General features: G+C 44.4%; 1 protein-coding gene and 1 pseudogene across 2 annotated transcripts; both read left to right on the forward strand.

Moving 5' to 3' along the window:
* Window positions 1–21,025: 21,025 nt before the first annotated feature.
* LOC147453576 (2,3-bisphosphoglycerate-independent phosphoglycerate mutase-like) lies at window positions 21,026–22,309 on the forward strand (annotated as a pseudogene).
* A 2,508-nt stretch (window positions 22,310–24,817) lies between these two features.
* ABCI17 (non-intrinsic ABC protein 3) lies at window positions 24,818–106,923 on the forward strand. Of its 2 annotated transcripts, none has more exons than XM_086515738.1 (4): window positions 24,818–25,039; window positions 25,832–26,228; window positions 73,223–73,398; window positions 106,591–106,923. In XM_086515738.1, exons 1-4 carry the CDS (start codon window positions 25,028–25,030, stop codon window positions 106,840–106,842), a joined length of 837 nt encoding a protein of 278 aa, XP_086371864.1. In that variant the 5' UTR covers window positions 24,818–25,027; the 3' UTR covers window positions 106,843–106,923. The 2 variants fall into 2 exon arrangements, with proteins under 2 accessions (XP_086371864.1, XP_086371863.1); XM_086515737.1 differs by having other exon boundaries at window positions 24,821–25,039; window positions 73,211–73,398.
* Window positions 106,924–123,683: the final 16,760 nt, after the last annotated feature.

The raw sequence follows: 123,683 nt of genomic DNA on the forward strand, positions 1-123,683 counted from the left end.
CAAAAACATGTGTTTCTTATCCATTAGCATTGCCTCTTATCTTTTTTTCATCCATGCTTGTCTGCTTTAATTGTGATTAGTAGCAAATATTTATCGCATTTGCTTAGTATCAAACATTAAATTCAATGTAATTTTTTGTCATAATCATTGTCTAGGTTCAAAAATCAAGCAGTCTGACTAAGCTAGTTTGACCAAGCTAGGCGTTAAAGATCTTCTCTTAATACCATGGGGAATGCCTACCTAATAATCAATGGCTACTTAGGTTCTTAATCCGATTTAGGTAGCATTGTGTGTAATGTACTAGGGCTTTTTGGTGGGCTTAGTCCCTATCGACCTTTAGCTTAAGTATTATAAAGGGAGTTTACTAATGTGATGAGACTGGGGAGGGTAAGAGTGTTATATGACCCCCCAAAGTTACAAAATTAAAATGTTGAAAACGAACAAAAAAATTAAAAAAAAACCAAAGTGCCACAGTGTAAAATCTTAAGCGGGAAGAGAAATCTCAGCTTGATTTGGTACTTCACTCATATGTATCGCCTATGGTACTAGAGCCCTAGAGCTTCACTCATACTTCACTCATATGTATCGCCTATGGTACTAGAGCCCTAGAGCTTCCCAGTGTGGGCGCTTTTCCTTGAAAAGCAAAAAACCCAAGGCATACAAAATAAGCACACACATAAAAAATAAATCAATGAGAAAAGACTTTGGGGGTCAAAGAAAAGGGAATCAGTTAGGCGATGATTTCATGAGCAATTCTTTTTATTGTAGCTTAACTACAAGGTCTTCTATAGTCTCTAGTCAGCCCTCGAACATGAAATACTTGGCTCTCGCTATTAAATAGCTTAATTGACCAGAGAAAATTGAGAAGCTTGTCCATGGTATTAATAGTTGACCTCTAGTGCCTGTAGACCGTTAAATTAGGAACCCCAGACTTGTTTAGTTTTTGACCTTTGCAACTGTTTATGTGTTGATTATATTACAATTTAATGTTTATTGTTAACAAATTGTTTACTATTCTGTTACCAATCAATTTGTCTGCTTACAACTGCATATGATTTTTTAATTGTATATAAGAATGCAATTATTGTGCCAATTTTGTTTGATTTTGTAGTGACTGAGGAAGGCTAAGGACATTCATCTCAAATGCTCTTCCACCTTGACGAACGAGCTTCAACACAATAGATTCTGAGGACGAAATCTATATCAGGAAGGGGGGCATGTTAACCAACAAGTCAGACAATGGAGTTAGCACTGGGCAAATAGGAGGCTCTGGGACTGCCCAACGCCCCCTATCGCTTGGTGTTGACCTTGGTGTTAAAGTCATTACAAGAAGCAGTTGAGTCAATACTGGGCGAATAGGAGGCTTGGGGACTGTTGCCCAACACCCCCCTATCGCTTGGTGTTGACCTTGGTGTTAAAGACATGACATGCGACAGTGAAGTCAACACCGGGCGATTATGAGGCTTGGGGACTGCCCAACGCCACCTATCGTTTGGTACACTGACCTTGGCAAATGGGTGTTGGCCTAGTAAACATCCACGAATATCACATTGTTTTGAGTCATGGACCGGGCTTGCGGTCCGATAGAAAAAGGGTAAGAGTGATCGCCGATGAGAGGCGCACTCTAGGTGGAACATTCAAGGGTTAGTTTGCTAAGCATGGGCGCCCAAGTGTGAATGAGCAAGCTCATATAAGAGTCACCTAAACCTAAAAATCGGGGATTCTCTCATTTGTGCAATTGAAGAGTGCTCTTGCTCTGTTAACCCTCGTGGCTCACGGACACCCTATCGCCTACGACGGACACCGTAACCGTATTACTTATTTAAGTAGAGTCAGGCACCGGGCTTGTCGGTCCAATAGGGAAAGGTAGAGTGATCGCCGATGAGAGGCGCACTCTAACACGAACATGCTAGGGTTAGTTGGCTAAGCATGGGCGCCCAAGTGTGAATGGGGTGAGCTCACATAAAAGCCAATTAAACCTAAAATTGAGTCATTCTCTCATTGTGCAATAGAAGCTGCTCTTGCTCCATCTCCACCTTCTCCTTCACCATCTCCTTGTGTGTGTGCGTGTGAGTGAGAGAGAGAGAGAGAGAGAGAGAGAGAGAGAGAGAGAGAGAGAGAGAGAGAGAGAGAGAGTGTGCGATCGAGCGTTGCGGCGGCACGACGGCGGCGAGGCGGTTGAGCGCGGCGTAGCGGCGTCTCCCTCTTCTTCGCGGCGCGGGAATCCTTCATTCGCAACTACGCAGGAAGGTGAGTGACACACCGTTCTTCCTTGTGAGCTTGTCTGTTGTATGACTGTGTGCTAGGAGCCTTTGTGGCTCGCACACGGCGCGTAGCAAGTCCCTAGCCTTGACATTTTTGGCGCCGCTGCCGGGGAGCTGCTACGCGTGAAGCTCCAATGGCGACCTGTAAATTGTATTGAAGCTATTTTTTATGTAGGAAAGGCGTGTTGACTGCATTCAAGTTTTCTGTGTTCTGTTAAGCTCTGTTTTGTTAGTTCTATTAAGCTCCGATTTCAGCTTACACAGTTAGCATTTCTTGCGTTTCTGCGTTTTTTTTGCATTTTCTGGTTTGCACTGCACAGTTCTGTCAAGTTTCAATTTCTGCATTTTCTGTGTTTTCTAGTTTGTGCACAGTTAGTTAATTAAGCAGGTTAGTAATTAGGTGAACCACTAATTAGCAGGTAAGTAGGTAGGTGGGACAGTAAATAGTTAGGTGAGGTCAACGCGCACCAAAACGCGTACCAAATAATATCCCAAAATAAAAATAAAAATAAATAAATAAATAAAATTTATTTAAAAAAAAATCTTTTTCGAGAAAAAAAAAACCAAAAAATAAAAACGTGAGCGAGGGGGAGGTTTTTTTCGAAAATAAAAAACGTGAGTTATAAAAACGGACGGGTTGGTTTGTATAAAAGTTAGATCGGGATCATTTCCCCAAGCCCAAGCCCAAGCCCAGGCCCAGGCCTCAGTCCTCAGTCTTATGATATATACTAGACTCACTCTTATATATATACCCTACCCCCTCAAGAGGGAATGAGAGCATGTGGGACAAGTCCTCCACTCTCCTCCCTTCTCTTCCCACTTGCACCCTTAGACTTGCTATTTGGAGCCTAGTTCCCCAGCTAGGAAAAGACTGTTTCGGGCTTTTCTGGAGCAAAATAGAACCAAACGGTGGGCTGTAAAGCACAACGCGTCCCTCCTAGCGATACGCTTGTTTCGAGCTATCACATGGCCCATTCCACGACACGCTCTAAAAAATCTAGCAAAAAAACAAACAAAAAACACGCAAAAAACTAGTCACAAGGCCTCCTAGAGCAGCTTTTTGACACCTTAGGGTATCAAAAGCACATGCACTTACGCTCTGGGCGGGTGCTAGAACACGAGCATATTGAGGGTGCCTCTGTTCATACGGACACCCATTACCCATCCACGATAGGCTCTAGACCCTCAGCGGGGACACAAGGTAGCACCACCCAAGACCCTAAAATAGCCGCTAGTGATTCCTCCTCCGACTCAGAAATCATGGAAGCATACCCTACCCAAAACATTGAGAGAGAAGGCCATGCACCTCCCGAAGCTCCACAGCCTAGTACTAGTATGTTTAGCCGTTTCATGGAAACATTAGGTAGAGCTACTCGCTCGAAACCTGATGCAAATGAAGCACACGAAGGGGGTGGGGAAGTGGACTCTCCTTTCACATCGCACGTGGACCCCACACCCCCAAAGAGTGTCCATGTGGATATCCTGCCAACTTCTTACCAAGAAGGCCCTGTTGAGCTACCTCCTGCAGAAGTTCCCTCTAGAGTACCGTTGCTGACAAGTAAAACCACGGGGAGCAACATTGCTTCTACCTCACAAGAAACCGTTAACACGTTGACTCTAGAAGGATTGTTCATTAATGATCATTGGACATACGACCTCCACACTGAGGTGTTGACGGATCTACACTCTGGCCACGCCTACCATGTAGGATGGATAGAGATTGTACGATCCACCTCTAGTGCCACGAGCTTCGAAGATCAACAGAAAATGATCTGTAATGTTATCCATGGCATTATTCAATCAGAAAGGCAAAACCGAGGGGTAAATATACTCTCAAGTGGCCCCATGAGATTTTTGGATATGAGCAAGGCTCAACAGCCTACTCTATCACAAATGGAGACTCCGCTAATGAGTCCCATGGACCCATCTTACGTCATTTCACCTGGGGTCTCTATGCAATCTGAGCCTCCGAGCGACAACTTTAGCTTCCCTAACTTGGCTCAACCCTCTATTAAGGAAAACACAGTGCTCACTCCAGGGATAAGCCTGACAGAGAATGTACCGATGACATCTACGGTTAGCGCAGTGCCACTACCTAGTGTCGTAGTACCTAATATGGGGCCTCGACCGTATGTGCCTCTAGCCCCTTATGCACACATGGCCCCCACACCTCCAATTGTACCACTTGTTTATGCTCCTCGAGTGCCGCTCCCTAGCCCTTATCCGAGTGGACCCATGCCCGGTTATGTTCCATATCCTGCATCATCCACACATATGCCAAGACCGGTACCCGTCCCTCTCCCACATATGATTCCAAGAGTACCTCCACCGGCCCTGCCTCCTCACATAGGTGACTTGGCAGCATTTGCTCAAACCATAGGTCGATCTATCGCGGAAAATATGCGTCATGCATCTGATAGAGAGCCTAGAAGTAAGGCAGTACAAATTGCCAAACTCACGCAAAAATTCAATGGGGACGAAGATGCTAGAAAACACATTGAAGTGTTTGAACAAGTATGTGATTCCTTAGGGGAACGCAACGAACTACATAAGTGCAATGCCTTAAGCTTGACATTAAGTGGGAAGGCTGGAGATTGGTATAGAACCCTAAGGGTGGACGAGAAAACAATCTACCCTACCCTTCGAAGGTTGTTTCTAAAGGAGTACATACGAGAAGGTGTGCTTTGGGGTGTAGCATCTCAGATACAGAAGGCCGAACGTAAGGAAGGAGAGTCAGTAAGGGACTTCATTAGTCGTCTAAAGCACTTAAACTCTCGCTGCCCTGTAAATGAGCGCTTCAACAATAACCAACTGCTTGATCGATTCATTCGAGGGTTGAGGAATGAAGAAATCTATAATGGACTAGTGATTAGAGGTATCACAACCTGGGAAGATGTCACTGCCAATGCAATCCAATTAGAGGACAACTTGATGATAGCAGGCATGAGGGTGTCTACTGACACGAGATCCACTAGCTCACAAGCCATTGAGTATGAACCCATGACTGCAAAGCCCATTGCCAATGAGCCAAAGGTATTTGAGACATTCTTGACAGACCTCACCAAGGCAATCCAAGAGTCTCTTAAGGATAATCGACCCCCTCAAAATAGTCACATGTATCCAAGAAGGGAGCAACAATGGTGTTCCATTTGCTTAGGTCCACATAGCACTAGTGAGTGCCCTACGTTTAGAGTAAAATTTAATGGAACTTGCAACGCATGTGGTAGGTATGGTCACCAAGCTAAGGATTGTTTAATGATCAAACGTATGATGGCAAATAGACCACCTGTAGCCTGGACGGATGCGCCTCGAGCTCCTGTATTGATGCCTGCTCCACCTGTTGAGCAACTACCGCAACACATGGTCCCTAGATCTCAAAATGTTGTACAAGCTACACCGCTACCACCTCCTGTGCTAGGACCGCAGTCCCCGCATCCAAGAGTCGCCCCTATGAACCAAGTGGGTTGCGAGCCATCAAATGCTTATGCAGATGGCTGTGAGGAGGAAATAGACACTAGTATTGCCTACGGACTTGATACATTGGAAGAGTGTCCTATATACTACATGGAAGATTGTTGGGGGCAAGTCAAGCCGGTTTATCAAGCTGCTGCTCTCGCATCCAGAGGTCAAAATATCAACACCCAGGCTAGGAGGCCACCTCTTCAATGCTACGAGTGTGGTGGACCACATCGGGCAGCGGAGTGCCCTATTAGGCTGCAAAAGAATGCTGCACAGATGCAAATGAATCAAGGGAGCACGTCTGCAATGCCAATACTCACATGTAATCGTTGTGGCATAGATCACTTGATTGCCCAATGCCCCTATAACCCAAATGCGCCTAAAATCACACCCCTAAATTTGGTCGAAATTGCTAGTGTGACATCGCCAATACCACCCGTCGCACCCGCTTATGCGATTACACGGTCCATGTTTCAAGGGCCAGGCCATATCCTCGAAGAGAGAGATACCGCGTCAGTTATCCAAGCAAAGAAAAAGAAGACACGAAGGAAGAGGTCGCAAAATACGAGAAATTCAAAGCCAAGTTCCAAAACAAACATAGGAACAGGAGATGACCCCGTGTATATGAATGACCTCGAGGATGATTCAGATTCAATCGAGACAATGGAGACTAGAACCAATACCACAAAGGGAAAGACCGACAAAGAAAACCGTAACATGGAACCAAATGAAAACCGAATAAGAGAAAACCATAAAGAGCCTCTGAAAACACCACAAGTGTTTCCAAATCCAATCCAAGACCCCCAAGATAAAACGCAGGGGCAAAAAGGGAAGAATCGTAAAAAGAAGATTGGGATATACCCAAACCCAGTAGACGAGATTGAGCAGGTGAAACATCTAAGAGGTTTAGTGGAGGAGACTCAAAGGAAACTAGAACCAGAACCCATGCATGTCAAAATTCATGACGAAGTGTTTCCCACGCAAGTTCATCCACCCCACATGAACCATAGACCGTTAGCCATATCTAGTATCATCCAAGAAGGGAGTGAGGACGGGACATCAGAAAGTGAGCATACACCCTTCTTGTTGGAAAGGATGTTTAACGAAGGAATACCTGATCCCATTGAGGAATATGAGATTCCATCCTCACCAGTTCCTAGTCAAGGACCTACACCCTGCAAAATGCCAATGAATGTTGCCAAACCAGTGGACTTCATGTCTTCTGAGGTCCGAACCACGATCATAGCAAAGCTGTATGGAGATCCTGAGTTATTCCTTGCACTTCGAGCATTCCTTAACAGAGAGCTACGAACGGGATTACCGCAGTTTGCGCAACCAAATAGACCTGACTCGATTATGATTGATGAGGAAAATCATGTGCAATCACTTGACTTAGATGGACACGAGTCCGTGATCGAGGTACCCATTAACGAATTAGGGCAGTATTTTGAAGGCGACGAGTCTAATGCGACCCTACCCATCACTACCAAGGGATTAACTATAAAGGGAATTCTTGATGGTGGTGCGGGAGTTAGCATCGTTACAAAAGATTGTTGGGAATCCATGGGAAAACCCCGCTTCAGTGTTACTAACATTGTGGTAAAGATGGCAAATGGTACCATAGCCAAACCTATGGGGATGCTCAAGGATCTTAAGATCAAAGTTCTAGGACACAAGGTACGACATACGTTCATTGCAATGGATTTCTCTAAACACCTTATGTCATATGAAATGATTTTAGGACGACCATTCATGAGGGAAGCACAAATGGTTTACGATTGGTCTAAAAATCATGTCTATTTGCAATTCCAAGACTCTGTCCTTAGAGTGGATTTGGTGACTGGTAAGGTACACCCCTTAGGGAGTAAAACCATTATTGATCATCGCTCTGACACCACAGTTCACTCGGCCCCACTACAATATTGTTACACTTGTAAGAAGGATACAGACATTGGCCAAGATTCTCCTTACATGGATGTGTTACCGGGTATGACGGAATCAGACAACGTAGACTGGGTACACCTAGCTGCAACCATAGATACCTGGGGAAATAGAGGAACCATCTGGGTCACACCAGAGGGGGAAGAGGTACCACAAATTGCACCTCTGAACATGATAAGTGCCATACATGCATCTTCTAAGGGAAAGGCAATTGTGGACCAATCTGACAGTGACACCGATAGCTCAATAGAAGACTTTGACCAACACGACTCAGACACTGACTTCCAGAGTGAACGGATTCTGAATCTCATGAATTAGAGAGTGGAGCAAGTTCAGAGTCAAAACATTCGGAAGGACCGAGCACATGAACCCATGATAGCTCCTCCGAGAGTGAAGAGGACACCAACGAGGACTCCTTTAGTGAGCCAGATCTAAATGCAAATCAAAAGCAGGTCTCAAATAAGAAAAAGAAAAACGTTAAGAGGCGTCGATATCGAGCCAATGTACGTGCTAGGATAAAAAAGAAGAGATCCTCAGCAGAATGGCTCAGTTATATAGGAGCATGTGATGCTCATCGAAAATTGGTAGAGGATTGGGGTGAATATCTCCAAAATGTTATGTGGTGTAGACCACGAACCCATGACATAGCCCAATTAGAGATCATAGACAAGCCAAAGTTGAGCCGCACTGCAAGGAGGCGTCAAAACCAAGAGTTAGCTCGACAACACAAGAAAGCAGAAATAGAAGCACAGACCAAAGCACAACCAGAATCCACAGACTTGCATCCTGCACCAGAACATTTCAAATCTTACACCACGGGGGAAGCAAAGGTTGTGTACACAAAAGCCCAAAGAATACCTATCGATGGGAATAATGGAATCTATGATGGTCCGGCAATAGTTAAAGAAATAGAATTAGCTGACCCCGGTGAAGAATCAAAACCTGTTTTTATTGCCCAAGACCTCACAGGAGTTGAAGAGGCGGTCCTCAAAGAGCTTCTCAAGGAATTCAAGGACGTATTCGCTTGGACATACCATGATATGAAAGGTGTTCCACCTTCTGTGGTCCAACATACAATCCCTATGATTAGCACTGTGAAGCCCGTACAACAAAGACCCTACCCGATGAATCCTAAGTACGCAAAGATCATTCAAGAAGAACTAGAAAAGCTTATCAAATGTGGGTTCATATATCCTATTGAACACTCTGAATGGGTGTCTCCAATAGTTATCGTGCCAAAAAAGAATGGGAAACTCAGGGTGTGCGTGGACCTCAAAAAAGTTAATGCAGCTACTAGAAGAGACCATTACCCCCTACCATATTCCGAACATGTACTCGAAAGAGTTGCAAGCAAGGAAGCTTATAGCTTTCTAGATGGGTACTCAGGCTACAACCAAATCACGATAGCGCTAGAGGACCAAGCTAAAACTGCCTTCATCACAGCATTTGACGTGTTTGCATTTCGTGTGATGGCTTTTGGCTTAACAAATGCCCCTGCTACATTCCAACGGTTAATAAACACTGCTTTTAAAGAATATTTGAGAGAGTTTTGTGAAGCTTTCTTAGACGACCTTTGTGTTTACTCTTCTTGGAAAGAACATCTATCATGTTTGCGGAAGGTGTTTGAAAAGTGTAGGTTATATCGTATCTCATTGAACCCGTTCAAATGCCAATTTTGGGTCAAGCATGGAGTTATTTTAGGGCATATAGTATCTAAGAATGGTATCTCAACCGATGAGAGCAAAATTAAAGTGATTCTAGAGTTACCACCACCAACCAATTACAAGGGAGTTCAAAGGTTCATGGGACACGTGGGTTATTATCGACGGTTTATTTTATTTTTCGCTGAGATAGCACGTCCTTTGTACAAGCTTCTCATTGAATTTAAATGGACTGAAGAGAGTGACCAGGCCTATGAACAATTGAAGAAAACACTAGCAAGTGCTCCGATTTTAAGGACACCTAACTGGGATGTCATTTTCCATGTGCATATTGATGCATCAAACTTTGCTATTGGGTGTGTTCTCACTCAACCAGGAGAACATAAATTGGACTATCCCATTAGCTTTGCAAGCCGTCAATTGAACGATGCTAAAAGGAACTACACCACTACAAAGCGAGAAGGTTTGGCAATGGTTTATGCAGTAAAGAAATTTCGCTACTACCTTCTGGCAAACAAGTTTGTATTTTATGTGGATCATCAAGCGTTGTTGTATCTGGTGAACAAGCCATGCTCCACAGGAAGAATCACACGATGGTTGTTAATTCTTCTGGAGTTTGATTTCACGATTGTAGTGAGACCCGGTAAAAGGCACGTCATGGCTGATCATTTGTCTCGCATACCCAATGGTGAAGCCCCTACAGGAGTTGATGATGAATTACCCGATACTTCCCTATTCATAGTTGAGACTATGCCTGAATGGAGTGAGAACATTGTTAACTTTTTAGTTAATGGTTTTCCACCCAAGGAACTTCGTAAGGATATCGCTCGAAGGCTAGTAAAAGAATGTGAACCCTATTTTTTGATTGCCGGAACTCTGTATAGACTAGGCAAGGACGATATTCTTAGGCGTTGTGCCCGCGAGGATGAATATTTGTATATCTTGCAAGAAGCACATATGGGCATAGCAGGAGGACATTTTTCAGGAGACCTGACTGCTAGAAAGGTGCTGCAATCAGGCTATTGGTGGCCAACTTTATTTAAGGATGCATCACTTTTTACAAAAGGGTGTGATGAGTGCCAACGTTACAAGACCACACAGCACAAAGACAGAATGCCCTTACATCCTATTAAAGTAACCCAACCATTTGAAAAATGGGGCTTAGACTTTGTAGGTCCAATTAGTCCCGCAGCTCGCAACACTCAACCTCGATATATTCTAGTTGCTACGGACTATGTAACAAAGTGGGCTGAAGCTAAGGCTTCACAAAAAGCTGACGCGAGGACAACAGCTAAGTTTCTTTTTGAGAACATTATCACAAGATTTGGTTGCCCTTTTGAAATTGTTAGTGATAATGGTACCCATTTTATAAATGAGGTAATAAGAGAGCTTACCACGACCTTTATGATATCCCACCATAAGTCTACACCTTATTACCCGCAAGCTAATGGACAAGCCGAGAGCACCAACAAGACTCTAATCTCTATTTTAACTAAGACGGTAGAAGCTCATCGCACTGATTGGGATTTGAAGTTGACATCTGCTCTATGGGCTTATCGTACTGCTTATAAAGTGGCTATTAATTGTACGCCATTTAAAATGGTATACGGCCAAGAAGCGGTTATGCCTTGGGAGTTTGTCATTCCTAGTCTTAGGGTAGCTTCACAGGAAGGATGGAATGGTAACCCCTTAACCGAGCGTTTGTATATCTTAGAAAAACTAGACGAAGAGAGACAGTTGGCTGTGCAAAATGCTGTTGTGGAAAAGGATAGGAGAAAGAAGTGGTTTGATCGCCATGTGAAGGATAAGGACATCAAAGTTGGTGATAAAGTCCTTATGTATGGAGTACGTAAAGAGAAGAAAAAGTTGAAATATGCTGGTAAAGGACCATATAGAGTATGTGAAATTACCCCACAAGGTACCCTTCGTGTGGAAACTCTTGATGGAGTTGAAACCATTGGATTCCTCAATGGGAGTAAATTCAAAAGATATTATGATCCTTTAAGCCAAGAAGAACTACGGGCCATTCATCAAAAGAAGGCCGCCAAAGCACAAACCGAGTTAAACAAGATACAAGCTCAAGCTGAGGCTAAGGAGCGACAACAACGTATAAGACAAAAACGAGAGGTTAACCTTGGAGTCACAAATCCATCCCACGTGGAAATCGAAGAGGATTGGTTGGACTCTGACATACCTCTACGATACCCTATTGAGTTAAATAGTGCCTATGGAAAAGTGCTATATAACGCCTTATTGGACACGGGTGCTAAATATAATCTGCTATCCTATGGGGTGTGGTGTCAGTTAGGGAAGCCACCTCTATCTGAGAGTATTATCCAAGTCAAGGGTGTCAACAAGAAAAAAACTACGGTTTTTGGAATCTGGCACACTTCTGTCAGTTATGACAATGGAATTGTAGCTCAAGACTTTTTGGTCATGCCTACTGGAACTATGGAGGGTAATATAAACCTAGGCCGCACGTGGATGATAGCCACCAAATGCACTATTGATTGGGGGACTGGGGGTGTTACAACGCAAAAACCAACTCTTAGCCCTACCACTCAAGCCATAGTCCCTGAGATATTGCCTAAGGAAATAAAACCCAAGACATTGCATGTCCAGGAGGTTGAACCATACGTCCCCATAGCCCAACTCTCTAGAGCTTCAACTGATGTAGTTGAAAGAAAGCTTGAGACACACAAGAACCATCCTAATATAACAGAGAAAACATACAAGTGGGTCCCTAAAGCTTCTGTAGTGAGCATGGTTGATGCAAAAAAACGGAAACCTCGTAAGAACCGTCCCACTCACTCCAAGAAATGTAAAGAAACGTTGCGTTGGATTCCTAAACGACTATTGGAAGCCCAAGGATACTATGAAGGAAATGATCAAATCTGGGTGCCCAAACGTAAAGTGTACTCTTACCTGTCACCTGGCCCATGTAAACCCAATCCTGTGGCTCCAAAACAAATTGAAAATCGCGGAAAGGAAAAAATCATGGAATGTTACACACCCGCTCTAGAGCTAGTTTGGGTACCAAAGAAAGAACGATTTGTTCCACCTAGCTCAGGAACAGGGAAATCAAATGAAGCTTCTTGCTCTTCATGTAGTTCCTATACGCAAATAGAAGCTTCGACACAACCTCCACCTACCACTGTACATATCCTACAACAATGTTGCAAATAAAATCATGGGAGAGTGCCTTACCACCCTTGCAACTAGATGAAACGCATAGGGCGGTCAAAAACTATTGGTTAAAACTTCCACCCATAACAACTTGGAACAATTGGTTTCAAAAGGTGACGACCTCATTCCAAAAGGTATGATCTACCCAAGGAAGGGGGGAGTGTTTGCTAACATCAATCATTCACTCGCTCCCCTCTCAACTTTCCTCCCTGACCTCTCAATTCCAATCTTAGGGAATGTATATCTATAGTCTTATACTCACAAAAAACAAAAATAGTAAAGAGCAAGAGCGACTAGCAACGAGAGAGCACCCTATCAGATCTTACATATAAGTCCAAATTCACCGTGTCAATTCAAGCAACACACAAAAAAAACTCTTATGTTTTAAAGGCCTAACCAAATCTATCTGTATTGTCAGAAATGGCTACTTCACCAGAGACATGCACTTCTATTTTTGATGAAAGGTACCCTTTGTCTTTTCCTCAAGTGTTCTACGTATGCTACCCTATACTTTCTTGCAAATGGGATTTGATAGAGAGCCTTGCATGTGAGAGAAATTTTGAGGAGTTAGAATGGCTGATACGTCTATGGCTAACTAGTGATCCCTACCCAGTAGCGAATGTGTCTCCAGTGGCACATGCTTATGCTTTTGCACAAGATGAGTATCCACGCATCGCGAGGTTCTTGATTAGCATGCTTGCACAAGAGGATGATGAAGAGGAACTAATAGAGACCGAGGAAGACTATGGCCTCACGGACAACGATTTTATTTATCTAGATGATGAGGATAGAGGCCTAGCCTTAGGGTGACCACCCGGTTTATATAATATCCTCTTTCCTTGATTCTAAAAAGGGTGACAAATAGGTAGGTTAGGGGTCTAGATTGTGTTTTGAGTTTGTTTTTTAGGAGTTTTAATTTTTCACACTGACATGCCTCCTAGAGGTATAGTGCCTGTTTCTGGATGTGTTAGGTAGGACTTATATGGATCTCCATCCACATGGCTGAGGACATCTGCTTCAACGAAATGAGCCACTCCATACCTCCAGGTGTATTACTTTCCATGATTCATGTTGGTGGATATGTGTAATTGCTAATAATGATTTTTCATGCTTTGTTTGAGTGCAATAGTTATGATTGTTATCTGCCATTATAGATGTATAAATTTGTCTTTGCTTAAGTTGATTGAACTCCAGTTTAATCTTATGGATGAGCCTGGAGATTAGGAGACCGTGACTTTAGGTTAACTCATTTACTTGACCACTAGGCCTAGCTAATAAAATTATCCGAGTATTTGAGACCTTAGGAATGTTTTAGGCAGAGAAAGGCTTGCTCACTTAAACAACAAAAAACACTAGTGCGAATACCAAGGAAATGGAAGCAAAAAAAAAAAAAACATAAGTGCCACAAATGAAAAATCTTACGCTGGAAGAGAAATCCTGGCTTGAATTGGTACTTCACTCACATGTATTGTCTATGGTACTAGAGCCCTAGAGGTTCCCAGTGTGGGCGCTTTTCCTTGAGAAGCAAAAAACCCCGGACATACAAAATAAGCACACACGTCACATGATTGTGACCCAAAGTAAAAAAGTATTAAAAAAAAAGAAAAAAAAAATAAAAGACTTCCATTGAGCTTACAGTTAACATTTCAAGCTTTTGTTTGCAGTTGTGAGAGCGAGTTGGCTAATCAAAGCTGAAAAGCATAATTAGGGAATCTTGCATTTAGATAATCTTCTTAGCTTAGCTAGTACTAGAGTAGTTGTTTTAACCTTAGTCATAGCTAACTAATTGATAGACTCACCCATAAGCTCAAAACTCTTGATTAATTAATTTACTCAAAGTGCAATTTATTTGTCCTTAATGGCAGTCTAACATTTCATAAATCTTGCATTTACTCATTTCCACATGTACTTTACATTCCCCTCATGATTTATGGCAATATAATTCCGCTTGCTAAAACAGTGACTTTGCCTTGCAGATTCAAATCTAGATGCTCTACAACATGGACATACCAAGCTTCAACTCAATAGCTTCCGAGGACGGAATCTACATCAGGAAGGGGGGCAATGTTAACCCTCGTGGCTCACGGACACGCTATCGCCTACGACGGACACCGTAACCGTATTATTTATTTAAGTAGAGTCACGCACCGGGCTTGTCGGTCCAATAGGGAAAGGTAGAGTGATCGCCGATGAGAGGCGCACTCTAACACGAACATGCTAGGGTTAGTTGGCTAAGCATGGGCGCCCAAGTGTGAATGGGGTGAGCTCACATAAAAGCCAATTAAACCTAAAATTGAGTCATTCTCTCATTATGCAATAGAAGCTGCTCTTGCTCCATCTCCACCTTCTCCTTCACCATCTCCTTGTGTGTGTGCGTGAGAGAGAGAGAGAGAGAGAGAGAGAGAGAGAGAGAGAGAGAGAGAGAGAGAGAGAGAGAGTGAGAGTGTGTGTGCGATCGAGCGTTGCGGCGGCACGACGGCGACAAGGCGGTTGAGCGCGGCGTAGCGGCGTCTTCCTCTTCTTTGCGACGCGGGAATCCTTCATTCGCAACTACGCAGGAAGGTGAGTGACACACCGTTCTTCCTTGTGAGCTTGTCTGTTGTATGACTGTGTGCTAGGAGCCTTTGTGGCTCGCACACGGCGCGTAGCAAGTCCCTAGCCTTGACATGCTCCATCTCCATCTTCTTCTTCATCTCCTTGTGTGTGTGTGTGTATACGCGAGAGAGAGAGAGAGAGAGAGAGAGAGAGAGAGAGAGAGAGAGAGAGAGAGAGAGAGAGAGAGAGAGAGAGAGAGAGAGGCGGCAGCGAGGCGGTTGAGCGCGGCATGGCGGTAGCTCCCTCTTCTTCGCAACGAGGAATCCTCCACGAAGGCGAGCATAGAGCGGTGAGTGATACAACCTGGCTCTCTTGAGCTTGCTGGATTAGTCTGATTGTGTGCTTGCAGCCATTTGTGGCTCGCACACAGTGTACGGCAAGTCCCTTGCTTTGACACGTGCGACAGACGCGCACATCTGGGTAGTCAAGGTTAACATAAACATGACCATTGGTGTACTTTTCAAGGTCGTGAAAGTTAAACAATCTTGATACTTTTTTAGGATAGCCTTGAAAATATTAGGAAATTTCATTTTTCCGATCAAAGCAAGAATTATATTAAACCGAGGGAGAGGAGGGGTACAAAAGTCCTCTATAAAAGCGAGGATAGAGCCAAAGAAGAAAAAAGAGGGATGAGAGGGAATTCAAAGTACATTCATAACGAGATGAAGGGAGATCAAACTTTTGGAAGAGTTGAGAGTTGACTTGAGACAACAAATCCAACCGTTTTTGCCATAAAAGGATTAGGTTTCCCCAATCTCAAAAGAATGAAAAGCCTTTCAAACATCTTAAGTGCATAAGTGAAGGGTGAGAACTTAAAAGACCAAAAAAATGGAAAGTCAAAAGACCTTTTGTGTCCATATAAAGAGATGGTCGAGTGCACATTGATACATATCTGTTTTTCCTTTAGCGTTTTCTTCTCTTTATAGTGTCCTTGCACTATATACATAGTGATTTTTTTTCTTTTTGAAGCCATTAGGAGAATATATGCCAATGATTTCAAAAAAAGAAAAGGAATGGGGAATTAATGGGAGATGCTTCAATTGACAAAGTTAAAATGTGTAAAAGGCGGAGCGTGCATCGGATGAGCAAGGTTAGAAAATGGAGCTCGCGCAAAATGCAGCCGAGGTGGATGGTAATCCAAGGGGGGATCAAGAAGGTGCACAAGGGCTGAGCAATGGGTGCGGGAGGCCAACTGCATTCTTTTTTGAAAAATAACTAAAGTCTCACACTCAAATCACGCATGCTTGCGCAATGAATTGGTGTAGATGAGCTAACTGTTTCTGAACCTGTCAAGAAGGCTATCCTCTCTTGCGTACCTATATCTAGAGTTTTGGAATCTTCAGGTAGAGCAAGGATGATGAGGAATCTATGAAGATTCCAGGCAATATAATTAGCAACCTACTAGAATGCTTAGTTACTTCGTTAGCGTAGTGGGTAATTCCAAATATCTAGCATGTCATTAGCCCACGTGGCTCCTCTTTTTTTTAAAAAAACCCAGCGCTGAATTCTTCTCCACAAGCAGTTCACAGGTTACAGAGCTTGTTGGCCAGTATGTTACAGAGATTGTTCGCAGGTTACAGAGATTGTTAGTCAGAGGTTGTTGGAGAAGAATGTGGTTCTGCCCGACTTGTTGCTGCAAGGGCGAACTGCACAGAAAAGACATAATCCCGACCTCCTCATGGCCCTCAGCCCCTGCTGCATCGCGTTTCCCTGCACGTCTGAGGAGATGTCATCTCTTGGAATGCATTAATTGCAAGATATGCCCAACAAGGCCAGGGCCACGAAGCTTTGAATTGTTTCCATTGTATGCAAAGTGAGGGTTTCTCTCCAGATGCAGTCCGGTGAAAACACGTTAACCTGTCATGCTTTTTCATGTCCCGGACAATGCTAACTAGCACAATTTTGACATATGCTAACTAGTACAATAACTTGAGCTACATCTCCAAGATCTATGACATATGATATATCAATAGAAAGCACTTGAAACAAGGAATCCAAATGTACAACCTCCGACAAATTTTGATATTATTTGTAAAAAATTTACCGGACGCCCAACTTTTTGAAGATGTGCTAACTTGAAACTGCTAACTAGCACAAAAAGCGCGACAGGTTAACATGCTTTCACCCAGTCACATATGCTTGCATTTTGAAGGCATGTGGAATTATGCAAGACGTTGATATGGGCAAACAAATTCACGATGAGATTGTCAATCAAGGGTTGTTGAAAAGAACTTTCATGCTTGGCAATGCTTTGGTTTACATGTATGCCAAGTGTGGTGTAATTTTGAAAGCTCAACAAGTTCTTGACAGCTTCCTGATCGAGATGCGGTCTCTTGGAATGCATTGATTGCAGGTTATGCCCAACAAGGGCAGGGCCAAGAAGCATTGGGATGTTTCTAGCGGATATGAAGCGAGGGCTTCTCTCTAGATGCAGTCACCTATGCTTGCATTTTGAAGGCATGTGGCACTTTGAAAGACGTCGACACAGGAAAACAAATTCATGATGAGCTTGTAGTCGGGGGCTGTTGCAAAAAACTGTCGTGCTTGGTAATGCTTTGGTTGACATGTATGCCAAGTGTAGTGTACTTGTACTTTCCAAAGCACAACAAGTTCTTGACGAGCTTTATGTCCGGGATGCAGTCTCTTGGAATGCATTGATTGCAAGATATTCCCAACAAGATCAGGGCCAGGAAGTGCTTGGCTGTTTTCATCGGATGCAAAGTGAGGGCTTCTTTCCAGATGCGGTCACCTATGCTTGTGTTTTGAAGGCATGTGGCATTATGCAAAACGCTATCATGGGCAAGCAGAGTCATGATGAGATTGTTAGGCAGGGGCTGTTACAATAAGATGTCGTGCTTGGCAATGCTTTGCTTGACATGTATGCCAAGTGTGGTGTACTTTTGAAAGCACAACAAGTTCTTGATCAGCTTTTTGTCCGGAATGAAGTCTCTTGGAATGCATTGATTACAGGATATGCCCGACAGGGGCAGGGCCAGGAAGCTAAGGGGTGTTTTCAATGAATGCGGAGGGAGGGTTTCTCCCCAAATGTAGTTTCTTGGACTGCGGAGGATATGCCCAGCAAGGGCGGGCCAACAAAGCTTTGGAATGTTTTCAATGCATGCAGCAAGATGGCATTTCCCCCAATGCAATCACTTATGTCAATGTGCTCTATGCATGTAGCCACTCAGGTTTAGTTGATGAGGGTCAGATGCATTTTGATAACATGAGGGAAAAATATGACATTGCACCAAACAAAGAACACTATACTTGCATGGTTGATCTCTTTGACCCCAGCGCTGAAAAGCTCTAAAAAACTGTGCCATCAAAAGCTACCAAGTGAATAAAATAACGTAGTAAAAAAAGCATTTTGCGTTGCTCTCAGGATCAATTCAATCTTGTCCACAAGCAGTTTGCAGGCTATGAGCTTGTTGGCCAGTATGTATGTTAAGTGCAGTGCACTTGTCAGGGCACAACAAGTTGTTGATGAGCTTCCAGTCCATGATGTTGTCGGTTGGACTGCACTTATTGCAGAGGTTTAGTCGATGGGGGTCATATGCATTTTGATAACATGAGTGAAAAACATGACATTGCACTGACATGTAGCCAAGTGTGGTGTACTTTTGAAAGCACAACAAGTTCTTGACCAGTTTTCTGTCAATGAAGTCTCTTGGAATGCAATGATTATAGGATATGCCCAACAGGGGCAGGGCCAGGAAGCTAAGGGGTGTTTTCAACGAATGCGGAGGGAGGGTTTCTCCCCAAATGTAGTTTCTTGGACTGTACTTACAGGAGGATATGCCCAGCACGTGCGGGCCAACGAAGCTCTAGACTGATATCAATGCATGCAACAAGATGGCATTTCCCCCAATGCAATCACTTATGTCAATGTGCTCTATGCATGTAGCCAGTCAGGTTTAGTCGATGGGGGTCAGATGCATTTTGATAACATGAGTGAAAAACATGACATTGCACCAAACAAGGAACACTATACTTGCATGGTTGATTTCTTCGACCCCAACGTTGAAAAGCTCTAATAAAAACTACGCCGTCAAAAGCTACCAAGTGAATAAAACAACGAAGTCAAAAAAGCATTCTGCGTCGCTCTCAGGAGCAATTCGATCTTCTCCACAAGCAGTTCGCAGGCTACATAGCTTGTTGGCCAGTATGTATGTTAAGTGCGGTGCACTTGTCAAGGCAACAAGTTGTTGATGAGCTTCCAGTCCGGGATGTCGTTGGTTGGATTGCACTTATTGCAGGATATGCCCGACATGGGCAGGGTCACGAAGCTCTCGGCTGATTTCATCGCTTGCGAAGTGAGGCCCTCTCTCCGGATGCGGTCACCTATGCTTGTGCCTTGAAGGCATGCGGTATTATTCAACTTGACGTTGATCTCGACAAACACATTCATGACGAGATTGTTAGTCAGAGGTTGTTGGAGAAGAAGTCGTGCTTGACAATGCGTTGGTATACATGTATGCTAATTGTGGTGTACTTTGGAAAGCACAACAAGTTCTAGACGAGCTTCCCAATCGAGAAGTCATCTCTTGGACTGCATTAATTGCAGGATATGCCCAACAAGGCCAGGGCCAGGAAGCTTTGAATTGTTTCCATTGTATGCGAAGTGAGGGTTTCCCTCCAGATGCAGTCACCTATGCTTGCATTTTGAAGGCATGTGGCATTATGTGAGACATTGTATGGGAAAAAAAATTCACGATGAGATTGTCAATCAGGGGCTGTTGAAAAGAACTGTCATGCTTGGCAATGATTTGGTTGACATGTATGCCAAGTGTGGTGTACTTTTGAAAGCTCAACAAGTTCTTGACGAGCTTCCTGATCGAGATGCGGTCTCTTCGAATGCATTGATTGCAGGTTATGCCCAACAGGGGCAGGGCCAAGAAGCATTGGGATGTTTCCAGCGGATGCGAAGCGAGGGCTTCTCTCCAGATGCAGTCACCTAAGCTTGCATTTTGAAGGCATGTGGCACTTTGAAAGACTTCGACACAGGAAAACAAATTCATGATGAGCTTGTTAGTTGGGGGCTGTTGGAAAAAACTGTCGTGCTTGGTTATGATTTGGTTGACATATATGCCAAGTGTAGTGTACTTTCCGAAGCACAACAAGTTCTTGACGATCTTTATGTCTGGGATGCAGTCTCTTGGAATTCATTGACTGCAGGATATGCCCAACAAGCTCAGGGCTAGGAAGTGCTTAGCTGTTTTCATCGAATGCAAAGTGTCTTTTACAATTGAGCACCATCCTTCTTGCTTCCACCAGGTTTGGATGTATGAAGCGACGAGTGAGTTTTGATAGGCTCTTAATTGACACAAGATGAAATATAGAAATTCCCGCTTCTTCCTAAAGTTCCTCCACCCAAATAGTCACAAGCCCATCTCCTTCATCCTCCATTGTCGTCTCTTGCAGCGGGTTAAGAGTAGGAGATGCCCACCATTGTTGATGCAAGGTGCATCGACGACAGACATTCAATCGCGCGGTGAGTAAGCATTATCATTCTTTGATTTTTGACATTGCGAACGCAACTAATGAACACATTGAGAATTGCACGCTGCCGTGGAAACGCACGTTCCCTAGTATGATAAAAATTGGGGAGGACTGTGCAAACTCCCCCGTGCAAGGAAACTTGCATGTTTTTTTTAAAAAAAAAAACATAAAAATGGAGCAACAACCAATTATACCATTGACATCTTGTATGATTATGAACATTGAGATTGACAAACCTCTAACCCTCCTCGTGGTTTTCTGCAAGGTACCCCTCTGAAGCACTACAATCAGTATCTCATTCTTTCGAGGTCCACCTCTGAACCACAGCGATCGGTGACCTCTCTCTCTCTCTCTCTCTCTCTCTCTCTCTCTCTCTCTCTCTCATCCTTTCATAAATTTTTTCACTTGAGCAGTATTGAAATGGCATATATAGTTTCCAATATTTTGCTCGAGAAATATTTCGAAGAGTTACGGCAACAAGGAGTGGATGCCTCACTGGCACCTGGAGGGGGACGTATGCATTTAACTATGGATCGCTACGAGGTACCTTGTGATTACCAGATACCGACAGTTGTGTTTTGGTCTGAAAGAGCTTGCTAAGATTTCAATATGGGTCTTAATGCATCCATGCAAACACCTTAAGAGCCAAGATAGGATTAATAGGAATTGTCGTTGTTGATTGTTTCACTTTGATTTGGGTCTGCAATGCAGATCTTGAAGAGTTAGTTTTGTTGGGACATTGTGAAATAGAATGACTGGAATGTGGCAAAAAGAGGCTGGGATGCACAAGTTCTGGGAGAGGCTCCTCACAAGTTCAAGAGTGGTATAGAAGCTCTTATGCATTGAAGGCAGATAATCCAAAATTCAATGACCAAGACTGTCCTCCATTTGTGATTGTGGACAAAAATGGCAAATCTGTTGGTCCAATTGTTGATGGAGGTTGTAACCTTCAACTTTAGAGCAGACAGAATGATCATGTTGGCAAAAGCTCTTGAGTATGCAAACTTTGATAGGGTGCGTGTGACCAAAATTCACTATGCGGGTATGCTTCAATATGATGGTGAGTTGAAGCTCCCTAGCAAGTACTTGGTGAGCCCTCCTAAAATTGACCGGACATTAGGTGAATACTTCGCAAAGAAAGGACTCCGAACCTTTGCATGCAGGTACAGTTGGAAGATGCCTGACAAGTCAGCTTTCTGTTGTTAATCCTCATGCCAAGGAGGGATATGCAGTAAATTTAGAAATTAATTGTTCTGGGCACGTGAGACAGCAAGACAGTGAAGTTTGGACCTGTTACATTCTTCTGGAATGGGAATCGGTCAAGCTTAGTTGATAGCAAGCTGGAGACCTATGTGGAGATACAAAGTGACCAAGGTATTACTTTTAATGAAAAGCCTGGCAAATTGGTGAGAGAGCCAGGGACGCAATTTTAAGTGGCAAGTATGATCAGGTAGACTTCAATAACATTTACAAGTTCATGGTTAAGAATTTTCTTCTCGATTGATGTGGCATCAGGCTATTTGTGCTTGTAGGTGCGGGTGAATCTTCCCAAATGGAGACATGGTGGGTCATACATGTGACATGAAGGCCACAATTGTGGGATGTGAAGCTGTTGATAATGCTGTTAAGGTCTCTTCTTTCTTTATCACCCAAGTGGTAGCTTCGTATCTTGGTTTCCTCTTTGTAACATGTCTCAAGTCCTAGGCTTGTCATATAGTTCTTTGGCACACAAAACTACATGTTCAAGAGCATAGTTCAAAATATTACAATATCCAAAAGGACGGTACACTCCTAAGCTACATAGTTGATGTCCTAAGAGAGGCATACAAAAATAGCTGTTCTCAAATTGGATTAGAAACACCTCAAGGCAAGGCTTGAATGACATCCTCAATTTGAGAATTAAGTCTCTCAGCGTTGGCAATTGTCCAACCATCTTGGCATCTACAACTCTACTGTCGATTATCATTCGTTTGACTCTATCGTGCTAGTTGTTGATATTGTAGAGTCGACACTTCTTGAGCTTCAACTTGTCTGCAAGTTCAAACCAGAAAAAAGTACTCTCATACATGGACTTTGGTAACCTTGATCAAACAATCTGTTGCATCTCTCCCTCCAAAAGCTGATTTATGGAATTCCCTAAGACTAACCGACTCCAAGAGGGAGCAAAGCCCAAAGAGGGAATAAAGCCCAAACCTTTGAACAGATGAGAAATGTCATCTTCCTGCCATTGACACAGAGGGTATTTTCCGTTTGAGACACCGATACTCTCAGCTTTTTGACCTCTTCAAATGGCTTTTGATCTCTCTCTCTTAATACAAATTCTGATGGCTTTTTTGACCTCTTCAAATGGCTTTTGATCTCTCTCTTAATACAAATTCTGATGCTTTTACTGGGGAAAAAAAAGAGCATAGTGAGTCATACTAAACTTCAAGAATTGCAAGCTTGATGGTTTGTAGTACTTGGTAGACTTTTTATTGAGCATCATGAACACATTCATATTTGTGATGAATTAGATTGGAAATAATTCACCTTCGAATTTTGAAACTGCTTCTCACATTTTCAGCCATGACCTATACCTACATACATTCCGCTCTAGCCATAGCGTGGGCTCTCCACTATGTCTCATCACATAATCGTTGAGCATTGAGAGTCACTTATCCATATAGTTCATCACATGTATCTTTTGGTCCCATACATCATATTTGACCACCCAAAACGATAATAATCGTTGAGCATTGAGAGTCACTTATCCATATAGTTCATCACATGTATCTTTTGGTCCCATACATCATATTTGACCACCCAAAACGATAATAAAAAATCACATGTACCTTTGGTCCTACACGTCATATTTGTCCATCCAGGACGATAATAAAAAATATACATCTCTCTCTCTCTCTCTCTCTCTCTCTCTCCCCAGCCCCACATTTTTGTCTTCTGGGGGTTCTTGTTTTCTCTTACCCTTGGACTCTGCAGCTAACGAAGCACTCTAGTAGAATGCTTAGTTCTCTCTTTTTTTGGCCTGCCCAAAGGGTAAAGGCTATAGAGATCACTTCTCTTTTTGCTGACTAAAATAGGAAAAAGGTTGACTTGTATTTTTAAGCATTTTTTGACATGTCAAAAATGTTGATTGGTTGAATAAAATAGTGGGTACTCATTGAAATGAATTGTGTAAATCTAATGATGGACATGTCTTGAGTTTTGAAATATGAAATGAACTCTCATATATCAAGGAAAAGATTTTGGGTTGCTCAATGCTTTTGGAAGCATGAAACGTTGACAGCCTTACATGTTAAATGATAAAGCCTTAGAGTCACCTTTTCATTTTGAAATTTGTGTTACCCACCTTTTCATTTTGAGAATTTTGAGAAACTTGAGGTAATAGACTAAAGTTGTCATTTTTGTTAGTTAAAACTTTATGGAAGGAATTTATCATTTGGGGCTTAAACCTTTAAAGATTTTTTATTTTTATTTTTAAAGATTTTAAAGCTAAGTTTAGAACTTAAAAGATGTAGAACTTTTAAAGTAAGGTCTCCAATGATCCAATGAGGACCTAGAGTTTTTTTTATTATTAGAAGGTAAAACTTTGAATTAAAGAAAGTGAAAATGTTACATAGATCCACAAGTAGGGGGAGGGTCACCCTGAGACGCTAGAGTCTTAGGACTTAGAACTTTAAAGCTTTTAAAGTGGGATTTACAACTTAGAGATCTACAAACTTAGAGATCTACAGTTTTAAATTTGTAAAAAAGGCTCTAGAGCTTAAAATGTAGAGTTTTTAAAGTGGGGTGTAGAGCATAGGGATCTAAAGCTTAGGGTGTAGAGCTTAAGGGTGCTCTTTTAATTTAATTCTATGTAGACGCTTATGTTTTTTTTTTTCAAAAGCTTAGAGATGTAGTGATTTTAAAGTGGGATCTACCCTCAGATCAAGGCCTAAAATTGACGCTTACTTTTTTTGTCAAGGGCTATTTTGCCTATCAAAACAATCTTAAAATTGCCTATCATTTTTTGTATTTATATCTTTAACTTAACGTTATATGGTCAATTATATAAGTTGATTGCATTACACAAAGCATATGAAAAGGGGCTTGAAAAATTGGATGTCGAAAAGAAATGTTTATCATGCCTCCTGGCAGGCCTTGTGATTTTATCACTTGTTTTTAATGCGTTGACAAATTGACAATGATTTGTACTTCAAGGAATATAACTGAAAATGCCTCAACCTCGAGCGATGTACAAGCCTTGATTGGAAATGCTGGACCCAAAGAGAAGCGAGAGAGAGGGAGGTGACTACTGGCGCACAAGTTTTCATCGCTGCCGCGAGTGGTCCCCCAGCATTCGTGGCTTTGTTCCTGCATTCTCTTTGCAGCTGTAGCATCGCCTTCTTCCTCTGCTTGTTTGACCTCCCAATTGGCTCTCTCTCCATGAAGCAACAGGTCTCTCTATCTCTCTCCCTCTCTCTGCATTTGCATGCATATCCGGACACAGCTCTTCGGATATCGTTGGGACCCAATTGGTTATTCTGGAAACCTCTAGAGAGGAATGCTTCAAATAGATAGGAAAAGAAGGCCTTCTTTAAGGACTGAGGAGATAAAAACATTTCTGAGAGTACCATACAATTAACAAGATACAAGAATTGGGTTGTTGCAGTCGCTGCAATGATGCTTGATTGTTTGCTTAATGCTGAAACTCTGATTAGCATGCAAATTTTATCGCATTATATCTTCTATTCATATTCAAGTACAGGGAAAGGCAGAAGCTTTACTTAATGGAATTTGCTATTGTTAAGCACATTGGCTAGTCATACTCTAGCTGGAGAGTTCCGTGTTTGGCTTGGTCTGATGGTTAAGCCAATTCAGAAGTTCTTCATAACGAGGTCTGATGGTTAAACCAATTCAGATGTTTGTCATAATTGAGGTTTGATGGTTTAACCAATTCATAATTTTTTCATAATTTTCAACACATAACACTCGTAAATTAATAATTATTACACAACGTTTATATGGCATATCTTATTCCTACATAAATGCATACAAGCACTTATACAGTCTCTTGACCAGCCAAGGATATTTTACCAGGTATGTGTAGGTTGAAGTTTGTACTTATGTAGAATCAATACTTATTACGAGCATGCTTCTGGGTGTTGAAGATAATGAAATTTTCTGGGCTTTTTGCAAAAAAAATTGGGCTTCATTTTGTCTTACGCTTTGTCTGTTTTGTTTTACCAGATACAGCTTTCAAGAGGCCAATACCAGCGTGTAGATAAACAGGTTGAACAAGAGTTCGAAGAAGTTTTAGAGGATGAACACCTTGTTCACATTCCTGAAGGTGGTCCACTCACTGGGAATAAGGCTCCCAAAATCAGCATTAAAGACCTCAATAGATTTACAGATGCTGGAGACCTCATCTTGTCATTAGCTTCACTTGACATCTATGCAGGGACTGTAGTAGGCATTATTGGCCCTAGTGGTAGTGGAAAATCAACCCTATTAAGAGCCTTGAACAGGCTATGGGAGCCACCACCTGACACTGTGTTCTTGGATGCTCAAGACATAACCAAGCTTGATGTTATCTCAGTCCGTCGCAGAGTGGGAATGCTTTTCCAACTCCCTGCCCTTTTTGATGGTAAGCTTAACCCAATTGTTTTGATCTGTGCAATTGTTAAGAGTTTCGAGTATGTTCAACAAAAATGACAATAATAGTGATTCCTTTTGAAACTAACAAATCTCGGTTAGCACGCTGCTTGTAAATCCCTCTTGAATGAACACACCCGTGTGCAGCTACACACACATTTTCGTTTAAGTATTGATTTGTTTCAATCCACAAGTGACCACATGGCAAAGCAGTGTGTCTAAGCCTTCTCCTTGATTCTCTGTACTTGCTAGAAGTAGGTGTATGGTGTCATACAAATTAAGGACTCTTTGATTGTTGAGGCTTCCGCTTCAATGAGGTGTCGCTTTCCTTTCTCTTGCTCTGTATTTCCTTGCACATCAGGGATTGAATTAGAGCTTGGAGAAACTGAGGCTTTCTTCGGAGAGGACAATCGGGTTACTTGTGACTTTGGTTTCCATGTAGAAAATCCCCTTTCTTGTGAAGAATCCTCCTCGATGTATCTCTCTCCCTACTATCCATGGAGGTGACATGCAATAGAGTATGTCATTGGTTTACTAGGACACTATTTTGTATGTGGTAGAGCAATCATATGGCTGCTGAATGCACTAGGAGCACATGGCGTTCTGAGCAGAGACAATAGATAGTGCTGCAGAAGGGATAGGAGCTAGGAGGGTAGAGGTTAAGAGAAGCAAAGAAGAGGAGAAGACGGCGGCAGGACAAAGGCATCTCCTGTTAGATAGGTCTATAGATGCAGGATCCCACCTCTATAGGCTTCACCTTCTTCGGCAAAGATACCATCTGCATCTCCTTAACACATTAGGGTTCCTGGGGATTCTACTGTGCCTCCATGCTGTCACAAAGATGATGACATGGCAGCTACAAAAGAAGAGGAGAGAGAAAGGATCGCTAGTAATGAATTGTCATTTGTTGCATGGAATTCTGTGATTTGCGCCAAAAATTTCAAACGATGATGTGGCAATTTTTCGGCCAAATTGGAAGAGGTTTTGAGCATCCAGTTTTTACCGGTTGACTTTTGAAGGGCTTTTAAATATCAAAAGATATCAAAAGGTAAGTTGGCTTTTAATGGTGAAAAGAAAGTGCCTAAAAAAGAATGCCCAGTGAAAGCTATTCTCAGTCTTGCAGTTGCAGATTTGAGCTTGCTCTTCCCGACAATCGTGAGACAATCGTACACTCTGTTGAAGATCAATATAAAAGAAATACTGAAAGGGTTGCCAAGATTTGGGACCAATACTTCTGGAAGTGAAACTCCATTGTGTCTACAGTGTGATCTCTGATCTTTGAGTTCAGTTGTGTTTTAGTGCTAAAGTCTGATCGAGTTGTTCTTTTGTTTGGCATGTGGTGCCCTTTGTGGTTATAGTGGTATCAAAGCATCAATCGTTTGCTTTTCGGTGAGCAGACCAATCCTAAATCAATCGACAACTGGAAGCTATGGAGTTGGAAGAATAAGAATGACAATAGAAAGAGGGGATGAAGAAGTAGAGTTCATTTTTTCCTCAAACAACCCAAAAAACATGCTTCTTGATGCTTTTCAGGGTCTTAGAGACCTCTAAAATTCTCTTCAATGGACAATAATTTGGATATGTAGTAGAAGTCAAAGTTGATCCTCTTGACGAGCCGTACACATTCACGCAGATAGATTTTGATTCTGACAATCTAAAAAAATTTAGGGTTTCCATCAGCAAATTAGGGTTTCTGCAAAAATTTCAGCATGTGTATAATTAATGCTTTTGGATTCTCTTGTTATATATTTCAGGTAGGAGGATGGAGGAAGATGGATGTAGAGGCATTTGGGTGCATGCGGGAGGAGATCCACTCTTATGTGACGAGAATAACCGTTTGTTTGAGATTTGTTTCAAATTTTGAGAATAATATTTGGGTAGGGGAATCGATTAGCTGTACTTGAAACTTTGTGGTCTGGGCATTGTTTAGTTGTATTAAGAATCCTCTAAATGGCCCATGCTAGTCTAGGGATCGTTTGGTTGTAACCGGAATATAATTGTGTTCCGTGTTCTGAGCATCGTCTAGATGGGCCAAGGTTATGTCTATGTTTTGGACTACATCTGTGATGTGAGCATCTATGTCATTCACATAGAGCATTTGTGAAGCATTTGAATCTAGTGCATCAAGGGTTCCAACTTGGATGAAATAGACTGGGCACGTGGTCTTAGTGCATCAAGACATCTGTAAAAGATCAATGCAATCTGGATGTGATGATTGACATCACTACGTTGGGATATCGCTAGATGTGACAAAGATGAGATGGCTGGATATAATCTGATTGATAAACTAGATTTTATGTGATGATCGTAGAGAATGTGCTGTCTTGTATTGATGATCATGGGCATGTATGCATGAGGACATTGTCTGCTCAAGAATTGGATTGACTATTTGTAGGTGTAATCGAGGGTGATTGCTCTTCTCTTAAGGAGGGGTATTTCACAAAAGTGATCACGTAGTAGCCTCAATAGAAGAGGAGAGAGAAAGGATCACTAGTGATGACATGGCATGTGTTGTATGGAATTCTGCGATTTGTGTTGGAAATTTCGGGTGCTGACATGGCAGTTTTTACGCCAAACAGGAAGAGCCTTTGAGCATCTAGTTTTTAGCAGTTCACTTTTGAAGGGCTTATTAAAAGCCAATTTGTCTTTTAATGATCAAAAGCAAGTGCTTATAAAAGAATGCCCAGGGGAAGCTATTCTCAGTCTTGCAATTGGAGATATGAGAGTGCTCCTCCACTGGCCCCAAAGATTGGCGCCCCTTTCGGTATTTCTTTATTATTATGAGTCGCAACAGTACAACTCCCAAGGGTCCTCTGCTCTCAGACTCTGCGTTCAAATAGGGAGGCCTTGGGGTCCTTTTAAACTTACAAGGGATGCCTAGAACAAGAGCCTCAAAAGCATCAAATTCAAAAGCACTTCTTCCCAAAAGCATCTGCCAGAAAAAGCCCACGCAAAAATTTCCATGTCAGCATATCAGCATGATTCACAGAAATCTCTCTCATAGTTCAAGTTTCTGTCTGTTAGGGTTTTGGGCCCCTCGGTCGGTGCTCCATAAAGTTCTTCAAGTTGGTTGGTTTAGTTTCTCTTGTCCACTCGGCCATTTCTCTTCGAATTGGTCATGCCACGTCATCACTTTGTGACATGTGCCCCAGTGGAAGAGAAATGACCGAGTGGACAAGAGAAATTGAACCCAGAAAGTGTGGTAGTGGTGTCTAAACATCAGGGGTTAGGGTTTTTAGTAAAAACGTAACTTATGGAGCACTAACGGAGGGGTCTAAAACCTTAAAACCATCAAAAGTTTGACCTTTGGCTGATTCCCGTAAATTGCATTGGTAGTGTTGACGCGGCAGTTGTATGGAGTTCCGTAATTGGTGTTGCTGGCTTTTGGCAATTCTACGTGAGCTTTTGGATGCAAGTGCTTCTGGATCCGATGCTTTTGGGGCTCTACTTTTGGGCATCCCTTGTAAGTTTAAAAGAGCCTAGAGGGCCACTCTTCAGGGAGCATCTGGACGCAGAGTCTCGGAGAGTTGGATCTTGAGGAGTTGTACTTTGCGAAGAGCAATAATAAAGAAATACCGAAAGGGGCGCCAATCTTTGGGGCCAGTGCGTCTTGGCTTGAAACTCCGTCGTGCCGTGTCGATTCTCCTTCTTCTCTCTCTCTCTCTCTCTCTCTCTCTCTCTCTCTCTCTATTTAAGTTCAGTGATTTTTGCAATTTCTATTTGCGTGTTGCTATTGATTTCTCGCTTGGAGTGTCCAAGCTTGTAATAGTGGTATTAGAGCTTAGAAAGATTCTTCTTCTACGGAGGATTTCATCCCTTCTGCAGCACACCTTGGTTCTCGCGGAGAATCTGACAAAGACAACACCCCCTATGACTGTTGGTCGCCTGGGAGATGAAGAAAAGCAGAGTCCCAATGCGGGAACAAAAGAAACCAATGCTTTAGGCAAATTTTTGGAGGCAAATCTTGACAAAGTGGAGTACAACATCAACTACAGGTTGACACACGTATGAAAAGATTGATGTACTCCCATGACCCGAAATATGTGATTCACCTGAAGATTGATCCGATTGATGAGATTCACTCGAGATGGCGAGATGTAACAGACTTGGACACACCAAGTTGGGAATCTGGCACGACACACTCAAAATCACTTCACAAACTTTATCACACTTTAATTAGAGACGACACACGGACTGACGTAGTTTCATGCCCACAGGTAATTGGCCCCTCAGTCTAGGGCCCCTTTCAGTATTTATTTTGTATTAATGCTTGAGCAAAGTACAAAATCCGAGGGTCCTCTCTGCTCAATGCTCCCAGGAAAAATTGAGGGAGAGAGAGTCCCTAGTTACAATTTATAGGTTCTGGGCCCTCTCAAAAGCAATCACATGAAAAGCTTCGGTCTGAAAAGCATCTGGCCCAAAAGCTACCAGCACAAATCGTGCCAAAAATTGCGAAAATCCGTACACAGTGCCATGTCAACAGCTTGCGCGTTTTTCGGGCGTTTGTACAGCTTTCCATGTTAGCAGCCAACGCTAGGGTTTTTTATTTCTTCTTTATGTCCCTTGGGCCCCATCGGACAGGACCCCCTAAGTTGGAACAACTTATGAAATCAATTTATATGTCAGGTTTTCATCACTTTGTGACATACCCCCTCTTGAAAGAACTGTAATCGCCCTCGATTACACCCGCAAAATCAAACATAAGCCAAAAACTAGTTTAGTAGACACTGACTCTAAGTACTGATGCACTAGACGACACAAATCAAGCACTTGCACAAAGACAACTGTCATTGAACATTCAAATCACAATCAAATCGAATCACATAAAGTCCATTGAGATATCGGTATCGGCAATGTGTTTAGCAATCGCAATCGCATCTAGATCTATCCCAAATCTCTTGATGTCTGGATTGACTAATTCTTATCGCTATCATGTCCATCTCAACTGGAATTCCAAGACCAAAATGCTGTAGTCATTTCATCTTTCAAACATGCACTCAAACATGACTCACATGAGAGAGCACACATAAATCAGATTCATTTCGGGAATTCCCATTTCGAAGTACTTCTTTCACAAAGTCATATAACAGAATACTCAAGCTCATCAGTATCCTTGAAATCCAAAGGAAAATCAATGACTTTATTCCATTTGGGTAACCTGTGACAAAGGAGCAGAGTGACTCCCTCTTGTGTAGTCCCGTCTGCACCAGATTCAACCCTGCTCATCTGCGGGATCTCTCAGAATAGTCAAAGCTAGACCAAAAAACTCAAGGTAAAGTTCCAATATCTGAGGAGTATTTGCTAGGTCCTCCTCTTCCATCCACTTCGCATCCAATGCCAGATAGTTCTTGAATTTCACTAAGAACTGTTGTATCACTTTACCTTTCACTTTCCTTGCCTTGTGAGCTAGTATCTGTTCTGGAAAGAGTATCTCCTCTCGGAACGATGCAGACGGGATGTCTGGGGAGCGTTTTGTTATATGCTTGAAAACCTCGGAACGATGTAGACGGGATGTCTGGGGAGCGTTTTGTTGTATGCTGGAAAACCTCTGAACGACGCAGACGGGATATCTGGGGAGCGTTTGGTTGTATGCTTGAACCTCCAAGCGACGCAGCCTGCGGTCTGGGGAGCGTTTGGTTTTACCAGTCCTCTGAGCTCATGGCCCGGACCTTTTTAAGTTATTTGTGGGGAGATTGATGAGGTAGTCGTTGAGTAGATTCATACTACAAACCATCTGTCCCGTGGGAGTGCTCAACGACGCTGTTTGTTATGTCTTGTAACATGCATTTGTGTTGCATTGTGATGTGCCAACCACTGAATATTTCTTATTGGATGAGATTTTCTGGGAAGCCAACGACCCAGGATATCAAGAGCTCCAATCTGGATTGAGAAAACTGATTGTCCCTCAGATTGTCCCTCGGAAATTTTTGAGCTAACTTGAGTTGTTTTGTAGATATGCTGTAATCGCGGACGATTACTTTCTTTCAAGAAGGGGGGATGCCACAAACTGCTGATGTGTCAAACCACTGAAGAATGGAGCCAACCTGCAGATCTCGGCCGGGGGGCCTAAACTCTAAGAAGAAGCAGTAGCAAAAGAAGAAGAAGTCTTACCAACTTATGGGACCCCGTCCGATGGGGCCCAGGGGACCTAAAGGAAGTAAAATTAAAGCGGGGCCAACACACACAAAAAGCGTAGAAGATGATGACGTGGCAGCTGTACGGATAGGCCGCAAAACGCGTTGACATGCTGATGTGGCACTTGTACGGATTTCCGCATCTTACATTGATGACGTGACAACTGTATGGATATCTATAAATTACGCTGGGTTGCTTTTGGGTCCAGATACTTTTGATTTTGAAGATTTTCATGTAACTGCTTTTCATGGCTAAGGGCCTTTAAATATGAGCCGAGGGTCCATTCTTTGGCATGCTTCTGCATGAAGGTGCAGGGATTGGAGTACCGGCGTTGTACTGAGTTGAAGCAATATAAAGAAATACCAAAAGGGCGCCAACGTTTGGGGTGAGTACTCTCTTGGGGTGGAACTCCGCCACTCCCGTCTCATGTCATCTCTTTCTGTCTAGTTGTTATTTGAAGTGCTTAAAGTTGCTTGGTCTGCTCCATTCCATTGGCACGTGGTGCCCGTCTCGTGACGTTTCTTCCAGATTGCCCTCCAAAACAAACTAGTGAATCGGGGGTCTTTGTCTGAGACTATGGACTCATGCATGCCATGTAACCGAAAAATCTGTGAAACAAACAGTCTCGCCAAATGTTCTTTACCAGAATGAAATGGGTTTGTCTACTGAATTCGTCGATGATTGTCCAATTTCCATCATGCCCGCTTTGAGTCTTGGGAAGATCAAAAATAAAATCCATGGCAATTCTTTCCCAGGACGGGAGGGTATGGGTAAAGGCTGTAGAAGTCCTGGTGCCTTATGCTTGTCAAACTTGATCTTTTGGCATACCAAACAACTACGAACAAACTTGTCCACGTCCTTTTTGAGCCTCGACCAATAAAAGTAACGCTCAACACCCTTCAAGGTGGTATCAATACCGCGGTGGCCCGAAAAAAGGTGGACAATGGCACTTTGTCAAACCCTTTTCCCTCAAAGGCTGTGTAACACACAACATCGTTTTCCGCATCAAATAGGCGTCCCATATCGAATAGCCTGCAACTAGCTCCCCACTCTGTATCTGGTGAAAGATATCGACAAAATCAGGATCGGTGGCATACTGATCAATCGTATCCTGTCACAAACTGGTGACGTGGTGTGGCCTGGACATGGGGCGGCAGATACATACACACCCCGGAAAAAGCAGGCCCGTGAAATGTGGAGACAAACTGACGTGGCAGTCTCCGGAAAATGCGGAGGGCTGGTGATGTGGCATCCCGTACTGACCTCCGTGATTTGCACCGCAAAAAGCGCTGGCAAGCTGAATTGTACGGAAAAGCACTGCTGAAATTCTACGCAAGCTTTTGGAGAAGCTTTGGGATAAGTTGCTTTATTTTTAGATGCTTTTAAAAGTGGCAGCTTTTGGGGCTCTGCTTTTGGGCATCCCTTGTAATCTTTAAATACGTGGGCAGGGCCTCACAACTCAGAGCATCTGGACGCAGAGTCTGAGAGTGAGCGCCTGCTTACTCTCTTGGACTTTGAACACAGATACAAAAAGAAATACCGAAAGGGGCGCCAGTCTTTGGGGCCAATATCTCTAGGCACGAAACTCCACCGGGCCGTGTCGAATCAACTATGAATCGTGAATTGTTTTGAAGTGAATCTCTGCTGTGTCGCGGTAGAATCTTGACTTGGAGTGTCCAAGTTTGTTACAGTGGTATCAGAGCGCGGCCGATTTCTCTTCTACCGGGAAATCCGATCCTTTTCTCGCGGCACTTAGGGATTCCAACAACAAACAGTCGACTTCTCTGCATCTGGGGATGTGGGACGAGATCACGAAGAAGATTCTCATGAAGAGTACAGCCCGCCTCGGCCTACTCAAGCGGAGATTGAAGAGATGGAACGTCAACAATTGGTTGACGATGCGACAAAAATGATTAACATTGCGAAGGATCCAAAGTTTGCAAAATTTTTGAATCAGCAATCCTTCGAAGAAGTGCACACCCTGTGTGGCAGAGGGCCACAGAGCCACCCATCAAACCGGCACTCAAGAAACCTCCTTCTCTGAGGATGTTTACAGAGCAAGAATTAGAAGAGGTGGTTTAGACACAGATCAGCCGGCCTTTGGATGCAAACAACAAAGCCAAAAAGCATGACAAAAAGTAGAAGAAAGGAACTGACTTCCCGAATTATTTGGGTAGTCAATCTACTTTTGCCTCGGCAAGAAAATAGAAGAAGCATGTGTGATTTGAAGGAGTCTCCAGTTCTTCTTCTTCTCCTTTTGACAATTCTTCTAGCTCTTCCGACTCGAGCGAAGAAGACAGGAAAGGGAAAAAGCAAAGCAAAAAGCAAAGCTTCGGCATGTTGATCAAGGCGGGCTCGTTGCTGCTGTCCGTACCCCCCCTTTCTCTCGCCATCCCCACCCCTGCCTTGCGTGCAGCCTTCAGCCCTCCCCCTGCGCGCAGCCTCAGCCCGCCCCCTGCGCGCTGCTCCAGCCCGCAGCTCCGCCCGCTGCCCCTGCCGCTGCCTACCCCCGCCTGACGCCAGCCCGCTGCCCTTCCTTCCCCCCCCGCCGCTGCCCACCCCTGCCCACCTTAGCCTGCCCGCCCCTAGCTTTTCCACTTTCAGCCGCCTGCGCCTCAGCCCCCCCCCCCCCGGCTCGCCCGCCCCTTATTCTCCCGTTTACATTGCCTCCCTCCCCCCCCCCTTTTTTGCTTGTAGGAGTCTGTCCCCACGGCCTTCTGGGAGCTTCGCGTCCTTCCCGCCTTCTTCGACTCAGCAGAGCAGACACAGATGGAGGCTCCAGCTCCGCCAGAGAGGGACTCTACCGAAGCCCCCTCGCCGGACCCCACTGAGCCCACCATTCGACTTGCTCTTTCACCGACAGAGCAAGCGAGCCTAGCCGCAAAGGTAGAGCGCTTGCAGGCGACTTCTGTCATCTGCAAGATTCTCGGTACGCGACCCAGCAGAGGAGAGTTGCGTGACCTTCTCTAGGCCCGCCTTCTTGCAGAGGTGGGCAAGATCTTGGACGTAAGATACTAGGACGAGGCTACTATCAGATCAAGTTTGAGACCTCCGAGATGGCGTCCAACGTCATCGCCATGAGTCCATTGACCATCCGAGCAGCTCGAGCCCACTTTCGACAGTGGAGACATGGATTTGACCTTGCTTCGGATGTTCTAGTAGAGGAGGCAGACATCCCCATCTCCGTCTGCTTTCCTGGTTTGCGGAGGGAGTACTTACCACTTTTGTCAAGGATAGGCTTAGCGATTGGGATTGTTGTGGAGACACCTCGCACGGCAGCCTCAGTAGCTGCCAAGGCGGCCGGCATTCCCTCAGTTCGCGTTCTGGTTAGCGACACTCACTCGCTCTTGAAGGTCAATCTTCTGCCTCGGGTGAGTGGGGGTTGGTTTAGACAAAGCGTGGAGTATTCGGGCCTCCCGAACGAGTGCTTCATTTGTCAACAGATGGGCCATCTTGTGAAGGCCTGTCCATGGAGGAGGTCTCGACCTACACCACAGACTCAGCCCCAGCCTGCAAGGGCTGGCCAACAGCCACAGGCAGAGACACAGTGCACACGTGCAGAGCCACCCTCCGAGCCTGGGACTCCAGCGGAAGAGGGATGGCAGCAGGTCCGTGGTCGACGACGACAGGGGCCACAGCGACAGCTTGGCACTCAGAGTGGTCCTCAGGTGCCTGCCCAGCAGCAGTGGGTTCCCACGGGGAACCGTTTCGGTCCTCTTGAGCAGGATGAGGTCCCTGCTCCAGCCCCCACCTCAGCTTCACCCTCGACAGCCCCTCCCCCCCCCCCCCAAGAGTTCCCCCCCTCCTCATCATCCTCCCCCCTGTCTCCTGCTCTAGCCGCCTCCTCTCCTCGCCCCTCTACCTCTGCCGCTCCCCCCCGCCCTCTTCTCCACCTCTTCCCCCTGCTCCTACTCCCTCCCTTCCCGCTCCAGTTCCACAGTCGACCCAAGGGGCAGGGCCATCTTCGGCTGCTAGGAGATCTCTTGGCAGCGCCTTTGCCACGAGTCGCTTGGCGAGAGAGGGACAGTCTTTCTTGCGACCCCCTCTACAGGTACATACATCTTCCTTTGCAGCTATCCCTCGTGTTCTGACGAGATCGACATTCGGCGCCGATGGGACTTCTTCGATTACGACTTTACTCGTTTTCTCGGTGACCCCTCATCAGACCATGAGGCAGCCTGCTTCAGGGTCCATGTTCTGTTCCTTGCAGCTAGGGGGATAGAGGCCTTGGACTCAGCGGTTGGCTTCTCTTTTCCCCATTTGTAGCAGGGACCAGACTGAGTGGACTCTCGACTCAGTGTTGGGGTGGTTGCACACACAGGTCCTAGAGTTCTCCCACCACATGGGAGAACTAGGAGTTACAGACATGCTTCAGACTTTGTGGCCACTGGCCAAGTTTTCGGTGACCCCTCCAGATACAGCAGGATATAGACACATTGTGGTTTACTTCTTTGCCGATACGCAGTGCTTGCCATGCTATGTACACATTCATGAGGACTCCTGGACAGACGAGGTTGCCTTATGGACGGCTCGCTGTACTTGGGCTTGGGCCAGGCACTCGTTGCAGTCACGCCTATCTAGAGGACGCTCGGATGCGGATTACTCCCCATCCAAGCCAGCCTCGAAGATAGCACATTTAACTGCTGCGGCAACATCTGTTCCCTCTCGCTCCCCATGAGGATCATCTCATGGAACATGAAGGGACTTGGTGGGCCCCAGTTTTAGCGTCAACGGGGCAGACTGCGTCAGGAGCTTCAGCGCTGCCTTGTGGGAGGAGAGATTGGTCTCCTTATGCTACAGGAGCACCATCTGTGTGAGAGCCGCATTAGATGTTGTGGTCAGCTCTTGCATGGATGATATGATACTTTTTGGTCAGTTGCTTTTGGACATGGAGGCATCCAGGGTGGGGTATGTATGACTATTGCGGATTCTTTGTAGCACACCATTGTGGGCAGGACTCAGTGGATCACTATGCAGGTTCAGGGTTGCCTTGTGGGCGGAGAGATTGACATTCTTATGCTACAGGAGCATCATCTGTGTGAGAGCCGCATTAGACGTTGTGGTCAGCTTTTGCGTGGACGATATGAGACTTTTTGGTCAGTTGCATTTGGACCTGGTGGCATCTAGGGCAGGGTATGTATGACTATTGTGGATTCTATGCAGCAGGCCATTGTGGGCAGAGGGATTATTGTGCCAGGCAGAGCTCAATGGATCACTATGCACGTTCAGGGTTGTCTCGTGAGCTTCCTGAACATCTATGCGCCCAATGTGGCGAGTGGACGAGCAGAGTTTTGGTCACAGATAGTTGAGTCTCTGCCGCAGGTAGAACACTAGTGCATAGGGGGGGACTTCAACATGTTAGAGGACCCTTCTGACATGATTGGTGGTAGCCATGCTACTGTGCATGGAGTTGAGCTGGCAGCTTGGGAGAGGTTTTGTATGACTATGAGGGTCTCAGATGTGTGGAAGCACTCTAGTTTTTTGAGGCCCCCAGACGGACTAGGCTTCTCTCGTTCGGACCGCAGAGTGGGAGGAGTGAATCTATCGCGGATAGATCTCTTCTACACTAATGACCATTTCGGTGACTTGGGTGGGACAGTTGGCATTCTGGCAGGGACTTCCTTCTCGGACCATGCACCAGTGATCCTGACAGTGGCAGACAGGTAGAGGAGGGGGAGCATGCTTCGCATCCCAGAGAGAGTCTTGCTGGACTCTGCACTCAGAGAGCAAGTAGAGGCTCGTGGACAGAGAGCTTGGACAAGCAGGATTCTCCTGCTGACAGAGTGGCCTCAGGTCTAGCTCAGATTAGTCGTTTCTTTCTCCAGGAGTCTTTGGCTCGCCGGGGCTGCAGCGAGAGAGGAGGAGCAACGTCTCAGACGGGGTATTGCTTCGTTGCAGAGGATGCAGGAGCAGTATCGAGACAGTCCTTGGTTGGAGGAGCAGCTACATCAGGCTCGCCAGGAGCTTGCTAGCACAGAGGAGGGCGACATGAGTTTGCTTTCCATCGACAAGCATCTCAGTGGACATAGGTGGGCGATAGAGTGACTGGTGCTTTGTTTGAGGCAATGGGACCTCGGCATTCGCATGCCAAGGTCAGTCAGTTGAGGAGGCCCGACGGGTCAGTTGCTTCTGAGCCCGAGGATATGCGTGCAGTTGCTACTGACTTTTACCATGAGTTACTGTCTGCAGAGCCTCAATCAGAGCGTCAGGATGCATGCAGGGAGCAGGTGTGGGCACAGATGCCTTGCCTTGTGACTGAGGAGATGCGTCAGAGGCTTGAGCTGTCACTTCAGCTTGAGGAGCTGCACACGGCTCTTAGTTCCCTCCCCCGTGGTAGCTGTCTAAGTGAGGATGGATTGACTCCCAGTTTTTTCTTGGAGTATTGGGACTTGCTTGGCCCAGATCTCTGTAGTGCTTTTCAGTACATCTTGCACACAGGAGTGATGCCTGATAGCATGAGTGAGGGTCTGATTTACCTCATTCCCAAGGAGGGTGGCTCCTTGGATGAGATTCGACAGTGGCGCTCCATCACCATCCTCAACTCAGCCTACAAAATTCTTGCCAAGGCTCTAAGTTTGAGGATCCAGCCACTTCTAGAGAGCCTTATACATGGGACTCAGACAGGTTTTGTCAAGGAGCGTAGTATCCTTGACAACATCTTTACTTTTTGGGAGGCTTCTGCCCTAGCACGGCTCCGTGGTGAGGACCTGGTGATTCTTCTTCTCGATCTTGAGAAGGCATACGACAGAGTTGACTGGGACTTTCTAGAGGGCACTCTACGCAGGATGGGATTCTCAGATGCTTGGATCAGAGGGGTGTCAGCTTTGTACAGATAGGCACACAGTCAGGTACTTTTGGCAGTAGGTAGAGGTGATCCTTTCATGCTCACACGTTCGGTCAGACAGGGCTGTCCTCTTGCCCCCTTCCTCTTTCTGTTCTATGCTGAGGCGATGAGCAGGTTTTTGGTGTCGCAGCAGGTTGGTCTACGGGGCTTAGCACTCCCTATTCGGGGAGATGAGCTACTGGACGCTGAGTTTGCTGACGACTCAGCCTTGTACTTAGATGGCCAGGAGGCCAACCTTCACAAGCGTGAGCAGGCTCTTGAGACCTTTTGTTGTGCATTTGTCGCACTGATCAACTGGAGAAAGACTGTGGCTTTCTTGGTTGGTAGTGCTCCTGTGCCCGATTGGATGCCAGGTGAGGGTTTCAGGTGGATTCCCCCAGGGACTGCAGTTTGGTACTTGGGCTGTCAGGTTGGTTTGGACTTGTCTCCCGAGCAGCAGATTGCTCCCCTCCTCCTGTCCATCAGGAGGAAGCTGTTACATTGGAGCTCCGCACGACTTTCTTTGGCTGGCAGAGTTGTAGTGGCCAACCAGGTTTTGTTGGCTACTATGTGGTACATCACTTCTTGCTTGATCTTCTCAAGTTCTTGTATCAGCCAGGTTGAGCGGCTGATCAGGAATTTCCTTTGGTCAGGGCGAGACACTTTGACTACCCGAGCCAAAGTGGCTTGGCAGGTCATCATTCTTTCTTGTTCATAGGGAGGATTGGGGATCATTGACCCAGCACAGCAGAGCAGAGCCCTTCTTGGGAAGTTCATCGTCAGAGGACTTCTTCCAGGCGAGGAGCCCTGGTTCTTGTTACAACGGCTTCGTGCTAGGGTGCCTCAGACAGGAGGCCCCTGGCAACCTTCGACCAGGTGGATCTTCACAGAGATGCGTAGAGTTGGTTTGAGCAGGAGACTGGAGGATCGCTTCGCTGTGGGGTTGCTTCGATCTTGGGAGCACTTGCGGCGGGGCCTGGAGCAGTGCCAGCCTACTTGCACGGAGGAGCGCCTACGACAGCCACTTGTTTGGAACCCCATGGTTAGCACTAAGAGAGGGAACTTGGTTGGTAGTCGGCCTCATGTTTCCTGGGGTTCCATGGCAGCGGGTCCAGCACGCTCTTTAGGTGACTGGTTACAGTTTTCAGGCTTGTCAGAGGAGCTACAGGGCTTTCAGCTACAGGGCATGAGAGGGGTACAGAGCATGTGTCAGGACATCTCAGAGGTATTACTAGCTGAGTGGCTCACGCCTCTCGAGTTAGCAGCGCCCAGATGGATGGGAGCCTTCACGCGACTGGAGGTTCTCATCTCTGTTCGGGCTTGCTCAGAGACTGTTCCCTCTCTGTTTTTCGAGCTACAGGGGGAGGGACGCTTACAGCGAGTTGTAGTAGAGGCCCCACAGGTGACAGAGTGCTGTTTCAAAGGATCCGAGTGGTGGGCATCTGTGGGAGGACTTGTGTCATCGATCCTGACCCAGAAGCTCTTGAGACTGGACATTGGAGGCGTGGGCCTAGGAGTGTTGTCCACTGGCACGAGTACAGCGGGACCCTGGAGAGTGGCTTTGGAGGGACCCTCTCTCTTCTGCAGACCACCCAGGTGTCCCTTTCTTTCAGTACACTGTTCGACTGGGACGTCACATACTGGCAGCACAGAGAGAGGCTCGCCCTGCTGCAGCACCTCATTGGCAGGAGGAGGGTCTCACAACTGAGTTCTTGGCAGCTTTTTGGGAGAGGTTGTGGGACTCCAGACTGCCGAGGCGAGTCACTTTGTTTCAGTGTGGCTGGTCGCACACAGAGCTACAGCAGTTGGGAGCTGGCTTGTGCACAATGGCCTCTCGTCCGCATGCACAGCTTGTGACCACCTTGTAGAGAGCCAGCGTCACTGTCTTTGGGACTGTCCCTTGGCACAACAGGTGTGGCTTCGTGTTCTTCGGCTGATGCCTGCTCTTTCCATGGCTTGGCAGTACACTTGGGGGGCAGTTGCTTGGTCCACTCTCATGGGCCCGGCACTTCAGTTTGAGCTTTCATCCACCAACAGGATGATAGTGATGCAGGGGGGGCGACCTTCACTCCAGCCTGCCACAGAGCTTACTCCACAGGAGTGGTGCAGTGAGAGAGAGGTGTGTTGGGAGCTCATCAGTGGCCTGACACTCTGGTTCATCCGGCGGGCCCGTTGCTTCCGCATCTTTGAGGCACGGCCTGTACCACCAGAAGAGACTGTTCGGTATCTTTGGCTTGAGCTGGTTCATACTCTCAGAGGACAGTTCGAGAGACTCCAGGGCAGTTCTGACCGCATGCAGGAGCGCAGAGAGGCTTTCCTTCGACTTTGGCGTCTTGGGCCATTTTTCACCATGGATCAGGGTGTGCTCAGATGGCACTACCGTCCACCTGTGTGGCTCTTCCCTCGTCCCATCCCCTGATCTAGCCTCATTGTACATATGTTGTTTTTTCATTGGGAGAGTCTACCCATCATGATTGTTGTAGTCCTCTCTTGTAGAGGAGGTTGTAGCCCTATGGGCAGTTTCATTAACTAATAGAAGGATCTTTTTCTCGAAAAAAAAAAAGCAAAGCTTGGGAAAGGGCAAGAAAAAGGCAAAGAAGCCTTAGTTTCGCCCAGTTTTTTGACAGTTCTACAGAGGACTCGTCTTCAGATAGTTTGGACTCCAACGATCACAGATTTTATGCAAAGAAGAAGAATTCCTATAAAGCCAACCAGTATGACTTTCTAGAGGATAAAAGCAAGAAAGTTTGAGAATTTAAACAAGGTGGACAGTCAATTAAATTTGACACTTTTTCTGCATTCCGAGATGCTTCGAGAGCTTTGGCCTTCACACAGCAGTTTGATATAGCTTTCTTTGGAGGGCATTACTCAGAGCATTCCAAGATTCGGAGGGCTACCTCTTACTTCAAGGGAAATGCTCGAACATGGTGGTCCACTCTTCTATTGAACAAGAAAGTGCCAGTTAAATGGCTGAAATTTAAAAGGCTTTTTATTTCTTCTTGGTTGACTCGAGAACGAGACATACGAACTGCTTGGAATCATCTACGGATGACCAAGAAAGATACTTTGGATGCATATTGCAAGAGATTTTGGAGCTCTTTTCTACCCGCTTCTTCATTAAAGAAGATCTCGTTTGAAGGACAGATTGAGCAGTTTAGCTGCGGACTTCCTACAAAGATCCGAGATCACTGTTTAGAACAAAAGTCAGATTCTATTCAAGAGCTGATGAGTCATGCGAAATGGGGTTTTTCCATACATTCATGCAGTCTGACTTACCTCACATATGAGATCATGACGCAGAGAACTGAACAGACTTCTAAAAATGAAAGTAGAAAAAAGAAGAGCCCCCAAGAACACAAAGATAAGGATGCACGACCCCGGCTCACTCTTCGTGAGAGAGACAACTACATCAAAGAGGGGAAGTGTTTTGGATGCGGGGAACAAGGACACATATCCGCGAAGTGCCCTAAAAAGGCACAGAAAGAACAAGATGAAGAAAGGCCAGAGAGTTTGAAAGAAGCTGAGGAACATGGACGAAAAGGCAAGATAAAAGCAGGACTAGTTCCAGATTGCATGGGTACTAACCCAAGCACGATTGATGAGAGTACAGAACTTTGCCGAGCTTGGGGCAAAGTGAAAGATCAAGAAGCCCTGATTTTCTTTGATGGAGGAGCCAAGGCCAACTTCATTTCACCTGAATTGGCGGCGAGCCTCGAGATTACACCCGACCGGATGGGACCACAAGCAGAGGCAGTTCTAGCGTCACCCAGCAGGGACGTGGCCATTACGCTTGTCATTGGAGAACTTCGGTTGCATTGTCAGGGGTATTTGGGGCACGAGGACTTCTACATAATGTCCTTGGAAGGTTGTGATGTTCTCTTGGGAGTCCCTTGGTACCATAAGAACAACGCCGTGGCCGATTATCGGGCGAAGAAAGCGACACTGACTACTGAAAGGGATCGAACCATTGTACTTGATGTGAAACTTAAGGGCGAGTCAGTCCCTATTGTATCGGCTTCGGCTGTTTCGAAATTAATGAAATCCAGTGTGTTTGTTTACTCGATCATTTTAAAAGAGTTGAATGAGGAACATAGGACAAATATGTCTGACCTGATAAAGAACGCCAAGATTTTCTTCACACTCATGCCGATTGCTTTTCTAAGGGCTTGCCAGGCGAGTTGCCACCAGCTCGTCCTGAGGATCATTCCATTGATCTGATACCTGGAAGCGCACCACCGAACCGGCCACCTTGCCGTGTGAGCGGAGCCAAGAATGAAGAGATTATGAACCAAGTGAAAGACCTCTTGGAAAAGGGTCTTATCCAGCCGAGTACTTCACCTTACTGCTCTCCGGTGTTGTTGGTTTTGAAGAAAGACTGATCTTGGAGAATGTGCATTGACTATAGAGCTCTCAACAAAATCACCATCAAGAACAGATTTCCAATTCCTAGGATCGATGATATTACAGGGATCCTCTTGTTTCAGCAGGATCGATTTGAAGATCGGATATCCTCAGATCCGAATCACGCCAGAAGTTCTCTACAAGACAGCTTTTTGGATGACCTTCGGTTTATTCAAATTTTTGGTGATGCCTTTTGGGCTTACCAATGCTCCAGCGACTTTTAACCGAACGATGGATTGGATTTTCAGAGAGAACAAATCTTTTGTTGGCACTTTCTCTGATGACATTATTATCTTCTCCAAGGATGAGGCAGAACATAGAGAACATCTGCTACAGGTCTTTCAGGCATTGCGGGATCACAAGTTGGTGATTAATGCAAAGAAGAGTGAATTTTTCCTACCAGAGATACACTTCTTGGGACACATCGTCTCAGTAGCAGGAGTGCAGATGGACCCGGCCAAGATTGAGACTATCCGTGATTGGCCCGATTTGAAGAATGTCCATGAAGTTAGAAGCTTCTTGGGCTTATGTTCTTACTACCGGCGGTTCATTAGAAAGTTTGCAGAGGTTGCTTCCCCTTTGCATATGTTGACACAGAAAGAAGTCCCTTTTTCGTGGGGATCCACAGAGGTGATAGCCTTTCAGACATTGAAAGAGAAATTGACTACAGGACCAGTTTTGACTTTGCCGGATTTGCAGAAGTCATTCGAAGTATATTGTGATGCTTGTGGTCGTAGTCTGGGTGCGGTCTTGATGCAAGAAGGCCATGTCATTGCCTACGAGAGCCGATTGTTCTCAAGGCCGGAATTGACAGCACAAATATATGAGAAAGAGCTTTTGGCAGTTATCCATGCTCTTACTCAGTGGCGACATTACCTACTCGGAGCCGATTTTACGGTCTTCACAGATCATCAGAGTTTATGCTACTTCTTGTCACAGAAGCAGCTATCGGAAAAACAGGTGTGGTGGGCAAACATCTTGTCATAGTTTCACTTCCAGATTGTCCATGTGCAGGGACAGAAGAATTTGGTGGCAGATGCTTTGTCCCGGAAGCCGTTATTCTGGCTATTTCCGGGATACAATAGAAGCTTAGAGGATATGGTCGATCAGTATGCCACATATACAGATTTTTCAGATATTTTTAGTCGAATACAAAATGGGGAGGTAGTAGCGAGATATTCCATTTGGGATGGCTACTTGATGAAGAAAACGATGTTGTGCGTTACACAGTCGTTGAGGGAAAAGATTTTAACCGAATGCCACTGTCCACCATTTACGGATCACCGCGGCATTGATACCACCTTGAAAGGTGTGGAGAAATACTTCTTTTGGTCGAAACTCAAGAAGGATGTGGACGATTTTGTGCGTAGTTGCTTGGTATGCCAAAAGGTCAAGTTTGACAGGCATAAAGCACAGGGATTGTTACAGCCTTTACCCATACCCACCCGCCCCTCGGAAAGTATCAATGAATTTCATTTTTGATCTCCCGAAAATACAGAGTGGCCAGGATGGTATTTGGACTGTTATTGACAGATTTAGCAAGCAAGCTCATTTCATTCCAGTGAAGAAAACAATCAAGCCGGATCACTTACATGGCATGCCTAAGACAATTGTCTCTGAGTGAGATCCCTGATTCATGAGTTTGTTTTGGAAGGCGATTTGGGAGAACATTGGCACACGGTTGCAGTTCTCGTCATCTTTCCACCCGCAGACAGATGGGCAATCTGAGATTGCAAATTCAGTCGTATTGGATTAATTGAAGTCTTACATCTCGGATTAGAAGACTGAATGGGAAAAGTATTTGCCCTTGGTGGAATTTACCTACAATAACACGATACACTCTTCGACGGGGAAGGCGCCATTTGAGATTATTAAAGGGGCTACGAAGGTTCCACCCTTGATAAGCACGAAAGATAAGATTTTTGAAGCCGACCAGTACACACGGGACTTGGACATTGCTTTTGCCAAGGTCCGTGAGGCTTTGCAGAAATCTCAAGAAAGACACAAAAAGGCAGCAGATCGACATCGTTGCGATTTGAAGTTAAAGGAGAACGATTGGGTGCACTTACGTTTTGAGAAGGCATGCCTGAGAAAAAAAAGGGAAAGGAGCGACTTTTTTCCAAAGCTTATCGTGAGATAGAGTGGACCTTTCGAGATAAATGATGTCTCCTTTAGACTGAAGCTGCACAATACTTGAGGATTCACAATGCTTTTCATGTGAGTCTCCTGAAGCCTTTCAAAGGCGATGTGCCCGATGATGGCGAGCCAGATGAGCAACCCGAAGTGGAGGAAGACGAGGAGATACTCGTCCAGAACAGATACTGGCACATAAAGATAGAAAGATAAAAGGTAAAGTGATAAGGCGGTTCTTGGTGAAATTCAAGAATTATCCTGCATTGTATGCGAAGTGGATGGAGGAGGAGGACCTGGCAAATACTCCTCAGATTGTGAACGAAGCATTCGGTTTAGCATAGTCTACTCCGATAGAACCCCGATTTCAGCATGGGCGAATCTAGTGCAGTGGGTATGCACAAGAGGGGAGTCACTCCACTCCTTTGTCGATAGATTGCCCTGATACCTTGATTTGATATAGAGTCACTGATGTCCCTTTGGGTTTCAGGGATATTGCTGAGCTGACAATATTCTGCTGTATGACTTTATAAACTTGAATTCTCGATAATGAAATGATACTGATTGATTTGTACTTGACTTGTTTGAGTGCAGGAACTAATAGACGAAATGACTGCAGCATTTCGGTCTGATAAATCTCTATAGAGATGATTGCAATAAGGATTAGTCAATCGGGCATCTGAGAGGTCCCGAATGGATCTAGATGCGATTGCTAAATATGTTGCCGATTAATCATGGTCTGAGATTGGAATAATTGTTGAATGTGATTTGTCATGTGATTTCCTGTGATGTCTCAAGTGATGTCTTGTGATGTGACCGTCGATTGGTACATGTGCTAGATGTGTTGTTCCTAGTGCGTCGGTACTAACAGTCGGTGTCTACTAAGACAGTTTATGGTCTCTGTCTGTTTTTCAGGCGTAATCGGGGGCGATTACAATGCTTTCAAGAGGGGGGTATGTCACAAACTGGTGACGTGGTATGGCCTGGACATGGGGCAGCAGAGCACCCACACACATACCCCGAAAAAAGCAGGCTTTTGAAATGCGGAGACAAGATGACGTGGCAGTTTTCGGAAAACGCGGAGGGCTGGTGACGTGGCATCCCGTACGGACCTCCATGATTTTCGCCTCAAAAAGCGCTGGCAGACTGAATTGTACGGAAAAGCACTGCTGAAATTCTACGCAAGTTTTTGGAGAAGCTTTGGGATAAGTTGCTTTACTTTTAGATGCTTTTAAAAGTGGAAGCTTTTGGGGCTCTGCTTTTGGGCATCCCTTGTAATCTTTATATACGTGGGTAGGGCCTCACAACTCAGAGCATCTAGACGCAGTGTCCAAGAGTGAGCATCTGCCTACTCTCTTGCACTTTGAACACAGATTAATACAAAAGGAAATACCGAAAGGGGCGTCGGTCTTTGGGGCCAATATCTCTAGGCACGGAACTCCGCCGGGCCGTGTCGAATCAACTATGAATTGTGAAATGTTTTGAAGTGAATCTCTACTGTGTCACGGTAGAATCTTGACTTGGAGTGTCCAAGTTTATTACATATCCTCGAAGCTTCCATGATGTATTGCGGAAATAGCCAGAACCAAGGGCTTGCGAGACAATGCATTGACCACTAAATTCTTTTGTCCTTGAACATGGACTATCTGAAAATGAAACTGTGACAGGATGTTAGCCCATCTCGTCTGCTTTTCCGAAATCAGCTTGTGTGACAAGAAGTAGCGGAAACTCTGATGGTCTGTGAAGACGGTAAAATCAGCTTGGAGTAGAAAGTGTCGCCACTGTGTAAGATCATGGATAACAGCCAACAGCTCTTTCTTGTAAATCTATGCAACCATTTTAGGACATGAAAACATCTTGCTCTCATAAGCAATGACATGGCCTTCTTGCATCAAGATTGCTCCCAGATTGCAACCACAAGCATCGCAGTAAACTTCAAATGGCTTTTGCAAGTCTGGCAAGGTCAAAATTTCCCGTAGTCAACTTTTTCTTGAGAGTCTGAAAGGCTGCAATCTCTGTCGGTCCCCAAGTAAAAGGAACCCCTTTCGGAGTCACTACATGCAAAGGAGAAGCTATCTCTGCAAATTTTCGAACGAATCGCTAGTAATATGAGCACAAGCCCAGAAAGCTTCGAACTTCATAAACATTCTTCAAATCGGGCCAATCATGAATAGTCTCAACTCTGGACTGATCCATCTTTACCCCTTCAACTGAGACAAGGTGTCCCAAGAAGTGTATCTCAGACAATAAAAAATTGCTCTTTTTCGCATTTATAACCAATCGATGCTTCTGCAGTGCCCAGAACACCTGCAACAGGTGGTGTCTGTTTTTTGCCATATTCTTGGAGAAGACGATGATGTTGTCAAAGAAAGTGTCGACAAACGATCAATACTCTCTAAAAATCCTATCCATCATACAGTTGAATGTCGCTGGAGCATTCGTAAGGCGACATGGCATCACCAAATATTCATACAAGTGAAAAGTTGTCCTGAAAGTTGTCTTGTAGACGTCTCCGAGAGCAATTCGGATCTGATGATATCCACTCTTCAGATCAATTCTGCTGAAACAAGAGGATCCCTGAAGTCTGTCGAGTATATCATCGATCCTTGGGTTAGGGAATCTGTCCTTGATGGTGATTTTATTGAGAGCTCTAAAGTCAACGCACATTCTCCTAGATCCATCTTCATCAATTCTGCTAAAACAAGAGGACCCCTGAAGTCTGTCGAGTATATGATCGATCCTTGGATTAGGGAATCTGTTCTTGAGAGCTCTAAAGTCAATGCACATTCTCCAAGATCCATCTTTCTTTAGGACTAGCAAGTAGGGCTAGTAACACCGGTGAATAGAAAGGTGAAGTGCTAGGTTGGATGAGACGCTTTTCCAGAAGTTCTTTCACTTGGTTCATTATTTCTTCATTTTGGGCTTGGCTAACTCGGTAAGGTGGCCGGTTCAGTGGTGTACTACCAGGAATCAAATCAATTGTGTGATCTTCAGGATGAGAAGAAGGTAACTTGCCTGGTAGGTTTAGAGAAATAGTCAGCGTTCGCATGTAGAAAATCTTGTCGTTCCTTTTCTAGATCAGATATATTTGACCTTTGTTCATCATTCAGTTCTTTCAAGAAAATTGAGTAAACAAAAAGAGTGGATTTCATTAATTTGGAAACGGCTGAAGCCGATACGAGTGGGACAGACTCGCCCTTCAACTTTGCATCAAGTACAATCTCTCGGCCCTTCTCATTCTTCTAAGTCTCTTTCCTTGCCCTATAATCGACCATGGCGCTGTTCTTGTGGAACCTAGGGATTCCTAGGAGGACATCACACCCTTCCAAAGGCATGATATAAAAGTCCTCGTGTCCCAGATACCCCTGACAATGCAAACGAAGTTTGCTAATAACAGGTGTAATGGCAACACCCGAACCAATTTGGTTTGACAATGTACATATTCCAAGTGTTTCATGGTGGCACACTCATCTCGCCTATAAAGACTGATACGGGCAAAAACTGTCGAAAATAGCAGCTAACAGGCGCCGTTGCAGAATTGCATGGAAAGTGACCCAAAATGGTATATTGATGAAAAATGATATGTATACCTTCATAAGTTCAGAATAGTCTGAACTCACGTATTATAAGAGAGACTAAAGCACTCATAAAACTATAAAAGCAAGGGGGACAAAAAAAGAAAAGGAAAAAGAAAAACAAACAAACATACAAACTAAATCACTTTGTTTGCTACGAAACAAAACTAGATAAAACAAAACATTATTAACTTAAAAAAGTTTATAGAAAAGACATGCGTAAAATAAGTTGACGCAACTTACTTGGCTTAAAATAAGAACTCAATTTTATGCAAAAAAGGATAAGACATCTTAAAAACTTAATCCTAGAAATCAAACTTCACACAACAACTTCTAAAGGAACACATTCTTAAGTCCTCAGGTAAGCTAAATATGAAATCGAAAAATGAATACTACTACAAACCTACGAAGAGCAAAGATCCAAACTTGACAATATGTGACCTCAACTTCGTTGCTTGTTCAAACAGGAAGAATAAGATTATCACCTTTATCATGCATAGCTTGGACAACAACTATGACATCCCTACTCACGTCGTCAGTGCCCAAGAGTAGGTGTAGGTTTGTATAGAGGTTATTCATGCTTTGAACGTACTCTACAAAACCAATGAGCCGAGTTTCTATCACCCTCCGGAGGTGATGGGCATACCCAGCCATGATAAAGGCTAGCATTTGTCAAGCTATAGTAGAAATACTAGAAGCGCTAGAGATCAAAACAACAACATAAGGTGTTATTAAGTCAAACAATAAGTGGGCCTTTTAGCTCCCCACTTCTATTGAATTTACAACTAATTATCTTGAACATTCCAAAGGAAGAAACATTAAAAATAAACTTACTACGATGCAAAAATGAACGAACTTTTTTCATGATTCTTTTGAATGAGTATCCTTTTTCAACTAGTAAAGAGATAAGATGGCAAGATTGAACAACAAAAGTAGATTTGCTAGAACAAAGACGAGAAAATCTAAATAGTTGAGAGCAAATGACACCGTACTTAGCTAAAAGAGATATGTTGGAAGAAATGTGAGGCATATGGATGATATTTAGATTGGCATATTTTGGTTCAAGGCGCTTATCATAGATATCTACCTCTAATCCCAAGGGAGTCTGAAAAATCTTAAGGTCTAAAAAGGAACAACAATCACTGTTTGTGGTACAGTTAAGTTCACAAAACTCCTTAGGATAAATTACTCCGCCTACAGAACTCGAACTCAAGTACATAAAATCTTGAAAAGAAGGAACGTCAGGAACAAAAAGATCATCTACAATGCGTCTTACATTGCATAACTTGTACAAAAATATTGGGCAAGTGCTAGCAAGGACAAGACGTCCATAAAATCAAACTCATAAGTAAAAAGATAGAAATTAGCAAGAAAAACAGCACAATTGGTGCCCATAGGGATACCAATTGTTTGCTTGAAAAGAGAGTTGCCGATGGTTATATATAAATTGTCCAGAAGAAAATCTAACCAAGATATGATGTCAATGTCATCTACAATCCTGGTGAATCTCTTTCGTCCTTTGTCTACATCTACATTCTTACTTTTCAGCCATAAGAAGTCAAAGTTCAAGGATGACTTTTCTACTAGCAAGGCCTTGTACCTATCCTTCTCAACCTTGTACGCAAACACTTTTAAAATAAGGGACTTGATTCTAAATTTAAGGTCCTCCAAATTTAGCTTCGTGTACAGTGTTGTAAAGTCAAAAGTTTGGAGATATAAAGGAGAAGATTTCTCCTTGAGGCTTCTTGAAGAGTTCAAAAACTTTATAACATGAATCACACCTACTGAATCATTTAAAATCCAACTTAAATCGGTAGGTACGTCTGCTTCCTTTAGCATAATTTTTCACAATTCATTTACGCTAGGTAAAATGACTTTGAAACAATAACTAAGACATTTGGAAACCTCGTTCAAAGAGGTGTTACAAGAAGCAGCTATAAATCTAGGCTTTATAGGGTTCTTGTGGAACTTCCAAACGGTATATAAAAAATGTAATTTAGGCTGGCACTTGAAACCAAAAGACTTACAAAAGTCTTGATGTTTCAAGATAACCTCTTGCATCGAAAGATCACAATCATTGTAAGTCTAAGAGTTTACTTCACCTAACAAGCATTCTAAATAAAACTTTTTGCATGTAACAACAGAGTTATTAGAGCACTTATCTACGTAAGAGATTACAAAATCACGATGAAATTTCCTAAGAGCATCACGATCAGAAGAAGATAAGCTATTCCTTCCTGAAGAAACGTTCCTAGAGCAAGATGCTAATTTCAAAGAAGCTTTCTTGAGGACTACAGACTTCCAATGGGTGAAAACACCTTGAACTCCGAAAGACTCCTCAAACTACTATGAAACTAGAAATTCCTTTCTCTATGGCTTTGAGAAGCCAAGAGTCATTTGAAGAAGGGAGTCTAGTTTTAGTACCTCTTGAGAAAAATGGTGCTTAAAGCCTATTATTTAAAGCCTGTACGGATTGTCGGATTTCGTGCTGACTGTGCTGACATGGCACTTGTACGGATTTCCGTGATTTTTGATCGGCAGCTTTTAGCGCTAGTTTTTGAGGCAAATGCTTTTGAATTTAAAGATTTTCGTGTAATTGCTGCATGGCCAAGGGCGTTTAAATATGAGCCAAGGGCTCATTCTCTGGCACGCTTCCTGGTGAAGGTGTAGAGGATGGAGTACCGACGGTGTACTGAGTTCAGTCAGTATAAAGAAATACTGAAAGGGGCGCCAACGTTTGGGGCCAGTGCTCTCTTGGGGTGGAACTCTGCCAATCCCCGTCTCGTGTGTCGTGCACTCTCTATTTCTTTCAGTTCAATTGTTATTTGAAGTGCTTAAAGTTGTTCAGTCTATTCTTTTCCGTTGGCACGTGGTGTCTGTCTGTGTGACAACATCTAGACATTTGTTAGAGATCAGCACGATGTGATGGCTAAGTGAATGTGAAGTGAATGAGATTGATCAATGAGTGATGTCTTTGTATAAGTGTTGGATTAGTGGAATCTGGTGCATGGGTACCTAGAGTCAGTGTCTATTGAAGACAGTTTCTGTCCGTTGACTGTTTTGCAGGTGTAATCAAGGATGATTACACTTTCAAGAGGGGGGAATGTCACAAAGTGATGCCCAATTGAAAGAGAAATGGCCAAGTGGACAAGAGGAAGAACCCAGAAAGTGTGGCTAAGTGGCCTAAACAAAAGCGGTTAGGGTTTTTATTAAAAACCTACCCTACCCAACTTACGGAGCATCGGTGGAGGGGCCTGAAACCCTAAAAACATCAAAAGATTGACCTCTTGCTGATTTTCGTAAATTGTGCTAACAGTGATGACATGGAAGCTGTACGGATTTCTGCGGTTTGCACTATTGGCTTTTGGCAGTTCTACGTGAACTTTTGGATATGATGCTTTTGGGCATTCCTTGTAAGTTTAAAAGAGCCGAGAGGGGCACTCTTTAGGGAGCATATGGACGGAGAGTTTTGGAGAGTGTTGGACCCTCCAGAGTTGTACTTTGCGAAGAGACAATATAAAGAAATATCGAAAGGGGCGCCGCGCCAAGTCTTTGGGGCCAGTGCGTCTTGGCTCGCCATGCCATGTTGGCTCTCCTTCTTCTCACTCTATTTAAGTTCATTGATTTAACAGTTTCTGTTCGTTTCCGTTTATGTGTTGCTATTGATTTCTCGCTTGGAGTGTCCAAGCTTGTAATTTTTTTTTTTCCCGAGAAAAAGATCCTTCTATTAGTTAATGAAACAGCCCATAGGGCTACAACCACCTCTACAAGAGAGGGATACAACAATCATGATGGGGAGACTCTCCCAATGAAAAAAAAGCATATGGACAATGAGGCAAATCAAGAAATGGGAGGAGGGAAAAGCCACACAGGTGGATGGTAGTGCCATCTGAGCACACCCTGGACCATGGTGAAAAAAGGCCGAGGACGCTAGAGTCGAAGGAAAGCCTCTTTGCGCTCCCGCATGCGGTCGGAGCTGCCCTGGAGTCTCTCGAACTGTCCTCTGAGAGTATGGATCAGCTCTAGCCAAAGATCCCGAATAGTCTCTGCTGGTGGTACAGGGCGAGCCTCAAAGATGCGGAAGAAGCAGCGGGCCCGCCAGATGAACCAGAGTGTTAGGCCGCCGATGAGCTCCCAACACTCCTCTCTCTCACTGCACCACTCCTGTGGAGTAAGCTCTATAGAAAGCTGGAGTGTAGGTAGACCCCATTGCATCACTATCATCCTGCTGGTGGAGGATAGCTCAAACTGAAGTGCCGGGCCCGTGAGAGTGGACCAAGCAGCTGTCCCCCAGGTGTACTGCCGAGCTGTGAAAAGAGTTGGCATCAGCTGAAGAACACGAAGCCACACCTGCTGTGCCAAAGGAAAGTCCCAAAGACAGTGACGCTAACTCTCTACAAGATGGTCAAAAGCTGCATGCGGCCGAGAGACCACTATGTACAAGCCAACTCCCAACTGCTGTAGCTCGGTGTGCAACCAACCACTAGAACAAAGTGACACGCCTTGGCTGTCTGGAGTCCCACAACCTCTCCCAAAAAGTTGCCAAGAACTCAGCTGTGAGACCCTCCTCCTGCCAATGAGGTGCTGCACAGCAGGACGAGCCTCTCTTTGTGCTGTCACTATGTGACGTCCCAGTCGAACAATGTACTGAAAGAAAGGGACACCTGGATGGTCTGCTGAGGAGAAAGGGTCCCTCCAAAGCCACTCTCCAGGATCCCACTGTACTCGTGCCAGTGGACAACTCTCTCAAGCCCACAGTCTCCAATGGCCAGTCTCAAGAGCTACTGGGTTGGGATCTATGACAAAAGTCCTCCCACAGATGCCCACCACTCGGATCCTCTGAAAACAGCACTCTGCCACCTGTGGGGCCTCTAGTGCAACTCGGTGTAAGCGTCCCTCACCTTGTAGCTCGAAAAACAGGGAGGGGTATAGTCTTTGAGCGAGCCCGAACTGAGATGAGAACCTCCAGTCGCGTGAAGGCCCCCATCCATCTTGGCGCTCCTGACTCGAGAGGTGTGAGCCACTCAACTGGTACTTCCTCTGAGATGTCCTGACACATGCTCTGCACCCCTCTCATGCCCTGTAGTTGAATGCCCTGAAGCTCCTCTGACAAGCCTGAAAACTGTAGCCAGTCACCTAAAGTGCGTGCTGGACCCTCTGCCATGGGGCCCTAGGAAACATTAGGCCGACTACCAGCTAAGTGGCCTCTAACCAAGTGGCCTCTCTGAGTGCTAACCATGGGGTTCCAAACATTGGGCTCTGTCTCAGGCGCTCCTCCGTGCAAGTAGGCTGACGCTGCTCCAGGCCTCTCCGTAGTTGCTCCCAAGATCGAAGCAGACTCACAGCGAAGCGGTCCTCTAGTCTCCTGCTCAAGCCAACTCTGCGCATCTCTGTGAAAATCTATCCAGTCGAGGGTCGCTAGGGGCCTCCAACCTGAGGCACCCTAGCACTAAGCCGCTGAAGCAAGAACTCCTTCCAGGGCTCCTCTCCTGGAAGAAGTCCTCTGACGATGAACTTCCCAAGAAGGGCTCTGCTCTACTGTGCTGGGTCTATGATCCCCAACCCTCCCTGCGAACAAGGAAGAGTGATGACCGGCCATGCCACTTTGGCCCGGGCTATCTGAGTGTCACGCCCAGACCAAAGGAAGTTCCTGATCAGCCTCTCTACCTGGCTGATACAAGAACTCAAGAAGATCCAACAAGAAGTGATGTACCACATAGTAGCCAACAACACCTGGTTGGCCATTACAACTCTGCTTGCCAGAAAAAGTCGTGCGGAGCTCCAATGTAACAACTTCCTTCTGATAGACAGGAGGAGGGGAGCAATCTGCTGCTCAGGAGACAAGTCCAAACCTACCTAACAGTCCAAGTGCCGAACTGCAATCCCTGGGGGAATCCACCTAAAACCCTTGCCTGGCATCCAATCGGGCGTAGGAGCACTACCAATCAAGAAAGCCACTGTCTTTCTCCAGTTGATCAGTGCGCCAGATGCATAGCAAAAGGTCTCAAGAGCCTGCTCACACCTGTGAGGTTGACCTCCTGGCCATCCAAGTACAGAGCTGAGTCGTCTGCAAACTCGGCGTCTAGTAGCTCATCTCCCCAAATAGGGAGCGCTAAGCCACGTAAACCAACCTGCTATGAAACCAAAAACCTACTCATCGCCTCAGCATAGAACAGAAAGAGGAAGGGGGCAAGAGGGCAGCCCTGTTTGACCGAACGTGTGAGCATGAAACGATCACCTCTACCTCCTGACATAAGTACCTCACTGTGTGCTCGTCTGTACAAAGATGACACCCCTCTGATCCAAGCATCTGAGAAGCCCATTCTGCGTAGAGTGCCCTCCAAAAAGTCCTAGTCAACTCTGTCGTAGGCCTTCTCAAAATCGAGAAGAAGAATCACCAAATCCTCACCATGGAGTTGCACGAGGACAGAAGCCTCGCAAAAAGTAAAGATCTTATCAAGGATACTACGCTCCTTGACAAACCCGGTCTGTGTCCCATGTATAATGCTCTCTAGAAGTGGCTAAATCCTCAATCTCAGAGCCTTGGCAAGAATTTTGTAGGCTGAGTTGAGGATGGTGATGGGGCTCCACTGTCAAATCTCATCCAAGGAGCCACTCTCCTTGGGAATGAGGTAGATCAGGCCCTCACTCATGCTGTCAGGCATCTCTCCTATGTGCAGGATGTATTGAAAAGCACTACAGAGATCTGAGCCAAGCAAGTCCCAATACTCCAAGAAAAAGCTGGGAGTCAAGCCATCCTCACCTGAACAGCTACCACGGGGGAGTGCTCTTAGAGCCGTATGTAGCTCCTCAAGCTGAAGAGGCACCTTTAGCGCATCTCCTGAGTCACAAGCGATCTATCCGAGATAGATTCACGTCTCCCACTCTGCGGTCCGAACGAGAGAAGGCCAAGTTGTTTGGGGGCCTCACGAAGCTGGAATGCTGCCACACATCTGAAACCTGCAGAGTCATACATAACCTCTCCCAAGCTGCCAGCTCAACTCCATGCACAGTAGTATGGCTACCACCAATCCTGTCAGAGGGTTCCTCCAACATGTTGAAGTCACCCCCTATGTACCATTGCTCTGCCTGTGGCAAAGACTCAACAATCTTAGACCAAAACTTTGCACGTGCACTCGCCACATTGGGCGCATAGATGTTCAGGAAGCTCACGAGACAACCCTGAACGTGCATAGTGATCCATTGAGCTCTGCCTGGCACAATAATCCCTCTGCCCACAATGGCCTGCTGCATAGAATACACAATAGTCATACATACCCTGCCCTAGATGCCACGAGGTCCAAATGCAGCTGACCAAAAAGTCTCATATCATCCACGCAAAAGCTGACCACAACGTCTAATGCGGCTCTCACACAGATGATGCTCCTGTAGCATAAGAATGTCAATCTCTCCTCCCACAAGGCATCGCTGAAGCTCCTGACGCAATCGGCCCCTCTGATGCTGAAATTGGGGCCCACCCTGTACGTTCCATGAGACTATTCTCATGGGGAGCGAGAAAGAACTGATGCTGCCACAACAGCTAACCGTGCTATCTTTGAGGCTGGCTTGAATTGGGAGTAATCCGCATCCGAGCGTCCTCGAGATAGGCGAGACTGCAGAGAGTGTCTAGCCCTAAACCGAGTCGTGCATAAAGCAACCTCTGTTGTCGATGAGTCCTCATGTATGTGTACATAGCATGGCGGGCTCTGCGTGTCAGCAAAGAAGTGAACCACAATGTGTCTACATCCTGCTGCGTCTGGAGGTGTCACAACAAACTTGGCCAATGGCCAAAGAGTTTGAAGCAAGTCTATAACCCCTAGGTCTCCCATGTGATGAGAGAACTCTAGGGCGTGTGTCTACAGCCACTCCAACACTGAGTCTATAGTCCGCTTAGCCTGGTCCCTGCCACATAGGGGAAAAGAGAAGCCAACCGCGAAGTCCAAGGCCTCTATCTCCCTAGCTGCAAGGAACAGAATGTGAACTCTGAAGTAGGCTGCCTCAAGGTCTGGTGAGGGGTCGTCGAGAAACCGTGTAAAGTCGTAGGCAAAGAAATCCCAACGGTGACAAATGTCGAAGCTCATCAGACCACGAGGAACTACTACAAAGGGAGACGTCTGCACCAGAAGAGGGGGTCGCAAGAAAGGTTGTCCCTCTCTCGCTAAGCAACTCGTGGCAAAGGCACTGCCAAGCGATCTCCTAGCAGCCGAGGAAGGCCCTGCCCCCTGGGACGACTGCGAGACTGGAGAGGGAGGGGGTGAGGGAGCAGGAGGGAAGGGTGGAGAGGGGGGGTGAAGGGGATCGATAGAGGTAGGAAGGCGAGATGGAGAGGCAGAGGGGGGGGGGGGGGGGGGGGGGGGGAGGAGGGGCTGTCGAGGGTGAGGCTGAGGTAGAGGCTGGAGTAGGGACCTCGTCCTGCTGAAGAGGGTCAAAACGGTTCCCCGTGGGAACCCACTGCTGCTAGGCAGGAGCGTGAGGACCACTCTGAGTGCTAGGCTGGCACGGTGTCCCCTGCCAACATCGACCACGAACCTGCTGCCAGACCTCCTCCACTTGAGCCCCAAGATCGGAGGGTGGCTCTGCCTGCGTACTCCTTGAATCTGCCTGCTAGTGCTGGCCAACCCTTGCTGGCTGGGGCTGCGCCTGTGGTGTGGGTCGCGGTCTCCTCCATGGACAGGCCTTCGCAAGATGGCCCATCTATTGACAAATGAAACACTGATTCGAGAGGCCCGAATACCGCACGCTCTGTCTGAACCAACCCCCACTCACCCGAGGAAGTAGGATGACCTTGGGGAGAGTGTGGGTGTCTCTAACCAGAACACGTATTGAGGGAATGCAGGCTGCCTTGGCAGCTACTGAGGCTGTCGTGCGAGGTGTCTCTAGGACAGTCCCAATTGCTGAGCCTATCTTGGACAAAAGTGGTAAGTACTCCCTCCTCAAACCAGGAAAGTAGACGGAGATGGGGAGGTATGCCTCCTCTACTAGAACATCTGAAGCTGGGTCAAATCCATGCCTCCACTGTCGAAAGTGGGCTCGAACTGCTCGGATGGTCAAAGGGCTCATCGCGATGACCTTGGACGCCATCTCGGAGGTCTCAAACTCTATCTGATAGTAGCCACGTCCGAGGAACTGAACGTCCAAGATTTTGCCCACCTCTGCGAGAAGGCGGGCCTAGAGGAGATCACGCACCTCTCCTCTGCTGGGTCTGGTGCCGAGAATCTTGCAGATGACGGAGGTCGCCTGCAAGTGTTCCACCTCTGCGGCTAGGCTCGCTTGCTCTGTCGGTGAAAGAGCAAGTCGAATGGCGGGCTCATCGAGGTCGGGCGAGGGGACTTCACTGGAGTTCCTCTGTGGCGGAGCTTGAGCCTCCATCTGTGTCTGTTGCTGTGGAGAAGAGGCGGAGAAACGTTGACGAGGGGGGAAACTCCCGCTGCCGCTGGACCAAGCACACCGAAGGTGCTGGCGAGGCGTGACAAGCAAGAGAGGCTAAGTTGGCGGGCGGACAGGGAAGCGACGGCAGCGGGCGGGCGGTGGGCAGCAGGCAGGGGATGTGCAGTGGGCAGCAAGCAGGGAAAGGGGTGCAGGGGGCGGACAGGAGGGCTGCGCGCAGGGGGGAGAGAAACACGAGGGCAGGGGGAGGGGGGGGAGCAGCGATGGCGAGGAGGGGGGGGGGGGGGGTGCGGGCAGCAGCAGCGAGCTGCCTTCTTAGAAAGAAAACTTCGATCCTCAGGTCGTTTGGGAGAGAGTGTAGTCTTACTATCCAAGCTTGTAATATTACTCCCTCCCTTCTATTTTTCTCCTGCCTTTGCTGCCAGATGATACCAATTGACGGTCCTTGCCTGATATGCAGACGTGTTCCTTACTCCATATCGCTGCTTGTGGTTTTTTGGTAGTTCTGGCTTATGATATGCAGTTGTAGAGTGAGCTTTTGGTGGGATTGCCTATCTTTTAAAGGCTGCCATCATCCTCTCTCCATTCCGTTTTTCAGGGCACTTTTTACTCTCTTTAGGAGAGGTTTTTCCCCATTGATTTTCAGTTTTTCCAGTGATGCCCTTGTGGCTAGTTGTATACAGGTTTCCCAGCTTTTGCCTTCGGGCAAAAGCCTGCTTTGTAAACAGTTTTGTACTTGCCCTCAAAATCGGCACCATTTGGGTGTTTCGAGGGATTTTCAAGTAATAGATATCAGCTCCTTTTCTTTTATATATATATATATAGATAGATAGATAGATAGAGAGAGAGAGAGAGAGAGAGAGAGAGAGAGAGAGAGAGAGAGAGAGAGAGAGAGAGAGAGAGAGAGAGATTAAACGTCTTCAAAAGGCCAAAATGACCTATGAGACCAAATTGATACAATCCTTGTGGATCTAATCCAATGTCTAGGTACAAAATTAAAATGAAATGAAGTAAAGTGAAAGACTAAAAAGTCAGACTGAAAATCATCATCTCATCATCATCCATGTCCGAGGATGCCCGGCATCGGGCGTTGTCCGAGAAAGTATTGCATCGATCGCTGAAGAGCTTCGTCAATGTCCGCCTCTGTAAATAGTCGTATTGGGCGTCTCCCATGTCATGGTAGAATAGTCCCGATTCTCTAGTGGAGCCTCCATCGATGTCTTGGTCGCCCCCTTAGACGTGGGTGTCTAGCTCTTCCGAGCTCAATATACCTTTGGTAGCAATGGGCTCTGAAGTCTGTTGTGAAGTATGCTCATCCGGCTGTTGAACCCCTGCTCTAAAGAAGTCAGTGATCTCCCTCTGTGAATGTCTCCCACTATGTGGTCTCCTCAAGCGACTCTCTGTGTGTCTGCACAGCTCTAGCAAAAACAACCTGAGGCATCTCTGATCTTGATATCTCATGACTCTAGACAACGGTCCAAAGCAAGAGAGAGAGAAAAAAATATTTTTTAACGTCTATAAAAGGCCGAAGTCGGCCTATGAGACAAAACAAAGTACATGAGGTGGGTGTCCTCTGTGTATCCGTAAAGGATAAAAGGTACGAAAGTAAAAGTAACTATCATGTATGATGATTGGGGGAGGAAAGTGATACAAGGGTGGGGGGTGGAGCTCCAAAACTGAGGAAAAGATGCAATCCTATATGCTGGGGTAGATACAATCAGAAGATGAAATGCTATCCTATCTCTAGCTCCATCCAGTACCATAATCAGGGTGTAATACAGAATGCATGGGCGGGTAGGGTGTGAACAGTCCTCGCAAGATGGCGGCTGGATCTACAAAAGCCCGGATGCATCTCACCTCCAGAGATCTATAGTAGTGCTCCTGGATCTCCTGGATCTCGCTCTGATGTAGGCGAGGTGCCCTACGTCCATGGGTATGTGGACGTCTGCAAGCTCGGGCCTCCTCAGCCTACTGTAGAGTCATTCCTCTCTGGATGGTCGGAGGTGGTGGTGTTGCTATGGTCCTCTGAAAAAAGTCTGTGAGCTGTGTCTGGCGCTCCTCTCTCACAACTGATGCTGCCTGGAGGAGGGAGTTCCGATGCTGTTGTATCTCGAGGAGAAAGCGGCCGAACTGTCACTGGTCTCTGGACTAAAAAATCTGATGTAGAGTGGGCTGATCTGCAAACAAGGTCGAATATCTGCCTCTGATCTCCTCATATGCTCTACATCTGCAAACAGAGCGCTCCTCGCTCTCAATCTCTGCTGTGCAAAGTCTGCATATCCTCTCTGCTCTAGGAACATGTGTAGCTCCCCTTGCCTCAATCTCTAGCTGATGTGACGATACTCTGAGTTGTTCGATGGCGACCCATGCTCTATGTGGCATGTAGATATCCATGTATCTCGGTCTCTGGATGAACCCATCTGCTAGGATGGTGAGGAAGTGATCTCTGTAGTACCGCCTCTTCGTGGGAAGAGGTTCTCTGGGTGTGATCCATGTCTCCCTAATGTAGAGCTGCCAGAGGTCCTGTCTAAGAACACGATTCCTCTCGGTGTGTGAGAGGCGTATATGAGGAGAGTTAGGATCATACTGAAAAGGAGGCAGGTCTAGCTCTTGCATGCGCTGAATGAGACAGATCGTCTGAAAAAGGGCCTCTACTAGCATCGGTTGTGTGGCTAGCTCTGCTCTGATGATGTCATGTGGTACTGAGGGTTTGGTGTGGAGCAAACAAGAGATCATATTGATCTATGGGCGCTCTATCTGTGTCCATAGAGATGCTGATAGTCCTGGTGCCCATACTACCGCGGCATACATCATGGCAAGTGTGACTAGAGTGTCAAAGAGCCACCCCTTGGTGTGGGGCTCCTGGAAGTGGGCCTGATGGCATCTGCACTCTAAAGTGGCGAGTGCTGCATATCCTCATGTAATCCGGTCTCGGGCTACTTAGGCCATGGAAAATCTGCCAGTGGTGCTAGTAAAAGTCACCCCCAAGTATACATATGAATCAACCACCTCGACCTATCCGCCTGCTGCTATAAGTACTACTCTACTACGAACTATCCTAGAGGCATGGAAGATCATGATCTTGGTCTTGCCAAGGTTCACTGTGAGTCCTGTGTGTGTGCAGAAATCATCTAAGGCTCGTAGGTGGCTCTGTAGTCCCTCTTGTGTCTCAGAAACAAGGATGATATCATCAGTATAGAGCATAATGTGGAGTGGTATACTTGCCAAGTCTGAGCCTTCTCCGCCTGCTCGTAGGATGTAATCTGAAATCTCGTCGATGTAGAGACCAAATAGATTCAAGGAGAGAGGGCACCCTTGCTTCACACCGATGGTGCTAGCAATGGGATCCGATAGTCCACTAGGGCATCGCACTCTACTTGTGACGTGTGCATACAAAGAATGAATGGTCCATATCATGTCAGAGGGTATGTGTAGCTCCTGAAGGCGCTGAAAGAGTCTCTGGGGATAGTGTCAAATGCCTTGTGGCAGTCCACAAAGCAACAGTAGAGTCTCCTCTTCCGTGCCTTCACTCCGTCTATCAGACAGCGAGGCACGAAAAATGTGATCGATAGTCGAGAAAGTGCCTCTGAAACCTGCCTGTCCTGGTGCCCGTATCCCTGATGCCTCTGCATGTGTGCTAAGCTCTGCCTCAAGAACTGCCCCGTATAGTTTGGCCAGTGCAATCATGATAGTCGTGTAGTTCCTTGAATCCAGGGTGTCGCCAGATTTGTGGATAGGCACAATGGTGTGCATAGTCCACTCCTCTGGTAGTGCCTCAACCAATGCGCGGTTGAAGAGACGTGCTATAGGGGGGAGAGAGTGTCTGCCGCATAGATCAGGTGCTCACTCTGTAGGCCAGTATGATCTGTTGAGCGGGCGTGCTGTAGGCGCCGAATGGCCCTCTCCACCATAGTAGATGTAAAGAAAGTCGAGGTGGTAGGTCGAGGGTCGGATGGCTCTGGGATCAGTGGCTGCCCAGGTATGTGGTATAGACGCTCGGCATAGTCATGCCAGGTCTGAGGGTCCTCCAGTGGGGCAGTAGGACGTGGCTCTCTGAGAATCCTCCATGCTATGGTGCAGTTTGTACTCATGAGAAGGTGGTATAGCTCAAGCTCCTACGCCTCCTTGAAGGCCCACCGTTTACGGCGTATAATGGCTTTCATCTGTCTCTTGATCTCGCTCTCGGTGATGTCCTCTAAGGCTCGTCGCTGTGTGTATAAGTCTCTGCACTCCCCATCATACCATCTGTTCTGGGGCATCGTCCCAGAGGATGGGGGTCGGCCACTGTAAGTAGTGTGTGGGAAGCAACTGAGGGCTGAAGTGTGAAGAACTGCAGAGAGCTGGGTAGTGAGTGTAGAGAGTGGTGTATCTAAGTCGAGAGCATAGATCCCCTCATGTACATGTGATGAATAGACTCTGGCAAGCTCGTGTGTGAAATGTATGGTAGTGTGTGGCTTGGGTGTGGGTGGTGTGTGTGAAATGGGTGAACCAATGAAAGAGAGAGCAAGGTATGCGTGGTTAGCCCCGATAGGTAGTGATGGGATGGTGAAGGATGTGAGCAGGTGGGTTGCCTCCCTGAGGCCGATGATGTAATCCACTATACTACCCCCGCCAGATACCGATGGTAGTATGCAAGTCAAGCCTCCAGATGATGGCCATTGCACCATCCCGTTATAGATAACGAGACGGTGCTGTGATCCCAAACGGAGTATGTGTCTCCCATATGGTGTGGGTGTGGTGGTATCTCCGGAGGTCCTCTCTGCCTCTGTGTTCTCCAGAGTGGAGAGTAGCTCTGGGTCATCAAAGTCGTAGATGTCACACTATCTACTTTGTGTCCTAGTGTTGAAGTCCCCCATAAGGAAGACTTCCTCTAGTCTAGAGTACTCCATGATCCCCTCCCTGAGACACGTATATGGTGAGTGTGTATCATCCTCCATAAGGAAGACTTCCCTTAGTCTAGAGTACTCCATGATCCCCTCCTTGAGACACGTATATGGTGAGTGTGTATCATCCTCCTCCTCTCCTACATGTGTATGGGTCTCCTGTACCCCTGCTCCTCCTGCATGTGCAAATCTAGAGCCGCTAGGCGCGAAGTAGCAAATGGAAATGTATAGAGTGTGCTCCTCCGATAGCTCAATCTGTATCCACATGTATCGTGCCTCTGGGTCGCGGGCTACTATCTGTATCCTGCTGTGAAGTGAGCGGCGATAGAGGACTGCTATTCCGCCAGATCCTCTAGAAGTGTTGTGCTATGTGCACTTCCTGTGTAGAGACTCCCACTGGTAATCCTGTGCTCGAAGTAGGCCTCTCTCGGGACTCGCATGTGTCTCTGTGAGTAGAACAATGTCTCTGTCATGCATCACCTCCTCTAGTCTCTCTGGATGTGTCCATAGAGAGCCATTGCAGTTCCAAACTGCCATGTGTATCTCCTTGTATATTGTCCCATAGGCTGCGAGTCCCAATGCTAGAGCCTTGCCATCAATGATGACTCGACCGTCTCAGTAGGAGGCCCGTTTTCCCTCTTTGTGTGTTTGTTGTACTCGAGGCATGCATGCTCTCCCATGTTCTACTTGCATCCTTGTGAGGTCATCATCAAGGTAGATGGGTGCCCGCGTGAGGCCTCGTAGAGTGACTCTCTTGCGGGATGAAGAGGGTACGGGCTTCTTCCGATGGAAATTGGAGGATGAGGGGCCTCTTTTTGGTTGGGTCTTTACCGGCTCTCCAAGCTTTGGTGAAGCGGGTTGGGTCTTCTATCTTGTACCCAAGTTTGGTACATAGGGTTTTGCCATCTTTCTCGGGGGTGGAGTCTTTCCCTTCTTCCATGCCAGTGACTCGTACATTTAGCCGGCGGGCATGCCGCATCTTCTCCTCTTCGAGTGTGGTGTGTATAAGGAGGGCCTCTTCCTTGTGGGTGTCCTCTTTTGCTTCTTTTTTAAGGTTCTTCTTGACCACCTCCACCCACCCTTCCTTTATGGCCTCGAGCTTGTCTTCCAAGCTTTCGGTGAGAGCTTTGGTGAGTTCTTCCTTGATGGCCTCTTTGGTTTCATGGTTTATTTCACCTTCCTCGGGGTTAAGGGATGCGATTGAAACTTTGAGGATGGCCATTTGTTCTTGCATCTCCTCCTCCTCCTTTTTCCATCCTTCTTGGGCCTCCTTCCACATCGCGAGCTCCTTCCTTGTCTCCTCGTCTTTAACTTCTTTTTCTTTGACCCATTCCTCTTTCTCTTTATGCAAGGCTTCCACTTCCTTCTCGAGCTTGGAGAGACGGTTGATGATAGTGTTGATGGCGGAATTTGCCATCTTCTTGTTCTCCTTGATTGTGGCATTGAGCTTGTAGTCCATCTTGGCTAATTCCTCCTTGGTCACTCCTCCTTTTGCCATCTCGGAGCTTTTTTTATTTGTTTGGTTGTCTTTCGTGACTCCAGTGTTGAGGGGAGTCATGATGAAAGATAGGGTTATGGATGTGGGTAGGTGTGTATGGGCAATGTGCAATGAGGGGAGCAACAGACGGGGGGGTGCAATGTGCAATGTGCAATGTGCAATGTGGGTAATGTGTGATGGCAATGTGCAATGTGTGTGTGTGTGTGTGTGTGTGTGGGGCGACAGCAGCAGGGGGGGATGGGGGTGAGGGCAGCACCTGGTTGCAGGCAGATCACTAATGCAGCAGCTACAGGCGGGTGGGGCTGCAGTGGAGCAGCAGCAGAAGAAGCAAAAGCAGCGCTATGGGGGGCTGGGGGAGCAGCGCGCAGGTACCAGCAGAACAACACGAAGGCATCCTTAGAGAGCAGCGCGCAGGCAGTAACAGGCAGCGAGGGTGGTGGGTGCGGCGCGAGCAGGAAGGAGGGGTGGTGGGCACTGCGCGAGTAGGCGCACACACACACACACACACACACACACACAGAGATGATGATGATGATGATGTATTTACGTCCTTGGGGGGTCAAAATGACCCATGGGACCCAAAATCTCATATATGAGACTCCCCCCTTCCCATGTGAAGGAGGGGGCGTGTCATGATTCTGTGGTGATCTTGTTTGTGAGTGTGGTGTGATGTTCTAGCACTTTGGCAAGATAGATGCCTAGTGCTACTGGAGAGGGATGTGTTCTTGAGAGAAGCTCCTCAAATGTAGTACATCCTTGAATAAGTTGAGGAAAGTCAACCCGAATGTGCGCATATGCTGGACATTCAAGGGTTACATGTGCCTCATTTTCCAATGAATTCAAGTTACATTGAGTGCATCTCCTCATGTTTGCATCCATATTCAACCATCCTCCCGTTTCACTTTTGAGCATGTGTGATCTTGTCCGCATCAAGGTGATGGCCCGTCTCGCACGGTAGGACATGGGTGTCTTGATATGTATTTGGGTTTCCCCGGTTTTGTATTCTTCCCAGTATCGTGTGTTTATGTGCTTGCAATAGTATTCAAACTTGGATCTGTGCATTGCATTCTTCCATTTGCTATGAAGGGCCTCAAGTAATTGTAGTTCAAAATTCAGCTCGTGTTCATGCTCGGTACCTTCCTCTACATGCATGTCCACATATGCTCCCACATTCCATTTAGAGAACCATTTCCTGATGTCCTCAACAAGGCTAGAGGTGAGAAACTTGCTTTTGTGGTTCTTTTGCGGCTTACATCCTACCTCCCATGCTATGTGAGGCAAACGGTTATTAGGCATCAACTTCACCTTCAAGAGATATCTATCCATTCTTTGCAAAGCAAGCATTTCCAATGGTCTTTGTCTAGTCTCCAATAGCATCACTGAGTATGGTGTTGTGGTTTTTATCCCCATATGTCTACATAAGAACTTTTTCAAAATTTTCTCAATGTCATTCCATGTGCTGGCCGGAATACTTGGTCCCCATACCTCTACCCCATACAATAACGTTTGGACCACACACGCATTGAAAGTCATGGACTTTATTTCCCACCTTGTAGTGACGCTTTGTTTGCACATGTTTTCACTCGTAATACCTTGCTTGTCCTGCCTCAATTCTTGTTTTTGCACATTGCCCCCATCTATGATTCGAAGTATAATGATGCCCAGGTATTTAAAGCTGTCAACTGCTTGAATCTCTTGCCCATCATACATAAGGGCGGGCTGATCCTTTGATTCGTGTGTACAAGTGGCCATACATTTTGTTTTTGTGACATTCACTGAGAGTCCTGTAGCTTCGCAGAAAGCATGTACCGCATCCAAAAGTTTTTGCAAAAGAGATATGCTATGCGCTAAAAGAACCACATCATCAGCATAAATGAGTAGCAAGGTAATGAGGCCTATGTTTGGTGCATCTTCAATATCTTGCGTCGTTTGGCATATAAAGTCCTCAAGCTCATCTATGCATAGCCCAAATAATGTTGGGGACAAAGGGCACCCTTGTTTGACGCCTATTGTGCTAGAAAACTCTTTGGAGAAGCCTTCAGTTTACATCGAACCGCATGGTATAGGCGTGCCACCGCAACCCTCAAATACATGGGAACCCCAATGGTCTCCATGCGGGACCATAACCCATGACGAGATACCGTATCAAATGCTTTCTTAAAGTCCACAAAACAGTAGTACATAGTTTCCCCTTTGAGTCGCGCCTCTTCGATCATAATCCGGATTGTAATCAAGTGGTCTATGTTACTATGTTTTGCTCTAAAACCTGCTTGATCGATAGCCCTCTTTCCACTGTTTTCAGCCCATGTGCTAATATCTTTTTCTATCAGACTCCCAAAAAGTTTTGCCATGCAAGAGCCCACCATGATGGTGCAGTAGTTCATGAGTAGGTTACTGTCTCCTCCTTTAAACAAAGCTTTGACCCAATTCTCTTGCCAATCTTCAGGTATACCTTGGTGAATAGCTTGATTCATCATGCAGTGTATCCATTTCTTAGCTTCATTACCCAACCTTTTCAGCATTTCGGAGTTGAAGTGCAAAATGTCAGAGGCTTTCCCAGTGGCTAGTTTTTTCAAACCTCTCAAAGCCGCTACAAAAGTTATAGGTTCCTTATTGTCAACCTGAATTTCAGCATTCATCATCATTTGAGCATCGGTGGGAGCATAGAGTGTTTGTGCATATACATATATTTTGTCCATGCTGAAATTTCCCAGTATATCCTCCTTTTTTCCTTTCATGTTGCACCATGCTTTCTTGGGTTCTTTCTTAAATCGGATCACCTCTTGCTCCTCCTTCAAAAGTTCATGCATCCTTCTCTTTTTCCTTTTCAACATTCTGTATTCCTTGGCTGCATTTTCCCACTCCTTCGTGGACTTATTGAAGCACTTTAGCTTGTGTTTGGCTGCTTTACACTCTTCATCAAACCATGGGTTATGAGGGAGACCCTTCACTTGTTGTTGGTCTCTTTTAGATCGCCCCATAATGACCTCTGCTGCCTCTTCTATTGCTTGACGAAAGGTAGCCCAATTTTCTGAAATGTTCTAGGATATACATTGTCTACTCAATAGGCTGTCCAGAAAAGTGGAATAATCAAATTTCTTTGTAACTTGCATTGGATATGCCCAACTTGTAGCCTTTTGGAGGCGTTGTGTAGGCATGTGTGGGAGGTCTAGACATACATGAATTGGAGTATGGTCCGAGTTCGGTGACTGAGCACCAATTTTAAAGTGTCCAATTAAATCCAATGCATTGTGGCTAACTAACGCATAATCATTAGTGCTTCTTCCATGGTTTGATGTATAGCATGTGTATGTTTCGGAGCTTGCAAATTTCTTGGTGCCATTCATGACTACAAGTTGCATAGAATTCATCATAGATATCAAAACCGAACCTTGTTCATTCATGAGGTGATCGCATGAGCATCTATCCCACATTGCATCTAATACGAGATCGCCATCTTTGTCTGCGGGATGGATTGAGTAGTCAACCAATTGAACTTGTATGTTGGCTATGCGAGCATTAAGATCCCCGAGTATCATCACTGCCCCCTTTGGTGTGTAGGTTGCAATATCTGCATATAGTCGGCAAAAGGGTCATTCTTGGAGAGATTATGCAAATCATAGAACGGGGATCATAGAGAGAGAGAGAGAGAGAGAGAGAGAGAGAGAGAGAGAGAGAGAATGAAATAAAATGTTATATTAACGTCTTCAAAAGGCCAAAATGACCTATGAGACCAATCTGTTACAAATGGTGAATCTAATACCATGTCTGGGTACAAAAGAACTAGAACAAAGATATTACTGCTAGAATCCATCCTCATCTGCACTCTGGATGTCGAGAGAGTATGGATCGAATCCTTTGCTGTAGTCTTCGTCGATGCTGTGTAGCCCCTCTCTTCAATCGTGGCCGTCTGGATCTCCGTAGCTCTAGTGCTCGGTCGATGAGAGTGCCGGTAGTGGTCGAATGAGTGTGGGCCGAGCTCTGCAGTGATGGTTGCTCCTCTGGCTGTCCCATATCTAGTGAAAAGAAATCTGTAATCTGTCTCTGGGACCGTCTCTCTCTATCTCTCCCCAGTAAAGTGTCTCATATTTGTGTAACTCAAGTAGATATATCCCAAGACATCTCTAATCCTCATAACTCATGACCCTAGAGAAAGGACTGAAACCCTCTCTGAATAAGTAGTGGAAACGGCCCCGTATCTCGTAGTACATTGTGCAATGACATATGTAATGTAGCTCTGTGTCTGGCTCTAGCTGGCATAAGCAGCATATCCTGCTGTCTGCTAGTATCTCTCTGAATCTATCAGTCTCAATCTCCAGCTGATGTGAGGATGTGCGTATCTGACCAATGGCACACCGCAAACCATGAGACATATGTGTGTGCATGTAGCTGCGTCGAATCACAAACCCATCTCCTGTGAGGTGGAGAAGATACTCTCTATAGAAAGCCATCTTCGTGCCCAACTCCTATGGCGGCTCTATCCATGTCCTCCTAGTATCCAGTTGGATCAGGTCTTGAAGAATGAGTCTAGTAATCTCCACCCGTGTAAGAGACATCGAGGGTATCTGAAGAGAGTATTGGGAAGGGGGGCAGCCTGTCCATGGTGAAGCCATGCATCTGAAACCATGATGTCATCTGTGCATACCAGCATGAAGTGTCGCCCTGAAGAGCTAACTGTCTAGAAGACTCAAGGGCCAGTCTAGTATATTTGTCTCTAGTAGTATCCCATAAGCTGTGCACAAAGGAGACTGATCTAGTAAGCGCCTCAATCTCCATAGGAGGGGTAGCTAGCTCTACTCGAATGATATCGTGGGGTACGGAGGCCTTGGCTCTGATCAGTCGAGAGATCATAGATACCAAGGGCCTCTCCATACGTCTCCAACCATCCTGGCCTACAGAAGGTCCCCATATCTGCACCCCATACAACATAGCTGAGGCTACTAAAGTATCAAAGAGGCATAACTTCGTCCGAGGTTCCTGTAACTGAACCTGCAAACACATCCTCTCCAAGCCTCCCAAGGCCGCAAAAGCTCTAGTCAGTCTAGTCTTTGCTTCTCTCCTCAAAGAAAACCTCGGCCTAGTGAAGACAACCCCAAGGTAAGTGTATGCATTTGTCGACTCTACAATCTCTTGACCATATGTGAAAGTCGGTGTTGATCTCCTGATCCACTGTGGTGTGGTGTTAAACACCATGACCTTGGTTTTACCAAGGTTTACAGACAATCCACTATCCTCTGCAAAACTGTGTAATGCATCCAACTGTCGCTGCATACCTTTTGGTGAGTCAGAGATCAACACAATATCATCAGCATATAACAACAATGGGATCCATGTCCCTGCCAGCTGGGCACCTATATCACCCTCTCCGTCAATGTAATTAGACACCTCATCAACATACATACCAAATAGAGTAGGAGACAATGGGCAACCCTGTTCACCCCAATGGTGGAGTGAACTAAATCAGATATCCCCTCCAGAGTGCGTACATGTCCCATCATTGATCTGTATAGAGCCATAATCCCCCAAATCAACACTATGGACACCCCCATCTCCTGCAGTCTGCGCATCAATCGAGCTCTCGGTTCCATGTCAAATGCTTCGCGGAAATCCACAAAGCTACAATAAAACCGTTTCCCATGTGACCTGCCCTCCTCAATGATGGCTCTGAGTGTCAGAATATGATCAAGAGTGGAGAAACCCCTCCTGAAACCGGCTTGGCCCTTTGCTCGCACACCCTCACCCTCTGCCCAGTTACTCAACTGCTGCTCAAGAATGGATGCATACAACCGTGCCAATGTGTGCTTAACCATAATAGTGCGGTAATTCCCAGGCTCTGTAGGATCACCTACTAGGCACAATAGTAGACAACCTCCAAGTCTCAGGTAACCTCTCACACATGGCATGATTGAACAACACTGCAAGAACCTCTACCAACATATCTCTAGAATGTGTTAAGTGCTCTGTTACTAGACCATCATGATCATATGCCCTCCTAGTTCTCATCTTGCCAATGGCTCTCTTTACCATCTCAATGGTAAAGAAGGTAATGGTAGGTGGGCATGGCTCTGTAGGATCTAGAAGGGGGTCATGTCCAGGAATCGTATATAATGATGAGGCATATTGGCCCCACACATCAGGAGAAGTAATCACTGGGGGAGGGGAGCGCTCATGAAAGAATCGCCATGCCTCTCCTAAGTCTCTACTCAAGAACAGCTGATACAAGTCTCGCTCCATATGGGCCAAGTAAGCTCGTTCCTTCCGTCACACAAGGCACCTGGAAGCAATCCAAGATTGTCTGTAAGTGATGACTCCTAAAAGAAGACCCCTCTGAAGGTGGGCTCTCCTCTCTCTGCACTCCTCATCATACCAACTATTCATGGGCATGCTCCCAAAATATCGCCTCCGACCCGGCTGAGTGTGTGGGTATGCCTCTGATGCTGCACCATGCAGTGTCTTAGTCAGTAAAGTGGTGCACTCCTCCACTGAGAGGCCAGGACCAGCTGTGCATAGACAGCTATAGATCTCCTCTGTATAAACTGATTCAGTCTCTGGTGTAAATGTATAACGGGTATGTGACCTGCCTCCTGATGTCTGGGTTGTACTATACTGAAATGAAATAGACAATGTCAGAAGTGCATGATCCACTGCTACGCCCACTGGTCTAGCTCCCACTATGAAATCCTGAATACAAGGAATAAAGCTCGGCTGTGCCATAACATAGTCCATTGTATAGGCCGCGTGTCTGTGTGGAAAGCATGTGAAACTGGCTGCTCGAGGAAATCGTTGTAAGCCATTAAGTACGGCTAACCCATGTGTAGTCGTCATCTCCGTGAGATATCTCCCATACTCCGTCTGCTCTCTGTCATGTGAGCATGTGTCAAGCCCCAATCACCCACATCCAGCTCTCTAAGCATCTCATCTGAAGTGTCGTAGAAGACTGTCTGAGAGTTGCCCATTCGAGCATTGAAGTCCCCTAGGAGGATGATATCACCATCCCTAGAAAACTCCCATATATCATCATCTAGTATAGAGAAAGGCGATTGTCCTCTAGATGTAGCATATATTGACGTATTGGGGGGCAAGTAACATATGGCAATGTATAGAAATCGGCTTGTGTCAGCTCTCAACCTCACCCACATGTATCTAGCATGATCATCTCTCCATACAATATGTAGTAGTAGCTGTAACTCCTCCTTAAATAGTAGTGCTACTCCTCCTGAACCTCTACTCCCATGCTCAGATCTCGCAACTGTCCTGTGGGCTGTCTTCCATCTGTATCCCACCACACGTGGCATAAGCTGTCTAGGGGCCTGATGAGTCTTTGAGAAGAAAACAATGTCCCTGTCTTTGAAACGGTCCTCTAAGGCACCAACGTCCAACCTCATAGATCCATTACAATTCCAAGTAGCCATCTTCAGTGTGGTCCCATAGGTCTCACACCGTCATGTAGAGCGCCCCTCTACAATCACCACCCGAACATCTCTGTAAAAGGTCAATTTTCCCTTCTCCCTTACGTAATCTCTGGCATTACCTCTCTCATATGCGCAAGCTGTGAGAGAGTAAGATCATCACCGAGGAAAATACCTATCTTCTTAAGAGTAGGCCTCTTTTTCAAGAATCCCTTCTTCTCTTCCAAGCAGGGGAACCGTAGTATGAGAGCTCTCCCTTTTGAAGATTCTCCCGGACCATCACTCTTCTTGTCCACTCTCCATGCCTTTGTGTGTGAAGGCTTGTCCACCCCCATCATGGATGTGAAGATTGTGACCTCTTTTTCCACATTGTTTATGTCCTTGAGGCCGGTTACCCTCACATGTAGAGCCCGCATCCTCCTTCTTTGTTCCTCTTCGAGGGTCATGTTAATAAGAGTGGGTGTACAAGGAGCTTCCTTACCTTTCCGTTTCTTGGCAACCTCAATCCATTTCTCGGCCTCCTCTACTTTCTTTTGTGTTGCGGAGATGACCGCGGCCCATGATTTCTTCTCCTCACCTTCCTTGATAACCCGTATTTTTTCTCTCATGGTATTCAATTCTTCCATCATGGATGGCTGAATTTTGCCTTCTTCGAGCCACCCACTTTTTGCTCGGGGAGAGAGAGAGAGAGAGAGAGAGAGAGAGAGTATATTTTTCATTCATGTTATGACAGGGACAATAGCAGATAATCTAAACTATGGACCATCTCTTAAGGGAGAAAGGCTTTCTCATGATAGATTGGTGGAGCTTTTAAGATATGCCGATTTGGATTCAAGCTTTTTATCAAAATCAATTACAGGACTTTCAGTTGGTCAAGCACAAAGGGTAGCATTGGCAAGAACGCTAGCTAACAATCCAGAGGTAATTTGATTTGAATTTTCAATGCAATATTGTTGTGTGTGTGTGTGTGTGTGTGTGTGTGTGTGTGTGTGTGTGTGTGTGTGTGTGAGAGAGAGAGAGAGAGAGAGAGAGAGAGAGAGAGAGAAATGAAATGAAATGTTATATTAACGTCTGCAAAAGGCCAAATTGACCTATGAGACCAGAAAGTTACAATGCGGTGTATCTGATACAAAGTCAGATTAACAAAATAAATTAAACTAGGATAACAAAATATAAATATAAGTACTGCGGGAGAGAGAGAGAGAGAGAGAGAGAGAGAGAGAGAGAGATGAAATGAAATGAAATGTTATATTAACGTCTTTAAAAGGCCAAAATGACCTATGAGACCAATCTGTTACAAAATAGTGAATCTGATACCATGTCTGAGTACAGAAGAACTAGAACAAAAATACTACTACTAGAATCCATCCTCATCTGCACTCTGGATGTCGAGAGAGTATGGCTCGAATCCTCTGATGTAGTCTCCGTCGATGCTGTGTAGCTCATCTGCCCTTTGGATGTCGAGAAAGTATGGCTCGAATCCTGTGATGTAGCCTCCATCGATGTTGTGTAGCCCCTCTCCTCAATCGTGGCCGTCTGGATCTCTATAGCCCCAGTGCTCGGTCAATGAGAGTGCCGGTAGTGGTCGAATGAGTGTGGGCCGAGCTCTGCAGTGATGGCTGCTCCTCTGGCTGTCCCATATCTAGTGAAAAGAAATCTGTAATCTGTCTTTGGGATTGTTTCTCTCTAGCTCTCCCCAGTAAAGTGTCTCTATATCTGTGTAACTCAAGTAATATAGTCCAAGACATCTTTGATCCTCATAACTCATGACCCTAGAGAAAGGACTGAAACCCTCTCTGAATAAGCAGTGGAAACGACCCCGAATCTCATAGTACACAGTGCAATGACATTTGTAATGTAGCTTTGTCTCTGGCTTTAGCTGGCATAAGCGGCATATCTTGCTGTCTGCTGATATCCCTCTGAATCTACCAGTCTCAATCTCCAGCTGATGTGAGGATGTGCGTATCTGACCAATGGCACACCACAAACTGCCTTACAGCTACACCTCCTCCGTGGTCATTGGTACTACTCCGACAAGATTATGTCCTGCCTAGTCGCTGCTTCTGCTATCTAACGTCTGCAGTAGCAGTAGCAGTAGCCAGCACACCATTCCACCTTCACAACATTTACTCATTGATGTTCTCGCCCTCCATTCTCGCTGTGAATCAGTAGACATCTCTGTGCAGCCGCAACTGCCACTGCTGCTGCTGCTGACGCCTCCGATAGCACCGTTGCCGCCATCGCAACTGATTTGTCTGCTTTTTCCATGGGGAACCTGTGCACACTTTCGCCTTCTTTTATGCCTTCGCGATCACCGACGATGCCCACTACCGCTGGTGTTTTTGCAGACAGCTACAGATGCACAACCTCCATTGCCGCAGCTGTTTTGTCTGCTTTTACCATGAAGAACCTCTGCGGACGTTTGCCTTCTTCTACAGTCCTGCCTTCGTCTTTCATTTCGTATGTGTTTTCAAGTCCTTGTGTGCACCTTAAAACTTGCTCTCAGGTGTGTGTGTGTGTGTGTGTGTGTGTGTGTGTGTGTGTGTGTGTGTGTGGGTGGGTGGGTGTGTCAGTTGTGGGTGAGTGGAGCTTGTTTGTGTGTGGGTTTTTTTTGGTTCATCCATGCTTTCAAAACTTGCCTTTGGGTGTGTGTCTCATTCGGGGTGAGTGTGTTGGTGAGTAAAGCTTGTTTGTAAGTATGGATTTTTGGTTTTTCTGTTTGGCAGGCATGGAAAAGTTCCTTAATTGTCTCGTTGAGAGAATGTCTCAGCAGCTTTGGATTACACGAGCCACCTGTAGCAATTGGACCGTCTTCTACAGGGCTTGACAGCTTGAGTTCTTTGCTTTCCTGCCTTTAGCTTCTTGTCTTCCCCCTTGATCAAACCCTCTGTAGACATTAAAGCATATTGCCCGTTGCTTTTCTATCTTCCATCGACTTTGGAAGTAGACCTTGCTGAGTTTGGAACCTTTTTCCCCTCAGTGTCCTTTTTCACTTTTTCATCTTTTGCAGCCTGTTTCTGTTGCCACAATCTCTCTATTCTGCTGCTGCTTTTCTTCTTCTACTCTCTGAAGGTGAGAAGTTGCTGCTTTCAAGACAATTGCTGCAGTTTTGGACCAGGTTTTTTTGAGAAGAACAATCATCTGAGCTCTGGGTTTCTTTTGTTCTCTTTCACATGGTCATTGCCATTAGTTAGAGCTCCCTCCCCAGCTCTGGTATTCAAGAGCCACCTTCAGCAAGTGGACTGGTCTCTATACTGGCTGACAGCTCCTTGTTTGTTTCATCCCGTCACTTTATACTCACCTTGTCGCTCCTGCAGTTTCTTGGTGATGTGAGCTGTTTCTTCTTGATCATCTTCATCGTCGACTGCTCTCTCCCTCTTTTTTTCCGTTGGAAATGTTCCTTTCTCCATATCACCGCTGGTGGCTTCGTGGTGATTCAGGTTTTTGATATACAGTCGTAGTGTATGCTTTTGGTGGAATTGCCTATCTTTGAGAGGAAGCTGTCATCCTCTCTCCACTTAGCTTGCCAGGGCAATTACTCTCTTTAGGAGAGGTTTTTTCCCCCTAGTTTTTAGTTTTTACATTTTTCCCATGTTGCAAGTTGTATTCAGTTCTTAAAGTTCCTAGTTTGTTGCCTTCGGGCCAGCTTTGTAAACAAATATGAACTTGCCCTCAGAATTGACACTGTTTTTCCTGTTTCTTGCTTGTCTGCATGTTTTTTTTCCTTTGTATGTGATGCATGTGTGTGTTGGGGGGGGGGGGGGGTTTGTGCTCATGCGCTTGTTTGCTATGCCTGTTATTGCTTTTTTTTTTTGTTTCATTTCTCTTGTTTGGTGGGCACCTGCGGGTGGGAGGGGTATGGTGGGTGGTCTGGTAGGCGTGGTAGGTTTGGATGGTTAAGCCTCATCTTTGACTGTTTCTTTATGCATATGTTTTACAAATTGAATAGTGTCATAGCCTTGTTGATAACTGCTAGGGGTGTCTTGAGGCTATCTCTCTCCCGGAGTTTGTTGCATAGTAAATGTGCGGTGGTGATGCTTCTTCTGTTGGGGTGCACCGTCGGCCTCCAAGTCTGACATTAGAGATTCTTTGGTTGAATTTAGTCTCCTCGTTGGCCTATTTCTACTTCAGCTCTGTGCTACAGTTGTCGTTCCCTCCTTCGTCCCTAGCCTTTGATGTATCGCCCATCCTTTGTAACTTTGTAACAATGGTGGTTTTTCACCAATGGTTTGTCATATTCTCACTACCACCTCCGTTTTCTCTATGATGCCTACATGTTAATGTAATGCTTACAGGGTTGTAACTTGGTTATGTAACACAAATGGGTCAGCCCTCCTCTTTTGTGGAGCGAGAGAGGAAGACCATTTGGGATTTTGGCCCAAAATGATCTATGCTTTCTTTGTGTGAGGCCAGCAGGCTCTTCCCAACACCTCAGATGGCATAGCAGTTTGATATTGACAGAGAAGTGAGCCAAAGAATAGCTGAGATAGGAGCAACTATTGTCACAAGTGTGATGATGTGACACCCTATATTGGCCTAGCAGTGGCCTAGGGCCACTATAAGTGGACACTAATTGAAAATAAAGTAGTCAAAAGTAGTTTGCGTAAAAACCATGCTGACATGGTAGTGTAGTGCAAGCCTGGACAATGCAGACAGGTTGCTAACGTGGCATGCATATAGACAGACGCAAAGTGCGGGCCAGATTTTGGGCACTAGACTATGGGCCTATAGGGCTTTTGGGATTCACAGATTTTCAAGTTGTATGCTTTTAGGCCAAGGGTCTTTAAATACGGCCTTGGGGGCTCACTCTGGCGTTCCAATACGTGGAAGCAGAGGATGAGTCCCCTGGCTATTGCACCTGTTGTGAAGCAATAATGAGCTAGACTTTAGGGCCAGTGCATCTGGAAGCAAAACTCCGCCGCTTTGTGTTGACTCTCTCTCTCTCTCTCTCTCTCTCTCTCTCTCTCTCTCTCTCTCTCTCTCTCTCTCCTGAGATCAAGGGATCAAGGGAAAAAGGGAAAATTGCTTTCTACCGAGGAGGGAGAGTAGTGGTTTTGGAAAGAGTGTAACCGGCTTGGACACTCCAAGCAAGAAATCAATAGCAACACAAGAACAAAAACTTTATAATCACTGAACTTTAAGAGAGAGAGAGAGAGAGAGAGAGAGAGAGAGAGAAATGAAATGATATATTAACGTCTTCAAAAGGCCAAAAGGACCTATGAGACCATCAGATACAAAGTGGTGAATCTAATACAATGTCTGAAGTACAAGTACAAAAAGTACTGAATGTAAAAAATGAAAACTAAAAATGAAGTGTAAAATGTGAAATGTGAAATGTGAAAATGTAGAATAGGCCCTCAATGACACTCTGGGTGTTGTGCTAGAATGCCTCTGATCCTCTGCTGGAGTCTCCGTCGATGGAGTGTGCCCCTGTGTCTCGGTCGTGGTCGTCTCGATCTCCCGAGCTCAATCGCCCTGTCAATGAGGGTGCCTCTGGTATGAATGTGGGTACAACCCTGTGCTGGTGGTTGGTCTCCTGGCTCCCTCGATCCAAAGAAGTCTGTGATCTGTCTCTGTGACTGTCGTACTCCATGTCTCCTCAGCAGACTATCTCTATGTCGGTGTAGCTCAAGTAGATATAAGCCAAGGCATCTCTGATCCTGATACCTCATGACTCTTTCTAGGGGTCCAAAACCCTCCCTGAATAAGCAATGGAAGCGCCCTCGTATCTCATAATACATAGTGCAGTGGCATATGTAGTGTAGCTCTGTCTCTGGCTCTCTATCGCATAGTTGGCATATCCTAGACTCCGGTGGTATCCCTCTGAATCTACCTGTCTCAATCTCCAGCTGGTGTGAGGATGTGCGAATCTGACCAATAGCACATCGCAGACCATGAGACAAATGAGTGTCCATGTACCTCGGACGAATCACAAACCCATCTCCCGAAAGTTGGAGAAGATGCTCTTTGTAGAAAGCCATCTTCGTGCTCAACTCCTGCATCGGCTCTACCCATGTCCTCCTGGTGTCCAACTGTATAAGATCCTGACGAATGAGTCTAGTGATCTCCGTCCGTGTGACTGGCAGGGAGGGTGCATCCAGGGAATACTGAAAAGGAGGCAATCTATCCATGCTGAAACCATGCCTCTGAAACCATGAGGTCATCTGCGCATACCAACATGATGTGTCTCCCTGCATCGCTAACTGTCTAGAGGACTCAAGAGCCAATCTAGTATATCTGTCTCTATGTGTATCCCATAGACTGTACATAAAGGACACTGATCTGGTAAGAGCCTCAATCTCTATAGGAGGGGTGGCTACCTCCACTCGAATAATCTCATGTGGTACGGAGGCCTTGGCTCTAATCATCCTGGATATCATAAATACCAAGGGTCTCTCCATGCTCCTCCAACTGTCATGATTCACAGATGGTCCCCAAACCTGGACCCCATAAAGCATAGCTGAAGCAACCAAAGTATCAAAGAGCCATAGCTTTGTTCGTGGTTCTTGAAACTGAACCTGCGAACACATCCTCTCTAGCCCTCACAATGCCGCATAGTCTCTGGACAGTCTAGTCTCTGCTGCTCTCCTCAAAGTAAACCTCGGTCCCGTGAATACCACCCCCAGATATGTATATTCATCTGTGTACTCCACAGTGTCCTGACCATATACGAGTGTAGGTGCCCATCTCTTGACCCACTGTGGTGTGGTGTTAAACACCATAACCTTGGTTTTACCAAGGTTCACAGACAATCCACTATCCTCTACAAAGCTGTGCAATGCATCCAACTGTCTCTGCATGCCCTCTGGTGACTCTAATATCAACACAATATCATTAGCATATAATAATAAAGGGATCCATGTCCCTGCTAGTTGAGCGCCTCTGTCGCCCTCTCTGTCAATGTAGTCAGAGACCTCATCTACATACATACCAAAAAGTGTAGGGGGCAAAGGACACCCCTGTTTCACTCCAATAGTGGAATGAACAATGTTAGAAATCCCCTCAAGAGTGCGTACCTGGCCAGTCACTGAGCCGTATAAAGCCATGATCCCCCATATGATCTCTGTGGGTACTCCCAACTTCAGTAGCCTGCGCATCAGTCTGGCCCTCGGCACTGTGTCAAATGCTTTGCGGAAGTCCACAAAGCAACAATACATCTCCCATGTGCCCGACCCTCCTCAATAATGGCTCTGAGTGTAAGAATATGGTCCAAAGTGGAGAAACCCCTCCTGAATCTAGCCTGTCCTGCTGCTCGTATGCCCTCATTTTCTGCCCATTTACTCAGTTGCTGTTACCATATACATGTGGTAGTGATGTGTGTGAACACACTAGGACCGCCGGGGCATTTTTTCCCTCTTTAGGAGGTTTTTTCCCCCGAGCATTGTATATACACCCATCACTCTAGGGCTATCTATCTTTCCATTGCACACTAAGTAACACACTCTCTATTGTGTGCCTTGAGCTTCCTTCGTCTTCTCCAAGCAGTGTGCGTTTCTCTGCAACCCAACAGAGCAGGTCACGTCCTCCCGGGCTTAGTCGCTAGCTGCTCAAGCACACTCCTGCTCACTTTCTCCGATTTGAGTGAACTTTGGCAAGCATTCACAGGTCGACAGATATTTTGGGAGAGCTCGTCGAGCTTGGTTTGCTCAGAATTTTGATTTGGGCTCATTTCGGCCTCCGTTTCCACTACAGGCAGTACTGCACAGGCTATTTTGTCATTTTGTGCAGAATTTCTATCAGTGCTGTTTTCTGCATAACAGGTGCCTTATAGTCTTCTACGGCACAGGTTGTTCCCGCTCCGTTTCTCCTATTTTCGGGCAGTTTTCACATCAGGTGCAGCATTTACCATGGCTGACAACAACAACACAGATGTGTTCAAGATGTTTGCTGCTGAGGACAGGTTGGATGGGGACAACTACCCTATGTGGGCTTATATGATGCAACATGTTCTTGTGTCAAAGGGTGTCTGGAACATTGTGCAGGGCATTGATGTACGTCCTGGTTCTGAGGATGTAGGCGATGTTGAGGATGTTGCAGCTCTTGCTGCAAGGATTGCAGCTGTTAGAGTTGTTTTGCCTACGGCAGAACAAGCTCGTTGGGATGTTAAGGATGCACAAGCTCATGCATTGATTGCGTTGTCTGTGAAGCGCATCATTGTTCCTCACATCCGTTCAGCAAAATCTGCAAAACAGGCTTGGGATATTCTAGCAGGTCTTTATGCAAGCCGCAATGAGGCTAAAATTGCTTTGCTGCGTAAAGAGCTGGAGTCGAAGATTATGCATGAGGAAGATGATATGGACGCTTTCCTTGCTAGTGTCAAGGATATCAATGAGCAACTTATTTCTGCAGGTGAAGTTATTTCAAACAGTTTCCTTGTGCAGACTGTTCTTGATGCCTTACCAGATTCTTACCAAACTTTTGCTAGTACTTGGAGACTTATGACCCAAGGAAATCCAAAAGTTGTCAAGTTTGATGCATTATGCACATTGCTGTTGCAAGAGTCACTTTCCAGAAAAAACAGGACTAGACAGCGTGGAGTTGAACAGGCTTTTATTGCTTCTCAAAGAAAGGGTGGTAACAGCAATGCAGCCACTTCTTATGGTTCTGCTGCGAGTGGCAAAAATTCTTTTCCTAATGCTTCTACTAGCAACAATTCGTTTGGAAATTCTGGTGATAAGGGCAAAAAGAAGATGCGTTGCCATTATTGTAAAGCCAATGATCACTTGATCAAGTCGTGTCCTAAGTTGAAAGCCAAAGAGGCTAAGAAGAAAGAGGGTGGTTCCACTACAAATGCTGGTTCCACTACAAATGCAGCCATTGTTGAGTCTTCTGTGAAAGGAGACTGTGTTGCTGATGTTGATGCAGAATGGGCTTTTAGCGCAGAGTGCACTTACAATCCTGCTGTCCATGATGCATGCTTGTCAGTTGTTGTTGCAGATTCACATGTGTGGTATTTTGACAGTGGTGCTACAAAGCACATTACCTCACATAGTGAATTGTTTATCTCTCTCGAGTCTGTCCCTCATGGGAATTCAGTCATTTGTGCCAACAATGCCTCTTATCCAGTTCAGGGAGTTGGAAAGATTGTACTTACTGCTGCTAATGGCAGTTCTTTCACACTTGTTGATGCACTTTATGTACCTGGGATCAAGAAGAATCTCTTGTCTGTATCCGCACTTGCTAGACTTGGACTTGTAGTCAAATTTGTGGATGACAGATATACAGTTCATGATCTCAGTTTTGGTGATGAAATTGTTGCATCTGGCCTTTTGTGCCGTGGGCTATATAAGCTCACTTTGTATGACAATTGTGGCCAAAATTTTGCAAATGCTGTTGCCGATTCAAGGGCTATTTCAGATGCAAAACTTTGGCATCCACGTTTTGGTCATCTGAATTTTGCCAGTTTGCTGCGTTTGCAGAAATCTGATATGGTTGCTTCTTTGCCGCCTCTTGAAGCACCTGTCAAACATGTTTGTGAAGGCTGTATTTTGGGTAAGATGCAGCGTTCTAAGTTTCCAAAGGATGGTTCAGTTTGGGCCACATGCAGGTTGCAGCTTGTGCATAGTGATGTTTGTGGGCCCATGCAAACTCCGTCCTTGGGCAATTACCTGTACTTCGTGACTTTCATTGATGATTACTCCAAGCGTGCATGGGTATTTCCGCTTAAAGAGAAGTCCGAAGTTTTTATGAGCTTCAAACAGTTTTTGGCTATGGCTGAAAATGTCTCGAAATGTACTATGGGCACCCTCCGTTCCGATCGAGGGGGGGAGTATATGTCTCATGAATTTAATGCATTTCTGGCTAGTCGTGGGATAAAACACCAATGTACAGTGCCTTATACACCTCAGCAAAATGGTGTTGCTAAGAGGAAAAACAGGTCACTGATGGAAATGGCACGATGTATGGTCAAAAGTCAAGCTTTGCCGCATTCTTTTTGGCTTGAGGCCATAATGTGTGCCACTTATGTACTTAACAGGTATCCTACGAAAGCTTTGCAGTCTATTACTCCATATGAAGCATGGACACTTTGTTGCCTCTTTTCAGTGGTGGAAATACGAATGTAAGTTCCAATGAGGCAAATGTACAGCCTATGGGGGTTTCTGAAAATGTTACAGATCAGCCTATTACTGATGCAGATGTACATGATGTACTTGATGAGGAAAGGGCTGAAAATGAGCAGGCTAGAGGTATGCCAAAATGGCTTGTGCACACTTTGCGTGACAGTAAATTGGATGCACCTTTGTCTAGTCGTACTCGTTCAGGCTCTCGCCATGCATCTTATGCATCAGATTGTTATGCTTTGGCTGTGTCTAACTTACATGATGTTGAGGAGCCTCTGTCTTTTGATGAAGCACAGAATTTAGAAAATTGGATGGCTCCCATGCAATCAGAATATGATGCACTTATAGAAAATTACACATGGACTTTATGTGATTTGCCTCCTGGCAAAAAGGCCATTGGTACGAAGTGGGTTTACAAGTTGAAACGCAAGCCGGATGGTGAGATCGATCGCCATAAGGCTCGACTTGTTGCAAAAGATTATGCACAGCAAAAAGGCATAGATTATGAAGAGACTTTTGCTCCCACTTGTCGTATGACTACTGTGTGTTTTCTATGTGCATTGGCAGCTCATTTTGGTTGGGATGTACATCAATCAGACATTGTTACTTCTTTCTTGAATGGTGACATATTTGAGGAAGTTTATGTAACGCAGCCTCGCAGTTTTGTCATAAAAGGACAAGAGGACAAAGTGTGCAAATGTAAGAAGGCTTTGTATGGGTTGAAGCAATCCCCTCGTGCTTGGTATGAGAAAGCTGACACTCATTTGGTTAAACAAGGCTTTCGTAACAGTCCAACAGAAAGCACATTGTATGTAAAGCGTGAGGATGATGTATTTCTCATTGTGGTTCTTTATGTCGATGATTTGCTGATCACTGGACCAAATGAGAGACATATTGCTGAATTTAAGGCTGATTTGAATGCTACTTTCAAGATGAAAGATTTGGGGCTGTTGCATCATTATTTGGGTATACGGTTTAAGCAGTGTGATGGTGGTATTGCCTTGTGTCAGAAAAGTTACATAGAGACATTGCTATGTAAGTTTGGACTTGAGGATTGCAAACCTATTGCCACTCCCATGGAAACAGGTTTGAAGTTGAGTCTACATGATGTTGGCGATCCTGCTGATGTCACTCTTTACCAAACTACTGTTGGCTGCCTCATTTATGTATACAACACGAGGCCAGATATTCAATTTGCAGTCTCACAAGTCAGCAGATTTATGCATAGCCTAGGGCCTAAGCATTGGCAGGCTGTCAAGAGGATTTTCCGCTACCTTAGTGGCACTTTACATCTTGGCTTGTTTTATCCCAAGGGGGGATCATTGCCACCAGACTTACATGCTTTTTCGGACTCAGATTGGGCTGGTTGTTTTGACACGCGAGTGTCCACAAGTGGTTTTTGTTTCATGCTTGGTAGTTCATGTATATCATGGTTGAGCAAGAAGCAACCTACTGTGGCCACTTCGAGTTGTGAGGCTGAGTACAACGCAGTCTTCACAGCTACGGTTGAGTGTATATGGCTCAGACGCCTTATGGCTGATATGGGTGTTGGACAGGACACTGCCAACACTATCTACACTGACAGTCAGAGTGCATTGGCAGTTGCGAGGAACCCAGTTTTTCATGCTCGCACAAAGCACATTGAGGTGCATTACCACTATGTTAGGGAGAGGCTCTCAGCAGGAGAGATCAGCTTGGCTTATGTGCCAACAGAGGACAACCTTGCAGATCTTTTCACAAAGGCATTGTCTCGTGAGAAGCTTGAAGCTTTCCGCAAAGCTTTGGGCTTACTCCCCTTTGTGGATTGATCATGTGCTCAGGGCATGGCACTTCCCTTTACTCATGTGCCAGCTCTCGTTCACCGCATCACTCGAGGGGGGATTTGTTACCATATACATGTGGTAGTGATGTGTGTGAACACACTAGGACCACCAGGGCATTTTTTCCCTCTTTAGGAGGTTTTTTCCCCCGAGCATTGTATATACGCCCATCACTCTAGGGCTATCTATCTTTTCATTGCACACTAAGTAACACTCTCTCTATTGTGTGCCTTGAGCTTCCTTCCTCTTCTCCAAGCTGTGTGCGTTTCTCTGCAACCCTAATTCCAACAGTTGCTGTTCAAGAATGGATGCATACAACCGTGCCAACGTGTGCCCTATCATAATAGAACGGTAGTTCCCTAGCACCATGGGGTCCCCTGCCTTGAAGAGAGGTACAATAGTAGATAATCTCCAAGACTCGGGTAGTCCCTCACACATGACACGGTTAAACAACCGCGCAAGAATCTCTGACAGTAAATCTCTAGCATGTATCAAGTGCTCTGCCACCAAACCATCATGATCATATGCTCTCCTAGTCCTCATCCTGTCAATGGCGTTCTTAACCATCTCAGTGGTAAAGAAGGTACTAGTGGCTGGATATGGCTCTAGAGGGTCTGGTAATGGTGGTTGCCCAGGTACTGTATATAATGATGTTGCATACTGATTCCAAATCTCGGGAGAAGTAATCACTGGAAGAGGTGAGTGCTCATGGAAGAGACGCCAAGCCTCACCTGAATCTCGACTCAAAAAGAGCTGATACAAATCACGTTCCATCTGGGCTAAAAAGGACCGCTTCTTCCGTCGCACTAAACGCCGAAGGGCAATCCGAGACTTTCTATATGTAATGACTCCAAGTATAAGCTCGCTCTGAATCTGAACTCTCATCTCTCTGCACTCCTCATCATACCAACTATTGTGAGGCATGTTCCCAGAACGTCTTCTCTGACCTGGTTGAGTGTGTGGGTATGCCTCTGCTGCTGCCCCATGCAAGATCTTTGTCAATAGAGTGGTGATCTCCTCCACGGTATATACAGGCTCGGCTGCCCACATCCGCCTGTAAATCTCCTCCACATAAACTGAGTCCGTCTCTGGTGTAAAAGTATACCATGTGTGTGCAATCCTCCATGGTGTCTGAGAGGCAATATACTGGAAAGAGATTGAAAAAGTCAGGAGAGCATGGTCCACTGCTACTCCAACAGGTCTAGGTCCCACACTGAGATCATGAATACTAGAGATGAAGCTCAGTGAAGTCATGACATAGTCCACTGTACTGGCCCCATGTCTTTGTGGAAAGCATATGAATCCCCCAGACGAAGGAAAAATCTCTAGACCATTAAGTATGGCCAAACCATGCGTAGTCATCATCTCCATGAGATATCTTCCATACTCTGTGTGCTCTCTATCCTGTGAGTGTCTGTCAAGCCCCATCTATGACATATCCATCTCTCTAAGCATCTCCTCCGAGGTATCATAAAATACCATTTGGGAGTTGGCCGTCCTGGCATTAAAGTCTCCCAAGAGAATGATATCTCCATCTCTAGAGAACTCCCATATGTCATCATCAAGTATAGAGAAAGGGGATTGCCCTCTAGGTGAGGTATAGACTGATGTGCTATGGGGAAAGTAACATATAGCAATGTATAAGAATCTGCCCGTCTCAGCTCTCAGTCTCACCCACATGTATCTCGCCTGGTCATCTCTCCGGACAATCTGTAATAGCGGTTGCAACTCCTCCCTGAATAAGACTGCTACCCCCCCTGAACCTCGACTCCCATGCTGGGATCTAGTGTCTGGCCGACAAGCTGACTTCCATGAATAACCAGTCACACTTGGCATCAACTGTCCAGAGAGAGAGAGAGAGAGAGTCGACACGGCCCAACGGAGTTCCTTGCCCAAAGGTATTGGCCCCAAAGTTCGGTGCCCCTTTCGGTATTTATTTTTCATTTATCATTGCAAAGTACAACTCCCGAGGGACCTCTGCTCTCAGACTCTGCGTCGAGATGCTCAGCACAGTAAGGTCCCTACAGGTCCTTATAAACATTACAAGGGATGCTAAAAGCAGAGCCCCAAAAAGCTTAAACTCAAAAGCAGTTGAGTCCCAAAAGCAACTGGCTCCAAAATCTACCCCAAAAAAAAAATAGCCAGCGTGATTTGCGGAAATCCATACAGCTGCCATGTCATCAGCCAGTGAGCGCAATCTGCGAACAGTCCGTACATCTGCCACGTCAGCAATCAGCGCAAAATGGGGGGGTTCTTGCCACATCATCAATTCTTGCCACATCATCAATTCTGTCCGCGGGGTGGTCATGCCACATCATCACTTTGTGACACACCCCCCTCTTGAAAGAATCGTAATCGCCCTCGATTACGCTTGCAAAACCGACATAAGCCAGAAACTAGTTCAGCAGACACTGACTCTTAAGTACTGACGCACTAGACGACACCAATCCAACACTTGCACACAATCATTGAACAATCATATCACAATCATATCACTTTGTGTTGAGATCTCAGATGAGAATCAGGATCTATCGGCAACGTACTTAGCAATCACATCTAGATCTACACAAATCTCACCAATGCCTTGATTGACTAAAGTCTTGTTACTATCCGTTCCATCACATCTCTTCGGAGGACCATAGAGAAATGCTACAGTCATTTCGTCTTTAAACATGCACTCTAAAAACAACTCACATAAAAGATCACATTCAGATGACATCACATTCATTCCAAATCTCAGACCATGACTGCCAGCAACGTATTTAGTAACCACATCTAGATCCATTCCGGACCTCAATGATGTTGGGTTAACTAATCCCATATTGCGATCATGTCTAGAGAGATTTTCGACTCAAGCACCATCGTGTGCAAGTAATGATTTTCGGGGATCCCATGTCAAAGTACTTCTCTCATAAAGTCATTAGTAGAATACTAACCAGCCGTTACGTATCCCTGAAATTCAAAAGAAAATTAGTGACTTTAATCATATCTAGGTAATATGTGACAAAGGAGTGGAGTAACTCCCCTCTTGTGCAATCCCGACTGCACAAGATTCAACCCTGCTGATGTCCGGAATCTTTCGGAATAGACAAAGCTTAAACCGAAAATATCAAGGTAAAGTTCTAGTATCTGAGGAGTATCTGCTAGGTCCTCCTCCTCCATCCATTTTGCATTTAATGCCTGATGGTTCTTAACTAAGAACTACCGTTCACTTTACCTTCTCTTTCCTGTCGTGGAAAGCCAGTATCTGTTTCGGAACGAGTATCTCCTCGCTCTCTTTCACTTCTGTATTTTTCTCAGTCATTTTCAAGTGATGCCAAGTTGTGATGACATCTCTTGCATATTCAACTGATATCCAAGTTTATGTGAAAATTGTCTTGAATTTTAATCACGTTGCAGGTACTTCTCTGCGTAACAACAGAGTAGACCACCATGTCAATACAATTCCTTTCAAGTAAGATGCTGCCTTTCGCTCCCCGGAAAATTCTGAAAACCGCTCTCAAGAGAAGGTGATGTCAAATTGTTGTACAAACTCAAGGGCTCGATGGGTGTCGTGGTAGCCTGAAAACGTCTTAAACTTGATGGTCTGACTCCCTTTCTTGAACTCCTTGGTTTTCTTGTTGAAATGGTCATTGTCAAAAGAGGACGAGCTCTCCTCCACTGAATTGCTAGATGGCCTTCCATGCCTCCTAGACTTTGTTTCAAAAATCTACTTCAAAAGAATCTTGTCTTAGGTGCTTAGAAATTGAAGAACCTTCTTAGCACCCTCGAATAATTCAAATGGCGCCTTCCCCGTGTATTGGTGTAGGCAAACTCCACCAAGCGCAAAAATTTTTCCCATTAAGTCTTCTAATCCAAAAAAAAAAAAGACTAACAAATTCAAAACCATTGAATCAGATATCTCAAATTGCCCATCTGTCTTCGGGTGGAACGAGGATGAGAACTGCAACCGCGTGCCAATGTTCTCCCAGATTGCCGTCCAAAACAACTAGTAGACCGGGGATCTATGTCTGAAATAATGGACTCAGGCATGCCATATATTCGAACAGTTTCGCCAAATGATCGGGCTTAATTGTCTTCTTTACCGCAGAGCAGTGAGCCTTCTTACTCAATCCATCGCAATGCTTTCCCAGAGGCGGGTGGGAATGGGTAAAGGTTGTAGTAGTCCCTATGCCTTATGCCTGTCAAAACTTGACCTTTTGGCATACAACTACGAACAAAGTCATCCACATCTTTTCTTAGGCAAGGGCCAATAGAAGTAATGCTCCACACCTTTCAAGGTGGTATCTATGCCGCGGTGGCCTTCAAAAGGTGGACAATGGCACTGTGTCAAAAACTTTTCCCTCAAATGCTATGTAACACACAACATCTTTTTCCGCATCAAATAGTCTTCTCGCATGGAAATAGCCTGAAACTGTCTCCCCATTCTGTATGCTGGTAAAAATATTAGCAAAGTCGGGATCCGTGGTGTATTGATCAACCATATCCCCGAAGCTTCTGTGATGAATCGCGGAAATAGCTAGAATCAAGGGCTTCCAAGGCAAGGCATCCGCCACTAAATTCTTTTGTCCCTGAACATGTACAATCTGGAAGTGAAATTGTGACAGGATGTTAGCCCATTGCATCTGCTTTTCTAAAAGTTGCTTCTGTGACAAGAAGCAGCGTAAACTCTGATGATCCGTAAAGACTGTAAAATCAGCTCCGAGTAAATAGTGTCGTCACTGAGCAAGAGCATGTATCACTGTCCATATCTCGTTGTCATAAATTTTTGCAACCATGTCAAGACGTAAAAACATCCTGCTCTCGAAAGCAATTACATGGCCTTCTTGCATCATGACTGCTCCCAAACTGCGACCATAAGCATCACTGTAAACTTCGATTGTCTTTTGCAAGTCTGGTAAGGCCAACACGAGTTCAGTAGTCAACTTTCTTTGAGAGTCCCGAAGGCTGCAATCTTTGTCGGTCCCAAGTAAAAGGAACTCCTTTTTGAGTCAGCATATGCAAATGAGATACTCTCTCTGCAAATTTTCCAATGAACCATCGATAATATGAGCACAAGCCGAGATAAACTTCGAACCTCATGAACACTCTTCAAATCAGGCCAATAACAAATAGTCTCAATTTTGGCCGGGTCCATCTTTACCCCTACTGCTGAGACAATATGTCCCATGAATTGTATCTCAGGAAAGAAAAATTCGCTCTTTTTTGCATTTATATCCAATTTATGCTTCTGCAGTGCCTATAAATCTCTCTAAAAATCCCAAAAGTCGTCCTGAAAATTGTCTTGTAGATGTCTCCAGGAGAAATTCAGATCTGATGATAACCACTCTTCATATCAATTCGGCAAGTAGAACCCTGAAGTTTGTTGAGTATATCATCGATCCTCATAATGTGGAAATTTGTTCTGGTTCATTGTTTCTTTATTTTGGCCTCGGCTAACTCTGTAAGATGGCCGGTTCGGTGGTGTACTACTGGGAATCAATCATGTGATCGTCAAGACGTGAAGGAAGCAACTTGCCGGGTACACCCTCAGAGAAACAGTAGCCTGAGATTTTAGAAAAAAATCTTGTCGTTCCTTTTCGAGGTCAAACATATTCGACCTTCAATTGTCATTCAATTTGTTCAAGGAAATCGAGTAAAGAAAACTGGATTTCATCAAGTACAATCTCTTTGCCCTTCTCATTTGTCAAAGTCACTTTCTTAGCCCGATAGTCAACCACGGCGTTGTTCTTGTGATACCAAAGGATTCCTAGGAGGACATCACACCCTTCCAAAGGCATGAAATAAAAGTCCTTGTGCCCTAAATACCCCTGACAATGCAAACAAAGTTTGTCAATGACAGGGGTAATGGCTACATCCCGTCCAGGTGCCGCTAGAACTACCTCCGCCTGTGGCCTTAGCCTATCGAGCGTAATTCCAAGCCAATGAAGTTGGCCTTGGCTCCTCCATCACAAAAAAATGAGGGCTTCCTGATCTTTCACTTTGCCCCATGGTGTGCAAAGTTCAAAATTTTTATTCATCTGATCAAGGTCGGCGGTCCCCACTAAGTCTGGTACCAGTCTTTCTTTCGTGTTTCCTTTTCTTCCGCACTCGGCTGCTGCTCTATAACTCTCTAGATTTTCTTCCGGTGGTCTTCTGGTTTATCTTCTTTTCAAGAGTTCTATCCATCTCTTCCTGCGAGAGTACAGGTTTTTCTAGTTTGCACTCGTCTGTCCTTTCAGCTTTTCTCTTGACGTGAGAGGAGTGCCAATGGCCTCATGCCATCTCGAGTAAATCTCACCGATCAGGTAATTCTTCAGATGTTTCGCCAATTCTCGGGTCCCTGGAGTACTTAATCAATCTTTTCACACTTATGCCAATGTGCAGTTGACGATTGTACTCCGTTCTAGCAAACTTTTCTGCTGAAAAATTCACCCAAATCTTCATTATTTTCTTCAGTTCCGGCGCCGGATTTTCAGCGTGTGCTGCAAAAATGATCGGATCCTCCGTAGAAGAAGAATCTTTTTGTGCTTTGATACCACTGTAACCGGCTTGGACACTCCAAGCGAGAAATCAATAGTAACACACGAACAGAAACTTCATAATCAGTGGACTTTAAGAGAGAGAGAGAGAGAGAGAGAGAGAGAGACGGCTTGGCGGAGTTTTGTGCCCAAAGGTACTGGCCCCAAAGTCTGGCGCCCCTTTCGGTATTTATTTTTCATTAATCATTGCAAAGTACAACTCCCGAGGAACCTCTGCTTTCAGATTCTGCCTCCAGATGCTCTGCAGAGTGAGGGCCCTACCGGTCCTTATAAACAATACAAGGGATGCTAAAAGCAGAGCCCCAAAAAGCTTAAACTCTAAAGAAATCGAGTCCCAAAAGCAACTGGCTCCAAAAACTGCAAAAAAAAAAAGGCAACGTGATTTGCGGAAATCCGTACAGTTGCCACATCAGCATGTCAGTGCGAAATGCGAGCGTCTGTATAGTTGCCACATCATCAGCCAGTCATCGCAATCTGCGGACAGTCCGTACATCTGCCACGTCAGTAATCAGCGCAAAACCTAGGGGTTCTTGCGACGTCATCAGTTCTACCTGCAGGGTGGTCATGCCATGTCATCACTTTATGACAAAGACGCACTGCACGGCAGCATGGAATTGTAATGGATCACTGAAGCTAGATGTAGGCGCATTTGAGGATAGCTTCAAGGGAAGAGACATTATTTTTTACTCGGAGACGCATTAGACTCTTGGTGGCACATTACCTAGAGTGACGGGATAACATTGGGAGACGACTTGTAGACAGGATGTGAGATCAACAAATAGAGGAAGTGGGTCATGAGGTGTGGCAATCTTATTTAGGGAGGAGCTTCAGCCCCTCATTCATATTGTTCGGAGAGATGAGGCAGATATATGTGGTCAGAGTGAGAGTGGAGAGTCGAGACAGGGAGGCCACTCTACATTCCAATATGCTATTTTGCCCCCAGCACATCTCGTTATGCATCACCCAAGGTGCAGTCACCCTACATGATATTGGATGAGGACATATGGGAGTCCTCTAGGGATGGAGATGTCATTCTTCTTGGAGACTTCAATGCAAGGACGGGCCACTCTCAGACAACTTTCTACGATACCTTAGAGGAAATGTTGAGAGAGCTGGATACCAATGATATGGGATTGGCTAGGTATTTGCACGATGAGGAGCACAATGGGTATTGGGGATATCTGACAGACATGGGTGTACGAGACGGGGCACCACCTGTTGGTTTGATACCATTGTAATGAGACGGGCTCCACATGCCAACGGAAAAGAACAGACTGAACAACTTTAAGCACTTCAAATAACAAATGAACTGAAAGAAATGCACAACACACGAGACGGAAAGTGGCGGAGTTCCACCCCAAGAGAGCACTGGCCCCAAACATTGGCTCCCCGTTCGGTATTTCTTTATATTGATTGAACTCGGTACACCGCCGATACTCCATCCTCTCCACCTTCACCCGGAAGCGTGCCAAAGAATGAGCCCTTGGGCTCATATTTAAAGGCCCTTTGCCATGAAGCGGTTACATGAAAAGATTCAAACTCAAAAGCATCTGGTTCAAAAGCAGCCAGCGCGTTTTGCGAAAATCCGTACAGCTGTCACGTCATCAGTGTGAATTGCGGACGTCTGTACATCTACCACGTCAGCATGGCAACGTAAGATCCCGGATTCCGTACAGGCTGCTGCGTCATCAGTTTTTACGTTGTGTGTGTTCTCCTGCTTTATTTAATCTCTCTAGGTCACTTGGGCCCCATCGGACGGGGTCCCGCAAGTTGGTAAAACTTCTTCTGCTGCTGCTTCTAGGGTTTAGGCTCCTCAGCCGGGATCTGCAGGTTGGCTCCATTCTTCAGTGGCTTGACACGTTCAACGGTTTGTGACATGGGGACTGCACATGGACTGGCATCTTGAACGGCCTCCAGAGATTTCCAACATCGAATGCGTTTACTTGTTTTCCTCATAGACATGGGGCTAGCACAGTGGATTATGTTTTGTCTCGGCCCAGTTTTATACCCTCTATTCAAGACTTTCCAATTAGGCCTAGGCCTATTGGGATAGCAATGGATCATGCCCTCCTCACGTTTATCGTCTCATTCTAGTTCAGCACAGTCACGGTTGTGACTTGTTACACTTTTCTTGATTCATTACAGATGCAGATGCGAAGTGTGACTAACCCAGGAGGGTTCCTGTTCTCGAATGATCACAACCCTTCGCTCTAAAGTCATGCCTCTTCACCAACAGCCACACTCCTTCGACGACTAGTCATGTCCCTTCAACCAATAGTTGTGGCTCTTCATCGAATGGATATGTCTATTTGCCTAAAGGATGTGTCTCTTCATGAAGGGTCATACCTTTTCATATGTACCTATTCGTCTCCTATATAAGGAGCCCTTCTATCACAGTTTGAATCAATCAAACACAGAGTCTTCTGAGTCTTGTCTCTAAATACAGTTCAAGTTTATTAAGTCTTAATCATGAGTTTAAGTACTTAATTAAAGATTAGCAACTAGAAGCCTTACAGTGGTATTAGAGCAAATGTTTTTCCCGGGACCCGAAGGTTGTGAGCCTCTAGCAGCAGAAGAAAGGTGGTACACGCACACATATGCAAGCATGAGGTAACTTGAATTTTCCTTACTTCAGTGCAATACAATAAAGGACAGAAGAGCTATGTGCGCACGTACCTGGTGAATGGTGATACTGGTGGCCCTGTTGTTGTCCTTTTGTGGGATGTACCCTTTGGCTTGCACCTCTTTGCGCAAATAGCCACATAGCCAACAGGTTGCCCCTTCGTGCTCACACCCCTTCCTGACGCTGTGCCTCTTCGCTTGCTACCCATTGGCGCATGAAACGCTGGCTGAATTGCCTCTTTGCGATGGCTCCTCACCAAGCGATGCCATCAGCCTTGCACTAGCTGCCCTTCGTAAGTTTTTACGCAAGTCAATTAAACCAGCAGCGCAAGTTTTTTTAAAACCCAATGTGGGTTCCCAACCTGGCCGGCTAGCCCAATTAATTAAAGGGCCATTTGAAAGAACCCCTTCAATAAACCAGCAAGCGATACGTAAGATGCAACGCTGGAAACTTCTTCTCGCCTCTCTCTCCTACACAGCCGGTGCTGACAGTCCTGGCCCCTTGCTACTCAATTCCCGCGCATGGTGCACTCCCTTGCTATGGCCGACGAGAACCAGTGGACAGCCTTCCCCTACATCTCGTACATAGACGAGGTTCCCGACACAGAATTACCGGCGTACCCTCTCTCGGCACCCGAAGTCATTATCATTCCAGATACCCCGGAGTCGGAACCAGCACACGAACAAGAAGTGATCATACTTCCGGATTCCCCAACTCCTGAACCCACACCTGTTCCAAAGACGATACCTGTTCCAGAACCTATTCCGGCGCTCGCACTTGCTCCTGCTCCTGCACCACCACCACCAGTTTTGTCTCAAGACGATCTGGTGTATGTCACACATCACAACGCCTCTCGATTCTAGGTCTGGGTGGTGTGGCACATATTTGTTACATGCAAACCTCTTCATTTGCCACAATTCGAGCACATTCTGGGGAGTTACCCTCATTTGGCCTATTCTCTGACGGAGTGCCGGGTCGATACGGTGAACGATTGCATCTCACAGTAGCCTCTAGTTCGGGTTCACATCGAGCTCCATATTCTCGATTATACTACTTTGACCCAGACGACACACCTCCTATCAACGAGGTCGGAGATATAGGGGATTCAGATCTTGGAGCAAGGTTCTTGGAGGACTTAGATTTTGGAGCAGAGTTCCTAGAGGAGTTCGACGCCACGTCAGCAGCAGATTCCTCTCAATACGGCCTACATACCTCTCCAACGTCTCCAAGATATTCTCTCTGAACTATCAGAATGTCAGAAAAAGGCAGCGCTCCTATTCTACCCGCAGATCCGATCACCGAACTCAGAGAGTAGATGTCAGTCCTCCGGCAGGGCATTTCCACCGATCTTGCATCAATGACATCCTGCTTGGACGTCCTACATGCATTCTTTTTTCAAGGACTCAGACGGCTACACATTCGGTTTCCTCTGAAGCAGAGTCAGTTCCCGAGCAAGTCAAGTCTCCGGGACCAAAGGTAGACAATCCATAATTAAAATATCTTCTTAAAATAATAAATATAGCACAAAAAAAGAAAATTGATACAAAGCTACCCGAGCCATACAACGGTCACTACGATAAGCGCGTGCTTGACCATTGGCTTTTCAAGATGGATGTTTATTTCGCGAACACAGATCTCATTGAAAGTAAAAAGTTTTCTTTGGCGGGCGCCGACAGGTCAAAGATTGCAAGATCACCGCTACATGGGAAAAATTATGGCGCGTCCTTTGCAAGGTTGCTTGCAAACACAGATTTTCATGCCCGGTTTTCTCTCCGCCGCTTGAGCCAAACTGGCTCCTTGGCCGCGTATATCTCAGAGTTTCAAAAAGTGACTCTTGAGATAGAGACCCTCAACCCCTCCGACAAACTACATAGCTTTGTTGATGGGCTTGAGCCTTCCCTGTGAGATGATGTCCACAAATTTAACCCTACCACACTAGATGTTGCAATCTCTTATGTCGAGCGTCTTGGCGATAATCGGCGCCCATACAGAAATTCCCTTTCTGGCGACCGGTCTTTCAATTATGCTGGCTCTTCACAGCGTAATCACAGAGGACGAGGTGGCCAAAACCAATGTTCTTTTTGAGGATCTCAATCTTCGGGACAATATTCCGCTGGACAAAATTCCTTCCGACTACAGTCTTCTGGACAAGCAGCCACTTCCCAAGCCTCATCTTTTGGAAGTACTCAGAATAGACGACAAAATCATTCCAATCACAGACGGAATGGTCGCCGTGACTTTCGGCACGATACTTCTTCTGGGCAGTAAGCCTCTTCATCGGCAGTAAGCCTCTTCATCGGCTCCTTCAACCTCCCACTCCAACCGTCCGGGATTATGCACAATCTGCAATGGACCGCACAGGTGGTATGAGTGCCCCATGAAGCCAAACCCTTCCAATCCTTGCCAGAATTCCCACATGGAGACCACAATTTTAGAACGTGTCCACAACCAACCTTCTATTCCATATAAAGGCAAGCAAGCAGTACGTTGTGTTCGAGTTTCTAAGGTGGTGAGTGCCTTGATGCTAAATGCTCGAAATCATGTTGTTGTCTCAGTGGACCTTTCGAATCAGGTCCTTGGTCTTCTTGGCTTTGTTGGCAAGCATCCAATCAATGTTCTTGTGGATAGTGGATGTTCCACTAATTTCGTTAGCACATATTTGGTTAATAAACTTCGCCTTCAAACACAACCTAGTGAGGCGGCTTATTGAGTAGAACTTGCTGATGGTTTCTTTCTCGAGTGCAACAAAAGGATTAAAAAGCTGGATTTTCAGATTCAGGATTACCGGGATCAACTTGGTTTTTCAATTATGCCCTTGTCACATTACGACTTGATCCTTGGCCAATCTTGGTTATTTCAGCATGATCCTATCATCAGTTTCAAAGACTACTCTATTCGGCTCTTTCACAAGCAGCAAGAAGTGGAGCCTCATGGTCTCTTCAGTACCAAACCCATTATATTGGTCGTTGCTTTACAAGTCAAATGCCTAGTTCAAAACGTAATTGTGCTACTGCCTTAATCATGTTGCGAGATGACGAACCCAATGCACAAGAGTCATGTGAAGGACAATCTAAGACACGTAAAAAGAACTCTAAATCCTCGTCAACCCTTGCTTATTTGCAACAGCCCTTCTGTCAACCACATTTGGACTTATTTCCTGATGAGCTACCAACCACTTTGCCTCCTCGGCGTTTTGTGGATCATCCCATAGATTTGATCCCTGGCCAACCTCCACCAATTCGAGCCCCTTATCGAGTTTCGTATTCAAAATCTCAAGAGATACAGCGGTAGCTAGAAGATTTGCTGGATAAAGGTCATATTCGCTCAAGCAAAAGTCCCTTTGGAGTTCCTGTCCTATTGGTCAAGAAGAAGGATGGGTCTATGCGTCTTTGCATCGACTATCGTGCTTTGAATAAGTTGACAATCAAAAACAAGTTTCCCTTGCCTCGCATCAACAAGTTATTTGATCAGTTGTTGGGTGCAAAGATCTACTCCAAAATTGTTCTGAAGTCAAGGTATCACCAAATCCGCATTGGTGATGAGTACAAGACAGCCTCTTGCACACAACTATGGTCACTATGAATTCTTGGTCTTACCATTCAGGTTAACCAATGTCCCGGCCTCTTTCATGACATTGATGAACGAAATCTTTGGTCCTTACTTGGACAAGTTTGTGATCCTATTTTGGATGGTATTCTTGTTTTCAGTCGAACGATGGCTGATCACAAAGAACATTTGCAGATTGTCTTCCAAATTCTGCAAAAACCAATGTGCTATACATCAATAAGAAGAAAAGTGATTTTTTCAAGAATCAGGTGGAATTCCTTGGTCATATTATTTCTGCTTATGGCGTTGCAGTAGATCCCAAGAAGATACAGGTCATTGTGGATTGGCCTTTATCACTCACTATCTCAGATGTGCGTTCTTTTTTAGGACTTGCCAATTTTTATCACACCAAGGTGCACAAGTTCTCAGATATTGTTGCTCCTTTGACTGAGTTGACCAAGCAAGATAAGCTTCAATGGTCTGATGAAGCAGAACAGTCGTTCAAAGCTCTTAAGCATGCCTTGATGACAACCCCAGTCTTGTGTAACAAACTGCTGACGTGTCAAAACCCTGAAGAATGGAGTGAACTTGCAGATGTCGGCCGAGGGGCCTAAACCTAAGAAGAACAAGTAACAGAAGAAGAAGTCCTACCAACTTATGGGAACCCCGTCCGATGGGGCCCCAAGTGATATAAAGGAAATAAAGCAGGACCCCCCCCCCCCCCACACACACACACACACACACACAAAAGAAATTGCGTAACTGTTGATGACGTGGCAGACTGTACGGATTTTCGCGTTTTGCGCTGGTTGATGACGTGGCATGCTGTACGTATTTCCGTAAATTATGTTGGCAGCTTTTTTGGCATTGCTTTTGGACTAGAAGCTTTTGAGTTTTGAAGGCTTTTCACTGTAAGTGCTTTTCAGGCCAAGGGCCTTTAAATATGAGCTTAGGGCTCATTCTCTGGCATGCTTCCTGGAGAAGGTGCAGAGTCTGGAGTACCGGCTTGTACTGAGTTGATGCAATATAAAGAAATACCGAAAGGGGCGCCAAGGTTTGGGGCCAATACTCTCTGCGGTGGAATTCCACCACTCCGTGTCGCGCGTCGTCTCTCTTTCAATTTAGTTGTTATTGAAGTGTTAAAAGTCTGTTCAGTGTGTTCTTTTCTATTGGCATGTGGTGCCTGTCTTGTGACAGTGGTATCAGAGCATCAGGTGTGTGCTTTTCTGAAAGCATACCGGTCCGACAAAAGAGCAGACAGAGCAAGATCACACTTCCAAAGCTCATTGGAAATTTTAGCTTCGTGTCCCAACCCCGGACTTATTAGCCACTGCCACCCTTAATTCATTGCGCATCCGGCGCGGCTCCCGTCTTCACCGCTCATGTCTTACAGGGCATAAACCATAAAGATCACTTGCAAGAGAAGGATCCAAGATTTGTCTTGGGTCATTGTTTTTCTCAAAGGCAGTGCCATGCAGATGTTGATGTCTATAGCTACCAAGCCGCACACTTCCAAGGACTTTGGCAAGCTTTCAAAAAAAAATTTGCCCGAAGTTATATGGTTTCTGACATCTTCCTTCAGAGTACAACTTCTGGCAGAGTGGGGTATCCTGAAATGCTTGCCATGGAAACCCTAGCAGATTATAACTTGAAATTTCTTTACATCTCTCAGCAGGTGCCTCTTGTTGACAACCTTGGAGGTCTAGTGTGACTGCTATGACTTGGGACTACAATCACCGCCACAGGAACACTGTCTGGCCAAGAGTTGATGGACCATGCTGTGGTCGGCTATGACCTTATGGAAGGAATCTAACCCTAATTTTTTGGTGCAAGTTTCAGGATGGAAAGTAAGTCGACTTTTCGAGCTCAACAAATGTCGAGATTGTTTTTTAAGTTTGAAATCTGTTTGAGAACTTGTTTGGTGATCGTGTTTGGAATTTGTTTGAAATGGATGGTATCTGTTTTGAACCTGTCTTGGTGCCGATTTGAAATGTTTGACTTTGGTTTTAAGACTCGTTTCATTGATTGGTGATTTTACTGCCAGGTGGAGTAGTGAGAAATGATGTTTGAGAATGCTTGTTTATACTCATGGCCCAGACCCTTGTGGTTATTTACGGGGGGAGTATTGTTGTTGTTACTCATGGCCCGGACCTGGATGGTTATGCGGGAGGAGTATTAAGAAGTCTGAGCAGTGGTTACTCTTAGCACCTCCAAACGACGAATGTTGTGGTCTGGGGGGCATTTGGTTGTAAAAGGCCTCTATATCTCATGGCCCGGACCTTTTTAGGTTATTTGCGGGAGGAGTGATGAGGGAGTCGTTGAACAGCTCATAGCCCGTGTAACAGACTTGGACACTTCAAGTCAAGAATCAACCGCGATAGCACCGAATAACCACTTCAAAACAATTCACAGATCACAATAGATTTGCACTGGCCCGGCAGAGTTCCGTGCCTAGAGATATTGGCCCCAAAGACTGGCGCCCCTTTCGGTATTTCTTTTTATATTAATCAGTTCAAAGTACAAGAGAGTGGGTCGGGATTCACTCTCAGACTCTGCGTCCAGATGCTCTGAGAAGTGAGGCCCTCACCACTAATTTAAAGATTACAAGGGATGCCCAAAAGCAGAGCCCCAAAAGCTTGAAAGCAAAAGCAAATTCTCTCTCTCTCTCTCTCTCTCTCTCTCTCTCTCTCTCTCTCTCTCTCTCTCAATGAGAATCAGTAAAAAGCAAGTTCTCTTTTTCTCTCTCTTTCTCCCAAATCATAGCAAAAAGCTGAGATTTGCATCGCTCAAAATTTCCAAAAAAAAATTTAGCCTCCGCGATTTCCGAAAATTAGGGTTTTTGGCAAAAATTAGGGTTTACAGGAATTTTAGGGTTTCTGTTGTCCGCCATGTCATCACTTTGTGACATACCCCCCTCTTGAAAGCATTGTAATCGACTGCGATTACGCCTGCAAAACCGACAAAAGCCATGAACCGTCTTAGCAGACACTGACTGTTAGTACCTACGTACTAGGAACACACATCTAGCACATGTACAAAATCGACAGTCACATCACACGACGTCACAGGACATCACATGACATTCAATATTCATTCGGATCTTAGAGCATGATTTATCGACAATGTAGCTAGCAATCACATCTAGGTCCAATCGGGACCTCATCGATGTCCGATTGACTAACCCCTATTGCAACCATGTCTATTCGAGATCAAGTAGACCAAAATGCTGCAGTCATTTCGTCTATCAGTTCCTACACTCAAAAGAAGTGAAGAAACAAATCAGTATCATTATCAGGAATTCCATTTCATAAAGTCATCCAGCAGAATACTGTCAGCTCTCAGTATCCCTGAAGCTCAAAGAGACATCAGTGACTTTAGTATCAAAATCAAGGCATCTGTTGACAAAGGAGCGGAGTAACTCCCCTCTTGTGCATCCCACTGCACCAGATCTTCTACCAAGCTGAATTTCTAGGTTCTGTTTGGAGTAGACTATGCTAAACCAAAACATCGAGGTAAAGTTTCACGATCTGAGGAGTATCTGCTAGGTCCTCCTCCTCCATCCACTTTGCATCAAATGCAGGAAAGTTCTTGAACTTAACCAAGAACCACCTTCGGACTTTACCTTTCTTCGTATCATTATGTGCCAAAATCTGTTCAGGAACAAGGATCTCCTCGTTTTCTTCCACTTCGGGTTGCTCATCGGGATCCCCATCATCAGGCACATCACCCTTAACAGGTTTCAAGAGACTCACATGCAATGCATTGTGAATCCTCCAAGTATCTGGCAGTTTCAATCGGAAGGAGACATCATTTATCTTGTCAGTAATCTGGAAAGGTCCGTAGTATCGCATACTAAGCTTTGGAAAAAGCCTCTCCTTTCCCTTTTTCTTTCTTAGGCGTGCTTCTCAAAAGTAAGAGCACCCAATCATCCTCCTTCGGTTTCAATTTGCGACGATGGCAATCCGCTGCCTTTTTCTGTCGTTCTTGAGACTTCTGCAAAGTCTCGTGAACCTTGGCAAAAGCCGTATCCAAATCTCGCGAATATTCATCCGCTTCAAATATCTAATCTTTCGTGCTCAGGAAGGATGGAACCTTCGCAGCACTTTCAACAATCTGAAATGGCGTCTTCCCCGTCGAAGAGTGTATCGTGTTATTGTAGGCAAATTCCACCAAAGGTAAGTTCTTTTCCCATTGAGTCTTCTGATCCGAGATACAAGACTTCAATAAATCTAAAACCACTGAATTGGCAATCTCAGATTGCCCGTCAGTCTGCAAGTGGAACGATGACGAGAACTGCAACCGCGTGCCAATGTTCTCCCAAATTGCCTTCCAAAACAAACTCATAAATCTGGGGTCTCTGTCGGAGACAATCGTCTCAGACGTGCCATGTAATAGGAAAATCATCGTGATCATTCTGTGTTCTCGGGAGATCAAAAATGAAATCCATTTTAATATTTTCCCAGGGTCGGGTGGGTATGGGTAAAGGCTGTTACAATTCCTGTGCCTTATGCCTGTCAAACTTGACCTTCTGGCATACTGCGCACAAACTCTTCCACATCCTTTTTGAGTCTCGGCCAAAAGAAGTATCTCTCTACCCCTTCATGGTGGTAGCAATGCCGCGGTGACCCGTAAAAGGTGGACAGTGGCATTCAGTCATAACCTTTTCCCGCACAACATAGTCTTTCTCATCAAGTAGCCTTCCCGAAGGGAGTATCCAGCTACTGTCTCCCCATCCCGTATCCGTGTGAAAATATCTGTAAAATCTGTATTTGTGGCATACTGATCGACCATATCCTCGAAGCTCCTATGATGTATCGCGGAAATAGCCAGAACCAACGGCTTCCGAGACAAAGCATCTGCCACCACATTCTTCTGTCCCTGCACATGGACAATCTGGAAGTGAAACTGTGACAAGATGTTTGCCCACCGCATCTGCTTTTCCAAAAGCTGCTTCTGTGGCAAGAAGTAGCGCAAACTCTGATGGTCTGTAAAGACAGTAAAATCCGCTTCGAGTAGGTAATGCCGCCACTGAGTAAGAGCATGGATAACCACCAAAAGCTCTTTCTCATACATCTGTGCTGTCATCTCCGGCCTAGAGAACAATCGGCTCTCGTAAGCAATGACATGGCCTTCTTGCATCAAGACCGCACCCAGACTACGACCATAAGCATCACAAAATACTTCAAATGACTTATGCAAGTCCGGCAAAGTCAAATTTTGTCCTGTAGTCAATTTCTCTTTCAATGTTTGAAAGGCAGTCACCTTTGTGGATCCCCACAAGAAAGGGACTCCTTTCTGTATCAAGATATGCAAAGGGGAAGCAACCTCTGCAATCTTTCGAATGAACCGTCTGTAGTATGAACACAGTCCCAAGAAGCTTTCAACTTCATGGACATTCTTCAAATCGGGCCAATCACAGATAGTGTCTATCTTGGCCGGATCCATTTGCACTCCTGTTGCTGAGACAAAGTGTCCCAAAAAAAATGTATCTCTAAAGCATATGATCCTCTGTGTTCTGCTTCATTCTTGGAGAAACCAATGATATCATCAAAGAAAGTGCCAACAAATAGCCTGTACTCTCGAAAAATCCCGTCCATCATCCGGTTAAATGTCACAGGAGCATTGGTTAAGCCAAAAGGCATCACCAAAAAAACTCAAATAATCCAAAAGTAGTCCGGAAGGCTGTCTTGTAGACGTCTCCCGTCGCGATTCGGATTTGATGATATCCACTCTTTAGATCAATCCTGCTAAAGCACGAGGATCCCTGTAACCTGTCGAGTATATCATCGATCCTAGGAATCGAAAATCTGTTCTTGATGGTGATTTTGTTGAGAGCTCTATAATCAATGCACATTCTCCACGATCCATCTTTCTTCTAATCCAACAACGGTGGAGAGCAATACGGTGAAGTACTATGCTGGACAAGACCCTTTTCCAAGAGGTCTTTCACTAGGTACATAATCTTTTCATTCTGTACTCGGCTCACACGGTAAGGTGACCGGTTCAGTGGCGTGCTTCCAGGTCTCTTCGTGAAGGGTGATACCTTTTCAGTCTCCTATAAAGAGCCCTTGTATCACAATTTCAATCAATCAAACACAGAGTCTTCTGAGTCTTGTCTCTGAGTACAATTCAAGTTTCTTAAGTCTTAATCATGAGTTTAAGTACTTAATTTAGGATTAGTAACTAGAATCCTGACAAGCACAACTCGATTGGCACAGACATCTACGCATACGCGATACACTTTTACTTCGTAGACTGGTTCTGTCTACATAGATGGTATATACAAGCACTTATGCACAGAGGATCCGGGGAGACCTGTCACGTGACACATCCCAACCCTATGTGTCCGTGGACAAGCTACACCACAGCAGGGTTCAGTCAGTCCGATCAGTTTAGATTAGCAGTGATCTAGCACTTTTGTGAGTCTATTCGTAGACCGTGCATGCCTAGTCACTTAGCATAGATGCATATCCTCCAGTTGTACACAGCATGATCATCGGAATTCCCATCAGAATCCATTAGCATCAGTTAGGGGAATTTTCCAGTGCATTTAGCCTATTTTCCTATTTATTTGGATTTTCACTTATTATTTTTAAGTGACTTTCCTACAAAAGTAGGTAGGGCAATTTTGCTAAGTTTCTATATAAGCAAACCCAAGTTAGCACTAAATGGCAGAAGAGGCAGCAGGAGCACCTTGCTCAACAGACAACTTCTCAGCAAGACCAACCCCCGCGACTACTCTGGTGTTTTCTCCACAGAAGACCTAGCGTTTTTGCATCAGATCTGCACAGCAGATCAGCCCCGGCGCCATCACGACATAGCAGATCAGCCTAGCGTTTTTGCATTTGCAGAACCCCGGCGACCTCTCCATGATGCTATTCACCTCTCAAGTCGGCATTGAAGACGCAAGTAGAGCCGAGTGCAGAAAAGAAGAAACTATTCTCGGAAGAAGAGTTTGATAAAGCTCTTAAAAAGAAGACAACAAATCGGTTGATGAAAAGCAAAAAGTAGAAAAGTAAATCAGTGGATTACCCGAGTTATTTGAGCCGGAAATCGACTTTCGAGGTGGCTCGCACATCCAAGAAGCGTGTTTGTTTTGAGGGTGACCCTGATTTTTCTTCGTCTTCCGACAATTCCTCTAGTTCTAGTGAGGATGAGAAAAAGCAAAAGAAGCAGAGAAAGACCAAGAAAACTAGATCCAAGAAAAAGTCTAGAAAGCACAGAAAGCAATCTAGTAGTTCAGAGGAGGAGACCTCGTCCTCTTCTGACAGTCCAGACTGTGAGAAAAAGAGAAAGAAGACCAAGGAGTTCAGGGATGGGGGTCAATTAGTTGAGTTTGATACGTTTTTAGGTCTACAATGATACCCATCGAGCCGTTGCTTATATATAGCAGTTTGTCATCGTCTTTTTGAGAGGTGGTTTCTCCAAGGTACGAAGTGCGGCGTCTTATCTGAAAGGAAACACAAGGACATGGTGGTCTACTCTGCTGTTGTACAAAGAAGCACCTAAGAAGTGGATTAGATTCAAGAAAAATTTCACTTCGGCATGGTTAATGAAAGAATATGAAGAAGAAGCTATTACAGCTTGAGAATGAAAAAGGAAGACATTGTGGGTAACTATTGCTAGAGGTTTTGGGATACTTTTTAACGAGTATCTTCTTTTCAGAAGATCACTTTTAAGTGGCAGGTGAAGCAGTTTCGTTGTGGCCTCCCAAAAGAGATTCAGTGATATTGCCTGAAGCAAGACTCCGACTCCATTTAGAGAGTTATGGGACATGCCAAGGACGGCTTTCGTATGCATGCCGGCAACCTAACCTATCCTACATACAAGCTAGTGTCCACCTCAATGGGGCAAGAGTCTTCCAAGGAAAAGCAGAATCAAAAGAAGAAATCCACAGGGTCCAAATTGACAAAAGAGCAGCGTGTTGAGTACTTCAAAGAGGGCAAGTGGGGCGTGTCTTCGCAAAGTGTCCAAAGAAAGAACCAAGGGAACCAGCTGATAATTCATTAGAGGGTTCCGACGATTCAAAATAGAATGCCAATGGACAAGGAGCCCAGACAGCAAACAACATGTCCCAAAGCACACAAAAAAGAACAGAAGGTTAAGCTAGGTCCACCAATAATTTGGTCAAGGGCACAATTTTTTGGCTCTCGATGCAAAGTGGATAGGGGAGGAGAACTTCACAGTTTCTCTTGAATTATGAGTTGTACCTTCAGGCTTTTGGATTTTTAGTAGTGTCTTTTCGTGGGTTGAATCTGGTGCAGTGCGTGCTGCACAAGAGGGGAGCCACTCCACTCCCTTGTGACAGGTTGCCTAGATTGAATAAAGTCACTAATTTTTCCTTGAGATTTTAGGGATGGGTAAGTACTTCCCGTTCAAGTATAGGGTCTTCGTTTGGAAGATGTTAGTAGGTGGTGTTGCATTAGTTGCTTCCCTTTCTTAGTGTAACATTTGCAATAGTTCTCGTTATTTTTGCACGACAATCAAGGAAACATGTAGACACAGGTTTTTGTTTTGCCCCATAGCTCGGCAAATATGGTCTCTATTTTCTCGAGTTTGGCGTACAATTACTGACAGTATCAAGCATCCATGAAATTGGGTTTTTGGGAAGCCCAAAGTGGCAAGTTTTGCTTTGTCTCAAATTCTTCTGGTCTTCTGTTTTTTGCGTTTTTGGGGCTGTTGGCATAATTGGACACCCAGGAATGCCTGTCATTGAATCTCATTCTGGATTCCACCATCACATTGGATGTCTCAGAGGATATCTTGTTCAGCACTAAAAAGCACGCGGGTCTTCTCGAAGCCTACGCACATGCATTGGAAAATAAGCCGTTGCGTCAAGAAATGATGATGTGGTGGAAAGATTCCTCTCGCTGCGGCAAAGACGTGAAAGTAGGGCTAGGGACACAATTGGACGCAGCAGCAAGAGTTCCTCTTCCTTATATAGAAAGCTCAGTTCAAAACCAGTGCGCCGCGATGTGTTACCTCATGTGCACAGAATGAGGATGGCGTCTACTGCTCGCCTGGGGAAGCGGAAATGATTTTTTTTGCCTTATGTGCGTAGATTTTCACCAGGGATGCTTTCGCCGCCTTGGCATGCTGCAATCTCTTCAGTTTCCTTTTCCTAATACTTTTGTATCATATATATTTTCATAATATAATTACTTACTATGTGTGTGTGTGTGTGTGTGTGTGTGTGTGTGTGTGTGTGTTTGAGAGAGAGAGAGAGAGAGAGAAAGAAGAAGAAGAAGAGAGTTTTAAAGTCGTAGGAAACTATCCCAAGAGACCTTAAAGATCTAGCCAACGAGGAGTTGAACTCAAGACTTGTTATTCAAGAGGGAAATGGCATAACCAAACTACCACACTTGGGTGATAGAAAGGTTATACCATTTTCCTCTTTTTATTAGCACACAAGAAGAGAGTTTTAACGCGCGTGTGCGTGTGCGTGCGTGTGTGTGTGTGTGTGTGTGTGTGTGTGTGTGTGTGTGTGTGTGTGAGAGAGAGAGAGAGAGAGAGAGAGAGAGTCATACTTTTGCAATGAGCAGGTTCTTTTGCTTGATGAACCGACAAGTGCGCTCGACCCTGTGTCCACTCAGAATATAGAGGACTCTATACTCAATTTGAAAAGTGCAAAAGGACTGACTACTATTCTGGTTTCACATAGCATCAAGCAGGTTCAGAAAGTGGCGGATCTTGTGTGTGTTTTAGTTAATGGTAATATTGTTGCAATCACCAGTCCATTTGAACTTTCGAACTCCACACATCCCATGGTGCAAAAATTTCTTGAAGCAAGTTAATTGCCACCAATGAAAAGCAGTGGACCGCCTATACTCCATGGATATGTGGAATTGCATTATATTCAACATTGTTTGGTGGTTGTTTTTGTATGTTCTGAGGTTTTCTGTATCACAAGAAGATTTAGAAATTTTCTCATGTAGGAAAACGGAGTCTTTCTCATTGTTTTTCATACAATGCATAACATCATGAGCTCTGCTCGAGAGGCACCGCATACCTAGCTAGGTATGCGGCACCTCCCTCACAGAAGCTCATGATGTTGAGGTAAGTCGCAATGTGGGAAATATTGTGAGGATTTGTCCAAAACTTCTTGTGTATGTTGCTGTCTTGTTTGTGGGGATGCATACTGCACTCCCGTAGTATCATGGGGCGCCTTACCGGTCCCCTTGTCTCAGCACCATCCCCTTGTTTCAAAACCCTGTCGTGGAAATAAGATTCCCCTCTAAGCCCCGTCCCCTGTTTCTAGGTGCTTTCTTAAGAAGCCATGCCAATTGGAGTGGCGTTTCACAATAAGAACATTGTTTGTGCTGATTCTTGTATGTGTCAGGCTTCCATTGATTAACAAGATGTCGATGGTGCAGCCTCGAAACTGATCTTCAACTGTGGGTTTACATGCTAATCAGAAATGAGCCTTTTTTTGTAAGAACCATGCCTGCAATTTCTAGAAGCATGGCGTATAGTAAAGCCTCAGATATGTACTTGTATAATATGTTTATTGCATGGATGCCCATGACCTTACTTAAATATGCAATGAGCAGATCAACCATGAGTCTTCTTGCAAGGGAGTTTGGTTTTGTAAGAAGCTTTGAATGGGTAAACAATTAACTTTTGGATCGAACGAAATAAGGAATAGATAGACTAAAAATGTGGGCTTATGGCAATGTGATGAAATCAAGCTACTACCGGAGGCTTATGGGGTGTAGGAGGCTCTAAAGGTTACCTCATCTTGAGAACAACCTTGGCATCAAGATGGGTGAGTAGTAAACCCAATGAATATCTTGATGACCACATGTCGTAAAAGACTAGTTTCATCTTTGTGTCCTTGTAACAAGCATAAGAAATGCTAGAGAATTTAAGATTGCCTGCCCAAAAATAAACAAGGTGAGATTTCACGATGGCTTTTCAAAAAGAAAATCAAGATATGACGGAAATAAAAATACAATATATATATATATATATATATATATATATATATATATATAGAGAGAGAGAGAGAGAGAGAGAGAGAGAGAGAGAGTCACAATCGCTTGTTCTTGTGAAAAAAGCTCTTTACTCTTTAAAAGCTTTAAAAATAGAAAGGTACACAAAATAAAAGCAATGTAGTCCCATCCTAAGAAAAAAGAACAAGTATAAATTGTGTGTTCATGTTGAAAATAATATAAGATGAGCAAGGACAAAAAAAATAAACAAGGCAAAGTCCTAAAATGCCATGTAAGGCTATGAAATGAAAGGGACCATTTGACAAACTCCATCAACATTTAAGATGAGTCTCCATCGTTGGCACTGAAAACATTGGAAGGATGCCTAACTCGACCCAACACTAACTCGACCCAACACTAAGGCTTCGTTTAGAAAGCCAAAAATAGTATCTTCAAGGATGTGTGTGTGAATGAGAAGGGGGGGGGGGGGGGGGGGGGGGGAAATGATTGCAAACGCTAAGAGGTTGTCTTGGTTTGTCAAATTTTAAGATCTAGCCTTAAAGATCAAACAATGATTTCAAGATATCCTCTTACAACCAGCATTTTCTTATATCCGAAGCTAAAACAACCAACCAAACATTCAGGCCTTTTTCATTGGCATGCCAAAAAGTTGGTATAACCGAAGGATTGCATGTCACTATCATAATGCTATGTAACTAATCAACACATTTCTTATGGTGATTTTTTGCTAGCAAGGCATTTGTTAGTTGTCCAATGGATGTTGTTGTAGAAAAGATTGATGTGCTCTATTTAAACAATTGAGGCTTCTTGACATTGGACATTAGGTGTCCGAGCACCCACTCATGTGTACATCTCTTATTCTTCATAGATAAAAATAAAAAGTGCTCTCTCACACAAGTCAAGAAGACGTTGCTCGACCCACATCTGTGTCTCTTGCTTCCCCACCGTATGCACTACATGCACACTCCTTGCTCCCGTAACACTCTTCAACTGGTATCACAACTAGGGGGAGTGTCATCTATAGCGCCTTCTTTGCACGTGCATGAGGTCCGAGGAAAGCTAAGGTTGAAGACCCTAGGCATAGAGAATTAGCAAGTAATGGAAGCTTGAGAGCACTGTGTAAGGAAATTGAGACTATGTGGGTTTAGTAGAGCTCAAATGCTTAGTACAAAGAATAAATGTATGCTTTGTGGATTGTGGAGCAAAAGTGCTCAACACAAAGGTGGCCGGAACCCACACGGACAATGAGTTCGACATTGAGCAGTAGGTAGAGACAAGAGCAGGACCACATTTGAAGGATCATACCCGGCATGTGGGAGCAATAGGTTTTCCCGGGGGGAATATATCGAGCCTCCTAGGGCACATACACATCTTTGGTGTGCATTGATTGTGACTTGTAACTAGTTGCAGTGGAAACAACTTCTTATGAATAGATTATAGTAAAAAGGGTTTGGGTAAAACATTGTTGTCTTCTTCTCTCTCACACATACGGCAATGGTGATGAGCAAAAAGTTTTAACCTGTCGTAGAGATGGATACAAGCCGGCCATTAGGGGTTTGTGTTGCGTTGCCTTGTATAACTTGGTATAATGCATAAGATGTGGCAATGTTGTCAACAACACATGCTACTAGCTACCTAGCAATTGGACAAGATTTGTGTGCCTCATTTCGAATAGGAAGTATTTATAGCATGCATGACACTGAATAATGAATACTTACAACTTTTTCTTAATGCAACAAAGTGTTATCAATGGTATCAATATGATACAAAACTGAAGGCTAATGCTTGAAACTTTCTGAACTTCTTTCCCATAAGTTTGGTTTTGCCATTGCACATGGCAATCTTGTCGGTTTCCAATTCTATATCTCTCAGTAAACTTCTTGAGATGCCTAATTTTCTACAAGCTCGACTGTGAGCTTTAGCATTCTTTATTTTCCAAATATAAAGGTCTCCTTAATTGTGTCCCAGACCACATAATTAGATAGATTGAGCCTATCCTTCACACCAAGCAAAGCTTACTTCTAGCTTGGGGTGTCCAAAGCTCCACACTTAATGTTCGAGTTTCTTCCATGTTGGATAGACCTTCTTACACTCCCATAAGGCGTGCCTTACATTTTTTTGTCACATTTGGTGGGGACTAATGGGGTATATGCATTCATGATGTGAAACGACAATGAGAGAGACTAGCACAATTAGATGCAAACCTAAAAAAAACTTTTTTTAAAATAAAATCTTTTAAGAACAAAGGATAAAGGTCCTCTAATAGAGTTGGATGGAGCCTCGTAGGCTTACATCATATGTGACTACATATGTTAACTCCAAGAGGCGATAGACCATGATGCAAGGGAATAAATGAAATGTGACTACATATATATGTAATCAATATATGTGACTATATGTATTGACTCCAAGAGGTGATAGACCATGATGCAAGGGAAAAAATGAAATGGTACCAACTTGTGTGTTGCAAATGGATATGGACTATGATGAATGTTTGATGGGTAGACTATAATATATATTGGGCTAGATCCATTATCATGGTATTGTTGATTTCTTTGCAATTATCTTATAGTTTGAGTTTGTCAATATTAACTGGCCATTGATGCAACATCTCCAAACATGTCCTTCTGCATCCTAATTGAAGGTAAGATCTACCATTATTCCACAAAAATTTTACCTTTGCCATTACAAACTTCAATATGCTTGTTGATCTGGGACTCATGGAAGAAAATAATTCCTTGAGATTTATTGTTTGGTAAATGCACTTCCAGATCATATCACAATGATCTTACTAGTATGCAAGATGCATATGCTATGGACCTAGATTTTGTTGATGTTGTGTCATCATTAGAGAATGGGAAGCCACAAAATCCATTCCTTGTAAAAGATGGATTCCTCCTCTATGGCAACAAGTTATGTATTACTCATGTTCTATGTGAGATAATCATGGGAGAGCCATGGGGCATGGTGGAAATGTAGTTGCAACTCTAACCATTGAGAAATAAATTTATTAGAAAAATTCCTTCAAGAGTATGCTTTATTGAAGATGATGAAACAAGAAACAGAAGGAAAACAACAACACAAAGTAGATAGAAGATGGAGAAGGAGAAAGGCAGAGAGTTTGAGCATTAGAACTCTATAGTCTATCCTCTTCGTATTATATTGATAGATTGTCATAAACTTAGGGCTACACTAGTTTAAAAAACCCTAAGGGATAAGATGTCCATTCACACTAGATGTCCAGGGGGGGGGAAATGAGTGGGAGAAAAGTGCCCCTAATGAAGTGTGTATACACACTAACACTACTACATGTCTACAAATACCCATGTAGTGGTACTGTGAATCTGCACAAGGTAGCAAATCACCCTTTGTATGGGAATAAGGCCAAATCTTTCAAAAAGCTTCAAACTTTTCTCACAATTACTCGTTTGTAAACATATCTGCACTATTATTTTGTGTAGAACAATAAGCTAATGTGATTTCCCCTGTATGTAATCTTTCTTTGATGACATAGTCAATTGCCATAGCACTCTGACTGTCAGTGAATATAGTAGTGGGTGTCTTTTGACACTCACACACAAAGATGTACTCATAACTTGTTTATCCATACATAATCTATCATTGATGAGAGAATGTCATGCACTTAGCTTCACAAGGAAATGTAGCCATTGTGGGTTGCTTCTTATTCAACCAAAATATATATGGATTTTGCAAGAACATACAATTTCCACTTGTAGGATGACATGTGTCAAAATCACCAGCTCATTCTAAATTGTTGTAACCAAGAAGTTGCATAGAACTATGTTTTCCATACATATTCCCCATAGAAAGAACATGGCAAGATTAGGGGTACTTGAAAGGTAGCGAAGTATGCGCTTCACAGCCTACCAATGGTGTATATCTGGACAACATACAAACCTATTGGCTAGTGTATAAGTAAGTAAAGATGTCAAAAGATTCTCCAACATCATGCATGCTTAACTTCAGTTGTGTTTCCCAAAGATTTTCCATAGATCATCTTTAAATGCTGCTAGCGAAGTATGCGCTTCACAGCCTACCAATGGTGTATATCTGGACAACATACAAACCTATTGGCTAGTGCATAAGTAAGTAAAGATGTCAAAAGATTCTCCAACATCATGCATGCTTAACTTCAGTTGTGTTTCCCAAAGATTTTCCATAGATCATCTTTAAATGCTGCAATTTCATCTTCGTCATTGCCTGTGGTAAGCATATCATCCACATAGAGTGTTAAAAAATTAAGAATGTCATCTTGATTTTTGATATACAAAGTCCTTTCTATTGGACACTGTCATATTGTGGTAGCTTTATGTGTGAAACATTGGGGTACTTTTTTCCCTCTTTTGGAGGTTTTTTTCCTCTAGCTTGTATATATGTCTGTCACTCTAGGGGCAAGCCTTATCTTTATATGGCACACTCAATGATACTACTTCCTATGTTGTGGGGTCTTAAACTTATCCTTCATCATTTCCATCTTAGCGTACATTCTTGCAGTCGTATTTTGAACAATAGATATCATAGCAGGCTTTGACATTCATGCCAACAACCTTCACTCACATTCTTTGATTGAGGTGATTTTTGGTGAGCATTTGCAATATGGCATAACCTTCAAGCTAGATTAGGGCTATACAAAATTTTAATTTGGGCTCCCTATGAATGCATGAAATTTGTTGCTACCGGCAAGTAATACTCCACATGTGCTGACCTCCCATTGCTGACAAGATGTCTCCATGTCTCACTCTCTAGGACGGTCAAGGGCATGTATGTGTGTGTTGAAAAATTGAAACCTGGGTGTTCATTGATGTTACAATGCTAGAGAATCCAATGCCAAGAAGAGGATGTCAAAGGTAAGTCATGCAAGGCCATCGATGGTGAGGATGCAATGGGATTCCATTGTTGAAATAGGTCGATGTCAAAACCACGAAATGCGTGTGCCAAAAATTGTTGTCGAGTAAGGCCAAGAGTATGTGTGTGTATGATCGTACATGTAACTGAATTCCCCTAGTATGTGCAAACTCTCTCTCACTCTGTGCTATCGCTCAGTTGTGTGACTCAATGTGGGATGTTGCAATGGCTATCCCTTGCTATTCCAAATCCTCCAACACTCTGTAGAGTGTTACACAGTTAGTTTCAACTCTCCTGGAGTGCTACAACAGCCTCATCTCCCTTGCTTGTTGTGTGTGAAACCAAAGGGGCTATAGGTGGCTGAGGGTAGATCAATCCTCCCCCATTGCATCTTCTATTGGTGCGCTACCTGTAGGTTGAATAAAATATCTCATAAGCATTTTGTACTTTGTCTAAAGCACATACACCCATGCCTGCATTTCAAAAATTGGTGACTACTAATCTCTGCACTAATAATTTGAAAAGAAATTGACAATGAAGAACAAAAAAAATTGCAGCAACCTTCCACTTTTCCATACAAACATGTCAAACTAAGAACACTTAGTACATAGAATTGAGATGCTACATGAAATCTATAGCAACAATTGTTCAACATAATAAAATAGACTTATGATCTCATTACTACCAATCATCATCTCAAGGACTCCATCTTACCATCCTCTTTATAACGGTCTCATCTTCAACAATAATGATAGGGACACTGCCCATAGGGATCTTGTTCCTACACATTTGATGTTTGTATATCTCTACCACATGCAAAAATATATCCTCTCTCAAACCTATTTTATAGCAATCGGGTTTTCTCATGGCCCTCATGGTGGTCGATATGTGTGATCCACCAAGGTTTAGAGAGAAAAAATTGTGCAATCTCGTTCCTCCCCATAACTTGATAGACTCTAATAGACTCTTCATTGTATCAGAACATCTTTTTCCTTGAGCATTTTGAGAGATGTCCATGAGAAATCTCCACAATGATTTTTTACCCTCAAATAAGCTAATGTTATGTGCATTAACTATATCCATACAAAACTTCCTAACATGTCCCCTTCCCGAAGCTTCAGATACAATATCATGAAGGTTCTTGACTCTCACACTCAATGCCACGACCTTGGTTCTTGTAAACCAAACTTGTTTTTAAGAATTCGAACCAAAATACTCTTAAATTGAGCTATTCTATGAATCTTTAAGTTGGTCATGTGATGCAATCATCTACCAAGACCTGTATTTCTAGACCTCTATTGATTGTGTCTGTCTCGATGAATACGCTTGTGAAAATCCACTTTTTTATGTCAGAGCGAGTAGCAAGGGAGCTCTTAAGATGAAGTCCCTCCATTTTCTCTTCAAAGCAAGCATTCTTTGAAGTACTAAAGTGGAGTGTCTCCTTGTTGGTTGAGAAATTGGGGATCTTGTATCCATTCATTTGATGCACCACTAAAATTGACCCTAGGATGCTTTGAAGGGGATCCAATGTTAGAATTGTACTCAATTGTGACCTTGTCACTAGTTACCTCCCACATCTCCTCTTGTTTTTTGCTTATGGGTAGCATTATATATCATCAAAGACTCCTATACAATACTTTACTTGGACAGTAAAAGAAAACAATGGAGTTTCTAATTTCAGTAAGGACAAGACCATAATGCAAGTGGTCTATTCACAAACAGTCAAATAGGTATGGCAAAAAGACCTCTATTTTCAATTCAATCCTTCAACAAGCCTCTTTTTTTTAATTCAAGCTTACAAGTTCCAGATGAAATGTTTGTGGTAAGTGTGAAAATTTGAATCAAGTCGCCAGGATGCAAAAAATGTCTTTTGGCATGGTCAAAGTGAGGCAAGGAATCCAATGAACGAGTGAGGCATTATTCAAGTTATATTCTTTGTGGTTTAAGTCTTAGCTATTTTAAGTACCGCTCAAGCTGAAAGAGTTGAGCATATTTAAGTCCATATCCCTCATGTTGGTGTAGGTGAGCATAAAAGTCAAAGTCTATGTACTTTAAATCTGGTTAAGTGAATAAGAAAAGTTCAAAAGATACTCACACACTAAGCACAGTGAGATATGAATGGAAAATTTTCCACATCAAAACCCCTTTTTGGAATAGTGAAGCTATTGAAACTTTGTTTGATGTCACATGTTTTAGAGTCCATGCCAATTGGCGAAACACCCATCACATTGACCATATAAACCTTATCTATTCTTTTGATCATATAGAATAATAAGGAATAGTGAGGCTTTCTAAATCCTCGCTAAGAGCTCCACCAACACTTTGTGTCTGCTCTTCTTCTCCCTCTCACTCTGCATGCATTGTGCACCCTTAAGGTGGTATTAGAGCCGAAGATTGCAATGCTAATCCTCTCACGGAGTTCCTCCCTTCCAGGCGGCGAGCTTCACATCGGCAAAATAGATTGAATCTCAAAGCTTCCATAACTATTGTGGCATCTTGAGCTTGGCACAAAGAGCTCACATATCAAGGTGGAAAGGGATTGAACTCCACAAGCCATCAAGGGTGAGAGATTGAGCTTTCAATGAGCTCAAAGAGAGAGAGAGAGAGAGAGAGAGAGAGAGAGAGAGAGAGAGAAGCAGGTTGCTCAATTTAGGATAGATTGATAGCAGGTCATCGTTTTGCTCATAAATTTAACTACAGAATTCATATTCAAAGAAAAAATGTAGATATCTTTGGGCTCTACAATTTTGTAGAAAGAACTTGTTAACTAGTTTGCTATGCAGTTGTGTCTAAAATCAAAAACACAAAAACTATTTTCTCAAGACAGGTTGTGCATTCTAGTTGAATTAGAGAGAAAGAGATAGCTTCATCTCAACTTCAACATCAAAGGTCTCCACCACCCCACATAGTGGAGCAATGAGAAAGGATACAGAGCGGGATTGTGTGCATAGTACATCACACACACACACACACACACACACACACACACACACCGATTCTCGGTATCGGCAACCCGTTTTTTGGCTTGTGGCATCGACTTCTCCTTTGACATCAACATGCATGGGTGAGGTGCCTCTTCCATAGAGGAGTGACACCCAACATCGGCATCACCATCGCCATCGGCATCAACATTAGCATTGGGGACATCGACATGCTCTCTAGCATTGTAGAGAGCGACATAGGGAGATAGGTTACAAATTTCCATCAACAACAGTTTTACGTGTGTCTGAGAGTAGATTTGGATTACCATATGTGTTCTTATGCCTAGCCGTTCACGATTTCCTAGATATAGTTATCAGATACAATCTTTACATGCACAGGTACAGTCACAGGTTCTCTGGATACAACAGATTTCCAAGTATCTTTGGCATTGATAACCATTATAGGTCCAGTGGGAATTTTGGATGCATATAATTTATACGTGATTAGCACATGAGAGTGCTTGTGCTTTTTTAGAGCATTTTACTCCCCACAATGAGCTGGTTCTATGCTTTTTCTCACATACCCATCGGTGCTTGTTTGAGCATGCGTCCTGCAATTTTATAGTGATAATTTCACATTTTTGGACGTATGTTGTGTTGTGGATACTACCATTGTATATCGTTGTGGAGCCAAGTTTGGCTTGATTTGGCAGCCCCAACCGTTTTTGAGACTTGGTCCAAAAGATCCCTTTCTTAAACTGCGGCTAGTCATGTGCATAACCTTTTGCGACGGTCATTGCATGAGTTTTTTTGAAGCCGGGCACTGGGGGCCTGTTTACCTAGTGTGAGGTGAGATCCCCATTCTTGGCCTTGCCATAGGATTTGTATAGATGGGTATAGATACTTTGATGCCAAGTTGGTAGTCGTTCAACAGTTTCTTTGAGCAGTATATATCAGCTTATACCCAATCAACACTCTTTGTTGGTCTATGCATTATTTTTGCTCGCTTTTGCTTGAGAATTTGGTCTTTTGCTAAGTTTTCAGTTGAGATTTTCATTTCAGTGCAAGAAGACTGTACCAAAATTTCCACAAAAATTTTCCATGAATTTCTAGTCTCATTCTCTCGCATTTGCTCTTGTCATTCATGGTTGAAACTTTTGAAGAAGAAGAGTAATACGTCAAGAAATTTGATGGCACAAACTTCACAAATATATGGAAGCAGTGTATGCTTGATGTCCTGGTCACAATAAAGGCCTTGCAACGCCTTCAAAAGAACATAAAGAGTGTGTTTACACTAATGATCAGCGGGAGGAGGTTGATGCTTGTGCTATGGCACCTTGGGGAGTCTATTTTCTTTAAAATTATGGAAAAGACTACTGCAAAGGAAGTGTGGGAGTCATTATGTTTAGCTTTGGATGGCACAAGTACTTTAAACAAAGTTTCTCTCATAAAAAATCTCATGCGTTTGATTATGCAAGAAAGTAGCAGTGTCAGTTCTCACTTAAATGAATTCAATAGCTTGTTTATGTACCTTACATCAAAGGGGCTTAATTTTGATGATGAAATGAAAGCCGTTTTCTTGTTATATTCTTTACTTGCATCAAGGGATACTTTTAACCCTGCCATTAGTAACTCTATCACTGAGGGTGAGCTTGTTTTCAGTGATGTTACTAGTGTTTTGCTCACAGAAGAGATTCGATGTGAGTCTCTTGACACTAGTTGGTATGGTGATATGCATATGGCAAGTGAAAGTAGTCAAAGGAACAATCAAAGGCAAGCTTGTTTTCAACAATGTTATAGTGTTTTGCTCACGGAAGAGATTTGACGTCAGTCTCTTAACACTAGTGGATATGGTGATGTTTATATGGAAAGTGAGAGTAGCCAAAGGAACAATCAAAGGCACTGAGGTCGTAGTTGCACTCGCAGTCGCTCTCAGGATCGTACGAATGCATGTAGCGAGAGTTGTGGGTGTAACAAGAGGAACATTGAATGCTACCATTGTCACAAGAAAGGACACATATAAATGGATTTTTGTTTATTGCAAGGAGAGAAGGGTGAAGCCATTGTCGTAAATTTTACATCTCCTTCAAGTAGTGTGAAGATAGAGGAGCTCATTGTCGTTGAGTCCAAGCCACATGTTGATGTTGTTTTTGACGTGTTGTAGCCGTCAGATGTACAAGTCTTCACTTTTAATTTGAGTCTAGAGGCATTGTTAGCTCTTGACAAATGCTATGCTCAAAATCGGATTATTGACTCATGTTTCATGTTACTCCTCACAAGGAGAGGTTCCCCAATTATGCTTCTACACATGGTTCAGTTAAGTTGGGTGATTCTCATCAACTTGAGATATGTGGCATTGGAGATGTGAGTTTGTGTATGCATAATAATCCCTAATTCATGCTACGAGGTGTTAGACATGTGCCAAAGCTAAGTAAGAGCTTGGTTTCACCAAGAGAACTCGATGATTTTGGATTCACTATAGTGTTTGGCAATGGTTCTTGGATTATCAAAAAAGGTAACTTGGTCATGCTCAAAGGCCAAAAGTATGGCTCATTACATTCCTTGTATGTCGGTGGAAGAGAACTCTATCTATGTAGCCGAGTTGCCTTCTACTAAGAAGTGGCATAGCCAGCTTGGTGAGTGAGAAGGGAATGAAACAGTTATAGTGTTTTGTTGGCTATATCCATGTGCTAAACTATTTTGATCTTAGTTTTTGTGAGCATTGAATATACGGGAAATAGACTAGGCGTTACCACTTTTCCATTGGATCAAAAGTTAGGGAATCCTCTACATTTGGTTCATAGCAATCTATGTGGGTCTATGCTGCATAAGTCTCTACAGGGGGGCATTATATTTCTTGATTTTTATAGATGACTCTACTTGAAAGGTGTGGGGCTATCGCTTTGTGCACTAACAATGGGGGAGAGTACATCTCCACTCAGTTTAAGGACTTCTATAGCAAAAGAGGAATTCAACAGAAATTTACTACACTGTACATACCTACTCAAATGGAGTTGATGAGCAAATATATAGGACTATTCAAGAGAGGTTCACTTCCATGCTATCTATGGCACAAATTTATCTCAAGAGTTTTGGGAAAATCTATTATGACAATGGTGCATATAATTAATAGGTAGTCTTCTACATCGTTGAACTACAAGATTCCATAGAAGATGTTGACAAACAAGAAGCTAAGCAAGAAGCTCAACTATGATGGATTATGTGTGTTTGGATGTGAGGCATTCTCAGATTTACCTAAAGAGCTTAGAAAGAAGCTGGAGCCCAAGTCACACAAATGCATTTTCATTAGCTATGGTGCAGATGGAGAGATTGAATATCGACTCTAGCACCCAAAATCTAGACATCCCATGAAAGAGGTTGAGTATCGCAAAGTCTCAAGTCTAGTATTCAGGTAGTGAGGATATCTACACATGTATCTCGTAACTCTGAACATTTTCAGCCATGGTTAGACTATTTGTTAGTCACTAACTATGGAGAGCCTAATTGCTACCAAGAGGCTATTGAGATGGAAGATAGCATGAAGTGGGAGCATGCAATGCAATCTGAGCTGATTGTGAAAAATGAAACTTGGGAATTGACAGAGTTGCCATACAAAAAATAAGCCTTGTCTTGCAAATGGGTATATAAGAAGAAGTACATAGCAAAAGATCCCTAGCCTAAGTATAAGGCTAAATAGGTTGCTAAGAGATTCAAGGAGAAGAAAGGTGTGGACTTTGATGAGATTTTCTCTCGAGTAGTCAAGATGATTACATTGCATCTTGTGCTTGGACCAGTAGCCACTGAGGACATGGAATTTGTCCAAATGGACGTAAAGATGGCTTTTCTTCATGAGGATCTTGATGAGGATATCTATATAAAACATCCAGAGGTTTTTTAAGCCAAACTTGAGAAGCCTATGAGGACAGAACTCGAGTGTAGATTGTGTAAGACATTGTATGCCCTAAAACAAGGCTCAAGGAAGTGGTACATGAAGTATAACAAGTACATGCAGTCCCAAGGGTATGAAAGGAGCCAGGAAGATCACTACTTATATACCAAGAGTTTGAGTGATGGTTCCCTCATCATCCTCATTCTCTATGTTAATGATATGCTCATTGCCGGGAAGTCCAAAGACAAGATTTCCATCTTGAAAAATTCACTTAGCATGTAGTTTTCTATGAAGGAGTTGGGAGATGCAAGTCACTTTCTTGGTATGCATATCAAGAAGGATAGAAAACAAGGAATACTCGAGTTTTCTTAGGGACCGTTTATCCACAAGGTCTTACAACGTTTTAAGATGCAAGGAGGAAGGCTACATTGAGTACCATGGTCAAGGTGCCATATTCTTTAGCAGTCGAAAATCTTATGTATGCCATGGTAGCCATAAGATCGAACATTGCTTTTGTAGTGGGAGGGGTTAGCAAATTCATGGAAATTCCTGGCAAAAAGAAATGGGAAGCGGCAAAGCACATCTTGAGATATCTAAAAGGTATGGTAAACAAGTGCTTACGCTTTGGGAATAGTGATGCATCCATTGTGGGTTACACAAATGTGGATTATGTGGGTTGTGTGGATAGTTGAGTCTGGCTATGTTTTTCTATTTGTTGGAGCAACCCTACATGGAGATCATGTCTCCAAAATTGTATGTCATCTTCCACCATAGAGACCAAAGATGTAGAAGTTTATAATGCTAGCAAGGAAGTTGTGTGGTTAGCTCGCCTAGTGGGAGATCTTGGCATTACTCAGACTCCATTGTTGGATTGTGATAAGAGAGTGTGATTGCATTCATGAAGAACCCCGTGTTTCACTCCAAGTCAAAACACATAGAAGCCCATTATCATGTGATACATGACGAGTACATGACATATTGGCTAGCAAGCGCATTGATTTAGTCAAGGGTTCATTTGGATGACAACCTTACAGATACTCTCATGAAGAGCCTACCCTCAAAGCATTTTTCACAATGGTATGGAGATAATGGGTGTAGGGTGAAGCCACAGGATTCCTTCACGATTGTATAGATGTACATACTTACATGTATAGCCACTTGGGCCGCGTTGGCTTTCAAGTGGGATATTTTTAGGGTATAGGCTAGCTGCCATAAACTCGTCACACTGACTGTACTAACCTTATCAATTCTTTTGATCATATATAACAATAAGGAGTAGTGAGGTATTTTGAATCCTCACAAAGAGATCCACCAATACTCTCTGTCTGCTCTTCTTCTCCCTCTCACTCTGCACACATCCCACACTCTTCAACATGTGCTAAATTTGTTCTTTTGAAGCACCCATCAACTCCATTTTTGCACCGTATGCCTTCCTTGATGGTTTTCTTGTATACACATAAAGAGTGTTTTGTAATTGGAACCTACATGAGGCACGATTCTTTTGTTTCTCCTAAGCACTCACCTAGCAGTAAATACCAATTACTCAAATCAAATAAGATGTATATCAAAGGCACTCGGATTTTTTTCTCTTCGGCCATTCAAGTTTTAGACCTTAGTCTAAAAACACTCATCAGTATCCTCTTATACATATACCTTCTACATAGCAAATTAGAAATAAGGGACTTACTACCAATGCTCAATGGAAAAAGAATCAGAGTGGGAGAATATAAATTTAAGCTATGCTTTGCCAAGATTAGACTTAAGCTTAAAAGTCAAGAACAATGCTCCATTAAAAGAATTGGGAACGGATGAAGAGAAAAATAAAGTCAACTTCTGTACCAAGGAGTGCATTTTCAAAAACCTCCAAGCCATGTAAACTCCCTACAAAAGTTCAACAACTATTATCACAGATCACAAGATTAGAGGCTCAAATTTACAAAAGTTTGACAACAAAGTTTCATTTCAATGCAATATATCAAGCTACATATCAAATCCAGTAAAGCTGATGGTACATGGATCATGATTTATGTAAATTCACAGAGAGATAGGAGAAAACGAGGTCAGCAAATACATCAAGTGATGTTGTATGCACTACCATAAGTGTTTTGCTATAATTCAAGGTTAGTAAGATTTCTGAAAATCTGAATTGGTAGCACAAGAAATCACTTTGCAAGCGGAATTGGACCACTAACACCATCCTGAAGTCATCTACACAAGGGGTTCCACTATCCAAAGGAACATGCACCAAGGATAGTCAATTTTACCTATAGAAAGTGACAAGAAATAGGTTTAATAGTAAAAAACACAAAGATGTGATCATACACCAAAAATTAGGACTACCTTTTATTATTTGATTCAAGTTTGCATTAAAGTTCATCAATATGCTTAAATTGGTCTTTAAAAGCAAATGTATAAATCTCGCCCACAGCTTTAATTGATGATGGATCATGATCTATGTTCCTAAGCCTTTACAAAATCTAAACAAAAATCTTTGATATAAAGTGTCAAAACAAGCCAACTCTATGATCTTTTCATGTTTGGAAGTCACACCTCTAATGAGAAGTCAATTCTTGACTTAGAGCTCTAAAAATTGTCAAATCTCACTTAAAAATCTAAAGTTGGGATCCAAACTCCAAAAGATCATGTCCAGATGACTTACTAATCAAGTGAAAGCATTAATGACGGGTACACTTTTGTAGGTTGGAAGCTGTTTTCTATAGCTATTTTTTCAAAAGTGCAGATAATAAAATTTTTGTAGATCATCTTTAAATTTTGCACCCATGATAGATATGAATCTTTCTTTTGAAGAGCTATTTAGTGACATATAACATGCCTTGAAGTTTCTTCATTTTGATCAAACATATTCAATCAAACACTTCCAAAAACAAGTATGTTTCGGACATGGCTTTTTTGTCCACCCACTCGTACTTTCACCCAATCATGTTGATTCAAGCCCTATCTTCAAAAGTGGATTTGGCCAAAAGTGATGGATTGCGATCCATCACCCATAAGCTAATTTTCATCTATCAGTTTTTTCCACTTGTCCTTAGGGTTAGTTTTAAGTCCACTGGTGAAGTTTGGACAAGTTTGGATTGAATTTACTATATATTCAATTATCTTTCATAGTCAAGTTATGGTCATCAACGGGAAAACATGGATTTCAATCACTTGGTTTGTGGTTAGTTTTAAATGTATCTTATAGAATGCCTTGATGATAGAAGATGGTATCCCCAAAAATTCATGTACATCATCCGAGACCGGGTGTATGAAAATCCAACTTATGTCAAGAATAGTGAACAATGTCAAAACCAACAAAACACACAAAAAAGATGACATCACTCAAGAAGAGATAGTAGTTCCCAAATCATATCAATTGAGAAGGAGTTGAAGCTCCTCACCCAAAGCCAACCAGCATCAAGACAAACTTACATATGGTCATGTCAAAGGACGACAAGAGATACAAAGAATGGATAGACTTTGCAACTAATTTTTTGTTGGAGTCCTCATTTGTAATCCTATCCTAAGTCTATAAAATGTAAATATAGATGGAGCTCACCCGATTATGATATGAACTCGGTTTAGAGATCATTTAGAGAACAGTTAAGTATAGAAGTCAATTATTAGAGTGATAAAAGCAATATTTTTGTACGGTGAAGTAGCGAAGTGAGGAGAGCTACATTATAATGGACAAATTTTGCAATCTGGTAATCAAAATCAAATTTTGTTAAGGACATTGTGTTTTTCTCCTTTTGCTTTATTTTTTTTGTGTATTCATTGTCAATATGGTAAAGGTGAATGTCTATGCTATGTGAATCTTAATCTAATATTTAAGTAATGTATTCAAGTTTAAATACTAATATTTTGATAATAGATTTTTCTTAAACTTTAGAAGTTGTTATGATAAATCGTTATTTATTTCTCTCTCAAAATCAAGTTTTCAAGATCCAAATCTATTTTAATAGTACTTGCTTAGTCTCCCAAATTTTTAAACATTTGAAATCGTTTAG

The sequence above is a fragment of the Adiantum capillus-veneris genome, chromosome 7 (genome assembly GCF_014529385.1).
Source record: "Adiantum capillus-veneris isolate H3 chromosome 7, ASM1452938v2, whole genome shotgun sequence".
Taxonomy (NCBI): domain Eukaryota; kingdom Viridiplantae; phylum Streptophyta; class Polypodiopsida; order Polypodiales; family Pteridaceae; genus Adiantum; species Adiantum capillus-veneris.

Excerpts from the sequence above, each read along its gene's own strand:
- ABCI17 (XM_086515737.1), top strand. Across the intron at positions 26,229-73,210 it reads ACTCCCTGCCCTTTTTGATG|GGACAATAGCAGATAATCTA; the intron begins GTAAGCTTAACC and ends ATGTTATGACAG. Across the intron at positions 73,399-106,590 it reads CGCTAGCTAACAATCCAGAG|GTTCTTTTGCTTGATGAACC; the intron begins GTAATTTGATTT and ends TGCAATGAGCAG.